The sequence below is a fragment of the Falco biarmicus genome, chromosome 15 (genome assembly GCF_023638135.1).
Source record: "Falco biarmicus isolate bFalBia1 chromosome 15, bFalBia1.pri, whole genome shotgun sequence".
NCBI lineage: Eukaryota > Metazoa > Chordata > Aves > Falconiformes > Falconidae > Falco > Falco biarmicus.
In genome coordinates, this window is record NC_079302.1 from 23,065,688 (window position 1) to 23,167,254 (window position 101,567).

The window sequence follows — 101,567 nt, forward strand, 5'->3', positions numbered from 1 at the left end:
CCAGCACCCTGCCAGGACTTGGACAGGATGAAACAATACATGACTTGTTTAAAGAGAAGAACAGCAGGTGAGACTGAACACAAAGCCCTAGAAGGGACTCGAGTCCACATGTGAAGCTTCTCCAGGCGCCCAGGATGTGTGGAAGCTGAAACCTCAGAACCAGCAGGCAGCAGCACACACACCCCTGCCCCCAGCCCCTGCCAGGGCTAATCACCCAGTTAGAAATTAGAAGAGGTTTATTAAGTGGCCAAGCAATAAACACGTCAGTGTTTATTTTTTTGCCTTTATTGGCACTTTATTGCCTTTATTTTCACCGGACCACGAGTAGAAGGAGAAGCAGAGGCCACCAGAGAGCACGGCACGGCTCCGGCGAAGCAGGCACCGGGTCAGCCCTGGGCAAAGGCAGCTCCCACGCACGGGTCCCTGCCTGGCCTCTGGCTCTCACGTGAATGTCCTCATCTGGAAGAGCAAGGTCTCCTTGAACTTCCTTGAATCGTGTCCGTATCCAGCTTGAGCTCAGCGTAGTCGACAACAGCACTGAGGCAAAGCTCCACCTCACGGCTGCTCTCCTCCAGGACAGTGTGAGCTGGTTCTGGGTCTGTCTCGATCACCTCCAAACAGGAAAGGGAAGAATCACTGAGCAGAGCCTAGAAAGCCCGGCTGAGCAAGAGGAGGCTTTTGGCCTCCAAGATCAGCCACGTACAGGGGCTAGAAAGGACCATTCCCATTTATTTCCCCGGGAAGGTGACAAAATTTAACTCTTCCATTACAGTGTTTGTTTCTACTGACTGAACACCATAATCACGTCCATGACTGGGAATACACCCGTGGGGACAAAGACTAGGTCATAGGTACCTGTCCCTGTGTTTCAACCCTGTAGAGTGTCAGACCTTTTTCATGGCCCGCTACAGATCCAGCAGGCCTCTAAATTAGGATTAAGTTCCCCTGTGGGAGGTCTGTGGATGGAGAACCCCAAGACTGAACCAAACCAGAAAGCACCTTTTCCCTCTTGTCTTAGCGGGAGGTGCTTTCCAGACACCATGTGTGGGGCAACAGCCACGCTGGTGAGGGCTGGGGACGGGCATTTTGGAATGGGGACGAACTCACTAGGGAAGCCTCCGACTGCTGCTGCTGCTGTGTTTTGTGTGGTTTACAGGTCTTAAAAAGGCTCAGAAACGAGGGAAGAACCGTCACTCCAGGTACGTGTGTGGGGCAGTTTCTGGAGCGATGCTTCTCCAGACTGCTGCACGACTGCCACGCAGCGCCCGGGCTGCTCCACAATGAGACATCCCACACAACATGGGCACCACCACCAAAATCTCTATCGGTGTAGGCAGAGCTGACAGCTCACCCACCATGTGCCGGTGGGCTGGCCAGCGCACACAGAAGAGCACTAGTGTGGCTCTCCACTCCAAAACAAGAGTCAGAGTGCAGTGCCTTAAACTCCTTGTTGGTGAAATGCACTGAATTCGATGAAGAAATTTTAACACCACAAAACGTGATAAAATCGTAAAATGTGCCCTCCCGTTCAACACAGGTTGCAACACTTCAGCTTTTGGCAGAGGCCGGTAGTTTGCACGTGGCTAAATGTGTGTTGTCAAAAGACCTCCCCATTTTGTGTTGGTGTCACAGGTCACTGCATCTGCCTCTCCCCCAAAACGCACTGCGGGTGAACCTCATGGATGGATTAAACGTCAGGAGGACGCAGGAGCTGCTCAGCCAGCAGAGATGGTGGCCTGCCAGGGTTTTTTTGTAGCAGCTCCGTTAGCTTTTCCTGTTTGCATTTCTTACCTTCTTCTTCACAGGCCACGTGGCTCCTGGGCCCCTCATGGTGGTATCCACCCACTTGATGGTGCGCAGGCAGTCATCCCAGTCTTTAATCTGCTCCGGCGGCAGTGGGAAGGTGATCCTAGCCACCTTGCACTTCACAGGGTGCATTTTGAAGGTGACCGCGACATCCGATTTCAAGGTCACTGTGATGGCCTTAGCACAGCCAGCATGGAGGTGTCCCACCTAGGGAGAACCAGAGAGCCAAGACCAAACTGGAATCACTAGCAAGGGCAGGACTGACAGCAAAGAGATCGATGTGGTGAGCAGCTGTGCCAGGAATCTGCCTCTTACTGTGTATTCATCTGAGGTTTGACAGAGGAAAATACAAAAGATGCCACCTCCTGTAACACTGAGCCTTTTCTGTGGGGTTGACAGCCCCATGCCAGCTAAGCCAGGGATTGCAGATCCTTTGTGGCACTGAAACAGGCTCTCACCGGTACGTGGTGACTCCCTGCCAGCTCCTGGGAACCCGCCGGGCAGGGCTGGAGCAATGGGAAAAGGCAGAGCCATCCAAACTCACCTTGGGGGAGAAGTGAAATGGGGTGTCTGCCAGCCACTCAAACCGCATCGCCTCCGTCCTGCTGCGGTTGGTGATGGTGAAGGTCACACTGTAGGGTTTCCCGATGTGACAGTCCCCGAACGGGATGTGATTCACTCTGGCAGCTGCTAGGAATGAGAGCAGGAGGTCTCAGTGTGCCTGAGGTCCATCCACCCCCCTCACATCCACAGAGACAGGCGTGGCCAACTCTTCCTTGCTCCGAGCCTTCCTCCCTGGGGAGATGCAGTTCCTCATCCTACCACTTCCATGGAAACACCCTGCCACATCCCTAAACCCGTGGCTGTGGCTGTGCAGAGCCACGCAGCACAGCATGCACTGCCCCTCTGCACAGAGCCAGCACGCTCCCAGACCGCCAGGTCAGGGGGTGACAGCACAGGCTGCGTGTATCGAGGGCACAAATCATTAGGCACAGGCTTCTTCTCCATAGCACACCATGGGCTGGCAGCCCTCCTTTTGGAGATACTCAGCTGAACGTGGGTATCTCTGACCCTTCCCTGCTAGCCTGCAAGCTTCTCCCTTGACAGAAGATCTTCTCTTCTGCTCTCAAGCTGCCTCTTAAGCCTCTGCAGGCTACAAAAGGCAGCAGGATCTGGCTGCTGAAGCTGGACCGCAGGTGCGCGGCCCAGGGTGAGCAGAAACGTCTGTTTTCCTGTTCCTTGATCCACCTGGGCAGCCTTTCCTCTCTTACCCTCAATTACGTCTTCCTCTAGATTGCCCTCAGCATTCTCCTCCTCCTCACTGTCTGCCGCCAGTCCGTGGATGTTATCTAGCGTGAAGTCATCCTCGTAGCCTTCGCCCACCAGCTGAATGTCGGTCTCCTCATACGGGTTGTTCACCACTGACAGGTGGATCCTGCCTTCCACACGCTGGGCCAGGGTGGGTTTGAAAAGCACGTCAAACTCTGCTAATTCCCCACGGAGCAGGACCAGGAGAGCGGTGTGAGGCTTTCTCTCTGCACAGCAATGAAATCAGCGACAAGTGATACAGCTGTACCGCTGAAATATTTCCGTGGGGCGTAAGGGGTTGAAACCCAGCTGCCTCCAAGCACAGGTTCTCCCACCAATGGTGCCAGACCATCCTCATATGTTCACAAGGCTACGACAGCACCACGCGTATCACTGCTGAAGTGTCTTAAACACAGGTTAACACCCAGCGCTCACTCAAACTGCAGTCAGTCAGCTCCTGCCACACGTAAAGCTGAGCCAAAGAATGGGTTTGGCTTCTGTTGGCTGGCTGTGGGCTCAGGGGCTGCCTCCATTCAGGCTGCTACTCCCACACGCAGCAAAGACCTCAGATGGTCCGCTGAAGTGGTAATAGCCCCCCGCAACTCAACCCACCATGTCCAGAGGAACAGAAAAAACTTCCAACCACTTTCTAGGAGGAAGCCCTGTGCAGAGTCCACATGAAAAGCTGGGGGTACAGAGAGCCCCAGCAAAGAAACAACATCTAACATTTGGCGGCTGCTTGGCCAAGCCAAGAGCAGGGCACACATTTCTCCCCTGTGTGGATGACCGCGCTTCACGCTTACTGGATTTACGTCCTGCAGGAGAGTCCTCCTTCACGCCCCCAGCTTGGTAGATGCATTGTGTGGTGGGCCTGGCTTTCAAGAAGAAAACTCCCACTTCATCCAACAGGTCTATCGTCAACTGAGAAAAAGGAACACAGAGCACAACCACACTGGTGTGGGTACAGGGTGACACGTGGGTTGGCACCGTACTGGTGCTGGTCCAGCACGGGGCATCCAGCATGCGTCCCCGCTTCAAACACAGCTCGTAGCTAAACTTACAAAGTTCAAGTAAAACTAGACAGAAAAAAGAAGTGTTCAGAGGCGTTGGGATACAAAAGTAATGAACAGAATTTTTCATTCAAGTGTAGTAAAATGGGATCAAATACAATCTAATGCGACTAGGACATCACACGTGCCCACCCGAGAATCAAAGCGTGAGAAAAGAGATGGGGGGAAAACACCCCACCAACTTTCTTGCATTGTATTTGACTGAAAAGGATAGGCTGGTCAGAAAAATCGCATTTCCAAGAGGAACTCTCCTCCTGGAAATTACAAGTCAGTCATTTGCTTAAAAAGAATTTCTGAGAGCTGTTTCCAGGTCTGCCATGTTTCCTGGGACCTTTTCTCCACGAGACAAGCACTTGTTCCCAGACCAGAGCATTCCCTGAGCAGGTCCTCACCTGGACAGGTAGGGTGCCACCATTACGAAGGACCAGAGGGAGTTTTTGTGAATCACCCAGCAACAGCTTCTTAAAGACCAGCAGAGGGTTCCCTCTCTTACTGTGAAGTACCGGGCGCAGGACTGTCACCCGAGGCAGAGTCCCATCTCCACTGACACGGAAGGTCAGGCTTTGCGCTTTAATTGCTGCAGGGCTGCAGGAAAGGCAGAGGAGAAATCATGACGGCCGGCACTAACCAATTTCCCACCTGGCAAGCAACAAAGCAGGGGCCACCCACTGCATTTTCCCTGGCTGGTGCTCCTGTACCCCACGACACAGGTCTCCTCCACCCCCCTTCTCCCAGTCCGATCAGGGCCATTCACAAGAGCTCTGAAGAGCCAGAGCCTTCCAGAGTAGCATTTAAAGAACATGTCACTGAATCGAATCGTGCAGCACAGCAGGTAAATAATGAGGCGACAGGTGAGACATGGCAAATTCACTGGCTGCGATGATATGAGACACATGTAAAAAGCATGAGCGCAGCATGGAAATAGTATAAAAGCAAGAAGGGAAAAACAAATAGCACCATCAGTAATGATTATTTCCAAGGACGCTAAAAAAGGAATTGCGTACTAGAGCAGAAAGCTGACTTGTCCTGACTCAGCCACTAAACGGCTGGGGAAGAGCCGGTCAGGGCCCTGGTACGCACGTCCCAGGACAGGGGAACTGGGCTCCTCTTTTAGAAGGGCTCCAGTCGCTCCTTTGACAGAGAATAGCTTAACATACCCCAGGTAATCACATACAATCATCTCATTTTCACAGAAACAAGGAGGAAATAATGCACGCTGGCTGGCTGGCACAGAAACGGCTTCATCTAAACCTTTGTCCTTGGAAAGCCTCAGCTCAACAGTCGCACATCTCCATTTCTTTCTGATTCACTAACTCCCAGTTGGCTGCCAAATGCTGCACTGTCTTCACAGTCACTCGAGGCTAAGCTATAACCCCTTCTCCTTCTACTCTGTCTAGTAGTTACCGCCTCCTCTATTCTCTAATGCCAAGCACTCTGCCTAAGGCTACTGAGAGCATCAGGGTTAACAAGAGGTCGGGGTCCTCCCAGAGGAGGGGCAGCCATCAGGCAGGTCCCCCCGCCCAGATTTCACAGGGGGAGTTACCTCGCCAGGACACCGAGGGAAGCCTCAAAAGTGCACTGGTAGCTCCGCATCATCTGTGGAGTGAAGGTCACCGTAGCAAAGGCGTGGGAGCAGCTGGGCACGCACATCCGAACGGGATCCACCTTGAAAATTTCACTGATGGGGCTGTGAAACTTGGGGGAACCCACAGAGCCGTGTTAGGAGGAAACATCCTTCAGTGTTTTTACGCAGTCTTATTCTTATATGCGTCAGCGGGAACAGCCCCAGACAGCGTGTCTCCCTTCCTGCTTGCCCTGGGCAGGCTCCTTCCATCGCAGGGGGTGACTCCAAAGCGGTGCTGACCTTGCACAGGGAGCCCAGGAGCACAAAAGCTGGCTTCGAGCACTGGGCAGCCACCCCAGCACACAAGGGAGGGGGGCACTGCACGGAAACCCCGCGACTAACCTCAAACTGGCCTTTAAAGAGAAGGAAAAGGCCAGGGAGCCTGAGGGAATGGTCTGCTTTGAGCCCAGGCACGTCAGGCCAGTAAAGGCCCCCTCCGAGCGGGCTTCCAAGAGATGTGCAGAAGGGTTTGGGTCTCCCACCAAAGACCCAGAGCGGCGAGACAAAGCCTTGCTCGAGACGTGCCAAATTCAGAACTGCCACCCTGGCACTGCTGCTCCCCCCTGCAGCCTGACCTGCACGGAGCTGGACTAGTGCGGGCAAGAGGAAGCAACGAGTCTGGAGAACAAGGCAGCGCAGCCTGTAAAGAGCAACGGTCACCTTGGCCTCTTGTTCTTACCTCACCGGCGATGGGTTTGATGGAAAGGACCACATTGCAGGGGACTTTGTTGACATTGTGGATCTTGAAGCGAGCTGTGGCCCGGTGCCCAACCCGAACGTCGGTGAAGATAAACTTGTTCTCATCTCTGACATACACACCCTTGTCTCGCACCGTCTGCGGGGTCTGGCAGAGGTTGACGTTGCTGCAGATTCGATGCTCCTCAAAGATGGACTCGATGTCATCAAATACTGCGAGCAGAGCAGAGGGAGGGCTGAATGCTGAATTCCTGCTGAGTTTCTCGGGACCCTGCTGGCCTCTCGGAAGGCTTGATAAAACCTTTTTGCCCAGGTCACTGCAAAACCCAGCCTTGGGCGGGGAGTCGGCTGCGAGGATGGAGCTCAGTCCCAGTCAAGGAGTATTGCTTTCCTTTTATCCTTCCATGCATCCCTCCCAGCCTCTCCCCGCTGGCTGACTTGAAAAGAACTGGAACCTCTGAGGATTTTAGGGTTTAGCTTCAAGGTCAGGGCGCCTCTCTAACCAAGCATAAGTTTAGGTGCTGACCAGCAGCAGGTCTGGCTGCGGGAACCTGTGGACGGGGCGTACCTGGGAGGCAGGACTCAGCCAGCAGGGTATAGGGGATGCCGAGGGGATTGTCCTGGGGGTCTCTGTCGCTGATATCGATGCGCAGGTGCTCCTCGCACGTCCCCAGTGATTCCGCAGAGCAATCCACCGTGATCATCTGCTGGCCCCCAGGAGGGATGGAACCAAAGCCAGGGTACACCGTGAACATGCCTAGAGTGATGCAAGCCTGCAGAAAGAGTCCCAGGAGAGGCTGATGTCCAGCAGCCCAGCCTTGAGCATCCCCAGCAAGGAGTACGCCACTGCTCAACCTCCAGCCAGGCCGAGCCCCCAGTCCCAGGGCAGGGAGGGATGACTCCACGGCCCAGAGGCAGCCCCAGGAGGAGAGGGACAAGCCAGGAGGAGCTGCAGGCCTGTCCTGGCTGGCACAGAGGAAGGAGTTTGGGTGTAAAAGGTGAAGGTGCTAGCTGGGATCCTCCAGCCTCAGGGGTAAAACAGGAGAGCAGAAATAACTGTGAGAAGTGATGGGAGGGAAGAGAGGGACTGGGAAGACGAAAACACAAGGTCATCTGGTATCTATGGACTGGGACTTCAAACAGGAACGTGCCCACATCTGTGGTATTCACAGACCTATTTTGGCTAGCAGCCACCAAACACGGGACCTGCTTGTCTCTCTTGACCCCACAACTCCAAGTCTGAGCCAGAGCACGGGACTGTCAGTGCAACTGAGCAGCTCCTGCCTCTGCTTGTGGCTGGGAGATGACAGACCTCCATCATGCAGACCGTGTCCCATCCCATGGTGATGAGCCCCCATCAGCGTCCTCCCACAGCACCCACAGCAGTGTGTCTTGGGGAGTGGGAGCCACCCACCTGCATGAAGGGGTTGGCAACCTTCTGCAGCGAGCGCTTGCTTTTCTTGGCTGAGGAAGTCCTTTGGTGTAAGTTCTCACTCTTGTCAGAGTGGGCAGATTTCATTTGACATCCACTAAGAGGAGAAAGCAGAAACATCCATCATGCTGAGCCCCCGCCCCATCTTCCTCTGAAGCCAAAGCTGACCTTCCCCTCCCCACCGAGGAAAGCCTCCCTGCCCCTCGCAGCCCCCGGCGGCACCTCCTGCAGCTTACGGACAGCTCAGCTGTATCACCAGCTTTGCCCGACACACGGGGACACTGAGGCACTTTTCCACTCCCTGTTCACAAGCTGGCGACGTGAACTGGACAATAACCCAGGTGTCTGGGCTGCCTGTCACACACCAGCCACGCTGTCGTGCCTCCTCAGGCAGGACAGGTGGTGCAGGTCTTCTCTCACCTTTTCTCTTGCAATCTGGATGCGTCCTGGTCTGCTCGGTAGATGAGGAATTTAAAGTCAAGGCTGCCTTTGTTCTCCAGCATGAAGGTGCAGGTTTTCCTGCTGCCCTTCACCATGGCACCGAAGTTGATGAGCGAGGCGGGGTGAATGCTGTACTTGCTGAACACAGCTTTTGCCGACACCCTCACTGGGATGACGGCGATGGTCTCGCCTCCTCCGCAGATGCTGGGCTCCATCACCTGCAGCCAGAGGAGGGCTTGGTAAAACCAGCAAAGAGGCCAGCCTTTGGCTCTGTTCCCTGATCCCATCCCAGGTCCCAATCAGCTCATCCTCCCTGTTTCAACGCCTCCTCCAGCACCAGACTTTCAGCTCTGCTTAGGAAGCATCACAAATGTTTTCTGAGACATTGCTGTCACCTACGAGAATTACCCAGCTAAAAGCCCTCCTTCCAGAAGGCACCTGTCCTGCTCACGCTCCCAAGACGTGCTGTGCCACCACTGCCTGGCTGGGGCAGCTCACCTGGTAGTGCAGGATGGGTTTGTCCTCGATACTCATTTCCATCTTGGGGTGGAAGAACACCTGGACCTGCACAGGGCGCCCGGAGGCAGCCAGCAGGCCCTTCTGCGGCTGGATAGCGAAGTGGCTTGCCAGGTCTGGTATGGTGGTGCCTGCAGCCTTCAGCTGGAAACTGGGGAGAAAGGGAAGGAACAAAGACCTCTGCAGTTAAAACCACAAGTGCCACCGGCACAGCCAGGACTTAACATAAGACCATAAAAAAATTAAAAGGGAATGAGTCCAGCTCTGCTTGGGGAATCTCAGATCTTGACAGAGTGCAGACCATCACAAGTGTTGCAAACTAACCTCGACACCCAATTTTCTCATCCCCTCCTTTAAAGAGTCATAAAGAGAAAGGAGCTGCCCCTCAGAGGAAGGCAATGGATCTCAGCAGTGAGTGGCTTCAATTTCAGGGTCTCTCCTTCTGGTTCCTGCTCAGCTGTGAAGGACTGCTGGTGTGGGGCTGCACTCTCTCTTAAAGCCTTTGAGATTAGGGAGCCCAGGCTTTTTATTTAACCAGACCACGAGGCAGCCAGCACGGGAAGCGGTTCTAGCCATGGGCAGGAGGAGAAGGCAGGCCTGGGCAGATGGTGGCACCACGCGTTCACAGACCAGGCAGCTGGACCCACCTGTATGCAATCTCATACTTCCCCTTGTTCCTCAGAGTCAGCACTTGCTTTGCATCATCCAGGACTTTCAGGACTCCAAAATCCATGGTGCCACCTGCACCTGCAGAAAACCCGCAGAGCCAGGCAAGAAACGGGGAGTATTAGTGAGCTGCTACAGACCACACCAAGTGACAAGACAGATATTTCAACACTTCCAGGCGAATTTCAATTGGCCTCTCAATACTGAAATGGGGCTTATAAGAAAGGTGGGGACAGGTGTTTCCGGGGGGGCTGTAGTGACAGGACAGGGGGCAATGGCTTTGAACTGGAGGAGGGGAGAATTACATTAGCTGTTGGGAAGAAATTCTTCACTGTGAGGGTGGCGAGGCACTGGCAGAGGCTGCCCGAGCAGCTGTGGCTGCCCCACTCAAGGCCAGGTTGGACGGGGCTTGGGGCAACCTGGACTAGTGGAAGGTGTTCCTGCCCATGGCAGGGGGGTTGGGACAAGACAATCTTTGAGGTCCTTTCCAACCCAAACTGTTCTATGACACTTGGAGTTCTCAGGCAGCCCCAAACCCTTCTCAGCAAGTCTCCATTCTTGGAAATTTTCTTTAGCTACTTTGCTGCCCTTGCTGCTCTTACTCGGAGAGTATCTGCAGGGTTTAGCAGGTGAGGAGCTGGGTTTCTGCCTTCTTGCTTCCAAACACTGATCCAACAACTTTATGTGCCCTGCTGAGCCCTCAGGAGCTGCCAATTGCTCGCTCACATCGCTGTTGTTTCTAAGCCCCCAGACCAACCTGCACACTGCAAAGCTCAGGGGCGAGAGACTCGAGGCTGGCTGTGCCCTGACAGCCCTTCACTCCACTCAACTTGCAGGATACGCGCTTTATGTGACCGGGCCACGCTTGCATGCTACCCCATCCCAAGCGCTTTGGTTGCTCACCTGCCAAGGCAAGGCAACACACCCAGACTGCTTTGTTTTGGGGCATTCACTGACCTTTAGGAATGTCGATGACTGGAGCAACATCATAGCCCTCTGCAGAAATGCGGATATTTTCAGCCTGGACAATCCCCAGGATGTTTTCTGCATCTGAAACCTGAGGCAGCAAGAAACGAACACTGCTTAGACCGTTCTCTTAAATTCTTTTGGTAGACAACGTACGAGTCCTTGTCTCTGCTAGCTGCTTCCACCATGGCCTACCCTGCTTGACAAGCACTTGTGGATTCCCAAACTCTCCCAACCTGCTCATCTCACGGGCTGACCCAGCGAGATGCTGCTGCAGTAAGAAGCCCTACCAGCCCAGCTCGGCACTCCTTCAGCAGGGAGTGCTGCCGCGGAAGCACCCGGGGAGACACAGCGATGGAAAAACAACCTCAAGAAGTGTGAGGTGTCCCAGAGCAGGTGGCATTGACCGTCAACCCTCTCCTCTTCAATCACCCAGCATCCTCACTGAAGTGCAGCCCCCAAACCAGGGGGAACAAAACCCCAGGGTGACAGCTTGTTGCTCTCCGTTAAGAGCCCCGGACAGGCTCCAGCATGGGCGCAGGGAGCACGCCGAGGTCTGGACAGCCGAACAACAGCATTCAACCACGCACAGCGGCAAGGTGGCTGTAACGTGCGCTCAGGACACAGCGCCTGGTTGTCTGGGCTGACGCAGATGCTCAGGGATGCACCATGTGCTCTGGTGAACCCAGGCTGAGGCAGCAGAAGTTGGGGTCACAGCAGCCTTGTGTCCCTCAGGTGCAGCTCTTCCTGGCCCAGCAGCACACATGCCCCCTGAAGCTCAGCTATAAGAGCAAGTTCCTTGCTGCTAAGGGCCTGCCCCCCCAGCAATGCAGGTAGAAAGGAACCTCAGGAAGGCTCATCCTTTGTCCCCCTCTTTGCAGGGAACCCTTCAAGCACAGCCTCCACCCCGAAGATCACGTTGCCCTGCCAGGGAGGGCACAGTCCCCCTCACCTCCAGTCGGATCTTCTTCTTAATGTTGAGAGCCTTTGTGGGCTTGAAATACAGATGCACGTCAAACTCCGTGCGTGGACCAACGATGCCCTCGCATTGTGACACGGAGAAGTCCTCGCCCAGGTTTTCCAGCCCACAGAGCCGCCAGGCCACAGGCAGCAGGGTGCTGTTTCGCAGGACCAGGGTCTTGCTGTCCTCCCTGCAGAGGCGGAAAGACACCCTGCACCAGCTGCTCGATGGTCAGGGTAGGCCTTGCAATTGAATGCATCTTGGAACAGCCCTATGCATTAGTTTATCTATACACATCCAGTATTTATAGTATCCATAACATTAGTTAAATGTTTTCTCTGTTTCACAAGTCTCAGAGGTGAGGTCCTGGGGAAGGGCTGGGTGCTAACGGTGTATCCAACAGAAGGGACATAAGGAGGAGCAACTGCACTGCTCTCCGAACCAGCAGACGAGATACAAATGAATCAAGATGCCCATTGCACCACGTTGCTGGGGGCTACAGAGCTTGTGGCTGTCCTGGGAGAACCAAGCCAGCAAGGAACGGTGAGCGAGAGACCGGGAACTGCTGGGAGAAAGAGGGACGCCAGCCCAACATCCAGCCTGAAGGGCCATGCAGCCAGCCAGAGAGGCTGAAGGGGAGCTCACCGACAGCACCCGCCCCAGCAGAGGGGCCGTGGGATGACTGACCTGTGCAGAAGCAGCCTGTTGAAATGCACGTGCTCGGGGCTGACCCCCAGCTCCACCTGCACCCCCTGGCAGCACAGGGGGAAGACCACTGGCTCCGGGTTCTCCTTAATGCAGCAGACGAGCTTGTCTTCCACCAGACCAGCTGAAGTGGGGTACGCCCAAATGCTCAGCTTCTAGCCCCGTCCCCGAAACAAGAAATACAGAAGAGCACTCAGTGAGCAGGAGGAATGGCTCCTGGGCACTTACACCAGTGCCTGCCCTACCTGCTGTCCCCTACCTGCTTCTCGTTCGGTTTCAGCCTCATGCTAGGAGGTTCTACAAGGAACGTGTCCGCCTTGAGATCGCGCTCAAAGGAGAAATGCGCCTCTACTTCCAAGGGGGGTGACGTTGAGGATGGTTATCGTCTCACAGTTGCTAGGATAGTCCAGCGCCTTGTACCTGTCCACAAAAGGGGAAAAGGCTGCAGAGGAGACCATCGCCTTCATCCCACACCAAGGAAAGCGTCGTGTCCTGGCAGCGGGAGGCTGCACTGCAAGACCATGTTCCAACAAGCAGGCCAAGAAAAAGGATCATTTTCAGGGGCACACTGGATGCTATGTGTGTCCATCCTTGCGTTACTTTGATGTCCACCCCTGTACTTGGTGCCTCCAGCCCAGACACGTGATGATGCACAGGCCACTTAAAGAGCATTTTACAAAATAGAAATTCAAAGACACCTGGAAAACCAGAGGTACTGCAGGCACATGGGTTCTCCCCCTCTTTGTTGGGTTTCCTTCCCTGCAGGGTATAAAGAAATGCTCTTGGAAAGAGCTTTTAAAAATAGTTTAGCTTTTGTCTTCCAAAACAGTCACGAGATTGCCTTGTATTTCACAGGTTAGCTCAAGGTCTGAGGGAAGGAAATAGAGAGGATTCATTCCCAAGAGGAATGCTGAATTTAAAAAACGTCCCTTCCCTCGGGTATGGAGCAGATTTTGGAGTTAAAGGGTTAAAAAGCGCAAACAGAAACCCAAGGCTACGCATCAGCCTGGCTAAAGATCCTCTTTTGGTTTCTGAACTGTTTTGATTTCATTTGCTTGGGTTGTCAAAATACCACTAGCTCTCCAGAGCTCCCATGAAGAGGAGAACTTAATTTCTAATATTGAAAAAAAAAAAGCTATGTTAAAAATAGAAAATGCGCCAGAAGCTACAATGGCAACTTTTTCAGGCAGACTTTGTCCAGCATTGAGGACAGGGAAACAGAATTTCCATTCTCATTCCTCTGCAGATCCCCCGCGCCCCCATATTGGCAGGTCGAATCATAAGGCCTTACTAATATTACAAATGGAATGAATGTTTTACAAAACCATCAGCAGAATAATTGCTTGTTCAGTCCACCTGTAGAGCTCAAAGCACTTTAAAAAAACACCATAAAGTTCATTTCATAGGTGGCGAAGCTGAGATGTGGCGGGGGGACACAAGCTGCTCCAAGTGACCTTCAGGCTGGAAGCAGCACATGGCTCTGGCCACCAAGGCACCCACCAGGGAGGAAGATCAGCTCCGTCTCTCCCCTGCTCCTCCAGGACTCACTTGCCCATCATCTGCTCAAGTTCACACATCTGTGGCCCTTCAGCCCCCTGCATCTCCCAGGCAGGTCTCCACCTGGGCCTGCCCTGAACTGTGCCTCTGGGACGGCTCGTCCCCAGACGTGTCCGTGACAGCACGAGGCCCTGGAGGTGCCATCCCAACGTCCCATGCTGCGCAGGCAGCGCATCAGGATGCTCGCTCAGGGCGGGGAGCACGTACCAGTCTCTTGACTTCCCACACAGCAGCGGTCCAAAGTGGAAGACACCCGTCTCCGTGACATACTGCTTGAAGACAATGTCGTCGTCTGCCTTGCTCTTCCTTCGGTGGGGAAACACCAGCCTGGGCAGAGAAAACAGGGAATGAGGAGCCGTGAGATGCTCCAAGTAGAAAACCTGGTCAGAAAGCCGTAACCCTTACTGGTGGCTGCGGTACCAGTACTCCCAGCTCCAGGCATGGGACAAGATGCTGGGCGGCTCAGGCAGCATGCTCTGCCCGAGCCAGAAGGTCACCGGGGTACAAGGGGCAGCCCTGGCTCTGAGCCCAGGGGGGAGCAGCGTGGGAGGCTCCCAGGGGCAAGCCTTACCGTGGGTCTTGGCTGATGGTGGGGTACAGGCAGGTGCCCCTGCAGGGCAGCTGGTACAGTCGCTTTGTCCCCAGGATCTCGAAACGCAGCGTCTGCTCAAACTGGCCCAGCACCGTGGAGCTGAAGTGGACCTTCAGTTCCACCTCGCCGCGGGCAGGCACTATCCACCGGCAGCTGCTCAGCCTGGCAGTTAAAGAGGGGGCTTCAGACACGGCTAATGAGCAAACAAGACAAGGAGGAGGGCTGTGGACTTGCCATCCCACGGAGGCACCAACAGAAGGGCCCTGAGGAGCTGGGGATGACAGACCTCACTTGGCAGGGTGGCCGCAAAGCAGAGCGATCTCCTCAGCCCTCAGCTCACCTGACATGTCTCGGCAGGGATGGGACCGTGTCCTCGCCGCTTTGGTGCGCCCCAGGAGAAGATGTGGGTGCTTCCCTGTTCAGCCTCTGGAGACATCTCCTGCCCTGACCGGAGCTCTGCTTCTCCCTCGCAGCCTCCCAGCTGCCCGCAGCTTTCTCCTTGCTCAACTGGCTCCTCACAGGGGCGACCTGCTCCTCTCGGGTCTGAGCCACAAGGGGAGGGAGAAAACAGAGAGGTGAGACCTGCCCCGAGACATCCCCCTCCTGGAAAGCAAGCTGTGGGTTTGTTAACAATTAGGGGAAGCACTAAATAAACAACCGCATCTGCCCAGGGACTTGGTCTTCCTCATCAGGTTTTGTTTTGCCTACAACACTCTCGTTGCCCAGGACCTCAAGGCAAGGCGAGGGTTTGAGGTGGTTTTTTAAACCGTTATTCTCATCTTACAGACATCACAGTGATCCTTCCCCACCCACCCCCCTGCCCTGGCACCTTCACTTCGGGCACAACGGGGGCATCCATGAGACTTACGGCAGCATTCTTGTCTTCTTCTGCAGTGGCGCCTTCTGGCACAACAAAGACGAAGTGCTTGAGGGCTTCTCCTGCTGCAGGGGCCGTCCGCTCTGCCGGGTAGTGGATCACGGAGTAGAAAGCAGTAGGGGGAATGGGAAGCCCGGAGGGACCCAGTCCAAGGCTATCCAGGACCTAAAGCGTAAGAGAAAACCCTGTTTGTACCCCTGTCACCTTCGTCCTCACACTCACTCCTTAAAGGCACGGAGCTTTCGGCAATGTGGTGGGGTTTTTTTTATATGGGGCACAGTGCTTCTTCATGCCCAGTGGAGTGGGCAGGCTCCAGAGCAGTGCCAGGACCTACAAGTGGGACGTAGAGAGAGAAACTTCTCCCTGGAGTGACTCAGCTGAAGGAAACCTGAGCTGCCCTGCCCTGGGACCATTTGCAATGATTTCCAGGCTGGGAAATTCTCTGAACAGACGGGATGCTTGTACAGACAGCACTCCTGCTTCCCACCCACCTGAGGGATGGTGAGAACCTCCCCCAGCCATGGGGCTGCTGTGGAGCCACTGTGGAACATCATCGGTGGCCTGGACAAGGCTCTGTGCCATTGTCACCTGGTGGGACACGATGCACCAGGGCCCAGGAGCACGGCAGGCTCAGCCTCCGAGCCTCACAGGGCTTTACCTGCTCTGCCGCTGGCAGCTCGCTGCTCTCCAGGATCTTCCTAGTCACATCTTCTGAGCCCAGCACCTGGATGTCCAAGCAGGGCACCCCGACACCCTGGCCTCTGGCTGACACTTTTGCACCTTCCCCTTCCAGCTGAGGTATTCTGGCATCCTCAAGAGCCTTCAGTTTTGCCAGATGCTCTTTCTCCAGCCTTTCCTGATGCTCCTCTCTGTCCCTCCGGCTCCTGGGGCTGGATGCGTGCTGGGGCTGCTCTTCTGCTGGGTGCCATGCGTCCTCGTGGCTCAGGGGGAACAGCAGGATACCCTGAACCCTGTCCCAGGATGACAAAATATGCGCAACATCCTTCTGCGACGTCTTGTAGATATTAAACCTCAGGGCCAAGTTCTCGCTGTCACTCTGGGCCTCATTTTTGGTTTCGCCCTCTTCCAGGTCTGTGGGGCATGCAGCTGCTGCCAGGTGGGCATCCATCAGGGTGACCTTGCTCTGCTTTTGCTCATCTTCCTTTGTGCAACGTGCAACAGAGCCCGGGTGCTTCCTTACAGATCGTGTCTTGACAGCCCCCTTGGCGACCTCCGACCTGTCGCTGCTAGATGTGTTGGTGTTGCTGGTGGGACTGCTCACGCCCTGGGCAGGAAGAGCAGAAAAAAGCAGTGAGCATTTCAAAGCACCGGCTCAAGCGCTGTAGGACACCAATGATCTTTACAGTAGCACCCCAAACCTCCTTCGAGACCTGTGCTAGGCACCCTACAAACCCCAGTTCAGAACAGAGCTGGTACCCGGTTTAGCTCAACAAACCAAACTCTTCAGTGTCAGACTGATGAGGAGTCCTGCAAACCAGCTGAGGAACAGAACAGGTTCCCAACCCAAGCAGAGAACTTAAGACACCTCCTTACTCCCGTGCAGTCCTCTGAGTTCATTTCTGGTGCGCTGAGCATCCCTGTGGCTGGCTGATTCTTTGCAGAGTCTGCCTGCTAATGAATACCTAAGGCCTGGGGGCATCTCCTGCCAGACATGTAGAAAAAGACCCCACATCCCAGACAGATCATGGCTCACAGGTGTAAGTCACAGGCAGAGTGGGAAGAAACGCTGGACTAAAACTACCTAGGGCTTCAGTAGTCAATATGTGGAGTTACATGAAGCCAGGACTCAAAGGCAGCATGATCTTAGTAGAGCAGCTCTAGCAGCAAACCCATGGGAAGACACCCCGGTGCAGCAGCAGCACGATCAGACCCCGGTGGTTGTTTCCCAGCACAGCCCCACATGTTGCTCCTGCCAGGTGCTCGTCCCCAGCACTGCGTGGGGCTCCCTGGGGCACGGCGCAGCTCCGTAGGAAGGTCCCCAGGGCTTTCAGTCATTTCTGTAAACAACCACGCACCTGCCTGACACCAGGCCGGCTTTCCCTCCTCAAAGCATTCTCTTGGCCTTTTCCAGTCTTTCTCTTCCCCTGCTCAGAATTCTTCAGCTCTTCCTCCTTCAAGCGTTCCAGCTCCTGCCGATGCTTTTCCTCCAGCTCTCGAGCTAGCTGCTCCATCTCCCTTCAGCAAGCCAAACAGAAAACATGCCCGAGAGTCACCACCAGAAGCCTGGGCTTGCCGCCATCCCAGCTGGTCCTGCACTTCATTCCCTGACCCTGAGGCCAGGCAGAACCGTTAGGCCATCTCTGTGGACCTCCCTCAGCCTGGGGAGGCTGGGAATATCCCATGTGAGGAGAGGTGGGAGGGGACCTCCAGGGCCAGCCAAACCTCAGCCTTGCTTCATAAGGTCAGCCTGGGCTGAACGACGTGCGGAAACACACGCTCGCTTTAAGCAGGTCCCCCTCCCAGTTTCAGACTTAGCCTGTGCATCCTCCTCAACCCCTGCGGCCTCCCCTCCTGGGCTGCTCTACTGGATCAGAGCTTCTCCCAGGCTGACCTGCTGCTGCAGCTGAGGGTGAGCCCAAGAGCCACCAGCTTCTATGGCCAGTGTCGCTCAGGAAGGAAAAACCTCGGAGATCAGCAAGGACTTCCCCTACGGCAGGACTGGTATCTAAACCAAGCCAGCATGGCTGCGCCTCACACCAAGCCACACCACAACCCCTCTGGTGTGGGGAAGAAGGGGGGTGAAGATGAGAATCAACATAATTAACTTAGAGACACTTCTAAGAGCAGCGGTCAGGCAAGCCCAGAGCCCAGGTCCCGGCAGCCACCGTCTAAACCCGCGGGCTCTCCGCTCAGCTGGAGAGAAGATGTTCTCTCCCGGGAGGAGGGGCCTTCCTCTGCTGGGAACCTGGGGGGTGGAACTGCCCTCTTGGAACAGACACTTTCGGGCCTTCGCCCCGTGACCCCTCCGAGCTCAACCGAGGTCTCCGGAGCAGGAAAACCCTGCAGAGGCACCCTCCTGGGGAGTTACAGGCGCACAGACCTCTGCCTCCTCTCGCGCTGGACTTGGCGTATCTTGTTATGAAGCTGAATTTTCTGCTCCGCACTGAGGGCATCATACTCATCCTCGTCCATCTCCCAGAGATGTTCTCTCTCCCTGCGGGCAGCTTCTTCCTGCTCCCGTCCTTCAGCCAAGACCAGAGGAGAAACCATTAGCAGAGCTTGCTGTTGGGGGTGAGCTGCCAGGATTCACAGCTGTGTCCCGAGCCAGCCGATCATCCTGCCAGGAGATGCTGGGGAGCTCACAGCCCTGCTCCAAAATTCAGATCAGCCCCTGAACTGTCAACAGTTCACGGCGAGTTCCCGCGCCTTGCCTGGCTCCTGCGCACCAGCGCTGCGGGCAGCTGCTGCTGCTGCTTCGGTACTGAGCCACAACAGCTGGCACTTGTGCCCAGGCTTTCACGGTAGAGACCAAGGGAAGTCTTCCCAGCCTCAGCTCTGCTCTGCTGCATTTTAAGCGACTGTGAGCTGAGCACTGGCTACGCCCAGGCAGAAGGTGGAAGGATTAATAAGACCACTTCTTACAAGCTCTGCTGGTAACCCAGATACACACAGATAAGGCTGAGTGCTTAACAGGGAAGATTTGAGAGGTGTGGAGATGAAAGTCTCACCTTCCTGCTCTTTTGCAGATGTCTCCCAGGCTTTAAAGGACACATAATCCTGGAACAGGTTCACAACGTAGATGTGAGGCCGACTTCCGACAGCTTTGAGCAGGCAGAGGAGAGCAGATGCCATGTTGTGCGCAAAGAGGGTTTCCAGGCCACCGAACACCACGCCCTGGTAGCAGTCACTCAGCTGCGAATAAAGTTGAAAAGGAACAGCTTTTCTAGCCAGCTGTGGCACACACGGGGCTCTCAGCCAGTCAGTAAATGTCCACTGTCAGCAGATGTCAAAGGACACCAGCCATCGTTGTGTCCAGCGCATCAGCCCAGACGAGCTCTGATCTTTCCCCACATTCTGCCACCTTGGGGCATCTGCAGCTTCCCCCAAGGATCCCTGCGTGCAGCTCGGGGCTCCTCTGAGGGCAGATACAGACCTCCTCTCCAAACTGCCCCGCTGCCTGTCTCTCTGGAGCAGGAACGCAGCATCTGCCCCCACCCCACCCACGTACCTGGAGCCTTTCGGAGAGGATGGCCACCAGCAAGTCCTCGGGCAGCACGCAGCTCAGACAGCCCAGCCCTCCCTCTGTGCTGCCACCGATGCTCAGCCGTCGCTGCGCAGGGACGCAGGGAAGGGGAGGGTGGAGATGAGAAATGGAGGAGCCCTGCAATGTTGAACGCCACAAGAAAAGTAAACCACTTGGGTAACCCCTGAACAGTTCCAACTGCTGGGCTTGCAGCCAGGGTTTTCCACTAGCGGGAGGCTCAAACCAACCCTGCAGGCCAGCAGCTCCAGAGGACAACCCTGGAGGACACATCCCGTGGCTTGCAAGCCCCCGGCACAGCATCCCGCAGCTTTGCCCACTGCCTGCGGCCACATTAGCCAGGACTGCACTTTGCCAACAAACTGTTGAGGCCCAGTCGAGATTTCTGCCAGAGCACAGGGGTTTGTTCCCACCCCAAGCATGCCCAGCTGGCGCTCTGCACCACACACCCACACACCAGCCCCCACTCTAAGCAGCCCCTTTGCTTCTCAGAGGCAACAGAAAGGACCCAGGCATTAACCAGCGCAGATCATGCTTCACCTGGCAGCTTGTCGAATCCCTTCGATGCCGTTCCCGGGATTGGGACGCACGGCCATCCGCCTTCCTCTTGCTTGCTGCAGTGCTCACTCTGCTTCGAGAACTCGGGGACTGCAGGCTGCCGTCCTCCCCAGAGCTGGACTGGCGCAGCACTGAGCTGTGCCCGGCCTTGGCGCGGCACTGCACGCTGAGAGAGACATCTGCATTGTGACCTGCAGAGGGGACAGATGGCTCAGCGGGGCTGGTGATGGGTGCTGCGGGGAGCAAGCGGGCACCTTCCACCCCTGGCAGGGACACAGCACTTGTCCCCCAGCCTGCTGGGCACTAGCAGCGCTGCTCTCCAGAAGCAGCTCCTGCCCTGCTTCCCTTACTAGCACAATAAAGCTGAGAGAGGACGGAAAAGCCAGAGAGTTTGTCGTGCACGGCCCTGTGTCCCTCCTTAATAAACATGCACACAGGTGACACTTTGCACAGCAGCTCCCCTACGGATCAAGCCAAAGATTCGTCCCCCAGCACCATCATTTTCCTGCCTTGCACCCATCCTGCCTTCTCCCGTGGAGACTGTAACGAGCAGCCCTGCCCCAGCAGCATCACCCATCTCCACGGAAGCTAAACCCTTTGCCTGGGATAACCCCACCTGGCACCCAGAGCCTTTTCCCTTCCACCAGCTCCCAACCACCCAGGTTCAAAGCTGAGCAATGCAAAACGTCCCCCGCCAAGGCCAGGGTCTGGCCTCACCCTGCAGAGCTCAGGGCAACAACTGCCCAGGAAAGTTTCCCCAAAGTCTCCAGTCTCACATGGAGCACAGCACAGCACGCGCCAGCTCTGCAACCTGACAGTGTCAGTATGGGGGGGGGGGGGGGGGGGGGGGGGGGGGAGATACATCTCCAGAGAAAAGAGCTCATCTGCAGTGCGTCTCATCCAAAACTCCTCCAGGAGGTTATTCTTCCCTTCCTCTCATGTCTGTGAAGCCACACTCACAGTCAGTCACCTAGAGCTTAATGAGCCACTTCAGAGGGTTATTCCTTGTTCAAGTGGGCAGCAGTTCTGCCTGATGGCCACAGGGAGCAAGCTGGATTCAGCTCTGAGGAAGTGTTTTTATAAAGCTCTGAGAAAGGTACGGGTGTGCTTCACCACTCCCAGAAAAAGGAACGTGTGTCAAGAAGCCCAGAGGCAGTAAAAATGCCTTTGTCTGACCCCTCAAAACAGAGCTGCTTAATCACCCGAGCTGTGTTATGAAATGGCTCTGCATTTCTACACACTTGCACCCGTGCTCCCCAAGAGACCCAAGGGCTGCCAAACTCCTCTGGAGCAAGCAGAAGCAGGTGGCCGTGGTGGGTTTCCAAAGCGCCGCTCTGCGCCCAGTGTTCCTCCTTACCCTCATCCTCTGTCTCCTTGTGGCTCTGCTCAGCGGCAGCCCTGACGCACAGCTCCCGGGCACGGAGCCCTGCCGCGCTGCTCCCGTCAGAGATGGCTTCTGTCACCACGGCGTCGATGGACAAGCAGGCAGCGCCGTAATATTTGGACAGAGCGACCGCTGCCGCTGTCTTTCCTTGAGAGAGAGAGGAAGGCGGCTTGGTGACATTTGCAGGTGAAGCATTCTCAGGGACAGGCTCTGGAAAGCCCCCCCAGAGGCTTTGCAGGTTTCAAGGACAGTCAGAAAGCACACATCCCTTTAGGGGACACCACGAGGGAGGCAGCTTCAGCACGGTCAGAAGCGCTGAACTCCAGAGGCAGGTGGATCGCCTCCACCTCTGGTTCAGCCCAGGACTCTGTCCCTTGTGGTGTGACCTCAGCCCTGGGCCAGGACATTGTTTCGAGCCCTGTCCCTCCACCACCGTTCGCTACCCTGTGCTGGTGGGTGCCAGCTGGGCACAGTCTGGGGGTCAGCACGGGCTAGGGGCTGCTCCCATGAGGAAACACGGGCACTAGGCAATGTGGTCCCATGCAGCAAGAGGGACATGGCCACCCCGTCTGGGGGGACAAGAGCCTAGCTATACGGACACAAGATGAGCCACACCACTGGCACCAGCTAGGCAAAGGCCTGGGGACTGTTTCACGGACCAGCAGAGCTGTGGCTTGCCTCACTTCGCTTCAACTGGCTGACCAAGCACCACGGCCCACCAGGATAAGTCTCTCCTGCTTCCCGCTCTCCTTGCAGCCAACAGCTCACGTACCTGTCCGAGGTGCCCCATGGACGATGATGACGATCCCTCTGCGGTTTCCGCCTGTGCGCCCTTCTGCAGGGATATCGATGCCCAGGTGGCGGGCGAGGGCCCTATGGACAGGGCTGTCGGCCAGCCCTCCCGCAGCCTCCTTGCTGCTGCTGGTGCTCTGCTGGTGCTCTGCTGTGTAGAACCAGGTAGAAAAGTCAGCCTCCTGCCTCCCTGTGACCCTGATCGCCCTCCCCATCCCCTCAGATCCTGGGAGAGGAGACTGCTGAAAGCAATGTCACAGCCCAGATCTCATCGTGCCTGTCCTCGAGGCTCGCGCAGATCCAGCTGCTGGTGAAGGGGCCTGTTCAGAGCACAGTAAGTGGGGTGGCAGGAGGAGGAAAGAGCATCTGGCAACACCCAAGAGGCCCGGGCCACATCTTCCATGAACCCTCCCCACGGTCCTCATGGGAGTTTGGTCCCGGGTCCTGGTGCCTAAGGGGGGGGGACAGGTGCAACTGGGCATTGGGAACAGTCCCAAGGGAGATGGCACCAGGCTGCAGTGAAGCAATGGAGGTGGCACTGAAGTCCACCGCTGGGGCCCTTTTGCCACAATGGACAAAATAGGTGAAGAGTTTCAGGTTACCACCCGTCCCGCATCTTTCCTTAACACCTTCCTCCTCCTCTTCCCCACATTCGGATTCTGAATTCACCCTGTTGGACTGGCTTTCATCGAAAAGGGAGGGCGGAACGACCGAGCTACGGGGTGAGGTGCTGCAAACAACCCCAGCGGAGTGCTTTCTGCCCCCATCTGACAGGTGCCAGGCACCTTCAGAGCTGGCCGAGGAGGAAGGACGTGGGGAAGGAATGGCAACCTGCTCTTGGCCATTCCCACTTTGCAGGGCCACAAGCAAAAGCAAAAATCTCCTAAGGAGGGAGACTCCCAAGGCACCGAGGAGCCTGTCCAGGGATATTCTGAGCTTGTGCTTGTGTTGCCGGGAAGGAACAAATCTAAACCAGCTCGTTAGATTAGGCTTGGTCCTACAGGCTGAAGAACTCATCTGAGCCTGCTCTTTGTGGCTGAGGGACACAAGGGGACACCCTGATGATTTCCCCAGTGTGTGGCAGTAAGATATGAGCTTGCTTTAGCTGCACTCAGGGCTGCAAGAGGATGCGTGTTACAAGCCACAGGTTTTCACCTGGCAATTCCTCCACCAAGCTGGGGAACAGGCGGCTGCTAAAAGCACGGGCTTTCCGTGGAGAACGAGGTCATGGAGAACTCAGGGTACGCAGCCTGGACTCCCTGCAGTGTCCACACTCAGGACAGACCATGCCAAACCCTCACCCTTGTCCTGGTCCGCTGGGTCCCCAGTCTTGGGCTTTGCTTGATCATCCTGCAGCTTCTTCTGGTCCTGAGAGTACTCCAGCACCTCTGGGGGCAGCTTCTCACCCGGGCCACGCAGAGGCAGCAACAAGGTGTTGCGGCTGTCGTAGTCCTTCAGCATGCGCAGGACCTGTGCGCGGAGGGAAGAGAAACCACATACAGGAGGGGTTTCTTGACCACACGAACACACTGCCCAGCCAACCGATCTTTCTCCCTCATGCCTTCCTCCCAACACGGACTACCCAAGCACCCCCCTCGGCCTGGCAGCAGAGCTGGCTGCCCCTCAAGTGCCGCCAGGCTGTGCCCTGGGGACTGCCTCCATCTCCCTGGCGCAAGCCCGGGAATGCCACCACAGCGCTGTGAAGCTACGGCAGCACGCACACGGGGACCAGACTTCCCGCTCACCTGCTCCTCCTCAAGGTACTGCTGGTCAAACTCCAGCGAGTAAAACTCGATGGGAAACTCGCACGGGTTCTTCACCACCACTGTCCCCTCCGCCCCATGGCTGTATGGCAGCACCGGTCCCAGCTCAAGCACTGGGGGGCTGAACTCCAGCTGCGGCTCCAGACCTTGTCCCGAGACCTGCAGCTGGAGGTGCTGGCTGCTCTGGCAAATGTTAATCTTCAGCCTCCTTCTGTAGGACTTCTGAAAAGAGAGAAGCACAGAAAGGTCCTGCACGAAGTCCCAGGTGACAAGGGCCTGGAATTCAACCCTTGCCCCAAGGTCAGCGGTGTCATCGGTACCTCTAAGGTGAATGGAAAACAGGTATTTAATTATAGCAGAGGCTGCAGCACCTGCATGCTGGCTCCGGGTAACTGGGATGGATCCTGGGTGAGGTGTAACTGGCTGTTTGGTGTCAGATCTGAAACAGTCTTGTCACACGTTTTCACCCAGTCACAAGGGAGCGCAGTGCTCATGAGAAAGGTCCTCGGGGTTACGCTGCCCAGACACAGCTGTGGCACTGCTGCATCAGGCAAACACCAGCCACGCAAGAGGCAGATGAGCTCCCGCTGGCTAGAAATAAGGGTCATCTTCTCTGCTCAGCGTTTGGCTCTGGCCAAAGCCCAACACAAGCTGGTTGCATCCCAGCTAGCAATTCTACCGTCCCTGGGACTGTTCCCAGGCATGGAAGCACTTGTGTCCATGCTGTCACACACTGCCAGCTTCCAAGTCACTGTGGCCACATGCAAACTGCCTTTGGGAATGCTCCATCGCTTAAGCTGACTCCCAGACCGCGTGGGAACACGCAGGCAGGTTGGGCCAGAGCCACAGGGACTGCTGGCAGCGTACCGCTACAGGTGACAGTCCCGCCGTGCCCAGGAAGGTGTCTGGCGGCTGTTTTGTCTGCTGGTACCGGCAGCAGGATTAGCCCAGGTTGGCCCTTCCAGGGTTGTCCCCTGCGAGCATGCCAGCTGCTCTGCGCCGGGGCGTTGCAGCCTGCAGATATGCCCACACCAGGTGGAAGATGAGGGGAAACAGGTGGATTCCTCCACGTGCCGAGAGGGAGCCACACCGCCGAGCCTGGATGCTCCCTGTGCAACTCCCCGTGGGGATTCCAAAGCGCTTCTCAGAAGTGCGCGCTACAGGGGAAACTGGGGCACAGTGGGTACGGGGCTGGCAGAAAGCTCCATGCGGAGGCCAGACCTCATCCCCTGCGCTGGGCTCTCATTTCCACACTGCCCTGCCAGACCTCCGCGGGGTGACACCTGCCAATCTCACCTCTTCCACGGGTGAAAACCTGACTCGCATGTTGCATCGCTGTCCGGGAGCGAGGGTTCCGGCCGAGGGCAGTGCCTCAAAGACACGGGGCTTGGCTTCCAACTCCTGCAGCAGCTTCCGACGCATGCTCGCTGGCAAGCATTTGTCCACCTGGGCACAGAAACCAGGCGTGTGAGGTGGCCTTTGTGGGGACAGACTCTTGGTTCCTGCCGTGCTCTGAGATACTGTTACGGTGCGGAGAGCACCCACGTCCAAACCAGACGTGGCCACCATAACCTGGTGGCACCATAAATGGGAGCAAAGATGTGTAGGCAGGGCAGGCAGATGGGGAGGCACTGTCCTCAGAGGAGGAGGAATGGGTGAAGATGGCAGAGAAGTGAAGCATCAGCTAACGAACAGGTCCAGGCGAAGCAGCCTTGCTCCGTACCCTCAGAAGCTTCCTCAGCCCAGCTGTAGCCCAAGCGCCCAGGCAGCCACGGGGGCAGAAAGGGCAAGAGAGGCAAAGAAAACCCAACCAAGAAGTTACGTGTCACACGTTGTCTGTGCTTTACCTTAACAGGCTCATGCACGGTGACGAACCATTGACAGGGGACCTGGAGCTGATTGTGGAGCTGGACAGTTTCTTCCCGGCACTGCCCACACTGGACAGCGGAGAACTCCAGCCTGTCCCTGGAGAGGCAGAGGGACGGCACAGTCACGTCGGCACGGAGGCGGACATGGAACGTGGGGCCACCTGCTACCTAGTGAAGGACAGAACATCCAGCTGAGAGACCAGGTGACATCTGCTGCCGTGTCCAGCCTGCTGCCTGCCCCAATAGGTGGTACCTTGATGGGCAGGAGCACATCCACCTCTCCCAGTGGCAGGTTGGCGCTTTGTGGGTCAAAGCGCACTCTGAACGTCTTCGTCTTGCAGCAGGGCAGGCACTTCAGATGGTCCAGATCCACGCTGAAACCTTGAACAGATGAAAATAAAGCAGCTGAGATACATCTCATGCCGCTTGTGTGTCACAAGCATGTTAAGGCCACGCGGGTGTCCTGGCTGGCAGCTCTGTGAAAGACCCCCTTGTATCCCCGGAGAAGCCTGCTGCTCTTTCTCCCTTGTCACCACCCAAGGAGAAAGCGTTTTCGCAGCCAGAATCTAAGGTCCACATGGTAAAAATGAAACCCATCAGTTGAGCTCCAGCAATTCCTTCCTTGGGCATCTCAGGGAAGGATGCACAGACCTCCCCGAAGGAGAATTTCCAACGAAGATTCCCCCATGCTGCGGTGTTCCCTGGACAACAACTTAGAGAAGACACCTGACCACCCCTCAGACACAGCAAATCACCGTTTGATGGGACACAGACTTGCCTCAGGGCCTGTCGTGGAAGCCTGTTTTGATACACCAGAGGATCTCACAGGCTCTTTTCTCAATAAAGGCTCAGCTGATGGCTATGACATCATGAAGTCTAAACAAAGCACTTCCAAACCACAAAGGGTCCCGTCCGTTTGCAATACAAGCCCACAGAGAGCACAAAACCTCGGCTGTCACTCATGGTAGCCAAGAGCAGAAGATGATGAGAGGTGACCAAGGTGATCAGCCCACCTAGTCCCTGAAATGAGGTGTCAGGGCAGTCCCAGGCAGACCAGGTCTCTGGGCACTGCTGGCCAGGAGAATTCAGGCTCTAAAGCACCGAGCGGGGGCAGTCAGGAAGAAAAAAGCTGTACAAACAGGCACTCAACACCCCCACACACACCCAGTGGCTTAAGCTCATCTGTCAAGCCCACGGGAAGTCCCTCCAGCACTGGTTACCTGTGCCACACAAGACACGTCTATCGGCGAGGAAGGACACAGGCAACCGCCCGGGGTTGGTGATCTTCACGAGGTGCGTGCGGACGGTACCAGGAATGACACAGCCAAAGTCCAGGATGTACTCAGGCAGCTGAACTCTGAAAGGAATAGAGACATTCCTTAAACCACAGCCCGGCTACATTTCCAAGTGGACAGAAGACACAAATAAAGTGGGTATTTGCTGCTGTAAAAACCCAGCTCAAGCCTGTGAAAGCCAAGGCCTGACCACCTGGTAGTAACACTTTGGTAAGTCACGGAGGGTGCAGGTCCTAGGTTTTATCAGCTACCAACGGGACCTCAACATAAAATTGTGTTTAACTGGTCGCAGCTCCTCGGCTACAAAGAGCCACTGTGGCTAAGTCCACCAGACCTCCACTGGCCTCAGTGGAACTGCTAACCTGGTGTACAGCCCAAGCCTGAAATCACTTCGGACCTTGCAATGAGATTTGCCTGCACAGGCAATCTTCCCTGCTCTGCAGCCAGGTCTGTCCCCAGAGCAGCCCCGGGAAAGGCAGGAATCGACACCTACAGTGTTCAAGGGCAGCTCCTTCTCCAGAGCAATCCCACTCGGGAAAGCGCATAAGTGGTCTGTTTTGCAGAGCATTTTCTTCCTGAACTGGAGCCTACCATGCCCCTGCCTCATCAGGAAGGAGCAGAGGGAAGGACCAAGTCACCCAGGCAAGCCCTACGGTCCCACCAGCATCTACACCCCCTGCTTTAGGGTTTCTCAGCCCGTGCGATTCCCTGCTGGCTTTGCTTAGCGTGGCCTGTCAGTTGGAACAAAGATGCCAGCTTTGAGTTGCCCCTTTCAGAGCTGGTCAGCAGGGACGGTGTCTGTGCTGTCTGGAAGGGCTGGATGGTCTGCACTGGACCCCCTCAGCACTAAGAGCAGAACCCAGCATCTGTGGGGAGCTGAGCACCCCAGGGTGGCACTATGAAGTGAGGACACTCGGCTGCTCACAGGGAGCACGTCAGAGCTACCAGGGTCAGACCCTTTCTGCAGTGCCCAGCTACTGCCAGCTCTGCAGACACCAGGAGCTCTTGGGAGCAGGGGTGCACTGCTGGGTGTCACCCTCGGGGCACCTGGAGTCTCTACTAACTTGAGAAGCCTCCGACGAGCACGCTGGTCAAAGGCCGCTTCCTCTGGGGGACCGGAGCTGAGAGCTTTCTGCTGCTCCAGGGCATGTTCCTCTATCAGCAACTGCTCCATCTGCAGCTGCAGCTGCGTGTCCCACTGAGGAAAGGAAAGAGAGCGGCTGGTTAGCAAAGGTCCTGCCCAAGGCACAGGCTTGTCTCTGAGAGAGGATCCCACCCTGATCTTGTCGAGAGGGGCGATGGAGTCCCTCTGCCTCGCTGCTCAGCGTCTGTGACACCTCCTGCTCCCTTAGTCAAGGCCTTATCTCAAGGGAAACGAACTCCAGCACCTTCGCCTGCCCAGTCACTGTCACAAAAGCTGATCTGGCCAGACAGACAGACAGACAGGCCAGGAACCTTCCAGAGCTCCGAGTATTTGCCTGCCCCCAACCAGTGCCAGAGCAGCTTGGACAGAAGCTCTCTTGGAAAGGGAACCACGAGAAAGCTGATGAGAAAGCTGATGCCTCTTGGAGATGACCGCTGACAGCACAGCCCCAGGGCGCAGTCAGGCTGCTGCTGGTAAGCTGGGTCGTGAGCAACAAACCCCTCAGCCACGACCCGCAGCTCCTTCAAAGTGCCAGGAACTCAGTCACTTGAGCACGGCCTTCAGGAGCTCTCCCTGAGGCAGTCGGGGAGCTGGTGCATCTGCTGGAGGGACAACAGCCAGAGGCGGGCAGCCCCTGGGGCAATGCTGAGCTGACACATGGTCGTGGCCAGGTGCGGGCAGGGAGGTCCCAAGTGCCAGCAGGGCCCCAGGAAGCCTGCTGCGGGGTGCCCAGGGCTCGAGTGACACAGGGGCAGGGTGGCACATGCCAAATGGGGCTTCTCACCGCGGTGTCCGTGTCGTCCCTGGGTGGCTCCACAGCCGCAGCCTCCCCCAAAGCAACTGCTTCAGCTCTCTGGCTGTCCTTTGCCATCTTTTCTTTGGCCTCTTTGAGGACCTTCTCATATTTTGCATTTCCTGGAGGAAGAAAAGATCCACAAATAGAAGCGTGGACGCCGTGCCAATCCCACTTAAGCTGGGAAGCCCCACTCCCCTGATGCTGGCCTCTCCCAGAAACAAACTCCCTGAGCATTCTATGGGAAGTGGATGCTGCTGCTCCTCTCTGAATCCTGATGTTCACTACCACCCACCTTCCCCCCTACAGAGGAGCATCCCATCCCCTGCAACGCCATGGCAAATCCAACCCTGCCAACATCCCTGCCAGCCCGCGTTACAGCTTCCCCAAGCTTTTCTGCCCAGCCGCCACCTTCCCAGGCCTCCGACAGATATGCTGGCAAGCTCTGCAGGGTGGTTCCTGGGGCAAAGCCCACATGGGCTCACCTACTAGAGACTCAGGAAGCAACCCGAGGGCTGAGTGTTGCTCTGACAGCCCTGAAACCTCCAGGCTCAGTGGAGGTGGGTGTGAGCTGCTGCCCTGTGGGCATATGACATGGGGAAAAAGTCAGGGGACCTTCCTGCGGAGCAGAGAGGCAGCGCTCACCGCTGATGTTCCTGGGCAGGTCCAAGCAGATCCTGGGAAGGGTCCCTTCTCCTCTCAGGGTGACGCTTGCTGGTTCCAGGTGACCCACTTGAATCTGCAAAGCCCTGCAGAAGACTCCAGGCACTCCTGGCAGGTAACAGACTTTGAGCACTTGCTCCTTGCCAGGTCCAATGTAACCCTGCAGGGCATGGGAGACAAGAGAGGGAATGCACCAAAGAGCGTTTGGTGGGGGGACGGCTCAGGCGACAGACACACTGAGAAGAGAAAACAACTTCTCCTATGGAAGAAAACGTCAGACAACATGGCCTTCTGGCTTTCTCGTATCCTAAAAGCTCGAGTCTCCTACACCAGGGTGCAGTACGTCCTTCAGAGGGCTCGCAAGGCTGCATTCCCACAGCACAGACCGCCCTTTGCTCAGCAGGAGCGCAGCTCTGCTGCTCACAGCGCTTACCCTCTGCTAGCAAGAGCCAGACTGAATAAAGAAAAGCTCTTTTACCAGCTGCTGTGGAAGACGAGCTAAGGCCCGTGCCCTCAGCAGGGCCAGCAGCTCCTCACACTGCACGTCAGTGGTTCCCTGACTCATTCATCATCCCAACCAAACATCTGCCTGTGTGGTTACACCAGGGGTGCGTGAGCCCATCCAGACTCACAGCGACCTGCAAACATACATCTCTGGAAATGCAGGAGCAGACTAGGACAAATTCTAGGGAAGAAGGTGTTGCTGGGAAGGACATCTCCTCTCTGGGCTTCCAGAAAGGCTCTCAAGCCTCAGGCTGGGCTCACGCCAGCCAGATCGAGAGCAAATGGAAGCAGACAGCAGCACGGCTCTGGGTGACCGGGCACAGACGCAGACGCCTTTGGCTCGCCCTCTGCACGCTGGGCTGGACCCTCGGCTCCCCGCTCCCCTGCACGCTGCAGGGGAAGCCGCTGAGTGGGACAGCTCCTGCCACTTGGTCCCCTGAGCCCGTACTCCAGCGCACAGCGCAGCTGCAGCAAAGGTGAGCCCTGCCAAGCTGCCAGCACCCACGCTGCTGCTGCAGCAGCTGGCTGCACGGGTCCAAGCAGAGCTGCGTCTTCGGAAGCCTGCGGGAAGAGGGCATCAGTGTGTCATCCCTTGTAGGAGACGGGCATGAAAACAATGTGAAAGCCATTTGGCTTCCTCTTCCCCTTGCAAAAAGGGACAAAGATAGGAACGCTGCTTCAGCTCAAAGACATCCACGCGGGACTAAGAAGCTGGGGCGCCGGGATGCTGCAAACTCCTCTCCTGGCTGTTCCAGCCCCGATCCTCCCTGACCCCCTCGCTGCCCCACAAAACTGCTGCAAAGCAGCAAAGCTGGAGGAGGGACCAATACAGGGGCTGCTAAAATTTCTGGCAGAGCAGCTTCATGCCCAGGCAAGACAGTATTTCAGTCCTGCTTAGTGCTGGCAGGGGGCAGGTGGGGTTTCTTACAGGCAGGGACAGGGAGTACACCCTGCTTGACCACACAACCTGGGGAAGGTGACCCTCACAAGAGCCTGCACCATCTGGCTCCAGTGTCGGCACAACCACAGAGCTCAGCACTCGGGGTCCAAAGAGCTACCGAAGCCCTCGCGCCTCCCGCCGGCGGCTGCTGCAGGATGCCAGAGCCACCCACCAGCAAAGGCCATGAAGGGGCTCTAGTAGGACCGCGCTTGCTCGACCTTCTCTGCCACCCAGCAGCAGTTGCTTACAGCCCTGGCTCTCCATGCTGGTTTTGTGGCTCTGTCTTCCTTTTCTTTTTTTCCACCCGGCCCAGCACCTTTTTTCCCTATAACCCTCTCCTGGGCAGCCTGGCCAGGGTGAATCACTCGTGCTACTCACCGTGCTGGGCACGGCCAGGGGCACGCCGAGCGGAGGGCTGTCCGCAGCGGCTGCGCTGGAGCCGAGCACCACGTAGGTGAATCCCATCTTCCCTCTGTTCTGCAGGGTGACCTCCGCTTCCCTGACTTTGTTAAACAGCTGGAGAGAAGACAGAGGAGCGGGAAGTTACAGACGCAGGTCTGCTGCTGGGAGTCTCCTTCCCTTTTCCCTGGCTTGAAAGCACATGAACACAGCGCAGAAGCAGGGAGCGCAGAGGAGGTACAGGCACTGCGGTGTCCTGGGTTAACCTGGGCAACCCCCAGCCACAGGGTACCCCTTAGCCCTACGCAGGAACACTATTGACGGCAGCACATAGAGGTGCAGTAATAAATAAACCAGGGGATACAAGCCCCATGCTCTTTAAGGTGTCACCTAACAGCCAGCTGAAACAAAAGAGGAGGCATCGAGGCATTTCAGAATAAGAGGCACCTGCATACAAGTATTTGCAAGCAAAACAGAAGCAAAAGTAGAGACAGACAGGGCAACAGCCAAACAGGGCCAACAGCTGGAAGGGTCTGTGGGGATTTTAACTGAAAAGAAGTGCTGATTGTTCTGGGACATTCTCTCCAGCTGCAGTGACTGGAAGCCCAAGTTAACTTCCTCCCCGGTTTATTTTGTTGATTAATCAAGAGCATTAAAAGAAAGCATCTCCTTGGACCTCAGGCTTTAGGAACAGATGGGCGGATGAGGGTCCTGGGGACATGTCCCTTTGGAGATCACCACGGGGTCCCTGCCTGTCCCGGGAGGCAGCGCTCGTTACCTTGAAGAGGAGGAAATCCCAACTATTGGGGGGTAGAGATGGCCATTAAAAAACAACTCTGATGCAGAACGTATCACCCAAAGGCAGTACTTCCAAGCGACAGAGCCAACAGAGTAGCTGGGAAGGGAAGAGCGCCCTAGACCTCGGTGGGCAGCAACGCGCCGGCGACAGTTCCAAGACAAGGACCTCTGCCAAGAGAAGCGTGCGGTACCTGCAGCCCGCAGTCGATCTCCGTCATGTCAAGGAAGTAGTTGATGAGCGAAGCCTCCCCACTCAGCGCAATCTCGTAGGTCGGGCCTCCCTCCACACTGCACAGCGCCGTGACACGGGCAGCAATGTTTGTGCGGCCAACGAAGGTGAATGTGACGCACTGGCTCTTGCCCGGCGGCAGCACGCCGTACAGTGGCAGGACATCAAAAACCTGGAGGCAGGGGAGGAGAGATCGAGATGTTGAGCGTGGAAATGGATGCAGAAGAGCAGCCGTAGCTTGGAGCAAAGTACAGATGTGGCTGGAGGGGCCTCTTCATCACAGGCGAGATCACCCTAATCTCGTTCTGCATCCATTCCACTTACCGGTGGGAGAGACCCTGGGAAAAATCTTCTCCCATACTAATTCATGTATTAATACACTAAATTAATTTGGGATGTCTCCTGGCAGCAAGACATTCTCTCAGCTGCAGAACTTGCCTTTAGAAACACTTTTTACTGCCTTCAGAAAAACACGAGACTTGAAGATGAGAGCCCTTGGAGCTGGGGGTGGACTCCAGCCCAGCTTGTCTGACTCCTGATACTTTTCACTCTCTCTCCGACCCGCACACTGCTCTCGCAAAAGCTACTGCAAAAATTTCCTACCGAGCACCTGATGAGTAACAAGACGAACAACACCCTCCACAGGCGCTGCACAGGCAGGACCCTCGGTCAGCCCTACATGGCCGGTTGCTTCAGCAGTGCTGCACAACGTGCTGGGAGGGATGCGAGGCCACTCCGTGAGCAGCACCGAGGGCCACCAGTGGCAGCGGGGGCTACGTAACTGCTTGCCACGCTGGGAACGGGGAAGTGAGACAGATGCCCACTTACCTCCTCCGGTCCCGAGGGGAGGGGCTCCACCTCCACAAACCGCATCCTTTCCTGGCTCCTCACCGGCCTCCGACTTTCCAGCTCCACAGCAGCGGACGGCAGCAGCTGGAAAACAAGCACCATGGGCTACAGGAGGCAGCTGGCTGGGCTGAGGGGGATCACTGTGCTGCAGGCTCCACCGCCTCATCGAGCCAAGAGCAGCTAAGATGGGACACAGGCACACACCAAGTACGGGGACGCCTGTGCCATTAGCCGAGTGTGGGTCCAAGACCCGTGTGGATGAGACACGAGGTGCAGGTGGAGCCCGTGTCACACCGGCAGGCGGGCTCGGACCCACCGGCTTGCATGAGGAAGCGGGGTGTGCCCAGCACCCCATCCTGGCAGGGACCTCGAGGGCACGTTGCACCCTCATGCCACCCCAGCTTTGCTCACTCCTGCCCAAGAAACGCACCAAACACCCCACCCCTGGACAGCTCAGGTTCTCCATGACAACAATAGGAATGCAGCTGCAAGCGAGAAGTGTCAAAAATGGGAAATAAGGACTTCAGAAGTCCTTGGCACAGCTGTCCCATTTCAGGTGGTGCTTAGCTTTCCCCTTGTGCGCTTGTCAGTGCCGGAGGGCTGAGGATCGCCATTTCTCTTGAATAACACCATCCTGAAAAAGGCAGCTGAGAAGTTTTTCTGCCTTGCAGCAGCTGAGGGCTGGTGTTTAACCTCAGAGGTGCCATCCTTTAAATGGAACCTCATCCCTGGGCTTCTGACCCCTATTTATAAGCAAGGGCTTTGTGATTGCTCTTGAAGTTTAAGAATACCTGCTGCTTCGGTAACATGAAGGAGGGCTTTGCGCTGGGGCTCTGACATGGGCAGGGTATGTACAGCACATCCTCAGGCCTAACCAGAGGCTACATCTCCCCAAGGAGATAAAGCACTGGGGAGGGCTGAGCCTTCTCACGTCTCAGTGCTCTTTCTGCTGTCTCCACATCTTCCAGCCTGCAAAGCTTTGCCAAGGGCATATGCCCAAAGACGCTAACCCACATCCTTCCCACACTTATGGTCTCCCACCTCCCCAGAAAGGCTACATGGACATTGCCATGATACAGTGACACAAGCAGAAGACAACGCTGCAACTCAGATGTATCCTTTGAAGCGATTTTGGATCCTACCTAGTCATATCCCCTTGAATTTCCCTGCTTTATCTGTGCATACATGGCAACAAAGCAGGGCACAAAAATGATTTCATGCTTCTATCTGAAAACATTCAGCCGCGCGATTCTTTATGCCTACCAGGTATCCTTTTTCCTGATTCAGAAAACACGTGCAGAGCTACAACATTAAAACAACTGATATTTAGATGTCAGCAGGTGCGACCCCCCTCCTTGAACTTAACACCAACTCTGGCACTTCCAGAACCTCCTGTGCTCTCCTATATCCTTTTTTATTGCCCCAGGAGCAGCCTCTGTCCCACGCGACGCAGAAGGCACCATCAGCTCCCACTAGCACTGAGGCCAAGCTCCAAAGCACCGAGGCTCACCAGGAAGGTCAGCAGACCAAAGGCTGTTTCCCATACTAAGAGGAAAAGACAGCAACTTTGTCAAGTCTCCATTTATAAAAAGGCAGCTCTGTGGCCATCGCTGCAATACCGGGGCTCGGGCGAAGGCAGAGACGTGACAATGGGTGCCTCTAGCTGGGGCTGAGAAGGTGGTACATGGAGACCAGTACTGGGCAGGGCTTGACAGAGGAAGGGAACTGGAAGCCTCCACATCACGGTGCAGGTAAAACCCCTCCCTTTCACAGTGCAAAAACAACCCAACCAAAAAACCCCAACCTCACCATAGGTCAGGAGGACCTGAATGGGCTTCTCCAAACAACACTACCCTGCTTGTCCGTCCCCACAAGCCCCGTGTCCAGCTGCTGGCCCTGCTGCCCAGCCCACTCTCAGGGCACATGGCAGCAGGGCAGCAAAAAAAGGATGCTGGCACCAGCACGGCTTTTTGGTGGCAAGCTGGGGGAGGCAACACAAAACAGTGAGTGTACAAGAAAATCTACCTTTGCTTCCAGGGAGTCCTCTGCATCTGCTGGCTCTTGGGCAGGATCCCCCACTGCTCCCAGGGCTTCAGCTGGCTCCTCTACACATCCATCACTGACACTGCTCTCTGCAGATGCCGAGTGCTCCGAGCAGGCTCCCTCCTCCTTCGGTGGCTGGGGTTTGATGAACAGTTTAGGTACTGGAGGGCTGAACCTGGAAGAAACCGTAACTTCAATCATGAAGCTGCAGTAGGAGGGAGGAAGACCTGGACAAGCAGTTCCTTGGCAGGACGTGGCCCCTGGGTGGGCGCTGGTGCCGCCAGCCCAGGAATGGATCCGACCTGGCAGCTCCAGAACCAGGGTGGAGCAGGTCAACGCTGGGGGCTGCCCAGGGATGATGCTGGTCCAGCAGTGGGGCAGGCAGCTGGCAACTGCTTGCAATGAGGAACTGCAGATGTCAGAGGTGAACACCACACCTTGCAGGGAGACAAAAGGACAAACTGCACAAAAAGGTGGGACTGAGACACAAAGGGGCAGATCTGGATGGCGATGCGCCAGCACAGACCCAGTGCCGCAAGGAGGTTTTCAGCTCTTCTAGGTATTTACCCTGAATTCTCCCCTGGGCGGTTACGCACAGCTGCGGGTCAGGACCAGCAGCGGCAATGGCAGGAGCAGGGACGGAGCCCGCCGCCTGCTGTGCCTGAACCCCGACAGAGCCGGCACGAGCCCAGCACGGGACACCTTCGCACACGCAAGGAACACGGGAAGACATGCCAAGCGGCTCCAGGCAGAGACTCACAATTAAACAGCCCATTGATCCCCGATGAGCACCAAAGCAGCCGCGATTAGTACTTTGGGTCATTTTTAATCAATCTATTCCAATCGCAACACCGAGATTCAGCTCCCTGTCGTGCCGCAGGTACTCCCTGGCTGCAAAACAGCAGCTCGAACCGCACCTCGCGCCACAAAGGCTGCAGCTCTGCTGAAACGAGCTTATAACCGGTGTGGCACGTCCTGATGCCATCATTACCTCCCCAGCAGTTTCTAAACACGAACTGTTGGAGGACAAATTTGGCAAATGGTTCAGCAAAGCAGTTCAACCGCTCGTTTTGCAAACAGAGCCGAGTTTATCCTTTGAGCGACAGCAGCCAGTAAAAAGTGCACGGGTTAACATTTTCAGAATTTCCAAGTGACTCCGACTATGGTCCCTGTATGAAATTGCAGTAGGTGCTCACAGTAGCTCTGCTTGGATTTCCAACGCCACGTGGAGGGACGTGCTCGGGCCATGCCTACCTGCCACTGTGCCTATTCGTAAGCGTTCCCCCCACAGTCAAACACGGCACATTTTTTACAGCTGGGAATTCAGTGCCTTGAACCATGGGCTCCAAACAAAGATTTGTCTTTAGTATCCAAGGCTGGTTTTCATTTCTGGATTACAGGCTCTGCTCTTCATAACCCGCAAGAGATCCCGCCTGACTTGCCCTCCCTACAGCGACATGCAAGAACACGGCTTGGCCCAGGTGAGCCCCTGACAGCCCTCCCTCCGCCTGCTGCTGGGACGCCACGGGGACCCCGAGCAACAGCTCGGCACCGTCCGTGGGGAAGAACAAACCAGGGCTGGAGGGAATGAAGGCGCTCGCTCTGCCCTGCAGCGCATCGCCCACCTACGGTCCCACCCACGCAACCTCTGCTCCTCTCAGCCCAGGCACCCGGGTGCATGTTGGGGGGCCCTGATGGGCGACCAAACTGCCCGACACCTCCAGCGGCCGCTGACTTGGGCAGCTCCGTAAGGATGAGATAAATCCAGCTCAGCTGGGACAGCGGTGCTTTTGGGCAGCCTGCAGCTGCACGCTACTCTTCCCTGGCGGCAGGGGAGATGCCCGCAGTGTTGGGCCACCAAGAGGAGCACCTCAACACCCTCCAGCCACGCACCAGCCCACGCACCCGTTGGGCGCCTGGGTCCGGCCGTCAACACGGCAGCTGTCCCAGAACCACTCGCTGCGATGCACATGGTGAGGAAATGAAACCGCAGCTCTTAGAGTGGCTTGTGATAAATACTGCGGCTTAGTAACAGCTCCCAAGGAGAGCGAAACTCCCGAGATGGAAAATCCATAATCATTTATTAAGGTACCCCTAGTTCTACAGAATGGTTTGAGGCAACTTCACCGGACCGTGGTGCCTAGACAACAACAGTATTTTTCACTCTAAAGTAGAAGCCCTCTGGGACCCAGTGCTGGGAGATGACGCGATTAGCAAGTCCTGCTGCGGAGAAGCGCGAAGCACAGCCAGGGGCTCTTTTCAGTGGGGGAAAGTCAAAATGAACAACAATGAGCATCACATGAAAAGGAAGGGAGTGAGGAACCCGAGGTGTCAACGGAAAGCTGACCCCTAGGACACGACATCTTCCTGGCACTGAAGGAAAGGGGGTTGGTCCTGGGAAAGAAGGGCAAGATGATGAGATGTTCAGCATCAGCCCAGGCTTGAGGTAACCCTTTCTCAGAATCGGGACCTTCTGGGCAGCCTCCAGCACTTTCAGGGCAAGGCTGTGAATGCAGGGATGAAGGCAAGGAGCAGAGCGCGGCTCCTCCACCTGCAGAAGGGACCAGCCCCAAAGCAGAGGGGCCAGAGGGCTGCGGAAGTGCCTCCACCAGCACGCTGGAGCGGAGATGAGGAGCCGCCTGACATAAGCAGGTCAGCCTGGGGCTGGAGGGGCTGACAGCAAGGTGTTAACCCCCCTGCGTCCATCTCACCCAACCTGGCCACCCGTCAGATGAGACAAAATGGATCCAGGTATTAACAGGAGGGATTCAATGGCAGCACAGGCACACTGACAGCAGGGAGAGAAGAGTCCTTCCTGCTAGGGCCAGGACAGCCTTGTGCCACCCACCATCCGAACTGCTGAGACATCAGCCTATCTCTTGGTTTCTGAGCCTGCTAAGGATACAGCTTCACACCACTTCCCACACCCACCTCCCAAAATAGAGGAGCTAGAAATCACACCGCTTCTGCAAACCACGTGTGAAGATTCAGGCAGGATGACATGACCTTGCCAGCTCAGGCTGTGCGAGAGCCACCACCAGCAGGACAGACACCCCAGAACGGTGATCGGAAGGCCCGAGGTCCCTGCAGGTCCTGCCAGCACCAAGGACACGTGCCAGGAGCCACCACCCCTTTGCATTAAATGCAGGAGTTTTAACAGCACTGAGGCTGCTGCCCTGGTGCGTGGCACCCACACGCCCGGCATCCTTGCCCAGGCCCCCAGGGACCACACGCTGGTGCATCCCTTAGGCACAGCAGAAGTACCGGGGGAAAACAAGCCCCCCAACAAAGCCCGAGCTCTGTCACAGGGCAAAGCACCAGAGACCACGCGCCCCTGAGGCATCTAAACAGGCTTATGGACCCTGACGATGCACTTCGATTTGTCCTGCAGGCCAACAGACACTGATTAAAAAAGGGACTTTGGAACAAGCAAGACAGCTCAAGGGTGTTTGCAACTGAAAACAATGTGATACAGAAGTAAACCCAAAACCTGCCCAGTGCACCCTGTGGGAACACGGGGCTTGAGCTGGGCCACCTGGCCAGCAGCTGGGGAAGGTGGTGGTGATGGTCTGCCCTCGCCAAGAGCAAAGACGAAACTGCATTTTGCCCCAATGCCCTGATGACTATTTCTTTGCTAGGATAAATTCCTCTGCTGAGCTAAGATTTGTGCATTTACTGAACCACCCGTTGACATTCAGACCAGGCAGCGCAGAGACATAGAAGCAACATCACTGCAGTGAGATCCGACACCTCCAACTGTCACTGTGCGCGCCCTGGAAATGACTAACCGCACAGCAGTGACTGGACTGTGTTGCTGATATGATTGCTCAAAGTAGCAGCAGTGACTAAAGAGTAAGGAGGAAAAAATGGGTTGAACAATTAGAAGAAAAAAAACCAAACCCACTTTAAACACAAATAGTCTTGTCCAGGCAGAGAAACAACATTTTTCTCTCCTGGCCAAAATAAATGTGTGTGTCTGATTGATGCTGGGAGTCTCTGGCGATCAGCTCCAGCAAGGTTAGATGTGTGGACGCTTCAATTCTATCGATCTCACCTTCATGAGACCTGATCTTTGATTCCCTCGATGTCAGACCGAGTTAGTTTGATCTGATAATTTAGAATAGCAACAGTGCTTAATGTAGACCAGAAATAATATCTGACATGCTGCCCTTCTGCTGGGCTCTTAATGAGCAATTTGAGGTGTTAACAGCCTGGAGACCATCTTCATTTCCAGCCCTGACATGGAGAATCACATGGTGTCTGCCGAGGGACCCAGAGCGAGCACATTACTGCTTAATTAACATGCAGAGCAGAAAAGGGAGCTGTCCTAATGTCCACAGCACTAACGAGCCAGCAAAGGGGCTATGCCAAACCCTCTGGAGCAGGGGCTGCTATCCTGCCAGATGCTAAAGACTCTCAACTGCTACCAACTCAGAGCTGGGTGACTCAGCATCTGCCGGAAGAACCTGCAGGCTCAGGTCCAGCAAAGCCAATTTAAGTGGAGATGGGGGAATTAAAAGCTGAAAACTGATTCAGCAGTCACATTTCCAAAACCCTAAATTGGTTCAAAAAAAAAAAAAAAAGAGTAGATACAAACAGGCAACTGGCCAATAAGTGGCCCCAGAGGAAATTAATTCCACACAGGCTTCGCTCCAATGTGCTTGTTTCTCTGTTATCATAAAATATATGCATTGTTCTATCATCAACGCTGGATTTTTCCCTTAGCTTGTAATTAAACCCTAATCTAATTTACCAGGAGATGACAGGGGCTTCCGAGCAAAGCTTACAGCCCTGTTACTCTTTCCCTGTCCACTTCCTTTGCACCTGCTTTTGCAGACTTTCCCCTGCATTTTAGGGTCCATTCTTGAAGGCGCCACGCATGAAGGGCCACACCAGACTGGTAAGAGCCCGCTGTGAACAGGCTACCCCAGTGTCCACAGCTTCTCCCCCAAGCCCTCCTCACCGCCATAGCTAATGCCAGCGCCCAGTCTCCTCTAAGCCAAATTCCAACTCCCTAAACAAAACTGTTTATTTATGATCTCTGTTATTTGCAATAGCAGCACTTCAATACGCAGTGGTTAACTTTGCTTGGTTTCCCAGGGCATTATGGAAAAACCAGTTGCTACTGTCATTAAAACCGCCCAGACTAGTCTTCTGTACTACACAGAGAGGCCACAGCGGGAGGAACTGCTAGAAATGTGTTTATAGGTGTGCTGCAGCACCACTGCAAGAGTGCTCTTGGGCTTGGAAACCACTGACCAGGGCTGGATGCCCTGCCTCCCAGGGATGCTCAGACAAGCGCTCCCACCGACACCTGCAGCTGGACCTACAGCCCCAGCAGAACCTGCCGTTTTGGTGAAAAATGCTGAATCAACTGCACATCGCATTCACAAAACAGCTAACAGACAAAAACTCCCTTCTCCAGGGTGCCGTTTGCCTCAGGCCACCAGGGTCTGCGAGCACAGCTCTCCACAGCAGCTTTCCTTCCCGGGGAACCAGTACGGGGGCTACAGCAAAGCAGCAGCAAGGGACCGGGACAGCAGCAGGTCCTTCTGGTGGCAGCGCCTATGTAGGCTCTTAGGATGAAATGACAACGTACAGGGTCGGCAGGGATGGAAAACCGGTGACGTTACCGTCCACGTGCCTAAGCGTGGCTTTGTAGCTCCAGAGGCACAGCAGGACTCCAGGGTATGGGCTAAGCAAAAACCGTTAGTAGTGTCGTACAGCCCCAGCTCGGCTGGAGAACATGGTCTCCCCTGCAGCGTCCAACCGGCAGAGATCACCTGTTCCCTGAGCATCTAGCCTGACCACGGCTGGCAGGTGTTATTCCCACCAGGGAGAGTTGAAGGCAGTTTGCCAGATCCCAGGCAAACAGCCTGGGTCTTCGCCAGGTGCAGACAGGACACTAGGAAGAGGAGCTTCAAGGAGAGGGCAACGGTGCACATACCTCAGCTGGCTCGCGTGGCCGCCCGTCAGGAATGACCAGTGGTACCGGACGAGAAGCGGGCTGCAGTTGGTCATCTCAACGTAATGCTCCACCTCAGTGTCATTCAAGATGCAGCCAAAGTCCACGGCCATGGTCTGGAACTGGAGATTTGGGAAGAAGACTTCTCCCCGAACAGTGACCTGCTCCTCGCGAGGATGCTCGAGCAGCTGTATCTTCAGAGCCTTCTCTGCCACCCAGCTATTCAGATGCTCCTCGTGAGCAGGGTTAAATCTGATGAAGAAATGAAGTTCCTCCCCTACCTCCAGCTTCATCGGCTGCAAGGAGATTAAAAAGATCAAACACCAGCGTAATGAAGTCCAAGGCTGGATAGCATGGAACACGTCAATGTCTTAAAGCATGACCTCAGCGTGGGCTTCTCAGCCCACCCTGCACGTTCTTTACAGCGAGTGCCTGACTGCAAGCACCTTCTCGTCAGACTATTGCAGGCTCACGTTTCTGCGCTTTGCATCGATACCAGGGGGAAATAAATATTGTCCTACTGAATTCTGGACCCACAGAGGCTCTGGGCTAAACACACAGCCGAACCAGCACTCCGGCAAGCCAGGGCTGCTGCCCTGACTCCAGAGAAACTCCTTTATCCTCACAGCACAAGTGCACCAGCACGGCAGCCTCAGCCTCGCAGGGGCCAGTCACCGGCGCGGCACAGGAACGGTGCCCGCACCTCCACCAGCGCGTGTCCAGCAGAGCCCATGTCCAGCGCCTTCCACCACCGACAGGGCAGGTGCCAGGCGACAGTGGGAGGAGCATCCTCAGCCTTCCCGAAGGCAGAGCTGCCCTCACAGAGAGCAAGCTGCTCTTGAGATTGGCTGAGGACGGCTGCTGCAAGTCCCAGGAGATACCTTTACTCCATGGCTTGCCCAGCCCTAGGTGCCTGCTCCCTTCTCCTCATGGCTTTGAGCCACGAAGTATCTTCCCAACTCAGGTATTTTTGTTTCTTCCAGAAGCTCGCTTCAAATCTGATTGAGTTGGGGCCAGGCTACTGCTGACTCTACAGAAGACACTGCCCTGCCAGAGGACCTCCCAACAGGAATGCACTGCCACATCCCTCCTCCTCAAAGCCCACTGCCGGAAGGTCCTGCTCACCCGGACATCTGCAGGGAGGGGCTGCCGGGCCGCATCACAGACTCGGAAGGGTTGATCTAAGGCCAGGACGATGCTCAGCGGCAGGGAGGACATGTTTCTTAAAGTAAGAGGCTTGTGCTGTAGGCTGAGGACGTCACTGGGTAGCTACAGAAAGAAGAGACAAGAAAAAAACAACCTGAAGTGGCCATGCACCTCCCTTCCCTTCTGACGCATTTCAAAGTTTCCAACCCCAAAATTGCACACATCTCTTATTCACTGTCTGTATTAGTTTCTACCCTTCTACAAGGTTTTTCTTTCAGAACGTCAGGTGCTTTTCATGTTTAGAAACCACAGCATCCCCCAGGGGGCAGGGAAACAGTCTCACATACAGATGAGGGAACAGCACCTTGAGAGGAGGCAGCTGCTTGACCAAGGTCAAAAGCAGAAAGTGAACCCAGAGCGCTTGTCTCCAGTTTACCCTCTCTTGGGCAGAATGGCACAAGACGATTTTCACCCCCAGTAATTTCGTACAGCCTTAGTGGCTCCAGGAGCCTCATAAAAGCAGGGATGCTAGTCAGAAGAGAAAAGCAAGCAGGATTTGGCCTGGAGCAGAGAGCCTGCAGTAGCCTAAGGTGAGCTTGGAACATTTACACGCACAAACAGCCAGCTAGAAATCTCAACGGTCTGGTTGCAACATGCGTCCTGCTGTCCCTGCTCCAGTGACAAAGTGTCTGTAGCCTCACAGTTAAGCTCAGCCTAAGCTATTTCTTCCTGTTCATGCATCGCTCTGGCCTTCCTGCAGGGTTCACATCAACTAGGCAGCAGTTGGGAAACTAGTTCTGGATGTATCGATATCCAACAGCTGCAGCATCATAGCACTCGATAAACCAGAGCACGGGGTATCAAGCAGAACACAGGCAGACATCAGGAACAGCTGAAAAGCTTCTCATTAAGTGTGAACTGCCCACTCACAGGACTTTGTGCTTCTCTGGAAGCCTGGGAACCAGAGGAGAGGCCTGAAAATACAGAAACTAAATAATGAACCATCTTCTCTGTTTCAGACACCGCGTGGGAGAGGGAAAGATGATGGAGGAGTCAGGACCCAGAGACTAAAGGGCTCCTGTTTTGCATCGGTGTTGTCATCACTGCAGCTGAGGGATGACTGCAGGTCCTTTGAAGGAGGTGAGGCTGAGGGAAACGCAAAGAGCTAGCATCCATGCCAAGAGCAGGGAAGGCAGGGAGAGACAAAAGATGACAGTTTTCCTTCACCAGCCTGAGGAATTGGCAGGAAGCTCCGTTTTTCTCAGCTTCCCTACAGGATCAGTGTTCAGACATCCCCATGCCTTGGAGGAGCCTCAAAAACCTCCCTTCATCTTGAGTACACAAACACGTGTCTCTCTACAAGTGGCTACGATCCCCCCTCAGCGCAGCAGCTGCAATCTCAGCTTTACTTCGCTGAAGTCCGAAAACCATCTCATCGCTAAGAGCATCCTCACTTACTTCACAAAGTGCCTCAGGAAGGGTGAGGAGGGGTTTAGCATCGCTCAGCTGCAGCGATCGGCTCTCCCCCAGCAGCCCCAGCGCACAAGGCAGCTGTGCAACGGCCACGCTGCGCTCGCGGGTCCCACTGCCTCACCTGTGCCCTTGGCGCAGCAGCTCCATCCTGCCTCCACCTCGAGAAGGGCAGAGCTGTGACTGTCCCCGACCCCAGGGCAGCGAAATCACCATCTCTGTGGTAGAACCATCTCGTGGTAACGGCCAAAGCTTGCTCTGGCTCAAATCGATAGCCGAAGCCCCGTGGACTTGGGGAAGCGGTTTAACAATCCCCGTCTCCCCCCTGTGTTTAACAGGCACACACACCCTGCAGGCTTTCGGCCATCAGCCACGCTCTTCAATGCCAGGATGCAATCCTGAGACTTACCTTCTCCACCCGGAATGTGATTTCTCTGGTAGACACTTGCAGAACGGGATCAACAAACTCACACGTGACATCCATCTGCATTATCTGTGCCTTCCCCGCCTTGCTCCCCACCACGGCGTGACACAGCAGCCGCTCCTTCACCACCTGCGTGCAAGAGTCACGCGTCACCCAAGCAGGTGCTGGCAGGGCATCCACAAAACACGCTGCAGTTGCTAGCCACCCAACCACGGACCCTACTCCTGCCAGCAACTTACAGTCACTGCCCTCCTCAATAGCCCCCTCCTCTTGTTATGCTGCATCCTATTTATGAGGGCACTCAGCTAGGCGAGCGATCAAGCCTTCTGCAAGCTGCCACTGAGGCAACCCTTGCAAGCACCTTTCAGATCATTAGGAACAGCAGGAGCTTCATGAAGATTCATTCCACATTTGCTTAAACACCTGGGCCCAGTGGTCCCAGAGCCAAGGAATGTACACCAGGGTTAGCTGGCAGCTCCTCTGCAGAGTTGGATTTCCCCTGGCCTGGAAAGAAGGGCCCGGGGGGGAGAACACCCCGTGACCCTGCTGAGCTGCCACCCAAGGGTGCTGCGAGAGCCGGCTGCCCTTGGGACACCAAGGCTGGCTGAGAGTCTGGGGTGAGCTGGTATGGAAATACCGACAAGTCAAGCTGTCAATTATAACGGTCCCTGGGAACACTTTCCCACGTGGATGAACGTCACTCTGACCATCAGGGCTGGCATGCACTGTTTTTCTCCTCCAGGACTCGGTGCTAGACAAGCCTCTGCCCGTGTTTGTCTACAGAGGAAAAATGATGCTGCTCTCAGACTCTCCCTCTCTTCACAGGTTTGGTGCTTGGGTTTTTTTAATTCACTCTTTTCACCAGATCTATGACCTCACATGTTTTCATTTATTTACAGCCTCTGCTCCTAGCCTAAGCGTAACTTATTTTCTCCGCCCTTCCTTTCTGCCTCAGCACACGACACCCTGTAACCTGCCCTCTGCTTCTGAAGCAGCAACATTCCCTTCAGCCAGCATTTTGGTACCAGCGAGCTGGGTTTATGGTGGCATTGGAAACACTGATGGCAGCCAGCAAGGAAAGCAGCTGGTGCTGCCATGGTAACTTGTGGCATTAAAACAGTTTCTGGAAAGCGCTTGCTCCTCTTCCCAAGGCAAATGTCAAGGGGTCGGAAGAAGCCCCAGCGGAGGTGACCTGGTGGGGAGGGCGCAGCCCTCGTGGGGCACCTCACCTGGGGAATGCTGGAGGAGCCTTCCAGCACCATCTCCACAGTCTTGCCTGGCATCAGCTCTGTCCTCAGCGGTCGAAGCTTAAACACAGGGCAGGCAGGTTTGGGGCTCTGGGAGGAATCTGTGCCCTTGGTGTTACTGATGGCACGGAGACGGTCACGCTGGCTGAACGTGGGGAAGCCTTCTGTTGACCAACACAGCTGGTGGGTGCGTCGTCCTCTGTTTGTCATCTTGAAACGGTAACAGCAGCGATCAAAGCTAGAAGAGAAGCAGAGATGGAAAACATTATGGGAGCTGCTATTTCCCAGCGGTCACCCAGTTTCAGCACCCCGATGGCGTTATCTGACCGCACGCTCAGCAATAAAACCACCTCTGAAAAGGCTGACCTAGCTTGAAGCTTCAGCCAAAGCCAGACCTCGGCTGGCCCTAAGTTCAGCATCCAGCAGCTGGTCAGTTTGTGTACAGCAAGGAAAAGCTTCGCAAAGATCCATCACCTCAGGTACTCGCGAGCAGAGCATCACCCTTTGGTGCTCAGCACTCAGAGGGTTTTCCCAAGGTGCGTCCTGCAGGTCTCCCTGCACCAGGCACGAAGCTGGTCTGCCCTGGCTGCAGGTGGGTGGACGAACAGCTCTGCTGCCATTTCACCTGCCCCTGGGGAGCTGCTGCCTCAGGTGGCTTCCTCTGAAGATGCTACTGGGGAGCTGGCAGGGTGCAGAGACTCATCTGGAGATCTGGGCACCAGTTATCCCATCGCCAGGGCCCATCTTAACCCCCCTCATCCCCCCACCTCTTAGGGAGCATCCAACTCTCCCTGTCCCCAACGCATCAGCTGAACAGGGCAGCTGGTTTTGTGTCTTCGGAAGGTAAATGCACTGTGAGAACGCAGGATCAGCATAAGCTTCCCCCAAGACAAACACAGCAGCAAGACCAGGTCTACCTGCTGAGGGAATGGAGTGACAACAAGAGATTGATCACTACAGCTAGATACAAACCAAAACGAATATTCAATGGAAATTGGTTCCGTTATGTAAAGAAACACTAACTGCAGGCCAGTGTGGAATAATTATTCTACCCTCTATAAATCTGAGCACCACCAGGAAATGAATTGTTCCTACAACAATTATGGGGTTTTTGAAAGGTACAGAACACGTGGCTGGCAAAATGCACGTCTGCCACAAGCAGCTAAACACCAACACAGAAGTGACAGATTAGAACAAACGAGTCTTTGAAACACACTTTACAAATGATGTGTACAAGGCTTAGTATGAACCGGTTTTCTGTTGTGGACAGCGGCAGATGAAGGCTAGGGGAAGCTCTGGGTAGGTGCCTGATTTGTGGCTCTGGGAAAGCCCACCTCATCTGGGATGTCACCTGGGTCCCCCCAGCTCACCTGGTGGCAGCTCTGCACCCGCTGCCAACGGCGGCTCCCAACTAGCTTGCGGGCAAAGACACGAAGGGGGGCAGAGGACGACGACAGCAATCCCACCCACGCTCTCCCCTCCGCAGTGCAGCCCATCTGTGGCTGCACAGAGCACAGGGCACGCTGGCCAAGTGCCAATCTCCCTGTAATGTCCCTGCTTACCTGGGGGGCTTGTGGGTACATATTTAACACACACCAACACCCCACCCCACCCCCACTAATCTTGCCTAAATGCTTAAGGCAGCATCAACCTGCTCTTTCTAGCCCAAAATTTAGGTATCTGAGCACTGTGGAGCCTCTTTGCAGTCAGCAAAAGGAACAGGCACTTGGAGAAGAATATTATTCTCGTCCCAAGAGGACTCTGACAGCAACAGCGCTTTGAAAAGGCTTATTTTTTCTCCCATTTATAAGAATGTAGGCAGTTTCAGACACACGCACTAGGATCCACGAATCCCCCCGTCCGAGCTAAGCTCTTTCAGGTAGCACATGCAATTTATCCCACCCAACCTCAGCCAACCTCTCCTCCTCTCCCTCTCAGAGCTGCTCCTGCAGGCAGCCTCGCTCGCTTCTGCCTCGGGCTGCCGCCGCAGTGCTGGCAGACCGCAAGGAAAGCGGGCAGGGGAAACGAGGGAAGAGCAAGCGCCTCTAATAAAGAGTGGCCCAGCAGGGGAACTGGGGAAGACGAGCAGACTGATGGATGACACAGGGCAAAGAAACTCGGCAGCTCCTGCAGGACTCCCAGGCACAAGGGAAATAAACCAGCACCATTAATTCAGTCGAGGAGTTGCTAACAAGCTACCACGAAGGTTTTCCGCTCTTGCGAGAGAATAATCCATAGTGACTGGAAAGGTAAGCAACGTTATTGCAAACAGAAATATGTTTATACTTGTAATGTAGCATTTTCCAGCAGGAGGCTTCTGGGACCTGCTGTTTTCCTCCAGCTCGTTCTTTGATAAAGGAAATAAATACATTCCAACTAAAGACAAGTCAGGGACAATCTAGCAACTGGTTTCCACTTTGGTGGCTTCTGAGGGTATCTAACAACTTTCAAACGGCCATAAAACACTCCTAAAGGAGTTCCTGTGGCTTCGGTGAAGCAGAGCCAGGACCTCGAGCACTGAAGAACAACTAGCCTGAAGGACTACAGCAAAACTCCTTGCCGAGCCCACGTGGGAAGCAGGAGCCGAGAGATCCCTACCTGAAGCAGAGGCCCAAGTTGAGCTCCGGAGCAATGGGTTTGTCGGTGACAACCGTTGTGCCCGTGCCGACAGCCTGGACGGGGATGACGTAGGTGTGGCTGTTCTCTATGGACACCTTCACCTCATCCTCAAATCTCTCTGTATCGTCCAAGTTTGCTATGATGGCCACAGACACCTCGCTCTCGGGGGGGATCACTCCTTTACTGGGTTCAATCCTCCAGCGCGAGCGTTTGCCAGCCTGTAAGATGAGCCAAACAGTAACTTAGGATGGAAACCATGGACCCTGGTCTCCTGCGGGATGCAGAAAAAGGATTAAAGACATGAGGGTAAAAACCATAAAGGCTTCATTTCCCCAACTCTGAGCTACAGTGCTGAAACAGCACCCGTGCAGGAGCTCATACAACCTCTATTTTACCCTCCCTTAACAGACTCACTTTGTTAACCCAGCTTTGTCTGACCCAAGGGATGCTCACCCTCAGGAGAATGCTACTGTCCCTCCAGCCTCCCTCTTGGAGGGCACACCCAGGGAAGCCACTTGATATCTCCTGGCTTCCCGACAACGGTGGCCGGCTCTGCCATAAAGGCTCCAGGCCAGAGGAAGCCAGGACTGCTCCAGTCCCCCCGCAGCAGCCACACGGCTGGGGGTTACTGCTGAGACCCCGAAGAACAACTTTGCAAAAGCGGCTGATAAAACCCCAAAGTCTTCTTTCCCAAGAGTCAGGCTTCTCAACAGCCCCTGAAGGGCTGCAGCCCTCTGTTCCCATGGACCATCACCTGCAGTGAGGTGCCCCAAGGCCCTCTGCTTTGGCAAAATCAGCCCTAAGTGTTTATAGCAGGGCAGCGAAACAAGAAGCAGAAAGAAAACCTCAAGACATGTGCCCTGTGGGCATGGCCTGGGCTTCCCAAGCACTCTTTTCCTCTGGGTCCTCACGGGCCTCCCTCTACGGATGGGGCAACAGAGGTGCTGGACCCCTCCAGCCCACCTAAAGCCACATTCACAAGGTGCAAGCTCGCAGAAGAGAAATGCACGCAGTGCTCCCGGGCCAGCAGGAAATGCACTGGGATGCAGACACGTGGCTTTCAAGTGTCCATCACAGCATCAGTGCTACATGCATCACAGTTCAGTGCTGTGTTTAGGATGACAGGCACCACTCATCCAAAACTCTACAGTATTGTCGAGAAGAGGGTAACTTTTCTATTTAAATTAAAAAAAAAAAAAAAAAGGAAACAACGGTGTGCTCAGAGGCCTGACACAATAAAAGCAAGTGCTCGATCCAGGTGAAGTTAGCTCGAGTTTCCATCCGGCGGGCTGGCAGCTCTGAGCTCTAACAGGACACCAGCCAGCCCAAGGGAGAAGAGCAGCAGAAAACCAAGCAGCACTTCGAAGTCACAGAAACATTTAAAATAACACCCCAAAATGACCTCTGCTGACAAGGTGAAGGCTAGCTGGAGGCCAGGGAAGCGGTAACTTGCTGAGCATTCAGGGTCCCAGCAGCAAGCGTAGGTGCTCCCGCTACGCTAACTCCTTAGGCTGGCTGTGCCCTCCACGTAGAGCAGGTCAGGGCTGCATGCCTGCATCCCATAACGGAGTGTGCCAAAGGCATCAAAACGATTCCAGGCACTGGCAACATTTATACACTCAGCTCCATTTAATTTGTCCTCTAGGGCTTCAAAAAAAAGAGTCTTGAAAAAATTTTTTAAAAAAGCAAGATGAGACTGGGATGGAGGCAGGTGGCTGGCATGGGGTAAACACTGGGGCCTCACTGACCACGGAGGATTCCCACCAACCCTCCCCTGTGGTCCCTGCAGCTGGTCGCTGGCCTCGGAGGCATCGGCTGCGCTGCCGCCAGCCAAGGGCTACCCAGCCAGCTCATTCACACCGAGCCAGTGGGCGTTAGGTTTTCACTGACGTTAATGTACAACTTTTCCTCCGATTCACGCTGACACAGAGTAGCTTGCTTGAAAAGGAGACCCGATAGCTCTGCTCCAGAGGTGAATCTGCAAGTCTGCTATCTGACAAAGCTCATTTATCACAGCTTGGCAACAAGCCGGCAGTAAATTGTACCCAAGGAACTATTACTGAGGAACAATGACAGGCTGTCTCGATGGAGCCAGACTCGCAGTGTCCCAGGGTGACCCAGCGCAGACCCACCGTGCCCTGCCAGGCCAACAGCCCACTCCGGAGGAGCACGATTTGCATCGCATCCTCATCCTTTCCGTTAGCATCTGGTGTGGGTCCCAGGGGCAGCACAGTGCACCGCTGAACAGGAGACCTGCCAGGACCAAAAGGCTCTGCCGGACCAGCTCCGCTCAGGTTTTTAGGTCAGCCTCTGCCTACACCGGTCCAGGTTGTGTCCCAGAGACAAGAAATCCCTTGGGAACACGCTAAAATCATCCATCCCCCTGCTCTGAAGGCCAAAATCTAACTTCTGATAACATCCCTACTCCTTGCTTAGGCTTGAATGCTCCAGGACACGATGCAATAGCTGCACGTGCTGGGCAGACAAAGACAGCGGCTATTTCTGTCCCTGCAGGAGCCTGCACCACTGGACGCCAGAGTCCGAGCGCCAGGCAAGGGCTGGCATCAACCGCTTCGAGAAGCTCAGCGCTGAGATCGTTAGCTTCTCCTGGGACAGATTTCATTGGCAATAAGAGCTGCCAACGTTCGCTTCTAGCGGGCATCAGCGCGCATCAGAGATGGACGGCTGGATGGCTGCCCCAAGGGATGGCTGAGGAGCCACCACGCTGCCCTCTGCAAGTTACTTTGAGCCCGTTAATTGAAGCCATCTGGTCATTCCAGCCTTGCACAAGTGAGAGAAGCAGCAGAACTCAACATGAAAAATGCAGCTGTACTTTACCAAGCCATAGCTCTGGCAAGAGAGCACTCACACCTCGTCAGGCGGGTCCACCGCCCCCGGCAGGGGTCACGCACGAAGGGGAAATAACCCCCCACCACATCAGCTGCGCACGGAGCCTTGTCCCAGGGGCTTTAGCTGTCCTAAGGGGTGGGAGCCTGTGCTCTTCATAGCAGAGTGACTCCTCACCCGCACAAACTGCCAGTGGCAGAAAGAGCCCAGAAGCACCCTAAGGCCCACAGGGTGGGGATCAGAGCACAAGGCTGGCCGGATGCTCCCACCAGCCACCAGCCTCCTCCTGGCACCTCGGCACCAGCATCTCCTCGGCAAAAGCAGGGGGACCGCTTTGGTTGAGCCTCTGCCCCAGAGCACCAGCAAGGAGATGTTTTGTGAAATCCAGGCAGAGCCTCTAAAGCCAGTGGAAAAAAAAAAAAAAAGAAAAGAAAAGAAAAGAATTAAAGTGTGGCACTCACTGCCACCAACAACGGAGCCCAATTTGTCACACTTGCTTCAGCTAACAGCAGCTGCTGAGTGAGCCAACGAAGCTTGTCTCCATTTGTGTCCCCTGGCCATTGCTCAGCCCTCCAGGTCCCAATCTGCCCTCCCCGCTGGGCTGGGGAGACCAGTGCCACCACTCTGCACATCGGGGCTCTCCAGCCAGGACACGGCCATGGCTTGGCCAGCTGCTGCCAAGCACAGGATTGAACAACCAAAATCCTCCTGCTTTTCCCTTGGGAAGACAGCTCAGCTGAGTCACTCAGGCCTGTAGCAGCGTAACTGCCTTGAAGACTTCTACCCTTCTTGAACCCTGTTGGCCAGCGGGTGCAGCACAACGCGACAAGTTCCCTTTTCCTAGATGAGCAGAATAACAATTTCTTCCATTACTGAAACACAGCAATTTTGAAAGACCATGAACCCATAGAAGATACCGAATGCCATAAAATCCAAACTCTTCCCTGAGGCCAGGTTTCAGGCACCTTTTCCAAGGTCTCCTCCAAACCTTTGCTCCCCTTTTTAAGGCCCACGTGCCCTGGACCTAAGCCTGAGTGACACTGGGAGGGACACAGCCTTCTACCTTCCTCAGCTTTTGGTACAACCCCCTCACCAGCATGAGACTGGACGCTCCTGGCCACGAGCCCTGTTCACAACTGATGCTGTGTGTTTCCAGGCACTGTCAGCTACAACAAAGGGCTCCCTCCAGCTCTGGCAAAACCAAACTGGGTGGAAATGCACAAACTGGTACTGCTGTATAAGCAAAACACAGCCTTTAAAGCCAAACCAAGGGTTTAATTCTAAAGGTGAGCTTTTGGAGCACCATGACGCTCTGGTGGGACAGCTCAGGAAAGAGTTAAGCCTATCCATCTTCAAAACTTCTGCTCACCTTGGAAGAGGCCACATATGCAGGGCTAGTGCTGCCCGTACCCTGGAAAGTTAATTTAACCCTAATTTCTAAATAGCACTGCAGATACCATGAGAAGGGCACAGCACTGTCTGCCTCTGTCTCACTATGAGCAAACACTGACAGGCTGGCTAATTATTCAGCTGCTTTGGGGCGGGGGGGGGGGGGGGGGGGGGGAGGGAGTAATTTACAGTAGATTTGAAAACCACCCTCTTGCTAATTGAAGTCTGCTCTGACTTCAGCCAGAGCAGCTGGGGAGAACTGCAGACAATGCTGATGTGCTCTTCAAAGCCTTCACTGCCCACAACCTGCACGGTTTGCTCAGAGAGCAACAGAATCGCCCGTCAGCCAGACCCAGGAACAGAGTCACTAAAGCAGCATCGGCACTGTTTGGAAGTTTATCTCCATGTTTTGCAATCTTTCTATATGGCCATTTCATTAATAAAAGCAATGTCATCAAAAGCTTGAGGGAATAAGCAATGAAATTAGTAAATGAAACAAATCCTGCGCTACAGGGGAGCAGAGTATGGGAACTGCGTGTTCTGCCCTTGCTTACACCGCACCTGACCAAGAGCCTTTATATGCTGCCTGAAAAATCCGTGGAGTTATCCACAGCGAATCCCAGTGACAAGATAACCAGGTACAGCTTTTTTTTAAAAAAAACAACACACCAAACAAACAAAACTTGGTCTATTCTGCAAGGTCAGCTCCAGTTGAATGTGGCAGCAGCGCATCCCTGGGAACGCCGAACGGGATCTGCACTGAGCCACCAGGCACCCTCCTGAAGACAACCCAGCTGGCTGTACAAGCACTGCTGGAAACCAGGCAGCAGCGAGCTTCACCTGGAGCACAGGGCTCTGGATCAGGGAGCTCAGGCTGAAGGAGACAGGACCCCGCATTACGACTGTCATGAGTAGAGGAAACCCCAAGGAAGGTTTTCTGTCTCCTCCTCGTTACAAGGCACTGGGAAACCATTTGCCACCCTGCGGTAGCACATAACAGACCCAGCACGGGGGTTATGCAGGCAGAAGAAAGCTGCCACTGATTAAGAAAAATTACACCCTAGGCCTGTCTTTTCTTTCCTGATCACAGAGACGCGATACGCAGCTGCCTTCTGTGATGCCAAGAGATGTCAACCTTAGCAGCCACACAAAAGATCCCCGAGAAGACAGCATGACAAAGAACAAGTAGGAAATTATCTAAGAACGATGCTTTTTCCTTTCTGCAGGGAGAGCAAACACTTCCATCAATCCATAACAAGCTTTTGGCACTTGTCAATATGGCAAATATCAGACACTTTGGCAGGCAGGAAAAGAAGATGACAGCGGAGCAAGGAGGAGAAACAGCCACTTTTGTCAGCAGGTTACATCAGCCCCCAGCTAAGCTGCAACAGCTCCTTCATGTTGACCCATTGCTCCAGTCTTTTTTTACCCAAGAAAGACACAAATCCCCCCCTCGCTGGATCCAGAGGATTCCCTAGCAGGCTGGGCTGCCTGGCAGCTGGGAAAGCAATCTGACAGGGAAAAGCACACCCGACAGACACAGGATTCACTGGGTGAGCACAGGACGACACACTGGTCCCAAGGGTCGCAGATCTGCAGACACCTGGCAAGCAGGGATAAGCCAACCGAGGACGCAGGTATGCAGTCCCTACAACCCTCTTCCCACCCAAAAAGCCCCATCTCAACACACAGATTTGGCACGTTTTTATTTATTTTCTTCTGGTGGCAGAGATGCTCCCTGCTGCTCCCTGCAACTGAGAACAGAACAGACACAACTCACCCAGCAGAGAGGAGCGGGGTACAGGGAAGCTGGTGCCTGAGGGGAACTGCAAGTAATTCCTGAAGTCACTATCCCAAAGTGAAGTTCACCACAAATCATCCTGGCTTGCTCAGGTAATGATCTTGTCCCCCCAAAGCGAGCAGCAAGCTTGCCTTAACAGGAAGAGCAATTTTCACTCGACAGTTAAGAGTACCACCGGGGTGGCAGCACGGCCACCTGCATTACAGCATTTTCCTTTTCTGTTTCAAACAAGACACCAGCCTTTCGTTTGCCCTGTTGCTGCCCCTTCAATTAACCTCATTCAGTTTGTCAAGCTGCCGGTCAGTGCGCATAACATTCCCGATGCAACGCTCCTGTGAAAATTTCAGTCGATAACTCGCCCTTTCAAGTGGAGACCACGATCTCTGAGCCTCACAGCCACCGTTTGCAGACTGGCCAACAAATGGGAGACAGGGAAATCACGGCTCACCCCCTGCAGCAACCTCCAAGCAGGAATCAGAGCAGCGGCTTTGGCGCTTTAGAGGACACAAGGCTTGGGTTCAGGGACACGGGGGAATGAAGGACGCCCGTGTCACCCATCAGCTGGGCTAAGGCACAGCGCAGCCTGCTCCGCTCTCAGGTGGACACGTGCACGTCACCCTGACGCCCGACTGCATCTCAGGCTTTATCTCCACAATTATTCAGTCCCCTCTGCTTCCCGTCAAGGAGCTGCCAGGCAGCGTAAGGCAGCCAAGGGCAAAACTTCAACTGGGGCAGCAAAAGAGCGGCAGAGCAGGCAGCTGCTGAGGGCCAGGGCGCAGCTCGGGCACATCTCACCCACGCCCGCGCTGCTCCCATCAGGCAGCCTCAGCAGCACCGTGCCCGGAGTCTGTCTGAAGAGCCCTTGGTGAAGCGGCTGATGGAGCAGGTTCCCAGGACCTGCCTCCTGGCACGTCTCCATGAGAGCAGCAGCTGCCCCAAAAAGCAGAGATGCGCACCATGGGGGAACTCAGCCCCGTGGAGTCAGCAGGGGGGATCATCACACACACAGAGTCACAGCGCGGCTGGGGCTGGCGAGACCTCTGGAGATCATCTGGTCCAAGCCACTGCTCAAGCAGAGCCCGTCTTTATTGCAGGGAAAGAAACCGTCCCTGAGCCGCCTCGTGTTACTGCTCTAGTGACTGATCAGCCCCAGGACTGGCAGAGATGGCGGTGAAGCACGACAGGCTTTATTGCCCAGTCCCATGGGTTAGGGCCCTGAGGCAACGGAGGGGCAGATGTACCCTGCAAGCCCCCCGGCTACACCGCGAGCTGCCCCGGGAGGAGGGAGGCATTGCACCGGGGCAGCAGGACCCGAACAGCTCTGCGGGTCACTGCCTGCGACAGGCATGCAAACCCATCATTTCAACACCAGTACCAGCCATCCCTGGTGGCTTGCTCTCGCCACAGGTGGAAAGCGGGTTTTCATGGTGGATTCAAAGAAAGCTGCCCTGGGAATCCCTCCCCCACTTGGGGGTTACCGTTGTCCCCCAAACAGCTGGAAAAGCAGCAAGGAGGAAATTCGCCCCCCTCCTCCTTGGCCCAGGAGGCTGAGCCTGGCCTCTCGCACGCTGCCTGATGCTTTACCCGCACACCCAGCCAAGCCCACAGAGCCAGGCCTGGGTGAACCAGCTCCACAAATCCAACCTACCTAGCATGGAGCAGAACAAACCTCCTCCCAACCCTGTTTTTAAGCCCCTCACAGATCCCACCTCCAGTGAGCGGCACATCCCACCCAGCGTCCGCACAGGAGCCCTCCCTGGCTGCACCAGCCCTGCCCCTCCTGCCAGGGCAGCGACCCAACCGCCTCCTGCCACCTGCCACGCAGCTTGTCAGCTGCGGCCTCCATCAGTTCAACGGCCTTTCCCCGCGGCTGGCCCCCGGAGATGCTCTGCAACGCGACGGAGCCCACAGACCCTGTAGCTACACAACCCTTACCGTTACATGTTTGTGCAACACCACAGCTGGTTGGGCCCCCAGCAGGTGTGAAACTCACCTCACCACAGGCAGGCTGAGGACAAACTTCACACCCCAGACTCTGTCACAAACAGCAGTCTGACACAAAGCAAACACAGACCTAATGGGGAAAGCATCAGGAAAATCCATGCCCTTCCAGGAGCAAAGGGCCACAGGGGCCTCTTGATCTCAGAGCTCCAAAGACATGACTCTCCTTTAAATACCGTCCAGAAAACAAAGGGAAAACTTGTAAAGATGATCCAGATTCATTTCTGCACAAACGTCTATGCAAGCTGTCTACTTTACTGAGGGGTGCCCCAGCTAAAACTGCCCCCAGAGCCAGGCTCCTCTCGCTGCGTTGGGACGGAATATCTTGCTTTCTCTCTGAGACAGCAATATGGAAACGTTGCATGTAAAAATCAAGCCACAGGCTGCTACAGACCAGTCAATTTTCATTGGGAAACAGCCCCACAGATACTTACCATCTCTACACAGAAGGATGCAGGGATGACAGCCTGATTGGAGAGGTGGAGACTTTTGGACGCATCTTGTAGAACTTCAATACTACCAAAATTTATCTCCCTTGGATGCACGTAGACAACCGGTCCTTCTCCAATACTCACTAAACAGACATTCTGCTCCAGGAAGAAGGTAGGAAAGAAAAAAGAAAAGCAGGGGAAGTTAAAAAAATATGAGACAGCTCTAAGGGTCCTCCTCAACGGGGCGATAAGTACGGCTGTTGGAAGTTTTCAGTGTTGCAAGGCTGACACAGAAGGCCTGGCGCAAGTGCAGGCTCGGGAGCGATCCCATCTGAAAGCCACAAGCTCCCGTTCTCAGGGGACAGAGAAACCCTGGGTCCCACGCTCTCCTTTCCAGACCTCCTCCACAGTTAGCTCTCCTTTCTCTGCCTTGTGCCTGCTCCCGCTCCTTCTGCTGCTCAGCCGAGCCCCAAACCTCCCTGACTGCTGCTGCTGCACAGCGACACTTGGACAGTTACTTCTTTGACATTCCCAAAAATGCACCTCTGAAAACCAGCACAAGCCAGAAGCAAAGCAGGCTCTTCAGAGCAGAGATCGTGCAAGTTACTTGCCTCTGATGTGTGCTTAGGTGTATTCCCGGTATGGCATGAATAACAGGCATTAATTATTCATTACATCATTCAAGCGGTGTTTTTTCTCTTGACAGTCAGACCCAAAAAGCTTTCTCCTTGCAGAACTGGCACAGACTACTGGAGGAGGAACACAGATCCCTTTGCTAAACCACCTTCCCACATCATTAAAAACAATGAGAATTTGTCCAGTCTTGCTGTGGATTTCACTGGTTCCAAACACCTCAACACTTCAACAGGATCTGAATGCATAAAACTCCCAACGCTGACCAGACATCGTATGATTCACTGGAGGGCACAGAGTACAATTTAACCAAAAAAGAAACCAGCCTCCACTGTGTAAAACCTTTAACGATGTCTGGCTCAAGGAAGTGGTATTGACCGCTGTCAGAATCACCAGCCCAACTCAGCCAGAAGCAGCAGCATCCAGAAATGCTCATCCCTTGACAGGGCACTGCTGCCTGAAACTAAGCGCCAAAAAAATCACCTACCAAGGCTGGGGCCTCAAAAATAAGGAACTGAAGCCAGGCACAATGATGCATGTCTGGGTGATGCTGCCCAAAGCCCCCAGGAAGGAGGAGCTGCAGGGAAGAGCTGCGCCTCGCCAGCCAGCTCAGCTTCCTGGTGACAGCGGGACAGCAGCAGCAAAGGCAGGGCAGAGCCCTTTGGGGATGAGCGGAACAACATCTGGAGGATGCCCAGGAGAGCTGCCTTCTGTCAGACTGTGTAATAACATGACGCATCCTCACCACCAAGGAGAGGGCTTCAAAAACCCCAACCCCTTCGTCTACAGGGTTCTTAAAAGGGACAAGGAAAATGCCATGCAACAGCGTTACAGGCAACATGGCACAGGGAAAGGCAGCAAGAAGAGATGGCAGCTCTGCCATCGGCAATATTGCCACAGCTACAGACACAGCCGCCACCCCCCCCAGCACCGCTGGCTTTGTCAATAGGTAGGTCATGTCACATTTGATCACTTAGGAACGAAGAGCATCTGACCCTGGCGGACAGCTGTGCTCAAGTGCCCGCTTATTCCGACAGCAGCCAGCTGCCAAACCCCCTGCCCGCGGCACACGAGGCTGCCTTGCGCCAGTAACGCCAGCGCTGGGATTTACCAGCTCCTTCATGCAGATGATACACACCAGACTGGAGCTGGCACACGGTCACCTGCAAACAAAATACCCGACAACAGAGCTGTGGAGGGACTCTGCACAACCTGGATGAAAGATCTGTACCATGTTCCGCCTGAAATGGTGGTAAAGACCAGGCATCGACACCGGGCACCCCAGCCTAAGGCAAGCACGAGCTTTGAAGTTCTACTGGAACACACTGCAGCGATTCCCAAGGTCAGACTTGCATCCGTACGGGTAGGATCTGCCACCAGCGCAGGACACGTAACAAGACAGCCAGCTCTTCTGCCAGCCCAGAAAGCTTTGGGTGCGTCAGCTACCAGGGAACTGCTGGAACTGCACTGCAACCAGAAGACAGACCTATAGAAAATGCAACACAGCTAGTCCTTTCTTTAGGGACAGCTACGATTCTCCAGCTGAAATCCTCGCCCTTTGGGCAAAACATTGACACATTCACGGCCAAATAGAAAAGATTAAGGTAAGGTCAACTTCCAATTTATAAATTGTTAGCCCAAGGGTAAAAGCTTTTCAAGGGACCTGCAGTTCAAAAACCAGCTGACATTTAAACAACTGGTTATTCCAGTGGGGAGAAACCCTCCTCTTCCAGGGAAGCATGCCTTCTATCTGCGAGCAACTGTTTTGTCAAACGTGAGACTTCCCTGCAAAGCCTGCATTGCCTGGCCTTGCTGTTGACTGGTTTACAGGCACATCCCCAGCAGCCTGGGTTGAGATGATCAGTGGCATACAGGGGATTTGGCATCATCGTTTCAATTCATTTTATAAAAAGGTTATATCCCTGCATTTGCTTTCAAAATGCCAGCCTTCCTTTCCGTTACAGAAAGCTTCAGGTTCTCAGGAATCCTCTGATATCCCCTTCCGTGCTCAGAGAGAGGACCAGACATTTTAAAACAGCTGTTTCAAAAGTTAATATTCTTTTAAATTAAAAGGATTTTTAAATTAAATTATTAACTAAATTTGTTCTCTGTTTCAGCCAGTGGAAGTCAGGACACCACATACAACATTCTCTTGCCTACACTTTGTTGTTGCTACTGTACATGCCTGAATGCCAATGTCTTGTAGGAGGCTTTAGTCCAGGAATGCTTCACCTCACCCCTTTCCAAGCTTGGTAGGGAGAAAAAAAGAACAACCAACAGTCTGTGCTCCAGATGCACGCAGTGTGGAGTCTCATGCGTCTTTGGCTGGGGCTTTTGGCAAAGAGATATGATGGATATTTCTCAGGCGGGATGGACCTGACTTTCAGGAAAGCTTAAATCCAGCTTTACAGAAATCATCATTTCAGCACGGTCTCCTACACCGCCCTTGCTTTAGCGGCATTCAGCAATGTCCCCGGGTGCTCCTGAACAAAAGTTCTAATGAAGCAGCAGTTGCTGCTCATCTCATAATGGCAGGAGAGCAAGAGACCCACAAATTGTTCCGGGTTTCAGGCTGGGCTTGTTATCCTGCCTCACACGTCCATAATTAAACACCATCTCAGACACTCAGATTTCCCCCTAAGAGGACACCACCCTTCTCTAGGCATTAGCTGTTACTTATGCCATGAACCCCTTCTTTCCTTGTCCACAGCAGCCACATATTATGACCTTCTCCTTTTCCCTGGCAGAACCCCAGTACACTTTATGCCCCACCAAGAGGAGTCACACAAAGGCACGCATCTCGCCTAGCACTCACCAGCGGGCATCTTTCATTCCCAAACACCGAGACACTAGCCACAGTGTCCTGCCTTCCCATCGCCTGGGCTTCCAGCGTAAACGGGATCTCCACCGAGCTGTGAGGCTGGATAATCCCACACGGCACAGGGCTGGAGTACCACACAGCAGCATCCTCCTTGTGCTCCTACAAGGGACAGAATCAAGGACAACAATTGTCAGAATTTGACAGAACCTCATAATCTGAGGAAACTTCAAGCTCCTTAACATCTACTACAATGGAAATTCACCCACATTTTTAAAAATCCCTAGGAGAAAGCAGAAAAGCCCAACACAAGGTGCAAGATTTATATGGGCCTAAGTAGCATCCTCACAGGGTCCAAAAGCTGCTGCACCCACAAACACCCACTCCGGTGCTGGCAGCCTCCTTGCAGCAGCTTTTCACAACCCTCAAAGTTCTCCTGCATGAAAGCACCCCAAAGACTAGAACCAAAACTGCTTCCTGAAGAGTTCAAACCGCTCCTGAAGTTCATATTCAGGTAGCTTCCCGTTCTCTGCAAAACTTTAGGTTTGAACACTAAACAGCAAGGTCTTCTCCAAACCCCCTTTTTTCCTAATAAACCCCTCGATAATGACGTTGGAGGGCAGGAGGCGAACGTGATGCCAGACCTGAGGAAGGACTCCATAGCAGCCTGGAAGATCGCTGTCGTTCACAAGGGTCAGCGTCTGCTCGTAAGGGAATTTCAGAAAGCACCGTCCGAATCTCAGAACAGTGCTAAGCACATGCAGCGGAGGAACAACACATCTGGGTGAAGAGATGACCAAAGGGAATTAGAGACACTGAGAGAATGTAGAAGTTGTTCACTCCCCAAACAGCATGAAATAGACACAAGGCATTTGTCTCTGCCAGATAGACATTTCCTACCTCTACGGCAATCGATCACCTCTAACTTCTTCTTACTCAACAGCCTCTTGTAACGGAGGGGCAGCCCCAGACTCCCGTGGCAGAGGCTGCCCAGTGCCCTGCCCCAGTGCTCTCTCATCAAGCTTTGCCCCTCCCTTGCCCCAGGAGGCCGGCAAGGACCCTCCCACAGTCCCAGCAAGGCACGAGCTCTGCGGGAGCCTTCCCGCTGAGGACCAGCGCTCCCCAAAGCGCAAGGCAAACAAGACTCCCGCATCTCAGTAAAAGCAACTCCCCCCTCTCCCGTACCGCTCTCGCCCTGCCTGAAACCTCAGCCGCTTGCCCCCGCGATGGAGGGCACCAGCACCGCCTGCCTCTCGCGCTGGGTGACCAGCCTCTCCCAGCTCCTGCAGCTGCCTGGGTCCTCCACACACCAGCCCACACACTGACTCTTCCCATTCCCACTCGTTTTACAAAATTGCAGCCCAGGCACCGCCTAGCTGACTCTGCCTGGGAGAGGGAACAGCACCAGCGAACTGCATCCCTCTCATCATTAAACTGGCACCCGCTGCGGCGCAACAGGACTGAACGTGGCTGCAGCAAGAGCAGCTTTTGGCTTAAGTCTGCGAAAGTTCATGCTCAAAAGAACCTGAGAAACCTGAGCTCACCTCCCACACCAAGGACGAGTTTCCCCTTTAGTTTCCCCCCACCAGTCCTGCCGTAAGCCCCTTTCCCATTTGCACACGCCTTCATTAACTGAGCCAGACCCCAGCTTTCAGCAGGCTGCTCGCTGCCTTCCAAACAAATGCTGCATTTTGGGCCAACCCAGCACAAGCCCACCGCTTGCAGGGAGAAGCAGGGGCAGCCCTTTGCAGATTCGTTACTCCTCAAGTCCCAGACGACAGGCCAACAAGGAATATAAGCACTGTTGCCTTCAAAACAGAACAAGAGGGGCATGGCCTGAGCACTGAGCACAGGTGCTTCTCAACACGGCTGCTGGCAAAGCACGGCTGTGCTCACAGCGAGCTGGGCAGAACCAGCTCATGAAGCACCGTTTCTCCTTTGAGGCAACAGCCAGCACACCACACGCCAGGCAGCGTGCTGGGCCTGGCTACGCGGGGAAAGGTGGCCAGCTGCAAGGAAAGCGCCGGTACCTGGCTGTGAGAGGCAGCGCCAACACCTCCTGGCCAACACCATCCACGTCCAGCACCAGTGCCAGCTCGTATCGCCTCACCGTGTTGGAACACAGGGTGACCTGGTAGAGAAGAGCAGCGTCAAATACTTCAGCACTCCCAGAAGCCACAAGCCACGCGTGGTGTCCTGTGCTTCTCCTTCAATGCTAAGGAAAGGGAGCATTTTGCCTGCCTTCTGCTGCTGCTCCACGTGTGCACCACTGCCTTTCCCAGTAACCAAACTCTGCTGACAAACCCCACCTGTGAAATACACCTTGCACACCAGGGCACGTGTAAGCTAAATCAAAGCACAACTCATGTTCTACTCACCACTGTATTAAGGGACCAATTTTTCATCTCGACTACAATAGCGGGAACCCAGGGGAGATCTGTTGACTTTCCCAGAATGAGTTCAGCTTTACAGTGGGAAGCTGAGGGCAAAACGTGGCCCAGCAAGAGCTGTGCAGTTTGTTCATGGCTGCTGGAGCTTTCTCAGCCCCTGTTGCAGTGAATGCAACTCATTCTGCTCAACAGGAGAGGAAAAATAAGACCAGGAAGAAAAGCAAACTGCTTTAGGCAATGGCATCTCTCTTTTCAACAGCCACCTTCTGTCCTCACCCTTCCTCGGCCCCCTTTAAATCAAACAAATTGCTCTAAGCAGCTCAGAAACACACACACGGCTTCTGTGCTTGACCACACGGTATGTGATCCTTGGCTTACGACTCTGGAAACAAAACGCTGCTCCATCCCAGAGTCCCCCAGCTAACAAAAGCCTAACGCTAACGCCCATCTCTTACTCGGTTATGCCCAAAGCCAGCAGCGCTGCAGCCCTCCTGCACGTCACTGATGCTGCAGCTCCACCTGTTGAAGCACGTATGGCCGGGCTCATCCCATACCTGGATATCCAGGGTTCCTTGGGAGCGGATGGTGCCTTTGCAAGGCATTATGGTAAATTCCATTGGCTTGATGTGATGTTGGGCTCCCTTCCTCCAGGACAGGCAAGCGTTGTCTGAAATCTGAGCAAAACTGGTGACGCTGCGCTGTCCTGAGCCATCACCAGGAATGCGAAGGTTGAAAGTCACAGGCACCAAGGAGGTGTTAGTGAGGCGACACGATAGGGTGTGAGGAAAGCCTGGGAAGGTGAGACAAATATCAATTAAGTCCCCCATTACGCTGTGATTCCTGCTGCGACTCTCCTGTTAGGATAAAACCCTGCTTGGAGTTGAGCTCTTGTCAATGTGCACGGCAGGTAACTGAGAAGCTCAGGGAGGAGCGAGTTGTGACTGAAGTTGCCTTTTCTTTCAACAGCCGAGCTTGCTTCCTTGGCAATGGGCAGCGGTGTTGGTGCTGAAGAGCAGAAGTCTCTCTCTAACTGTAAGGAGCTCTCTCACCTGCCCCCAAATCAGCCCCAACTCTTTCTCACTGACAAGTGTGCATCCAGACAGAGCATTTATCCTGAAAATCCAGCCTGTAAAATTCCCCATTAACTCCATGAACATTCCCCCGGTTTTCAATATACGAAAGTAGCAGATTGTTATTGAAGAGAAGCTACAGTAAGGAAAAGGAAGGACGACATTGGGCACTACAACATGATGCACAGCGCTCTGATGGAGCTTCTCTAGGCAGGATCCTTAAAGCAGCTCCTGTTTTGGGGCAACCAGACTGAGCACAGGATCACTCAGCCCACCCCACTGCAGGCAAACCTAACGCTTCCTTAGAAACTAGCAGGAACGTGTCTCACCTTACCTAACAAATGGGGACATCACATCCACGCTGCCTCTGATGACTGCCCGCAAAGCCTGACATCACTTTAGCTCTGACACTTGCTTTCCCTAATGGAAAACCAGTGATACAACCACACTGGGTGGCAGGGGATGTGCTGCAGAGGCAGGACACCAGCCCGCAGCTTGCTCTGGAGCGGACACCAGCTCTGCCAGAAGGAGACACCCCCCATGCCCTGCTTACCAAGCGTTATTTGAATACAGACAAGGAGGAAAACCACCTGCAGACACAGCAGATATTTCTCCATGCCCATCAGCAGTGAACATTGCCCACCGCCAGCAATTACTCCGGCCGGGGGGCAGGGGGGGCACAGAAAGGACACGCACAGACTGCACAGCCCCAAATGGGACCGAAGTCGCCAGAGGCATACAACAGTCAGCAGCACAGTTACAAGAAGTAAAAATACAATAGCTGCCTTCAGCTGAAAAGGCCTTGTTAATGCAATCAGATTAAGTAGGATGAATCTCCTATTACACAACCGTATTCCTGCCCGGTGCGTTTCTTGTGGGTTTATTTATTCAAAAAGAAACACAGCAGTGGCAGAGCGGTGATGCAGGGAGAGGGGGAAGTGGCTCGGGGAAGGTAATGAGCTTTCTTAAAAAGCCCACAAACATCATGAAAACACAGAGGCATCCAGGGCGCAGAATGATAATAGCCCTTCAATCAATCCGCAATTGATTTCACATTTAAACTTTAGATCATCTCAGTAAGAAGCCTTTTGTGAGACTTGAGATGGAGAATCAGAATCTGCATTTCAATGGAGACACTGGGGCTCAGCCACCCGCCGTCAGCGCTTCAGCTGGGGAAGGGGAAGGAGCCCACATCTCTGGGGACATCAGTGCCCAACGCAGAGCTACTGCCTGGGCTTATTACCGGGCAGGTGATAACGAGGAGCCCTCATGGCACAAATCAACATCTCACACTAAAGGTCAAGTGGGGTAAGCATTCGCCCCGAGCAGTCACAGGCTAGCGTGTGGCTCCAACTCCCTTCTCCTGCAGCCCCAACCCCCGGGCCCTTCTGGGACAAGGGCTTTCACCATCATTCTGCCGCCAAGGCTTGGGAGGCTGGGGCTGAGCAGGCTCTGAGGGCACCAGAAAAATACTGACTTGCTATTCCTTTGGCCCTATTTGCTCTCACGACAGCAAAATACCACCTGAGCAAGCGGCAGCCCTGCTTTTAACACCCTGAAGGCTGCTGTGGAGGAACACAAGCGACAGACGCTCTTCAAGTGCTTCATTTCAGTAAGGCACAGACCTCCCGACCTGCGGTCCAAGCCCAGGGCACACTCACCAAAGGAGACATCACCGAAGTGGAGGGAAGGTACATTGAAATGGAGAGTCGGTCCGACGACACAGCCCCTGTAAGGACAAAGGCAGAGGAGGAACTGGCTTGGTTAAAAAGAACTGCAAAGCATTCAGCTTTTGTTACCACCGGGACAGATAAAAGCTAGTCTCAGCACCACAGTGGGTTTCAAACCAACCCATCACCCTCGTGCTCGACTAAGACATTAGACGACACCCTTTTTTCTCTACTCCATCACCAAATGACGTAGGTGGGAGATGATTACCCAGAGATGGCTACAGATGTGCCCACCAGGCTCCTAGAACCCTCCTCACCTGACAGTCAAGGTCACAGGCTCAGGGGATCCACCCACACTGAACCCGAATTCTTCTGTGAACGGCCCCAGGATGGTGGAACTGAAGGAGATCCGGAGGACTTGGAGGCCATCTGGTGAAATGATGCCCTCCTGGGGGTGGACGGAGAAGCAGGAGCCCAGAGCCGTCACTGGAGGGACCAAGCTGAAGGGGGCATCGATGACTCCTTTGTTAAACAGGATCACCTGCAGCAGCGAAAAATCAAAATGGAAATACATGAGGAATCTTCCTTCCTTACAGAAGGCCAATTTCTTCTCTAATTAGACATCTATAAAAGGCAGAAGATGCTGCGTGTTGCTGCTTGGCTGAAGCTAAAGAACACACAACGGGACAGGTTCTGCCTTTGGGCTTTTGCATGCAGAACAGCGGTAACTTCACAGAAACGGAGTCACCATGGTCTTACTCCACTGACACAGAGCAGTCCACTTGGACTTGCAGTGCAGACGACATGCTCAGCATCACCAAGGCGATGCAGACCTGCCCCAAGGAGCAGCAAAGGGCGGTCGCAGCATTACTAGCGCATCGCCACCTCACTGCTTCTGCTCCAGACGAGCCCAGTCCCGCCAAGGGCAAAACACATTCAGCTCCCATTGCTGCCAACAAGCTTATTTGATGTCGAAAATACCTCAGGACAGCCCTATAAGCTGCACTCCCCGACTCTGCTAGGGTACGTCACTGAGGCTCATTTTATTCTTTTCTTTCATCCGAGAGTCTCTCTGTCTTTGCTCAACCAGACATGTCAAGAAAGGGTGAGTGAGGTGCATAGCAGCTCCACCTAGTCTAAAAAATTTCTTTCACAAATATTCACAGCCATTATCTGCTAATTTACCATTATTTACTGTTCCAACAAGCTACATAATCCTGCAGCGCTTGGTGAGATTCAGCTCTCTCCACGTTCAGCAAGGAGCGCCCACACCTACCTGTGAGTACCAGCACGCTGTCGGTCACCAGACCTACCCAAAGCAAAGCTCTACAGTTTCCGATGGCTGCAGGTGACATCCTGCCATTTCTGTGCACTCATCTACCTGCTCTGGAGGTTTTTTCCCTAATTTCTGTCCCTGCAAAACCTGTCAGAAAAACTGAGACAGAAGCAGACATACAGCCCTTATTTTCCAGTTTTGCAGCTGCTGTTGACAACATTCACCTATTCCAACTCTGCACTGGTAACTGGAAAACTACTCATGTGTTTTACACCTTAGTTACAAATTGCACTTAGAGATCCTACACTGAGGTTTACCTCCAGTCTGGCTGCTCAATACAGCACCTACAGTATCATCTACTCATTCACATTTTCTCAAGTAATGGAAAAAAAATAATTTATATAAATAGACTCCATAAAGTATCAGCATTAAAAATGCACAGAGTGCACAATATTTTGGTAAGAAAACCCCTTAACATGTCCTTCCCTGCCACAGTCAAGCTTTTGAAAGTGTCTCGCAAGACGTATTGCCTCATTTTCTACCTCTTTCAGTTGCTGTATTTTTTGGGGAGGTTGGATTTTTGGGTTTTTTGGGGTGTTTTGTTTGGGGTTTTTTTTGTTTTATTGTTTTGGGTTTTGGTTGGTTTTTTTTTTTTACAGAAAACTTGCCACCACGGGTGGGGGGAGGGAAACATGTAGAAAGCTCCTCTGCTTCACTTCCAGAACTGCTCTGCTCTGTTCATAGAGCCAGAGGTGCACCAGGTCTGAAGGGTGGCAGGAGGCTGGTCAGCAGGGAAAGCGCTCCCGGTGCCTGCGCGGGCAGCTCTGTGCGGGGAGGCTGGCCAGCTTCCCTCCGGCGCCAGGAGCCAGGAGGATGCGCTTCACTGAAAGGTGTTTGCAACGGACTCGAGTTGGAACACAACACGTTTGTTCCAGCTGCTTTTTAACCGCCAGGGTACCAGGGTGCAGTGATTCTAGGGCTGAAACAAAAGCCTCTGGATCCTGACCTTTTTGACCCGGTGTTGCTTTCATGTGTCAAGGGCTGGGTTTTCTGCACGAAGCCTCCTAGCTGGTCTCAAAGGGAGGTTGCCAAAAAGCAGGGACTGGGGCTTTGGGAACAACAGACACACCCTTCAGACCCCACCAAAACTATCCAGATTCCGCAAAACCACCCACATTTCACTTGCGTCAAATATTCCGTGCTCACAACTGCCAGCGTTGCCAGAAATCCCGCAGGCCCACAAAGCTCACCGCTGCCCCAGGAGCCATCAGGATCCACCCCAACCCCGGAAAACCCCACTGCTCACCTCATAGCTGTGGGTTGATGCAACAAAAACCTTCCCGATGTCCAGCTGGTCAAAGCTGAAGCGGAGCTGGGGCCCTATGCCGCTCCCTTGGATGCGCAGGGGCAGCCTGGTCTCACGGCCTGGGGAGAGGTTGCCATGTCAGCACAGAATTCCTTCAGTTCACCTGGGTTTTCCAGGCAGCCTCAGAGCCAGTCCCTGACTCCGGGCTGGGTGGCACCAGCGCTAGATGCTTCGCGAGAAGATCCAGGACCCTTCCCTTGCCTCAGAAGATATACTTTGGGGCTGGCTTCTCATTTCTAACTGAGCCCTCGGGCTGCTTTATAACTTAGCAATCACTTTGCACCCTGAAGAAGCTATGCTGCGCATAAAAGACAATTTCGGAATTCCTTCCCGTGCACTTAGACAAGCTTTGAAATCCGTTCAGTGAAGGCACAAAGCTCACAAAACAGAACCAAAGATAAAAACCTGCTGTCTGTATCGCTGCCATCGGCGACGACCGCACAGGAGCTGAGAAGGAAGAGCCCAAGCAAGGGCTTGGCTTGTACCCCAGCAGCCTGCTGAACCCTGCGCAGTTACCGTATCAATAAAAAGCTGTTTTGTGGCCTTTGCATCCGTCAGCTTGGAGCAGTAAGGAAGGGATCAAAGCAGCTGGGTTAGTGATCTCAGCACCCTCCAGAACGGGAGCCTGGCTGCTGGGGACCACGGGCCTCACACCTACTTCCTCTTAGATGGGGAAAATCATTTCCCTGGATGGAAATCTGACAGGGACCTCCCGCTCTTGAAAACCACCTCAAGCAGCACCACACAGACGGAGAGGAAGGACAAGGTAACCTGAACCACGGAGCTTGCTGCAAGCATTCCCTGCCCCGTGCCAGCACAGCAAAGCCATCACCTCTGTAAGGGCAAAGGCAGCGTAACGCGGTGGGTCAGTGATAACCGCTCCCAGCAAAAGCCGTGACAGCACTTCTGTCAGCCAGGAGGAGCATAAAGCTTGTCTAGCAGACTGCTCGCACTGTGCTTCCTGGGCAGGGAGCTCACCCTGCTGAGGGCAGCGAGCCCTGTACAACACTACGCAGATGCAGCACGGACTTCGAGCCACGAGGTGACTGGTCCCACGCAGGGAGAGCGGCACACGCCTGGTACTTTCACAGACACCCTGCGCTCAGCGGGGCTCAGCCACCTACGGTCTGGCAGCGCCTGGAGCGCGGGAGGTGACCCAGGGGCAGGGGGCACGTTTCACTCAGCTCCTACCGCCTCAGGAGCCTGACAGTGCATCCATGGAATAAAGGCTCATCTTGCAGGTCTACAGGGGCTTAGTGCTCGTCCACCAAAGCTCTTCTGCGGTGTAGCTCTCTGGCCTTTACAAACACCTTGCAGCAGAGCAAATGCCTGGTAGGAAGGCTTATCCCCTCGCTGCTTTGGCTGCTCTGGGATCAGCGGTCAGAGCCAGGCATCCTAAGCCCCGGCTCTGCACAGACCAGCGGGAAGCCACAGGGACAGCAGGAAGGTGCCGGCGCTGCCCTGCTGACCACCGGCCCTTCCTAGCAAGTCCACGGGGACCAAGGGGGCTGGAAGAGTATTTGTGCCCTGCCTTTGCGGTGGGTGGCAGGAGGAGGAGAAAGGAGCCGTACCTGAGATGTCGCAGTAGGCTGTTTGTTGATAGGCTCGGGCTTCTCGGGGTTTGAAGATCACGTTAATTTCAATTGAAGAATTTGGCCAGACATCTCCCTCCTAAAACAGAAGCAGACAACAAACCATTTATCCTCAAACATTACATTTCTTGTTTTCAACCACAGCCCTGTAAGCCTTTATTTAGAGCATCAATGAAGAGCAAGAAGCAAACAGCACTTACCCAGATTTGTAAGACTTTGGAAGCAGCTGCAAAAAATGTCAGTCCCTTACCTTTACTAGCACCTGGTAAAGGCTTTTTTTTTTTTTTCCCCCTTAATTAGGGTTCTAATAAAGGAACCAAACTGGCTGGCTTCAGCAAATCAAGCATTTCTTCAGAAGTACCAGCTGATCTAAGCACAAGGCACCTTTTTCCTCCAACCCTCCCCTTACATCCCTGTCTCCCTGTGGCCATGGGAATGTTTTACCAAGATCAGAAGAGAGTCAGCAAGTCAAAAGGATTTTTCCATTCTTCGTTACAAACGTGCTGCCTCTTATACCCTCAACCTGTACGTGCATGTAACTCTTTAATGGATTCTGGTGAGTCAGGGCACTCGGCACCAAGCAGAACAAGCCCTCCTGCCTGGGGAGCAGTGAAGACCAGGCTCCTCCTGCCCTGTGCCGCCAGCACTGAGCCAGCTCGCAGGCTCTTCCAGCTGATGGATGACCCGAGAAGGGAGCTGAGAGTCACATGCAGCCCGGTTCTCTCTGCAAGGTGCGTACATCCCTGTTTCCCTGAACACAGGCTCAAACAAGAAGAGATGGCATTTGCTTACAGCTCCACACCTACTACAACCAGCAAGCTCTTTTCCTTGCCAGGCTCTTGCTCCAGGATTTAAGTCTGGCCCATGGTACCAGTGTGTGGGCAACTGCTGCTTCCTCAGGGTCTTCATTCTCTCCCCCTCTCTCAGAGTCCTGGCACTGGTGCTCAGTCCAGGGAGCCTCGTCATGTGTTTTCAGAGACATCCCTGGCTTCTAAAGGCTCTTGCTTCTTGCGACTGCTTTCAACAAAGGCACCACTGACATCCCCTCAGTCCCCAGCACTAAAAATGCTTCTTCATCCATTTTTTGGCATAAATATATGCATCTCTGACAACCGTAATAATATTTTAAAGCAATGAAAAAGATTAGCTTATAGAAGACCACAAAAAGAACAGTTATTTTCCTATGCACAAAGCTTGATACTGCTTGCTGCTGGGTATCTCCGTACTTTGTCCAGAAGAATCTTGAACTGACTGGAGCCTCCAGCACTGCTGCATCATAAATATTAAACAACTATAATACTTCCCATCAACTTAGCACATAGAGCTCAGAGGCCAGCCCCCACAAAAAATTAAAGAGCTATGACATGCTGAGTTACTGGGCTGCAGCTACAATGACTCCCTAATGCACAGCCTGCTCAGAGGGAAGAACAGGTAGAGAGAACCGTTTCCAACTCCAACAAACCAAGCGTAAGAACAGAGAAGAAAGAATAAAGTCACCTGGATTTTTCTCAAAACCTAGAGAAAACACTTTGCCAGATCAAACGGACTTTGTGTTTCTACCCAGCAAGCAACTGGAGGAAGACGAAGCATTACTATATGATAACACACTCGCTTGAGGAAGCAAACTGGGGACACCAGCCTGCAACCCACAGCCAGCGTACGAGATACCAGATCTCTCGGGTCCTGCTGGGATGCTGCACAGACTCAAAAGCGTCCAGAGAGTAATCTTGAATTTACAGGAATAAAAGCCTTTGGGGTGCTGCTCCGAACAGCGTAAGCTCTGCTACACCTGGAGCTTGCCTAAGCCGAGCCACTGAGAAGAAACACTCAGATGACAGATTTCCCTGGCTTGGCTAATTAGAGTCTAATAACTCGCCAGCGCTCCTCACCCAGCTGCTCGCTGTATGTTTAACAGACTGAATTCAGTGGTCTCACCCTGGGCAGGCAGTCCCTGGGGAGGGGGGGGTGCATTAGGCAGCTGCTTGCATTTGCTTCCAGCCTGACAGCTGCGGCTGAACACACACCCCGGCTCACCGGCGTTCTGCGCTCCTCCTTAAAGGGCGCTGCGTGGGCTGAGCTGCCCAGTGGTGCCCTTAGATCCTCCAGCTGCGGGGGTCCTCTGCCCAGAGAGCTGCTGACAGCCCTCGCTCGGCTCCTGCGCGACAAACTGTGCCTTGCCAGGCTTACCAGCACCACCCGCCACACAAACCATCGCTGCTGCTGTGCTGAGGAAGGACGTTAATGAAATGCTGAGAGTGGTGACAATGTTTGAGGTCTTCATCTTAGAGGGGCACCAAGCGGGGAAGGAGAGCTCATCCTGAGCCTTCAAACCAAATCTCTCCTTCCACTGAGGCCAGAAAACAAGCTCCTGGCAGCCTAAGGCAGCAGTATCAGTCTTTCAGGTCAACTATCTAACAAAGTACTCTCTTGCTGCTCGTTTCTGCTGGATCACAAGCCAGTGGTACTCACTGGTCTATTTTATGTGCTGCCATCAGATATATTGGCCCTGTGGACGCTTCGGGGCAGTTTGGTTATTACTCAGAGGCTGACAGAGGCAATACATCTCCCGTTAATGGAAGCAAGCGTAACACAATTCATAAGCAAAAACGAAGCTAAGCAGGAAAGGAAGAAAATTAAAAAGAACCATTGGCCTGATGAATATGTATCTGCTAACAACAGCGCGCTTTTCCAGCTGAGTGAGTTTAGCTGACTTTGGGATTCGATGAACTCCAAGGCCAGCACATCTGTGACAGAAATACAGCCAACACTGTGATCTTACCCCCACTTTTCTGGAGCACAGTAACAGAAATACATCGTGGAGCAGGGATAGGGACAGACTTGACAAGGCAGGGAACCTCGGGAGGTGGTGCAGAGCCAGAAGGCAGGGACAAGAGCAGGAGATGACAAACAGCCCACGCCTGATGCTGGTGACAGCTCTGTCTTGCTACGAGCTGCACCCCCATCGCCTGCCCTGCTCTAGTCACTGCCAGTCGAGCTTTGGGTGAACAGGAGGACTAGGACGGCAAACTTCCCTGCTCCCCCATGAAGCTCTGGCAGCCAGACAGGCTGATACTCGGTGTGCCCAAGCCCCTGATGTGACATGCACAGCAACGATCCCGACTGCAGCAGTGAATACACCCGGCAAGACACTGCAATGACAGCAGGGAGGGGGGAATAGAGAACTTCATAAAAAATCAGTATTTCCATAAATTCCACTTCCCTGTTTTACTGCATACAGTAACAGAGGCACAGCAAGGCTCTGACCCACCGCGGAGTCCACCCAGGCTCCTGCGGTACTTCCAGTGCTCCTCTCAGGGCAGCAAAAGCCTTCCAGGAGCTCCTCGGGGGCAGGGCAGCACTCTGGGGTCCAGTTTCTCCAAGGAGGTCCCAGCATACAGAAGGAATAAAGGCTGAATCTTCAAGGCCTGAGTGCCCAAAGTGCACAGGAGAGAGGCAGGAGGATTCACACTTACAAACTGGATACACCTAGCCTGGATCATCCACCGGGAACCTCAGGCTACAAAGCCTGCATTCCCCTTGAATGCAGAAGCTGAACATCCCAGGTTCTCCACCAACCTGGGACATCCGACTCCTGCGTCAAAGGCAGGCAACGAGGATACTCCTCCTCCCCAGAGGAACCTGGACACCTTTGGTAGCCCTCACACCACACTACGGGTGGGCCAGCCCCGGCAGCGCATGGCTACGTGCTATCTCATAGCCCAGAGAGCAGCCTCTGTCCAAGCCCTGGGCTCTCTGCAGACACTGAGCCCGAGGCCAAGGGCTGCCCCAGGGAGCAATCCCTTCCAGTCTTTGCAGCTTCACCCACCTGGTTGGGGACAGCAATGCCCACACTTACCCTGTTCTCAGGTGAACAACTCCTCTTGCCGCAGAACTGCCTTAGGCAATCAAGTCGGCTTCAGCAGCCTTTCTCTCCCCAAGCTGGGACCTGTCCCCATGAAACCCCTGTCCCCAGCAGTCCCTACGCATCTAAAGGACACCATGAGATGGACCCTGGCAGAGCCAGCAGTGATGTCCTGCCTGCCGCTGGGTGCCAGGGCTTATGCCCAGCAGGACATTTCTGGAAAGAAAACCAAGCCTGCCTTCAGCTTTGCAGAAGACATCTGTAAACCAGCTCACAAACAAAGGCAAGGTCCTGTCAGAGCTGGCTACCCCGGCCAGGGCTCACTGTCCAAGGCTCCCTCTGCTTGCAGGCAAGCAGGCACAACAGGCAGGAGAGCACTATCAGGGCTTTGCAATCTGCTCTGCCTGCCTGCGGGTCACCACATGGGATATGAGACATGGCCCATGACACAAAGCCCGAGCTGTCCTGGCCTCCTCCCGTTCCTGCATCACTGCTGCTGTCAGAAGGAGAACCGGAGCGAGGTCAGTGTCCACATGGCATTTGTCTGACACCAGAAAGGGATCCTGGCTCAAGATAACCCAAACCACCCAAGATAACTCCACGTGACACGGAGGAGTCGCTACCAGGCAATGACAGGACAGTGATGACTTTTCAAGGTGAGAGCAATAGAAAAAAATCCTCGTCCTCCCTTTCCTCTGGTTTCCATTTCCAAGGAGTCAGCTCCCATGTGTCTAGACTGTGACTTACAGCTAAGCTGTGGTGGGGAAGGTGCAGCAAAAACCAAGGACTTTGGCCATTGCTAGCCACCTGGGCTTCTACCACGGCTGCTTCTGCTGACATACCATGTGTCTTTGCAAAAATAAATCAAATCGGAGACACGCTCAGAAAGCCAGACTTACACAACAGCTTGTTTCCCACAGGCTTGGATGGCTGCTCAGAATGTTCATGGTCACATGCTAATTCCAAAATCACTGCCTCCTCTTTTCTGTTACTATTTTCATCCACAAGTTAACCCCATACAGGCTGAAATAACCTGCTGCAGCTTCCACAGAGAGCAACACCTGGCAGCTACTGGCCTGCTTACACAGCAAAGCTGCTGCACAAACCCTGCAAAGCCACCCTGCCCAGAGAGCCTTTCCAAGGCTATCATCCCTCCAGGGGCCTCCTAACCTCTGGAAACCTCCAGCCACTTGTTCCAAGGGTTTGATTGTTTCTATAGGGTGCTCCCAGGGTGATAGGTGGGAAGAGCAGCAGCCGCTTTTGGCCAGAAGGTCCGAGGCAGCAAGGTCCAGGCTCTGACGGGGCCCCTCCAGCAGATTTACACAGCACTGCCAGAAGGGGCCTGTCCAAGCTAAAAGTTACGGGGCTGTCACCGGGGAGAAAGTTGTGGAAGTCGGCAGCAGTGCATTCTTAGATTTTACACTTGATAAAGAGGAAAAAATACTAACATCTGATGTGAAGACACCCATATGCTGAGGGGGAAGACGGACACGAGCAAAACTCTGAATGTGAAACTCATTGTTCCATAGATCATGGAATTAATGGGAATCAGATTGATAACACTGGACAGGACAGAAGGGGAGAGACTCCTGCAGTATCCCACTTACACTCAGTCCTAGAGCAAACTATAACATCAACACAGCCATTTAGGAAAGGTTTCCACTCAAGGCGTGAGGCCAGGCTACACTCTGGGTCCGTACAGCGCTACGTGGAGCGCCAGGACTCAGTGGGCAGCCAGGCTGCTGTACCTCACCCTAATGCACTTCAGGAGCCCAAGAGCAGGTTAAGCTCGTTATGGAGGTATAGTCGGCTGTACTGGAGCAGGAGCCCTGGGACACGCTCCAAAACCAGCTGACACACTGCAGGATGCTCTTCATGTTCAGCTGATCAGCTCCCACTCCCTGCTACAGCCCTGCTGCTCCGACACAGGCTCTTGGTCACATCACGCTGCTCTCAGCTGCGGCGGTGTGAAACTGCAGCTGTGCTGACATGGGGGGCTCTCAGCCTTGTACGGGCTATAGGAGCAACCAAGAAGAGAACACGATCCCCTTCCTTAAAAATAAATAATAAAAAAATAGTTTCACCTATTTTACAAGAAAGAAGAGGCTAAGATTATTCTAGGGTTTGCTCCAAGATGAGAAGGGATTTTACACTGTTCAGACAGCAGGCACTCATCATCTCAGACCACGCAAATACTCAGAATCAGGGCTCTAGTTAATTGAAGGACATGAGGTTTTGTTTGCATAAATACAAAAGCAAAATGTTTTCTCTAAGTGTGCAATAGAACTCAAAAAAGTCCATTTAAACCCGCCAGCCTTGCGTGCAGGCTCACAGACGACGCTGGGAGGGAGATTCAGGCACGGTCTAAGTCCAGATTATATGAAGGGATTGGTCTTGCTGCAATTAAACTTGGGCTGAACTTGGCCTCCTTTCCGTAGAGGACCTTTTCATTCTTCGGTATGTGAACTAATACTCGTGGTTAATCCCCATACACTACGTGCAAGGAGCGCCCTTATATATAATCATCGATACCTCGGAACACTGTCAGGACACTTAGGAAGTGCCCTTAATTTACAGCCCTTGCAGCAGAGCTCAGCTTTAGGCAGGCTCTCACCGCCTACCAGGAGCTTGCAGTTTAGAAATGCTTTTTGCAACAATCTCTCCCAGCCTCACTAGAAACCTCATGTCTTCCCTCTTGGCACATCAAGACACTGATGCGGGGATCTGCCAAGCGACCTCATTCAGGGAGGAGGAAGAGGAGGAGGAGGAGGAGGAAGGGAGGTTCTCAGCTATCACTTACCACTGGCTCAATGGCAAAAATATGGTCGGAGAAAAGCATAGAGTCTTCCTGCACCTTTGCCCTCTGGTTCTGGAAGGCACGGGAGAGAAGGGCAAGGCGTTCTTGGAGCGCGGGGTCCACCGCGCGCTGCTCGAGAAAAGAATCCCTCTCATTCTCCTCCTGCTTCTGCAGCCTGCGACAGCGCCTGCAGCCATGGGGAGACAAAAACCAAGCAGATCATTTAATAAACAACATATTTGCAGAGACTGTCATGTAAGCGCAGGAGCAGCAACGCACTGGGGGAGGAACAGCAGCAGCAGCTCAGCAAGGGGCTGACCCCAAGCCACAGGGTCCCAAGCGGATCAGGTTATCACTCCTGCACTGGCACGGCAGGTACTTTTACGCCACACTCACAAGCTAAGAAAAGGGTTTTGAAAGCTAGCAGCCCTCAGGAGAGCCTCCTGGCTCAAAGCTACTGTCACGACTAATGGACAACCCACCAACACCCTCAGATGGCTTTGCCGCCCGTAGAGGTGCTCAGGGGAGATGGATGGAGATGAAGGAGCACCCACTGCAGTGCTTCGCTGGGAAGCGGAGAAGCAGCCGGGCTTCAGCTGCAGGTTACCAGCATCACTTGTTTATCTTCCCTTTTGCACCGGCAGGGATAAGCAAACTGGCTGCTCTGTTGCCTACACTGCCATCCAGCAGAGGATCCCAGAGCACTTGCAAAGCAAGCTAATGCATTCGGGCATTGCATCACTTCAGTGAAATTAATGGGTTTAGGTGCATGAAGACAGAGGCCCTGAGAGCTTTGCCTGGCATTGAAACAGAGCAAGGTCTTAAAAAGATTAGTCAGGATGAGTTTGGTACTGTGCTCTGGGTGATGCTCTCTTTGTATTGAGATAAGATAGAGATAGCAGGGCCTGTTCCCTCCCACTGGCCATGTTAAAGTAGAGGAATGTACTCTGAATGATTAGAAAAGGTAAAAGGAATGTACTCTGAATAATTAGGAAAGGTTCCACTGAGGATGTTAAAGGAAAAGTCAGAAGATCATTGAACACAGAAAGTTGAAAGGTTTACTCCACCTAGATCCCACCTATTATGAATAGAATGATTAGATGTTGAAATCAAATGAATATGTACGTAAAGATGTTGTAACCTCTCACAAAAACTGTATAAATTACCCGACTTCTCACTGAAAACTTTGGAGCTAGTTTGACCGGTGCAAATCAGTAGCTCCCAAGTGCTGCACGAAATAAATACCTTTGCTGCTTAAAGACAAAATTAGTCTCTGAGCTGTTACTCTGTGCCCTTTTGGCATCAGCATCAGCCAATAAAGAAGTCAGCACCAGCACCTCTGAATCCAAACCCTTACATCCAGCCTTGAACCACTTCACCTTTTTCCTCTTTTTGGCCTTCTCCACAGAGCTTTGACACAGGTCACCTCTCCCTTACTTGGTAGTTGTAGCAGCGATCATTGCAGCGTTGAAAGCTCACAACCAAGAGGTGAGAAAGGAGCACTGCTGCAGAGCACTTGCTTCCCAGCTGGCACGTTGCTGTGCCCCCTTCACGCTCCAGTCCCCCGGCCACCAAGAACCAGCAGGTGACTACTCGAGGGGGATGAGGGGAAGGCTCCGTACACAGAAAATCGAGGCAACACGCTATAAACAGGACAGCAGTCACCACCCAGCTGAATTCCAATACAATCAGCAAGGAAACAGAGTCACGGACGTTCCTAGCGGCACACAGACAGAGCCTTGGGCAGATGCTGTCACCAGTGCCAAAAATAACTTTTTTTGGCTCGCTCCCAGTGGAGTGTCGTGGGAAATGTTTCTCCATGGCTGACCTACAGCACTGTGCATGAGGAGGGCTTCCAGCCACCGACATGAGCAAGCCTCAACTCAGCCTTCAGCAACGGACAAGAATCCCACCGCTACATCCCAGAAAGTCCTGCAGGAGGGAGACAGAGCAAACACCTGGGTAGACCTCATGATGATCCAGGTCTTTCTGGGTGACAGGCAAGCACAGGCTGCTGCACTGCCTCCTCCCATTGTCAAAGTCCTCTCTGCTCTCAAAAGATCTCAAAAGCTGCTCCGACAGCAGCACAGTGGCCTCGGAGCCATGACCACCCCTAAGACTGCAAGTAAGGAAGAACAAAGCGCCCTGGTCACAGTAAAGAACACAGGCTGGCACGAGATCAAGTGTCACTGCAAAAAAATTGGGGAAACACGTTAACTGTGGCGAAAGCTGGTTGCTTCTGAGGGGAGAAAGGATCACTCAGGGTCCCATCTGTGACGGGCAGCTGGGGAGAGATGCGAAAAGAATGGCACAGGGAAGTACTAAGAGAAGGTCATGAGATTTTTTCCTTTAGCACACTGAGCTTGCACCAAAGTCACACACTGTGTAATTAAAAATAGAGAACAGTGGAAAACTAGTTTTGGCCTTCAAGGCATTTCTGACCTAATTACATTGAACTTTATTGGCTCAGAAGCCCTTAAAAAGCGCTCCAGTTTAAGGCAGTTTCCTGATCAGCTCTGGGTTCAGACTAACTCCTATACACCTACAGCCGTCCAAGTCTGAAAAGTCACACAAGGACCCCCTACATCACCCCAGCTTTGAAGTGTCACTTCCAGTGCCTCCCCCTGGGCTATAAGTGTTTCCTTGCTGCCCCAAACAGAACTTCAAAGCTTCAGAGACACCCTTTGGAGAGCCTGCCCCACCTCTCAGCACCATGAAGACACAGGTGCTAAAGCCCAAAGCCACTTCCAAGTCCTGTCCCTGCCTTCCCCGCAGAACCCTCCACCTCCGAACTCTCCCCAGCCCCGGAGAAGGGGCAGGGATACCTCGTTGTGCTGGAAGCCGGGACAGCGCGAGGCAATTCAGCATCCTACAGCCGGATGGCCTCAACGTTCGGGGCCAGCAAAGCACCCTGCCCTGCGCACTACTGCAAAAGCAGGCTGAAGAAGGTTGCCATCCTACCAGAGCTGGAGGGGAAGAAACTGCAGTGAATATCACAGCAGGCATGCTGCCTGCAGCTGTTAGGTGCTACTGCTCAACGCCATCCCAGGTAAGGAGTGCCGACACTTTCCTCAGCCTCACAGACCCCCTGCGAGCCCAAGGACCTGGCCTCACTGATTTAGGGCTCCCACAGATGGGAATTTGCTCTCCGAGGAAATGCAGTCATTGCAATCAACCTTTCCTCCCCAAAACATCAGCTGGAACATGGATGGAACCGGAATGGGAAGCACCGAGCTCCATTACCCTGAAGCCCAGGGACACAGACCCGAATGCGGTGGATGCTTTATTGCTCCTACACCATCCAAAAAAGCACCAACATCCCTCTGAGGCCGTACAGTAGTTTCACCCCTGGGCAGTGTGTCTTACTGAAAGGAATCTTTCCAACGAACCTCAGCTTCTCCTGATCCTCCTCCTCTTGAGTAAGAAAAGCCTTCCACTGGAAGTGGGCTATGATTTTACTCCGGTTGTGGATGACCACGCATCTGTGGTTTGACAGCGTGATGTAGGCCTTCCCAACTGCCAAGGAGTTTCTGTCCAGCCTGATGTTGACATCTTCAGCGGCTCCATGAAGGCTTGTGTGAGTATCTTCACCTAGAACAAAGCAAAAGGCAGACATTGCTCATCGCCCTTGCTGATGGGAGTACAAGGAACAGAGGAAGCCACAGGGAACAGAAGTGTCACAGCTTTTAGCTGTGTGAGCAGTTCCACAGATCAATATATTTATTGCATCCCGAGAGCTGCAGGTGTACAGCATGAGGATGTCCTGGGCACCACCTTAAGCACCTTATTTCTGGGTGAGCTTGTAGACATTTATCCCCAAGGCAACACTATCTACAGGGAGATGTTTTCAGTGTGCCCAGGTGGTTCTTGGGTCGCCATCCCACCCGGGTCACAGGGAATTCTGCATCCAAGTCATTCAGGTGACTCTGAGGAGGCCCCACCTCAGTCACGGCTCGCCCAGAGTCTCCTGCAAGCACGCCACCAGGGTTGTGTCTCTCCTGATCCCTTGTTGCCAACATGACAAGATGCCTGGGGCATGCAGGCAGAAGAGGGAGGTGAAGAGAAACAGGCAAAGTGACAGCCCACGGCAGGATGGGACGCAGATGAGAACTTCACCGTGTTGGAGCAGCAGTGCCCTCACTTGCTGTGTGTCTGTGAAGATATGTCAGAATGAGACCGGTGGGGCACGGCCCACGCCAACCTGCCCATCACAGCCCTGCAAGTCCATTTCTTCTGCCTGGAGCCTGTCGCTGCCTACGCCCGAGCGTGCAAGTCTACACCGAGTATTCCCAAGCTGTCCCACAACCCGAGCGAGCACACCTTTGCTTTCCACCTCAGCCCAAGCTGAAGAGGAGAGAGCCCCTGGCTGCGCACGGCAGCCGATTAATGCCTGGAGTCTTGCTGGAGCACCTGCCAGCACTTCACCCTCCAGAAGAGACCCCCACCAGAGCGTCCCTCACTGCCAGAGCTTCCAAACCTTCATTCTTCCTACCAAGCAACTCCCGGGAGTCAACTAAGCTCAAACTTGAGCACCGAGCCTACTCTGCCTGTTGCAGGTGAGGGTCTCCCAGGTGAGAAGCAAACCACAAACACGAGACATTCTCCATCGAAATGGCACTTCTGTGGAGCGTGTTTAAAGCCTCAGAGCCAGCCCCAGCTGAGAAGGGCAGCGACCCAGCCATCCCTGGAGAGCATCCCCCTGCCGAGGCAGAGCCTTCTCCTCGCTGCACGGGTTACAGCAAGGCAGCCAGGGGATGGACCTGCCTTTCCAAGGCTGCCACGCAACAGCACAAGGGGAGAGCTGGCTGCCTACTGGGTGGACTCCTTAAACCCTAAGCCAGACACAATACAGCGAATCACAGTCGTGCCAGGAGAAAGAGAGCCCCTCCCTTGGAGGGAGGTTGGGGAATGAATCACCCTTCAAATAGATCTCTGCAGCCATTCCTTCACCTCCACACACGGAGAGTTCAGCCTTCGTGCCTGTATAACCTCAACCTCTCTGCTCTCAAGGGAGCAGAGGAGGAGTGAGAGGGATTCATGGCCAGACATGAGTTACGTTTCGAGAAACAGCAACGTCTCCAATGACTGGACAGCCTGCTTTCTATAACAGACAACTCAGCGTACAAAAATAACCGAGGTTCAGGAGCATTACAGAGGCAGGCGTGCTTTATAAGCTTGCCTTCCCCCTCCACTGAATCCTCGGCGTACGTTGGCAAGCAGAGGAAGCAGGACCCAAGAACTGGGAGACATGCACAGTGCTTCGAGCATGCACAACTCCAGTTCATGGAAACATGACCTAATGCTCTACGAGACAACAAACTACTGCAAAATAAACTCCACAAAAACTATCATGGTCTCACTGTCTAAACCCATGGCCACGTGGGTCTTGAAATAATGGGTATAGTCCTGATCTTCACAGCCAAGCTGAAGCCTTTGAAATTTAATCGTTCTTTCTGCCCTTCTCCAAAGTACAGAGCAGCTTCTATATGAAGACTGAACAGGATTCCTCAACCTAGAAATCACACAAGAGATAGGCAGGTTTGTAAAAGCACAAACAGCCTGGGAAAATCTGAAGAAGGAAAAATTTGTCACCATTTGTCGTAAAACAGGAACCCAAGGGCCTGAAATAGTATTAGAAATTACAGAAGTGTAGTACCAGCACTTTCCCAAGGAATATTCCTTCCTTTGGAACATACTGCCATGGGAGCCTACAGAAGCTCATAGCTACAAACCCACAAAGCAACTGGACAAAGGCTTGGAAGGTAAAACCATCAGAAGTGATTAAACAAAGATGAGAATAAAGCCTCCAGCACAGAAAAATGCTAACTCCAGGGCCCACGAGGCAGAAAGCACATGCATTGCCTGCTTCTACACGCTTTGCTAAGCATCCCCTACTGCTGCTCTCCTGGAGAGGAACCGGGGACACAGACACACTCACGCTCCTGGCTGCAGGCACTGAGGATGCTTCTGAAGGCTGGAGGGCTTTGCTGGAGCACCTTCTACCACAGAGAGAAGGATCTGGCATCGTGCTGACTGTCTAAACCCACAAATCTCCTGGCACAGACGAGCGCGCACAGATGCCAGCGAGTCAGGAGGGAGCAGCGCATCTTTCTGCCAGGCAGATAAACTGACACAGAGCGGAGCTGTCAGGGTTGGCCCAGGGCAGCTGCAGGCTTCATGTCCTGGGTGCCAAATTAGATGTGACATTTCATTAAGACTCTTGGTTGGTTAGTATATAAGTTTGGGGAAAAAAAACCCAATCTCTCTACTGTAACAGCAATGTAGCACTAGGTATTTCACTTGACAGGGTAATGTCCACGGGTCTGTGGTTTGGGATGCTTTGCTGCCATGAAAACAACATTTACCAAACCTAGATGTACCTGCCCTGTCATTATTTACACACGCCATCTCATTATAGGCTGTCAGTTCTCTCGTTCTTACATGCTTTTGATCTATTTCCTACAGACAGCAGGACACAGCTCACTCTGCAACCTGAACAAGGCAACACTTGAACTTGAAATTAAAATGAGAGGCTTTTTAGACAGCAGTAGGGCAGATGCTTTGGGCTGTGCACTCCTGAACGACACTCTATGAGACAGCAGGAACACCACCATGTGTTATTCCAGCGTCCGTCTGCATGGCTATGGACACTGGCATCTTAGCACACCATGGTAACTTTTCACTATCTAAAAGGAAGAAATCCAGCACTGGGTCATCCTCTGTGGAGCCTGTTCTGCAGGAGGAGAGGAAATTTACAGAAGAGCTAAAACATCCTTCCAAATTCTTCTAACGCTACATGATCATCCTGGTGCAAGAGGGAATGCTTTTCAAAGCAGTACAAGTTGTTCTTAAATAGAAAGACAATTTCTTTTCGCCTGAAAGTATAGATCAATGAATGGATAAGCAAACCTTTGAACAAGATTCCCAAACCAATTTCAGGTTTTATGAAGAATGCGTTCCTAGCATTCAACAGCCAGTACCTTCCTCCATTGATTACTGCTCTAAATATTAGGAAGCTGGTAGCCAGATTGATTAGACTGAAGAGAAACAAAACAGCACTCTGCTGCACTTTGTCTCCACCAAAACAGTCTTCCTCTATCCCTGTAACTCCCTCCTCGCTGAATTTGGATTTTAAATCTTTTTAGGAGCACATGACAGTCAATTTTGGAATATTTGGGTAGTGTGGAAAGCAAGTTTAATTTGATTTGCCCAGTGTGTCAGAAAACTATGCCTGGCTCTCATCTCTTCTAAAAGACACAAGTCCTGCTGCTTTGTCACTGAACATACAAGCAAGCAATGAAAGCAGAGCTCTTCACTCAGAAGGGTGTCACTGTACCTCCACATCGACCCTCTAAGTAATTCTTTGGCTCCTGCTACTATCGTGATACCCAACTGCCTCACCACCGCCAGCATATTCTGGTTTTTCAACCAGCATGCAAAGGTCTGCTGGTACCACTTCACCACTGGAGAAGGGAGTCACTTCACCAGGCTAAGCCACCTCTGGAAAGCGAGAGGAGTCCCCTGCGGCTGGATCCAGCCCTCCCCACCACATGCCTTTTGCTGCACCTCCCACAGAGCTACCTCGATCAGAGTCAGGGGTGCTGCTCTGAGCTGTTTTGCTGGCAGGAAGCTAATGGCGTCACCTACGAGGTGTGCTGGGTCTCTGACAAAGGCCATCTGCCAGTCCCAGCGCTGGTATTTCCAGTGCTAGGGCAAAACACAGGGCAGTGACAGTCATTTTTAAGAGTTTCTCTGAGGCAGTGCTCATGAGCTACCTTCAGACATTATTAAAACCATCGCATTAGTTACTCCAGCCCTAGGAGCAGCTTCTTTATAAACCTCACCACAAAATAACTGTTGCCAACACGGGGGTTTCTACAGAACCATTGCCCAGGCTACAACAAAGCTCAGAGCACCCTAATCATCCCTGCTGCCACAATTCATGCTGTCACCGGCCAGCAGTCCCCAGCAAAGCCCCCTCTGAGCCCACGCAGCCCATCGCAAGGAAAGGATCTGCTACCCCAAAGGCATCGCAAGCCACCGTGAGACAACAGATGGGGAGGAAAAGGGAGCTGGAGAGCAACGAGCAGCCACAGCATCTACGGGACAGGTCGCAGGCTCTTCAGACGGCTCTCCTGCACTTAGGAGTCACCTTGCTGTCCACCAGGCTCCTTGTTGTGCATCCCCCTGTAACAGAGCACCCAAAGTATTCCCCGTTACCTCCTACGCACCATGCTTAGGAAGGGCTTGTTACAGGGTGAAATACTCCAGCACAGGAACACCTGGGAGCCAGCGCAGAGGCTTTGTGCTGCCCAGCATGAAGGAGTCTCGCAGAATGGACTGAAAGGACAATGAAACTCTTGGATGATGAAAGACAGCACTGCCGCAGATCCAGGATGCCGTGGGCTATTTTTAATCATTACTGCCACTACAGTCATGATACGCTGGGGTACCTGACCAGCTGAAATATCCCTTTTGGCCCACAGGGAAAAATAGGGCAGAAACCTTCATTCGGATTGCCTGACAAAGACATGCTCAATACACCACTTCATTAATCAATCACCCTTCAAGCTACTCTTCTGCTTGTCAGCAGACGTTGATTGATCCACAAGGTAAGGAGACTAACGAATGGTCTGTTCTGCCCTGAAATGCATCCAGAGTTAATGGCACTTAAGAACATGCTAGTGATTTCCATTGATGACAGAAGAGACAAGCTCAAGTCCAGGATGCCCTGCAAGAGATGAAAACTACATTCTTCCAGAAATCTTTCACAGGCTAAGAATGGGGTATGCAGCATCACATGGAAGTCTGCTTCTGGGGATGAACAAAACAGCCAAAAGGAGACTTTTGACCTCCAAACGACCCTCCTAGCACCCACGCCCCAGTGTGCGCTCATGCACTCAACTCCACGGGTTGCTTTAGCAGCATTTTTGTCAGAAGGGGTGTTACATAGTTTTGGAGATATAAAGCCATTAAAAAAAATACTCAAGCAAATTAAGCACAAACTTAATTCCCCTTCATCTACCCTCAGACCATCTGTCTTGAAACACCAGGCCCTAGAGAGGGGGCAAAGGCCATACTCTGTTTGCAAGAAATATAACAACCTTCCCTAAAACAGTATAAAAAAAAATCATTATCACAAGCATTTGTGGAAAAGGGGAACAAAGACAGAAAACAGTTGTTACCTGTTAGCTGATCTGACATAAAGGAACACTTTGGAGACCAATCATACTCACCCATCAATCGAAATGATTTGAAATATAAAAGCCTACATAACCAATTAGTTGTATCAAGTATTAGTTACCAATCCTCAGTCCATTGCAGCGCTGCTACGATTAAGATGCAAAGTCAACATATAATTGCACAAACTCCTATTTACACATTTTTTTGCCCACAATACGTGCCTCCCTGCACTTGCTTTGAAGCAGACACACAAGAACATAAACATCCCACAGGAACCAGCCAATCCTGCTGGGAATTCTCACAAGCGAAGGAAGAAAAGCACAACACGCGCTCGTGACCTGAGACAAGCAGAAAGAAAAATCCCTTTGCAAAGTTCTTAAATGCCTGATAGTCCAAGGAAAAGCTAAAGCAGCCTCTTGTAATAACCACAGCGTCAGAGCCTGGCTTACACCTTTGGGTAACACAGGAAAGATCTTTAAAAACTCACGGTTTCTCGGCATCTGCTAGCACTAAACACAAATGAAAATACTGGCATCAGTTTGTGCACTGCAGCGAAGCTTTGGAGCCAAGAGAGGCTGCTGCTTAGGGAAGCAGAAGGTTTCCCCACCTCTTTGCACTGCTAAGAAGCCACTACCAGCCTGCCTGGTGTTGAGGGAACGGGGAATTGCACGGCGATGACGAGCGACAGACCTGACCAGCAGTGGCACACAGCAGTGGCCACCAGAAGCTTAGGGGCCGTTGCCGTGAATTTAGCTCGATAGTAACCCAACACCACTGCGACATCAGAGCCCCTGTGAACACTCACACCAGACCAAGGTTAAAACCAGAAACAGTTTTGGCGTTCCCACCCTGGTATCCTGCACGACACAGGCACAGCTCAGGTCAAGATACAGCGAGGCAGAGGGTTTGCTCAGGCAAGTCCTGAGCCTCCTCCGCTCCAGCTGGAGTCAGTACAAACCGCGAGGGCCCAGCAACCTGAGGGATCTCAGGAACATGAGGCGCAACACAGCAAGGGCTGAACCTCAGCTAAACCCTGCTGCCTATCCACATCCATCGGTGGGTTTGCAGAGAAAAAAAAGAGAAAGAAAAAGGCTTGATCTAGAGGCTAAGTCAATAGGATTTTCATTTTGTTTTCAAACAAGTTCCTGGAAGCTATTGATTGCAGTGCCAGCCTGGCAAGGTGACAAGACCCTCGGCAGAAAGGGGGTTCTTAAAGGAAAGAGAAGAGAGGCATGCAGAGGTGGCTGTTTTCTCCAAAGTCTGCGCAAAACCACAGATGACTATCACAGCGAGGTAATGTTTTACCCTTGTGAGTAGCTGAGATGCCCAGAACTGATGGCACGTCCGTGCTACCGTTACTTGCTCAGCCTCAAACATCAAGAAACACGTAGGGCTGGGATTTAACAAGCTCCTGCATGCGTACAGTGGCCACTAACACACCGCCAAGCCCTCGCCGAGGTGCCTCATTTACCAAAGTAAGCTGATTCAGCTAAGGTCAGCAGCAATTTCAGCTGAAGAAAGGGATTCAGCATCCCAACACATCGACATTCCCGGCTGGCAACCCCGTGCTGATGCATGCAGGAGCTGAGCAGTCACCAGCACCGCTGACAGTTGCCCTCAGCCCATTTGCAACGCGATGCAGCCCCTACTACAGTTTCCCACCGTGGCAGAGATGCACAGGCCGTGCTTGCCCTGCTGCCAGCTGAGCACACCCGGTTCTGTAGTTGCCCATCATCTTCACCAAAGGGCTCCGACACATCACATCAACTCACTGTCATGCCACAGGTGACTGAAGAGCTCCACAGCAGCTCCCTAATTAATCATGGTTCAATAGGCCTTGATGGTTCCTGCCATCTCATGCCTTGTTTCCCCCCTTTTGTGATGAAACCTCGGTGTTTTCTCAAGCTGGCGGTTATCACCCACCGCTCCAGAGGCTGCTGCAGCACAGAGAAGCTGCCTGTGGTTAGACCGAGAAGGGCAGAGGCACCTCAGGGCAGTGGCTCCGGGCACCCTGCGTAGGGCAGAAGACCCAGATCCTCTTCTGATATCCCCTGCCACCCTGAGCATTGCCGCCACACTAAACACAATGATCCCCAGCCAGGTCTTCCAGATCTACTCAGCAATTATGTCTTTTTTGTTATGATTTTTTAGGCTTACGTTGCCCTAAGGAAATCTTATCTATCCTGCAAGTGTAGGTGCTGGCTTAGAGGAAGGGGAAGCTCGAGGCCAGCTCATCACGCTTGCTGACCAACCCAAACCACACATCCCAGGAGCCCTCCACTGCTCAGTACCAAACCCCCCTGCAGCAGCCCCCCGCGTGCGGGCAGCCTAAGCAGCAGCTGCTGGCCAGCCTTCGGGACTGGGGGGCTGGCGGGACCCTGCCGGGGAGGAGACTCGGCAGGGCTTGCTTCTCCACGCTGCAGGCTGGAATCAGCACCCCTGGATGTGTTGAACAGACACCCAGATGTGGTGCTTCGGGACACGGTTTAGGGGTGGGTTTGGCAATCTGGGGGTAAGTTGGACTTGGTCATCTTCAAGGTCTTTTCCAACCTCCATCATTCTATGATTCTACGAGGCTGATGGCATTTTGCCCCACACCTAGCAAGCAGCAATGGGGAGGAAACAGTGCTGGGGACCCCCTGCTGTCAGGGCCAGGCAGCAAAGCTCAGGGGCAGGGGAACAAGCAGCCAGACCCCTTCCTGACCCAGGGCAAGGCAAGCTCTGCTCCACATCATCTCCAGCTCCCAGCACGCTGCACTGAAGAAGCCCATTTAGCTGCTCTCTCCTGCTATACAGGAATAACCTGAATTTGGCAGAGAGCAAGTTTTGCTCCCAGGGCTCAGCAGGGGAGACATGACTTCATCCACTTCCTATGGGGACAGTAACTAAGCCAGCGCTGGAAAACTCAATCCCATGACAACTACAGAGCCAAAAGCAGACCCTGCTCACATCTACTACCTGTTCTTGAAATAAGCAATTGAGGAGCCAAGGCTGAGCTCCCCCATCTGTGCCCTGAGTGTGCAGAACCACAAAGGATGCTCTGAGCCTGGGTCTGCCATCCACAGCAAACAAGCAGAGATTTCCTTTAGCACAGCTCCTGCTCAGCAGCTGTCAGCCCTCCCCTAAGTTGTGGAGGAAGCTGAGGGAAAACACAGTATTCATCTGCCAAACACCCAGATGGTTCCTCAGCAGGCTTTTAGCACAAGGCCAGAGGCTTCCAGTGGGAATAAAACCACTGAGAACTACTCCTGAGCCACATGTTACCTCTTCTGGGGAAACGCTTTCTGGGGCTCTGCACCAAAAGGAGACACAAGAGTAATGGAACAGCCATTCCTGCTTGAGGGCTGCCTCCCCTCTTGGCTATGCTGTCTCCTAAAATTCTCCTGTGGGTACGGGCTCTGATCTCCCCCCTCAAAGAGGGCGAGATCCTGCCCCCAGGCTTTTGCTTCTGCATTAGACTCACAGAGTTACTGAAAGAAAGCCATTTGCATAATTACTTTTATTACTGACAGCAAGAAAAGCATCTCAATATATAGCGTCTGTCAGCCATGCACAAGCTCAGTGGTGCTTTGCTAATTACTGAAGGCTCCTGTGCTGACAGAGAGATCCCAAGGGATGCAGCAACCAATGGGGAAAAACTGCACAGAGGAATTTCAGTGCCGCACCACAGATCCCCTGGGCTAGAAGCGTGTTGTAGCGCCTTGCCACAAGGGCCAGTGGGCAACACAGGCACCTACATACAGGCACAAAATCCGGTCCTGCACCTTGAAGGCCACCCATCATATTATACTAGGTACTCTTTGGAAACAGGAGTCTAACGGGAGTCAAGATTTAGGGAGCTCCAAGCAGAGAAGTGATTCTCCTCCCACAACTCCAAGCATCTCTCCGGCACCTCCTGTCTCTGGCAGCCTCCTCTACCTCCATGGAGCACCTGCCGTAGACAGAATTGTTTCTGGATGCTGTCGGACAGGTGAATTTGTTTTACACCTCCAGCACACTCTGGGAACCCGTCATGCATCTCCTCAGCCACGTGCCCCTGAGCAAAGCTCACCTTCCCACACCGAGCTGCTGTATTGCTGGCAGGTTGCAATAAATGTTATTAGTGCAGCAAACTGGGTTTGGTGTACAAACAGCAGCACTCAGGGCAAGCAGCTTGGCCATCATCTCACTTGAGCATGGCTTGACAGCTGAAAGAATATCTAAACTTTATGAATACTGACTTGGTTCAGACTAGGGCTTACCTCCATAAACTTGTTTTCCCACATCCACACAGTCCATGCAGGGTGGGCTAAACATCACCTGGGAAGGGCCAAGTGACCGACAGAACTTTCAGTGGCACTGAAACGTTTTCCAAACCTGTACGACGGCTTCAGAAACCCCTTCCAGTACCATAATCTGATGTTAAGGTGCTGGACAGGGATGTGCTGGGGCCCACAACAGCCCAAGTCACGCCCATTTCACTATGAGCTGGGATTTTTCACACCCACACACACATACATAGGGGAAATGGAGGAGTTTAGGCATGTAAAGCACTGAAGGACAAGTTTTCATTGCAAATCATTATGCTCATAGCAGCAAAGACATTTGCTCCACACTCATCCATCACGTTTGTAGCAACAGGACACCAGCACACACAGTCTATCCAGGGGACAGTACCTGTACTCCTAACCAGTCTAAAGGACATGCCACTTAAATCAAGCAAATCATACGCAAGGGGAAAAAAAGGGGAAGCAGCCTTATTCACATGCAAGAGAACCATGCCTGCTTAAGCAAGGCTAGGGGCAGATCTGACCTAGCCTCAGCAAAACTCAAAGTAATGCAACATGCACCTGGTCCTGCGTAAGTCACTCTAACAATGGTGTGATCCATTGAGAACTACTGCTGCCTGCGAGCAAGTCAATACTGATACACAGCAAAGCCAGGAAAATGCCTCCCAGCACCTCAAACTGCTCTTTTGCTCTTAGCGCTTCTGTTCCACAATAAACAGTCTGTGGGTGACTCCAAAAGAGCGACCCAGCTGCTCTTTTTAGGTGAGTCACAGGGAGCCTGCTGTAGTGCCGGACACATCAGCCAGGGCTCGCCACACGAGCTCAGCTAACATTGCCTGCTGCTCTGCACTACCCCTGCGAGAAGCAGCTTTTAAGACTGATTGATTACATGTTTCTGTTTCACTTTAGCAATTAATCTCAGCAGCCTTTTACTTATTTGTAGGCTTCAAAGCTAGAGAGAATCCCTTAATTATCCCCTTGCTCTCCTTCCCAGTTCGTAGTTTATTTAAAAAAAAACTGCAGCATTGTACTGGCAGGCAAGAATGAAATCCTGGGTTCGTCTCCCAGGGAGCTGCACATGTTCCTGGGAGATCACCAGCAGATGGCTTGATTCCGTGGCCCAGCCACACAAATCACTTTTGCAAAGATTAACCATGCAGGAACCGGTCATTTCAGTAGGAACAAGACTCAGGTTTTTCAAAGCAAGCCACGAAGATCCTGGCCCCGATTATTCACTCACTCTGTTCCGTCACAAAGTATAAACCCTACAGCCCTGATCTCTAGTGTAACTACCCACCTGCCCCAGAGAAAAATCTAGCCCTCTGAGTTTTAGCCTATAGATTCTCTATAGGCATACAAATAGGGCAATTGTTGTGCTTCCCTAGCTGACATTTCAGTAATTCTTTCAAGAAACTGTTACCCAAACCAATAAACTTCTCTGAGCGAGCATAAACCATTCTCTGTGAATATGTCATTAACTGAAAAATATTAAGACAAAACTGCAATAAGCCATAAGGCTACAGAAGCGTTTGGAAGATACAGGTGCCTTTGTAACTTCTACAAACTCAAGACAACTAAAATGCTCTTTGCTGGGCTAAAGCAGCACACAGTATCACCTCGGTTAGGACATCACGCTTCCCAGGACCAACGCTGAGGAACAGGGACAAACCAAACCTCCCTCTCAGGCGAGAGCAAACACAGGCCAAATGCATTCATGCAGCTGGGAAAGCGCCTTGTTGGGCACCACAACATACCCCTGCTGAGCCAAGGCCGACAGAAGCATTTTATCGTCACACCTTCTTCTAAAGATTTTTCCCACTTACTCTTGAGTAACGCTTCAAGCTGACAGTGTTTCTGTCTCCTACCCTAATATAAATTTTATACCCATCTCAGGAGGCAGCGAGCTCTTACTGCCAAACCCCAAGAGCCCTCAAGTCCTGGCTGTGCTAGTCCTGATGTCGTGAGCTGTGGGATGTAGATGGGTAGAGGGCAAAAACAAAGAAAAAGGGTCTGTAGCAACAAAAACGGAGAAGCAGTACAGGGGACAGATGTGTAAGAGACAGCGGGCATTGGAGCCAGTCTGAGAGGCACACATTCCCACGTACGCTTTAAACATAGCGCTGTCGAGGAATAAAGCTTCACACATGCATATGCACACCGTAATGGAGAATCACTGATCCTCCTGCCTCCAACTCAGCAACTCCCAGCAAAACAGGATTCCAAAAAAACTCATTCCTGCTTGAGGGGATCCACTTTAAAAGACCCCCTAAACACTGATTATTTGTCACTTTCCTTTGAAGCAAAGCTGGGACAGGGGAGGTACACCTGGAGAGGGAATGAAGGTGGCTCAGACAACAGGGAATGATGGTAGATGACAGGCATGGGGGGTGCTGGGTGGAGAGCACCGTGCTGACACCAGCGTCCCCCAGGGAGAGACCAGCATGCAGCCACACAGAACAAGGGCACACTCAGCCTTTGCCCCTAACCTGCTCACTTGAAGCACCAAAACATGCAGAGGTTTTGAAAGAAAAGGGTTTAGAAGGAGTCTGCAAAGCAAGTTTAACAGTCTTCTGCTTTGAATGGGCTCTGTTTTGAAGGACGCAGAGCGTGGGCACCATGCAGTGTCCAGCACTTACCTGTGTCATAGTGAACTGTCAGGGGTCTGGAATAATCACCCGTCTTCTGTGGGTGGAAGTCCACTGTTACTTGCACGGCATCACCAATCCCAAGGGTCCCAGCAGAGGGATCAACAGAGAAAGGGCTGCAACACAGAGAGGCACATCAGGATTATTGTGGGAGATTTGGGGACTATGTTCCTTTGGCTGTCTCGTTCACTTCAGCTCACCTGTGCAAGCAAGAAGCAAACAAACCACAGTCAGCAGAAGAAAAAGAGAACAGACAGTATCAGAGACTGAGCCACCGACTCGACTCCTGAAGAGCTCCAGCCCTCAGAACATCCTATGCTATAAAACGACCTCATCTCCCCCATACCCTGCATCCCGTTCTCTGCAGCAAGGCTCAAGGGTCTGACTGCTAGTGATACGATCGGAGGAGGGTTTTTGAAGAGCACGGAGATGGTGAGGGTTATTTGCATGCACAGCTTGACACGGACTTCCTCAAGAATCTGTCTTTTCCTGCCACCTATACACCTCAAGAGATACAAATGTCAAGGCAATGCCTGTCCCAGTGAGATTGCAGCCTGGAAATCAGACAGGGAGAAGAGAATTTCTTCTTGAAGACCAGAGAATAACTGGAGTTTAACTTGCAGAATTCGACTCTCTTTTTTCCTTTTTTTTTTTCTTTCTTTTTTTTTACCTTGAAAGCATCCTGGTTTTGCCTAAGAAAGGGCACGTTTTATCAGCGTTTCAGTGAAAGCTGCTCTAAGCAAAGAAAAATCTGTAGGAGTGCAAAGGCACATTAGAGTGATACAATAACAAGGAAACAAGACACAAAAGGAGTATCCCATTTACAGCCTGAACAATTAAATCTCTAGCTAAATGAAGCACCATCAACAGGAGCATATCGAGGCAAGTTTAACAGGAGGGTTTTGGTGTATTCACAAGCAATGCAATCTGGGGCTCCGGGTTGTAATCCAAGCTTGGTAACTGTTTGCTTGGCCCGCTGGAGGAATTCTGTGCAATGTGTTGGAAATAACTATGAAAAGGTATTGGTGTACTTTGGATTTAACACAAGCAATTATGATTTGTGGCCAGGTAAACAGCTCTCGGCTGACACATAATTCAATCCTTTAACGCTTAGGGAAAAGTCAGATGCAACACGCTCCTGCACAACAGCAGCTGGGCTTTGTGGCTCCTGTACAGCCTCACTTAGAGAAAAAAGTTATTGGCTTTAGTGCTTTGCTGGTGGTCAATTTGTCACCTCAAAAACACCTTCCAGAGAGTTTCCCAGTGATTAGGGAATGCAGCACACAAAAATAACGAGAAAAACTGGAGCCATGCACGAGCTGAGCTTCATTCATGGAAGTAGTGACAGCTGATGAAATTGCTGGAGTTCCTGCTCATTAAGGAGATATTGCTGCAATTAGGGGCCTGACCTGCTCCCATGACAACAGCAAGAACATCACCAGTGACTAATGGGGAAGCACTGGGCCTGCAATGTTTACGTGCTGGACCTGAGACACCTGGGAGGGAGGAGGAAAGCCAAGGCCCCGCCAGCCTCAGAACTGGATTGTTCTACATGGCCCTGCACCTGCACTGGGGGTTGTGCCTGGTTATACTGGGCAGGGCTCTGTTGGTGCTTGGCTGGCATCACTGCCTGCTGTGGGAAAGGCACAGAAAAATTCCCCCCACCTTTTTTTTTTTTTTTTTCCTTTCTTTTGTTTTTCCCCCCCAGAAACATGGCCAGAACAGAAAAGCTGCTGGTTAAGGGCCACACTTCAGCACCACCTCCCATCCCATCCCCTTGTCTGCATACCCCTGCCCTCAGATAGCTGGGATGGGAATAACACTCCCGAGGATGACTTCAGGGGACAGCCAAGAAAGAAGGTATCTTCCTATCTTCACATTATCAGAAGAAGAGGATCCCACCGAGGTCACAACTCATTCTCAGGACTGAGAAACAGAGCACAAGTCAGACACCGCACCTCCTGCCTCCCACCCCACGTTGTACCCACGGGACAACTTTGTTACTGCTGTCGCAGGAGCCTGGTATCCCTCACGTAGACCTGGTTCTCCAAGACCCAGAGGGATGTAAGCTCCATGCTTAAACTGAACTCTGAATTTCAGTCCACATCACTAAGCTGTTCCCTGCAGCCTACAGATAAGAGATGCTAAGGCAACGTCTCTGACACACTAATAGCCAAATGAAAACCACTGCCAAGAGATGAAGCTGGCAGGCTAAACTCTGGCCTTCTCTCCATTAATTGTGAGCTGTTCTTTAGGATAATTCTTGTCCTGTTAGATCTACCCTGTTAGTGAATCACTACTGCTCCTGAAAAAACAGGAAAGATAAGGTTTGGAGGTTTTTTAACAGCTTCTCTTCTGACATCCTTTTTAACTATGTCCATTTGTACGTTTGCTTTGTTGTACAACATCTAAACTGTCACAGGTCCAGATCTCCCAACGGTGCCTTGCAATCCCCAGCTTGTATAAACTCATCTAGCCGCCCCAGCCTGAGGGAGACCTTCCCGCCAGAATCTGCTGAGATCTTGCCCGTTACTGCCCTGCAGAAAGGGAGCAACACCAGACTAGTAAGAAATTTCATAGGGATCTGTTCTGGCATTTACATCTTGCTTGCCTTCACCAGGCATCAGCTCCCCATCCTGACAGCTGGGCAAAAGTTAAGTCCCATGAGGATACCACCGGCAAAATACTCCTGACAAGTCAGAAACACAACTGACAAGTGAACAAAGCTGACAGTTCTGTGGCCCAGGCTCTCCTACTATCACTCTGCCTTCTCTCCTGCAACCATAAGTTTAGTCAGTGCAGCGTGTGAGAAGGCTGCAACATACTTCAAGTCCCACGGTATGCTTCTCTTCTACAATCCAAGAACTTTTTAGTCCACTGGTGCCTTAATTTGCATTATAAAATCATTTGAGTTTCTGAGAATTTATTTCATTACAAGTTGCCTCCAACCCCCAGACAGACAGTAAAATTACCAGTGTTTGCATTGCCACATCTGTCAGCTAAGGCCTATTGCAGGAAAAAAACTAAAGGTCATTTAATCTTGGCATACATTATTTTTTAGTAATGGTATAAAAGCCAAAGTCAAGCACCATAACCATTCCAGTAAACACAGTCTGTTAGGTCAAAGCATCCAAGACACCACCTCTGTACTGGAAACATCCTGCACAGAGTCAGCAGCATCTCACAAGCTCTCTCTTTCCCTCTTTCCCTGCACCTCGGCTCTGTTGTCCTGTCCTTGTACATCCTGTGGTAACTCTCCAATCCCACACCTCGATGTCGTATATGGGTACTACAGGGGGCTCCTAGCACTGCACCTTGTAGCATCATTGCCTGAGCTTCCAGAGCCTGATGGGACATTCCTTAATGTATCTTCTCAGACGGATCCTCTCTGACCCCATAGCACAGCATAGCACAAGGTCTGTAACGTCAGGAAAAGGCAGTGCTGCGCTGAGATCTGCTTCCAGACACCATTTTCAACTGAAACTTACTGGAATGACATTTATCTCCCCGAATGCCATGGAGAAGAAACTCGTTATCCAGCCTTAACGACGAGAATGACAGGAAGAGACTTTCTATATTTATACTAGTACTGCTCTGACTCTCCAGCCTACTTGTCATGCCAGCTGGGAGGCCACTTATTTTCTGCTGGGGTTGCTGGAGCCACTGAGCTCACCTGGGACCTCGGGGCAGGTACCTGGGCAACTGCTCACAGCACAAGCAGCAGGGAACCCACTGTCACACAGTGCAGTCCCCAGCACTCGCTGGAAGAACCGCTCCTGGCACACCATGGCCTCATCGCACAGGGAGAAAGAACGTGGGGGTTCTGCTCTCAGGCTGCAAGGGGACGTGCTGACCTGGTCAAGAGGGGGGAACACTTGGATTCTGAGTGGGGGATACAAGCTTGGGGCACTACGGTCCAGATACTGGAGGGCTGGGCTGCCATTCACTGGGACACAGCAGAACTGCATGCAGCCGAGGGATGGGAAATGCAAACACCTGTATTTGGGGTGGAAGAATCCCTGGCAGTACAGGCTGGAGGGCACAAAAGCCTTTCTACGGAAAGGGAGCTTAGAGGCTGCAGCACAGGACATACAGGGAGATGCTGGGATAAAGGGCTTTGCACAGCCTGGAGGAGGACAGAGCAAGGCTGGTATTACCCGATCTTACTTCTCATGTTGTGTGCACACCCGACTGAACTTTGACACTGGTCTTGCTTTGAGCGCTGTGTTTGCCTAGATGATCTCCAGAGGTCCCTTCCAAAGTTATTCTGAGTTTCTCTTCTCAATCAGCCCAATTCCATTTCACATAGTCCCCAAATTTCTCATATTTCCTATACATTTGTGCATATATGCAAGCAGATGGTAGACAGACAGGCACTGGAGGAACTCAACCTCTAAGAAAGTTCCCAATGAAGAATTCATTATGACATTTTGCTGAACACTTAAAGCAAAAAAAAAAAATAAAAAGAGCAGAAACACAGGAACTTCAGAGTATTCAAAAAGAAATTTGAATCAAAGTGGAGATGACTTCATTAGAATAAAACACTGCTTATACTCAAAGATTTAAATAATCAGTTTGAAATTTCAAACTGGCTTTCAAAAATTCATAATGAAATGGAAGAGATGACTGATGCCTTCAGCTGACATGGGAAATCTTACCAGCTTTTGATCTCTGCACACACACAATCCAGTTATTCAGAATTCTACTTTTTTGTGTGTCATATGAAATAAAGCTTTTGTAACACTTCCCATCTCTCTGTTGCAAATCAGGACTGAAAAATTTAATTGCTGAAGTTCAGCATAAAATCCGTATCAAGCAGGATTCAACACATGCTGTATCACTCAACAGAATAGCTGGCAAGGACATTGCCAAGAGACGCCAGACACGACTGGGTATCTGTTTTGGTGGTGACGACTAGATCTGGAAATCCCAGAGGGAAGCTGTACAGGGATTTACAAGGTCCTGCCTACGTATTTCCACAGTGAAAAGCAGCAGCCTGCTTGAATAGCATCCTGGAAGCCTGCTTCAACAGCCTTGCCAGGCTTTGGTAGGAGCCTCTTGGACCCTCACGTTTCCCAGCAAAAAGAGGAAAGAGCCTTCTCTTGACCCCTGTTTTCCTGGGGAAGAAACTGAAGCAACTCAGGTGCACTAAGGCAGACGGCACGTCTTTGCTGTGTTCTGGACCTCAGCTCCTGCACCAACACCTCTGAGACCAAGCAACTCGGAGCTAACTACCAGCCAGCTGAACTGGTTTCCTTGCAGGTGCAGTGTCAAAATGGCACTACCCTCTCCAGTTCAGCAAACTGGAAAACCAGTGACTGTCTTCTGAGACCAACAGGAACAGTGCAGGCTGTCCACCGTGCCGCACACGTCAGGCACTTGACCAGGAGACTGCCAAAATACCACGTGCTTGTGGCCTCCCAAGGAACGCGTATATTTGGCCAACAGGGCCACATACTCATTTCAGAAGGTACTGAAGATCAAGGAGGTTGCTGGTAGCTACTACAGCATGCTAGGGCACTTTCCAGGAGATCTGAGAGAGAGAAAGCTCTACAAGAGGCTCCCAACCCATGCACCAGGTATTTGCTGCACCTTTGGCCTGTGCCCCCACTGTAAGGCATTCCTCTTTGGGGCTGTAGTGCAGCTTTGAAGCCGCTGCCAGCTCATCTCCACTTACAAGCTCATTCTGCTGAAGAATATTGGATCCCAGGGACCAGATCAAACCTACTGGAAAACCAGGTTCTGGACCACACCCTGTTTTTCTCAGGGTCTCGATACCAATTGCTTTGATCTACAATCTCTGATTGCACTTGCTACTCTAGACAAAGCTGCTGATAAATTCTTAAATGTCTCTTCCACCAGCTCAGAGCTTGCCCATTTCTTAACACTGCCTTTGGTCTGCAGGAACTGAGCTCCTAGAGCTGTCGTCTGCCCCGCAGGATCTTCCACAGCCCGAGGGCAGTCAAGCTGCCTTCCTACATTTGCTCTTGCAATCTAACAGAATCAGTCTTGCATGACTCTGCACTGAAGACACCTTTGCGCTATAAAACTCCACTCTGCAGCTTGCAGAGTTTCATCAGAGGTTGCATCATGCTTAAAACACTATAACCAACAGCAAAACCCACGTGCCCTGCCCATTTCCAGCCATGGCAGCAGCACGGCAGCTCAGGTGCTCCGGTTCCTTTTTGTCGCCGTTTCCCAACTATACTATCACGCCACAGTGTTTTGCACAAAAAAAGATGAGCTCCCTACCTCTGTGTGCTGATGCAGTAGCGGGCCTCCCGATTACCAACGTTGCGAACCAGCAGCGTTTTCTGGGTGCTGTACTTGACTGGACAGGCTGAGAAGTTCAGCTGGTTGGGGAAGTCCAGGATAGCTCGGGCACCTATAGCTCGGATAGGCACAACAAACTTCTCCCTTTCTGTGAGGCAGATGAGCTCGTGGAAATAATCCTGCAGGGAAAGAAACAATCTCAGCACAACGCATTTAGCACCATCCCCACGGCAGAAGAAAAACTGCTGTTTTCTAGGACTGTTGCAGTAGCATTCAATAACGTAATAATAGTACATTTTACCTTCATGACCTTTCATTCCAGTAGCATGACTTGCACAGGGTTGTTAACTTGCAAAGAAGAAACAAGCCCACTGATTCACCCGCTTTCGCAGCAAGCTGGCAGCACCACAATTATCTGATGCTTTGATTCCAAGGCACCAAAACAGAGTTGCTTCACGCAAGGGATCACAGCACTAATGGAACCTGCTTCAATCGCCACCGCAGACTATTGGAAGCACCACTGAGAACCCAGCTGTGCCACAGCACTAACTCCAATGCCAGCAACGCGGCGACCTCGTTGAAGCTTGGCAGGGGATGCTCAGGTATGTTTTCAAAAGGACTTCACCACATACGTGATCAACGGTCAGTCGCTGGGGAAATGCTTCACAAGCTGGACACTGTAATTGCTGCGATGCCAGGCGACTGTAGGGTACAGCTGTATTTCTCACCCGCTCCCACAGCCTTACAGGGCCAAGGCTGGGGACATGCACCCTTCAAAAGCCATCTGATCCATCTCCCCAGACCAGAACCGGCTCAGCTCTGCACCCAAACTGTTCCTCGAGATGTTTCACAGGTACTTCAAAGCACTAACAACTCCACCCCTGCCCTCAGCAGCCTATGCCAGCTCTGCACTACAATTCAAGAGAGCTCTGCCTAATCTCAGTTTCCCTTTACATCTCACCCCAGCCCCAGGGGACACAGACACAGCTTTGGCTGATGCCTTAATCGAACCCCTCTGTAAAGTCTTTTCTAGAGGAGTAAATGACGGGGTGCCGGGTTAGCACACCCACCCCAGGCAGGCGGCATCGGGAGCTGCACACGGGGGACACTCAGACACCCCACCAGAGCAAAGCCAGCTGTGCATTCCCAGCCACTGGCTCGTTCAGAACAGAGCCAGGCAATCCCCCCCCATCCCAGCTGCCTGGCATTTAGCATCAGGAAGGCAAATCAAATTACCAAAAGCATTTTACTGTAGGGATGAGCAGATCAGACTCCAAATGGATGGCGGGCACCGCTAGCTGCGCTGCAAGTACCACCTTGCCCCCACTGAAATCAGCGGGGAAACTGTTGCCCCAGGGCCAGGAGCCATTACCCCCAGCAGGCTCTTATCGATGAGCTGATCAAAGCTCTGCTTCTCATCAGTCACTCACTGCCCTGATTTTTGCCCCGGTGCTTTTAACTCATTTGATATTCTTGTAACTGTTGAAGCAGCAAGCGCTTTGATTTAGGAACCGCACACAGCGGCAAACTCCCTTCAGCAGAACTGATCCAGATTCCTCCGCGGTTGGGATTTCCTGCTCCCATCCCCGTCCCCTCCAAGCCTGGAAGGGCCTTAAGGCAGCCAGCCAAGGCAGAGACACGTACCCAGTGCTCCAACACAACAGCTGACACCCAGCGCCTCACCCACCACCCAGCGCCTCGCCCACCACTAAGGTTGCCAAAACAGACGCTGCCCCATCCAAGGCACAAAGAACAAAGAAGGATCTTTTTTTCTAGACATCTCAAACAGTCACCCTACAAACTGCACAAGGGCTTTTGCTTCTCCTATTTGGAAGGTAAAATACTAGCAAGGGAACTGCAGCAAGCAACCTGCAGGATTTAACATCATATTTCAGGCAAGGGTTTCATCTTCAGCAAGTCTTTCTGGATTAGCCATTTTGTACTCAATCTTGCAGCCCAAGCCCTCTAAAATAAAAGCTATGGGCAGCCCATATGACTTTAAAGCACCCATTATCTCCTGGGTACTTCACCTCCCAGACTGTTCAGACGCTCAGAAACTGCATTAGCAAATGGAGAGTGCCATTTGCTTTTGCTGTTATTTCAGCCACACTACTGTAACAAAGGCAAATCCAATTGAAAGCTACCTGCCTTAGTCAGTCTTGGCATGCATATTTACTTATCTCTCTCTCCCAGATGCCAGGTAGACAGAGGAGGATGCAAGTTCAGATCAGCAGGGAGATAAAAAAAAAAGGAACTTCAACAACTGGAGGTATTTGAGGGAAGTAAAAGGAAGTAATTGTCAAGTCGTTGTCATTGCTAAGGAGCAAATGGATGACAGCAAGGTAATTAAGAGCCCAAGAAATAAATCCCCCCCTCCCCCAAAAGCAAGCACTGGCAGCCTTCCCAGCTCCCTTGCTGGTGAGGGGCACAGGGACCACCTGCACAGCAACGCACAAGGAAAGGGAATTCTTTCTCCAAGGACCTGAGGGCAAGGCTAAAGCAGCAAGGATTTGGTTTCACAGAGACAACCACGACCTTGGGAGAGAAAGCTGCCTCTCGCCATTCATGCAGATGCACATCATGTCCCAAGCCCCCTCTCCAGGGACACCGTGGAACATGGCATCCCGTGCAAGGCCTGACTCAGCACTTCAGAGCAGGCTGACCCTTCAGCCACGCTCTACGACCCCACCAAAGTGGGACCTTGCACCAGGCTGAATGCAGCGTCAGCCCAAACAGGGGGAAAGCCAAGGCAGGAGGGGTGCTAGGCAGAAGCTGGCTGTTTGTGTCACTGTGGACCCATGGTCCCTTAAGCTTTTGAAAGCTGAATTGCCCCCCTGGGTGGGGAACGGGTTGCAGTCTCCACTGCAGCACTGCCTCGCGCTACCAGGACACTAACTCTGCTACACACTTGCTTACAGCCTGG

The 101,567-nt window shown here is 53.2% G+C and overlaps 3 protein-coding genes across 3 annotated transcripts; all 3 read right to left on the reverse strand.

The window, feature by feature from the left end:
- Positions 1-263: 263 nt before the first annotated feature.
- LOC130159459 (hydrocephalus-inducing protein homolog) lies at positions 264-6,914 on the reverse strand. Its single transcript, XM_056361126.1, has 9 exons — positions 6,836-6,914; positions 6,488-6,783; positions 5,728-5,879; positions 4,577-4,769; positions 3,927-4,035; positions 3,078-3,341; positions 2,351-2,496; positions 1,792-2,013; positions 264-611 (listed from the first exon to the last, which is right to left on the reverse strand). The coding sequence occupies exons 1-9, from the start codon at positions 6,912-6,914 to the stop codon at positions 456-458; spliced, it is 1,617 nt and encodes a 538-aa protein (XP_056217101.1). The 3' UTR covers positions 264-455.
- A 59-nt stretch (positions 6,915-6,973) lies between these two features.
- On the reverse strand, positions 6,974-12,610 carry LOC130159085 (hydrocephalus-inducing protein homolog). The gene is made up of 9 exons (XM_056360296.1): positions 12,451-12,610; positions 12,174-12,346; positions 11,478-11,676; positions 10,517-10,616; positions 9,541-9,640; positions 8,876-9,044; positions 8,357-8,595; positions 7,919-8,033; positions 6,974-7,277 (listed from the first exon to the last, which is right to left on the reverse strand). The coding sequence occupies exons 1-9, from the start codon at positions 12,475-12,477 to the stop codon at positions 6,990-6,992; spliced, it is 1,410 nt and encodes a 469-aa protein (XP_056216271.1). The 5' UTR covers positions 12,478-12,610; the 3' UTR covers positions 6,974-6,989.
- A 3,710-nt stretch (positions 12,611-16,320) lies between these two features.
- On the reverse strand, positions 16,321-63,392 carry LOC130159066 (hydrocephalus-inducing protein-like). Its single transcript, XM_056360243.1, has 29 exons — positions 63,197-63,392; positions 62,283-62,383; positions 60,897-61,032; positions 60,250-60,414; positions 56,805-56,957; positions 48,312-48,550; positions 45,696-45,951; positions 44,452-44,595; positions 42,552-42,695; positions 41,409-41,722; positions 35,444-35,636; positions 33,398-33,502; positions 32,532-32,741; positions 31,522-31,659; positions 29,682-29,859; positions 29,028-29,158; positions 28,164-28,297; positions 27,025-27,161; positions 26,058-26,185; positions 25,784-25,972; positions 25,233-25,382; positions 23,919-24,158; positions 23,475-23,643; positions 22,154-22,324; positions 21,355-21,528; positions 19,980-20,188; positions 19,407-19,559; positions 18,907-19,090; positions 16,321-16,502 (listed from the first exon to the last, which is right to left on the reverse strand). The coding sequence occupies exons 1-29, from the start codon at positions 63,257-63,259 to the stop codon at positions 16,465-16,467; spliced, it is 4,746 nt and encodes a 1,581-aa protein (XP_056216218.1). The 5' UTR covers positions 63,260-63,392; the 3' UTR covers positions 16,321-16,464.
- Positions 63,393-101,567: the final 38,175 nt, after the last annotated feature.

Bases quoted from the DNA above. Each gene is read 5' to 3' on its own strand.
- LOC130159459 (XM_056361126.1), bottom strand. From the start codon at position 6,914: ATGCATGGAAGGATAAAAGGAAAGCAATACTCCTTGACTGGGACTGAG. The intron at 5,880-6,487 runs GTAAGAACAAGA...GGTTCCCCCAAG, and splicing joins TCAAACCCATCGCCGGTGAG to TTTCACAGCCCCATCAGTGA. The intron at 2,014-2,350 runs GTGAGTTTGGAT...GGTTCTCCCTAG, and splicing joins CATTTCACTTCTCCCCCAAG to GTGGGACACCTCCATGCTGG.
- LOC130159085 (XM_056360296.1), bottom strand. From the start codon at position 12,477: ATGAGGCTGAAACCGAACGAGAAGCAG. The intron at 10,617-11,477 runs GTGAGGGGGACT...TTGCTGCCTCAG, and splicing joins AGAAGAAGATCCGACTGGAG to GTTTCAGATGCAGAAAACAT. The intron at 8,034-8,356 runs GTGAGAGAAGAC...TTCTCCTCTTAG, and splicing joins TCCAGATTGCAAGAGAAAAG to TGGATGTCAAATGAAATCTG.
- LOC130159066 (XM_056360243.1), bottom strand. From the start codon at position 63,259: ATGGAATTTACCATAATGCCTTGCAAAGGCACCATCCGCTCCCAAGGA. The intron at 32,742-33,397 runs GTAAGTGGGCAT...CCCTGCCTCCAG, and splicing joins TCCCCTCGGGACCGGAGGAG to GTTTTTGATGTCCTGCCACT. The intron at 29,860-31,521 runs GTGAGTAGCACG...CATGCCCTGCAG, and splicing joins CCCTGGCCGTGCCCAGCACG to GGTTACATTGGACCTGGCAA.